We start from the raw sequence: 124224 nt of genomic DNA on the forward strand, positions 1-124224 counted from the left end.
CATTTTCACTCCGCTTTTCCTGGTGAGGGTTGCGGTAGAGCAATAAATATGTTGTGGATAAATATGTTTTACACAGACCGGGGGAGTAGGGTTTAAAAGAAAAATTAAACAGTGCTAAAGCAAGAGAACACAAACAGTAAAGCGGAGTTTGTGAAGCATGTTTTGCTCAGAATGGCCACCCCTTTCATCCTCCCTTGTCACTTGGAGAAGTGGGAGGCTGCGGTTCGAGGTCCTGGGAGATAACATTACGTAGAGGCTTTACTCCACTGATAGCACTTCCTTCAATAAAGCAAAAAGAAACTGCTGCGCTGTGCATGATTACCTCTTCTCTTATGTGAATCCAAAAAACCTCTTCCAGAATGAAACAAATTTTTACAGATCTAATCCAGACACTGAATATTAGCCCCTCTCAGAAGGGTGATTTATGATTTGGGCCCTTTGGCAGAAAAACTCACAACGTGTAGCTGTTGCAGTGCTTGTAAATGAAATGTATATTCCCTGAGGGTCATCCCATTCATATTTATGCAGCTGGTGAGGGGATAGAGGAACATGTTATATGTTTTTAGACAGCTAAACAACGTTAATTTAAAACCTATTATCATTCTATATGCATGGTTAAGGTCATGGTATAAAATTTAAAGCTCTTTTTTTTTCAAAGGCTCTTAATTGTGAGAGCATTTAGTATTTATTTTTGTAGGTTTTTCTTTCTTGCAGTGTCTCCATTACAATTTAATTATCTGCAAAGCCTTTGCGGTAGCCTTATTACTGTGAGATTTAAAGAATGTATTAATTTAAAGGGTTTAGCACTATTATAACACCATAATTCTCACTTCTATTACATCTGTTATCCAGGGGACATCTGATCAATTACTCTGTGTGACATTTTGTAATCAGTCAGCAGATATTGATATATGATACACAAATAAAGTACTGGAGAGGCTGACAGGTTCATTTACAAGACTCGACTGGTTTTTGGAGCTGTTGGAAAAAATCAAAGAGAGGTCACAGGAAATTGAAACGAAAGGAATGTCTGTTTTTCCTTCTTGCAAAAAATATGTTTCGATATCGTGAGCGGTTTCCAGACTGCCGGTTCCAGAAGTAAAGCGTTCGATGAAATATAAGTGCAAGCGTTCACTGCAATTCCAGCACTGCCTCAGAAAGTAAACAAAGCCTCTGCTAACACGAGCATGAATCACTGCGGAGAACAGCGTTCTGCGCAGACGTCGGGAGCAGGCCGGGCTTCCTCGCTGATCTCTGCCGAAGTGCTGCTAATCTGTCGTTACCGTGCTACAGTTCGCACCACCGAAGGGACTCGTCCTCTGACCTCTGAATCACCTCGGCAGTTTTTGGCATTCACAGTGTCTGTTTTGTTTATATCCTTGTACCTCAATATGTTGGAAACCGAGGTTTTAAGGTTTAGACCCCAGTTAAATGAAAGCTCCCAACAGCCTCCTCACGGTCAGTTTCAGACAGGCCACTACGCTGCAGCTCTTCTCAGCTGGAACTCCACCATTTGAAATTTGTCACGAGCAGGAGGTTTTGTTCTAATCTCGGCCTCTGCGGCCGATAATTACGATATCCGGATGACGGTCTAGTTGGGATGGGAGACCTCCAAGAAAAAGCAGGTTGTCGCTGGACTGGTAGGTGACTCTGTTATTTCATAACCTGGCTTAATTAAAATCACCCATTAATTCAATGAGCAAAGCTTCTCCACCTGCCCTGCTGGGTAGTGGGGCTGCTGGTGGAGAACACAGTACCTCACCTAGGTGGGGCTGCACTGCAGTGGTAGGTGAAGTGGCCTCCCATCTACATAAACCTCTTTGAAATCGGTTGGGATGGAAAGTGTTCTAGGAATGCAGGGAATTCTTCTTCTTCATTACTACAGAAAAAACATTAAAGGGTAAATCTTTTCCAAATATTTAATTTAGATCAGATCAGATTTAATTGTCATGGCTTGCCATACATCCAAGGTATAATTACAATAACACGGCAATAAAATCAGCTACAAGCATGAAACATTCGTGCTCCTCTGTGCCGTGCTGAGAGTCAGCAGGAGCTCGCTGAAGTGAGGGATTCCTGACGAGCCTGCGGTGGGAGAGCTGATGGGACAGCACTGCTGCCCCGGCTTTCACGGACAACTGAGCCACCCAGGGGCTTAGAGAGGAGGAACAGAAACAGAGAAAGCAATTAGCCTGAATTTATAAAAGTCTCTTTTTTTAAAAAAAAATTGTAATTGACATGCAAAAGCCCGAGCTTCCGAAGCACAGCGAGGCTTTAATTATGAAAATAAACCCCTGTGCATTTATTGCTGTTTCAGTTCGCCAGTAAACTGAAAGCACTACGGAATGCTCTGAAATGAATAGCATAAATACTTCCCATGTCTGATTGTCAAAAGACACCTTTCAGCCTGACAGCTTTACTACTCTGAAGGAGAAGTGCTTTTAACAGGCCCCAGGGATTCCATTCATGTTTATCTGAGCAGCTCTAGAGCAGCAAGTGACCCAGAACACACAGGAGAGCAGCTTTCTTACTGACACCTAACAGCTCGGGAGGACCTTCGCTTCAGTATATTTGTTTAAATGCTCCTGCTTGGTATTCCTGTTCTTCTTTCAACTCCCTTGGGCGAAAAAACATAGTTAGCGCATGACATGACACTGTTTTTTTTTCTATTCCTATTTTTAATTTGAATTGTTTTCCTAAACTTTTGTGTAAGCAGGCCCTTTAAAAGGTAAGCAATTTGTGGGGTCATCTGATCCAGCAGAACAAATCGCAAAAAGATTAATCTCCCTATCCAGAGTACAATTAATATTCGAACAACAACAGCAAAGGGGATGAAACAGAGTGAACCATGAGCACGGTCAATTTGTCGTACGAAATTATATTTTCTTTTAGCTAATGCTGACCATCAATCCAGATATCAGCTGACAGCACATCATGAGAACGTAAACTGTTTTTCATTCCCTGGACAAAATGTCCTCAGCTTTCAGCACTGCAGAGGTTAGATTCTGGCGGCATCAGCACTGGTTCAATAAAAATTCCCTGGACTTTGAGCTGCACAAAATATCTGGACATCTGATAACAGCAACACTGCCGAGGACTCACTACAGCTGACTCCATTGCGCAGAAAGACCATTTATCAGCCTTTTATCAATCAATAACACAAGGTTCATTAACAGATGACAACACACAAATTCAGAATAGAACGAGAAAAGAAGGAAAATGAACATGGGTTTGTAGAAAAATAAAAAAATTAACCAAGGTAAAATATTTAAAGCCTCCAAAAATAAGAAGTACATGCCAGGATTAGGTCAACATCACACTACTGCAATCAAAGAGTAAAAACACTGCGATCAATTTTCTCAAGAATACCATGAAAGGGGACAAACTAATTCTGAACATTTTCACCCATAAAAACATCAAGGAATCTCAAGCTGTGAATATGGTGAATCGGTGTGTGGATGTACCACCTGGTGCTTTTTATTGTCTAGTGTCCTTTGGAGCCAGTTGTTCACCCAGATGTTGAGATACCGTATGGACAGTGAGGTGTTTAACCAACTGCAATCTCCAGTGAGATAAACAGACCCCAGTTTGGAGCTGAGTGCCTGTTCTAAATACAGAGTGGAGCTCAGATGGCTGTCGAGTTTATCAGGCTGGGTCTTTCCTCTCTAGTCTCAGACTGGAATATCCTGAAGATGACCAGCAGCTCGCGTGACAATGTGGTCAAGGACAGGACTACAAAGGGAGCAGTAGGGTGGAATGAGAAGAAGGAGAGGAGAATCGACAAGACAAGGCACTGGGAGTTACAGCCTACAAGTCCAAAGACATGGCGATTGATTAAGGGTGAACTCAGACCCCCACTCCAACCTGTATCAGGGGGAATCAGTGGAGACGATAGAAAAATAGAAGTATTTGGGGACCATTCCGAACTGCAAGTCAAATTTTGAGGCAAATGTATTCTATATTCAAGAAAGGGCAACAGCATCTATTTTTCTTAAGGAAGCTTAAATATTTTAAGGTTAATAATTCAATGTTGGTCATGTTTGGTCAGTCTTTTATTGAATGTGCTTTAATGTTTGCACTGATCAGCTGTGCAATGTGCTCAGCTGTGTAAATCTGAATCTGAGGTGTAAGAACAAACTGGGGAGTGTTGTCAAACTAGCTGGAGCTGATCTGTCTGCCCAACCCAACATCTACCAGTTACATGTTTTACATAAAGCATATTCCACTCTAGAGGACTCCTTTAATGAATTCCTATTACTTACCTCAGAACGCAGATACAGATTTCCCTATTTAAAAACAAATAGGTTTAAGTTCTCATTTATTCCTGTGTCTGTAACCTTGCTTAACAAACAATTCTTTGGTGCATGAATACTGTATGTCTATTGTTTGTTTTTTCTTTATATTTCTGCTGTTTCTTCTTTATATTGTTTGCTGCCCCGTGGAGACAATAAATACTCTCTCTCTACAACCTTTTGTCTCCTCTTGGTTCTTCCCTGATGAACCAAAACTTAACAGCTATTGGGCAGTTAGTATGAATGAAGAGAACAGAACTGTATAGTTTCATATCTGAGGAAGCATTTAATTTCCTTTTTTAAATGTGCCAGGTCGAGTTGCTCATACTTGTTGAGTTTGGAAGCATTTTTGCCCTTTTCAGCACTGCTTTAGAGGGCAGGGTCACATTATTTCATTATTATTATGGAGCATTATTTCAGTTAAAAAGTCTGACTTATCCTTATTATAAAGATGAATGTCCACCTCTAAGTGCATTCACTGTGGTCAGCGTTAGGGATCTTAAAGGCTGGATGTAATATGTTAGGCCCTGAGCCCTCCCTCCCGTTGTAATTAGTGGTTATAAATATTATTTTTTGCGTTTTGTGTCTTGTGTGTTTTCTATCAAAGTCAAATGCGTTTGTGGAAGATTAATGAAGCCTTGTGACCTCATTCTACAAATCCTGATCACTGGGGGTGACTTATCACTTAACTTTTTCTAAATTTCTTGTTCTCAAACTTTCAAACTGACTATTATTTTGACCTCAGTAGTTAAACTATTACCTAACACCCCCTTTTTGACAGTATAATGTAATTATAAAGACTGTTCTTTATAATTTAATCAGTCATAACGTCTCTGCCTGAAAAATTCCTTGTTGTATTGTTTGAACGTGTTTTACTGTTCTTCTCGATTCCCGAGCCTTTTTGCCAGTTTTCATGAGGAGGAATTAGAGGTCAGTTTCCGCTGCACTGTGGATGAAATGGGAAGGTAAAGGGCTATTTTTATACTGTTTGTCCCAAGGCCTGAGAACCGTATGCTCAGAAAGAAGAGAGAGCCATGAGAGAGGTTTGCACAGCCCATTGTTTTATCAGTTTGGGAGGGGTGATACAATGGATAATTTCAAGTAGTTTACAGTTGAACTACATGTGTGTGCAGTTTCATTGTCTCCTAAAACCTACATGAAGAATAAGAAACGTCACCCGGCAAAAAACTCTTTTTGCCTCCTTGTAGCCCTGCCCCAGTTGCAGAAGAAGTGGGGAGACAGGCAGACAGATAAGGTGTAATGTTTAGATTTTGTTGCTCTTTAAAGTTTTCATTTTGATAGCCCAGCATTAATTCGCATTTTAATCCTCATCAACCTACACGTCGGTTTTCATTGCTGGAGGGGGGTGTAGGACATTCACACACTCCAGAGATCACACAGGAGCAGAGCTGCTGACCTCGTTGCTAAGCCGTCCTGTTGTCTTCACCTGTGAAGCTGAAGAAGACATTTGTGTCTCACATATCAGAGCATTAATCTACAGCAGACATTTCCCACAAGTTTGTTCGGGGTCACACCATTAAATGACTGCCATACGGCTCAAATTAGCGATCCATTTTCCTTCAGTGTCTACAAAGAGCAGTTTACAACGCTAAGTCAAAAATGAATGCTGTGCCAAGCCCATTACACTGAACATGTATACCGAAATAATGTAGTAAAACTGATCAAATAGAGATGCAACTCTCCAATGTTTAAAAAGTAAATATTTTTTAAAAAGGTATTAAAACTGATATAGTGATGTAATAATGTCATTAATAAAACCGCTTTCACAGAGCTATGCTCCATTTATACTTAGCTATTACATGTATCCTATTACATGTATCCTAATATATGATGATATGATTTAATCAACTGTAAGAAATACTGCTGCCAAATTACATAGCCATTACAGTGATCTATAGCTGGCCAGTTTGTCTATAACACATGACATCATTTCTCTTATAAACATTCACCTTTGAAGTGCAGAAGCAGCTCTTGAGAAGGTTTACACTTTGTGCCGTAGACTATCCAATATTTTATGCTTGTTTCAGCCTGCTTTTCTTAATGAAATTGCACAGAAACCTTCACTGAACATTTCCGAAAATGTAAACCCCTCCATCAGAATTCTGTCTGAGTTGTTGCATACTGTATTACATACATATACATTATCATCAAGTGACATTCGTAGAAGGTCTTTTGTATATTTTGCTCGACCAAATCAGACAGAGCCCAGCTGCATGCGAGTACAAATGGTCTTAAAGCAGAAAAACAATTACAGCTTCAGGAAGGGCAGCAGTCCAGTGGGGCTGTGGGGCCTTGCTAATGACTTACATCCCCTGGTTCTGATCTCCGCCTCAGGGGAGCCTGGGCCAGTGTTTCATAAGGCTGCTACTGCTGAATTCCAGACGGGGGCAGCCCGGTGAGGACTACAGGCACGACACAGGCAGGAGCATCAATCTGCGGGAAAAAAAAAGAATCAAAAAAGAATTGCTGACTTTGAAAGACTTGAGCTTCAGTTTGAGGTCCATTCATTTTATCCAGGACAGATAGGTCTGTGTTGTTTTTTTTATTTTTTTGAAGCCGTATGCGCCGAGTACTAAAATGTTTTTCAATCTCAGGATTCAGCCTTTTTCTTGTGAACCTCCTGCACTACAGAAAGCCTTTTCCAGCGATAGGTTTGTGGGCTGTATATACAGTATACAGTTCTCTGTAGCTGAGACACAACCCATTCTGTGTAGCAGACCTCTAGGCAACAGGTTCAGAATATCAGGTCACGTCAAAGGAGTACTGGGAAAACCCCCACAACCACTGTGGATAGCAGTCACTTGAAAACTTGACAGACCCTGGCCTCTTGCTACTCCAGCTACAGCTGGAGCCCTAGTTCAGGCCAACACCTTACCCAGAGCAGACCAAGCCACCAAATCCCGCAGCTGGATGCTGTTAATAAACAGATGTTTAGATCAAATGCCGTTAATTCCACCAGACCAAACAACGCATAGAAAAAAGAAATAAACAGCTCAGACAAACAAAGGGCACCCAATCCAAACTTGTAACTTGCAGTGGCAAAGCTTGAACTTCTGGGTTAAATCTGGGAAGCATTTACAGTATTTTGACAACAGGTTTACTTAGGGAGTAGCAAAATTTTAAAACTTGTCGGCTAATTCTGGGTTTGCCAAATGGAAAAAAAAAAGCTCTAAAGAAAGGAGTCTTTTTTTATGGCTTTATTTCACATGCAGGATTGAAGTGTTGATTAGATTTGTAAATGTAGCTCTCTACGAGACAATGGTTTAAATCTGGGGAACATGACATGGTTTAAGTGAAATATGTTCCAATATGCATGCCTTTGACAGATTTGGCGCCTCACAGACGTGCAGACTGATTAAACATAACTTGAAAGAAAGTAGGTAAATAAGAGAAGCTATTCTGACATATTTTACCTGAGACTTCATCACAGGGTTTTTCATAACACCCATTATGAAAAAGACCGTTCCTCATGCTGTTTTACATTTAAGACACTGTACTATCCTCATTTGTTTTCTTGCATGTGTTTGCATAAAAAACTATTTCCCTGTCCTTGCTCTTTGCGGAAATAGAATTTGCGCATCTGAACACAAATGTTTAATTGGTGCGAGAATCACTTTGGAATGGCTCCGTCACAATAAAGCTCATTATTACACTGTACATTAACATCATTCAGAATCAGCAGTTTCTGCGCTATCTTTCACAGCTTTGGTTTTTGAAAAGTTTTTTGTGTTTTGTGAAAATTGATTTTGTAAATGTCTGTTTTTATGGTATAGAATTAAATGGTTCTTCCAGGAGGGCATCCGAAAATGAAATGCTCCATTACTCTGCATTATGTCCTGCTGCTCAGTTATCTTGCCTTCAGCCCTAATGTTATTTTCTGTCAGTCCTTCGACAGCTGAATTCCAACCCAGCCTTTGGCATCAGCTTCATAAAAGCACTTAGGTGGCTGTTATAAAGGAGAGATGACCTGTCAATCACCACAGACCACTGTGAATAATACACAAATGCACAAAGCTCACTGCTTCCTTTTGTATACAATTTATCCAGAAAGTGAAATATTGTTGAATAACCACACACAAATAAAACTCTCTAAATCTGAGTTAGAATTACTTTAATTTCCTGATACAAACGCTAACTATATAAGCAAAAAATCTGGTTAATTTAATGTGGGGTTGTTGGTTGACTCCATAAGAGTGTAGATATCAAATGTTTAAAACTTTTCTCAGCTGAAATTCTGGTGTACCAGTATTTATTTTAATGCATTTGCCTAACAACCTCATCACATTTCAAAAGGAGACGACGGTTTGTATATACAATAGCCTGTTTCTCACAATAGAGAATCCCTGCCTTGCAATCGCTGTATCAGAACAGTTTATTTTTCTTCCTGCCGCACAAAGAGGCAGTGCACTGTGTCTAGCAATTTAACAATGCCACATCTGATAAAATCCCAAAGCTCAGTCTGTGTGCAATACAGGCCCGTCTTGATATCACTGCACCTTATTGACAGTCTCCTCACATTGCCCACATGACAACACGGACAACCACTTCACCACCCGAAATCTACCAACGATGCATATATTTTACAAAAGCCTATTGTATATTGTGCTTCTCTTATTCCCATTCTCATTTTGACAGGTGAGGCCTAATGACAGTCGGGAATTGGAATTCTCTTTTTTTTTTAAGACTTGCAATGCATTTGACGCAAACTATTTTCCCAGGCACCGTTGACAAAATCTCTATCTTCCTAAAAAAGCTTTGTTTATTTTTACCACAAAATGTGGTTTGACCCCTAGTTGCGCTGCCTTTCGTAAGCCTGCCCTGGAATAACTGCCACGGCCTCAGAAATCCTCGGAGAAGAAACGGATCAAGTGGAACTGCTGTATATTCCCACTGAAATTCCACATACGACTTCATGGGAATATTTAATTTTCTGTGCAAAGTGCTCTATAAGATGTTGATTGCATGTGAAATACAGGTTTCATTTTTAGTTCGAGTGCACACAAACACCACATAAAGTAGATCAGGGCTAGGGTTTAAACAGGCTAATACTCCATTTTCTATATATATAGTATCTACACGAAGAGGCTTAAATTCAATTCAATTTATTTTTATATAGCGCCTTTCACAACAAGGTTGCCCCAAGGCACAAAAGTCAGCTCAGAAAGAGGTTGTAGGTTCATCGAAAGGCCCACTGTGTCCACTATACAGTACATCTGTTCATAATGTATCTGCAAAGCCATTAACTGTTACAGTTTTTTTTAGCTCCTCAGACAACATCGCTTTTCCTGTGTGCTTCATGTCTGTGAACTTGAAGGTCTGGATCACTCTCTTCCATCTCATCTGCTGTAAGTTATCATGTGTAAAGCCCTGCTTACTCTGCAATCCCTAAAGTAAACAACATGTAACTCAGCTGTAAATATATCAGACATATGATGGATGACTTAGGACAAACAGAGTCACTCAAATGTCTGGTTATTACTCACTTAATTATAGCAATATGTTAAAATTAGATGTATTTAAGTAAGCCTCTCTTACAGTTAGTGAACACTCTAGGACAACCAAAGTGTCCACCTACGCATGAAACAACAAAGTCTTTTGTTGTAGCTTGCAACACGGGTTTTCTCTCTTATTTTGTTTTTTTTTTCTTATTTCAAAATTCGGCATAGTTCTTTATGTTTATATAGTCCATTTCAAATCACTTCATTCTTAATAGTCACAAGAGAGAATCTCTGGGGTGTCTGTAAAATGAAAAAGAAGAAAAAAAGATCCCTTCGTATAAATCATTTAAGTTTTAGTGCGGCTAAAATTATTTCATGCCAAACGTTGTTGAAAAATTGTGAAACAGTCTGAAAATTCTGAGTAAGCTAAAAAAGATAACACCCTCAACCTCAGCCCTAACTCAGATAACACGGGACTTATATATAAAACAGATTATCATATTTGCTTTCTCCTGTGGTTTTGCTGTGAGGAATTTGATAGCAATTTTTAACGAATCTCATTTTACATCTCTTCTAGAAATGGATTAGATAAACATACATCTTGGAGTGTTTTGCAGCTGGAGAACCCTTGACCTGATGGGGAAAGTACAAGGTGAGTGAGGGTTTATTCATGGTGAGGTAAGTCTGAAATCCCTAGGGAACGCTTGCTCGATGAATTCAACCCATCACACTCCCTTTGCTGTGGGTTTTGACTTTGATTAGACCAAAACCCTCTGGCATCCACAGAGGAGTTAACAGCATGCAGCTCCGAAGCAAAAGTAACATTTGACATAGAACTAAATTCAATTACATTGTTTAACGGTTTGATTTGACTTCTTCAGAACACACAGTGAAACTCAAACCAGAGGATGGGAGTGGAAACTACATGGAAGTGAATTTAAAAACTAGAACACGAGGCACTACTTTACCCAAAGTGTTGTGGGAGTATGGAACAAGCTACCCGGCCATGGTGATGAGGATGATATTGTGTCTTCTTTCATAAATGGCTGAATGAGATCAGTGATATTGGGAAGATAAGAAGGATTATAAATGAGAAGAGGCCATTTGGTGCATCTAGGCCATTTGGTGTTTAGTAGCTGATTGATCCAAGGATCTCATCCAGCCATTTCATTAACTCTTTAATTATGCATTCTAGCATTTTGTTTGGCCTTTTAATTGCTCCCCCACATTGTCTCGAAGATGTAAATGAGGTGTCAACATAAACACCATGTTGACACCTACTTTCATAAGTAGCCTTTTCTCCTGTTCAGTGCTTCCCATTTTCGATTTCAGTTTGTGTTTTTCACTACCTACTGTACATGTAAAACCCTGCACTAGTCTGCAATGAGTTTGATCTTTTTCAATTTATTCTGCTGCTTCTGCAGTGTTTGATAGCATTTCTATTCTGGTATCATCGGCAAACTTGACTAATTTACAAACTATACTGAGATCCTTGTGGTAGTCCTCTAATTACTTCACCTCTATTTGAGCACTCATTCTGTATTTTATGGTTCTTGTTTATTAACCAATTTTCAATCCAAACGCTTGCATTTCCGTTAATGCTTACTGCCTGTAATTTGAGAATTCATCTATTACGAAGACTTTATCAAAAGCCTTTCTGAAAATCTAAACACACTATATTATAGGCTCTGTACAGTATGTACCCATTCTACAACTCTAATAAGTTTGTGAGTCAAGATCTACTATGCTGACTATTCTCTTATATCTGATTCCTTCTAAATCAGTTTTAATAATTATTCCCATAATCTTACATGTGAGAGAAGGATCAGTTAAATACTTACAACCAAATGGGCTAGAGAAACGTCCTCTTGTTTACATCCCTATATTCTAATCTTCTTATGATTCCTGTTCTATCACTGACATTTTGTTTTGATAAAATAATAAACAACAGGAACACCAATTCCACTCTCGATTAGCCTCATTGGGGATATATTTGTAATTAAAGCAAATAAATTAAATAAAAGGTAAAAGTAACATGACTGCCCTTATGAAACATCTGAAACATTACTGCACAGTCCCAAATTAAATACCTCGACCAAACAATAACAATGTAAAAAAAAAGAAAAAAGAAAAAAAAGATCCTATAGATACTATAATATATAATAATTGCCTCTATCCGTGCCTCTATGAAAGACCTCTATCTGTCAATTCTTTACAAACATTTTATACCATAATCTTTAAAACCATTTCACTGCAAGATGAATCTCTGTCTTCAATTATACATTTTGAAGAGCTTTATAGAGTAAACCACAATATAAAGGAGGGAAAAACACATTAAGCTTTAACATAATGTTAACAGGAAACCAAAGTATTCCTGTCAGATTTATTTTTTATGTATAAATGAGTCTTTCTTCACGGTAAATGTACTGTAAAGGCAATTGTGTCTGGCCATCTTTCATCCTTCTCTGCATACTTTTATTGACAAATGAAAGATGTTAGTTTTATTGGGAGCAGTAGAGGGGGTTTAACTCCATGTGTTTGTGGTAATTTGCTTGTTATTTTTGGCAAGGCTCTGCAGCTCTGAATTGAGTGTTCACAAGTAGCAGATCTCAGCTTTGCAAAATTGCTGGGTATTGTGGGAACAGTTGTCCTAGGTTTTCTGTGACACCCAATGTCCTCATTTTTTCCCTTGCCTACGTCTTTGGTGAGGTGTACGTCCCAGCAAGCACACTGACAAAGAAGATACCAAATGTTTTTATCTTCTCCTTTAAGTGACTTTGAAAATCTTCCGAGCCGTCATGCAGGTGTTCCAGTGAAGTGAAATAAACATGCACGTCAGAGCGATCCCCGGGGGCATTCATGATTACTTGCATCCATATGTGACGTGTAGCCAGATACAGGCGACTGGAGGGACATGACCATGGATACAGGCCAAGGAACAACGCTCTCCTGCAGGAACACGGCTCTGCAATTGCTCAAGTCATAGTGTCTGCGCAATGTACCAAGACAGGGTCAATCTCACTTATTGAGAGCAACAGAGGAATTTCCAAGAGAGTTTATGGAAGGTACAAAACAGCACAATTATGAGTTTTGCATGTTTGGTATACAGGACTGTATTCTTTCAGTAATAGTTGCATGTATGTCACATTTTAACACATACAACATGTTCTTGAATTACCTTAAGCATTTGGCTACCATGCTTCATTTCTTGTTATTTCCCAGCCTTAAAACAAAACCCTAAATTGAATTGGGAGGTAAAATCCCATAATGAGTGCCTTTCAAAACCACTAATAAACGAATTTTGTACCATTAACCTAAACCTCATTCAAATATGGGTATCACATTTCTTTGCATTCCAGTTTTCATGTAATGTTTTCATAACTCGGAATCAGCTGTAAAAATGCCCGTCTTCATTTATGCATCAGAAATACTTTTAAGAGACTCTGTCAGACGTGGTGGCCCCTCGGTATACCGTTAAAACACAATTTGGGGAACTTTACCCTACAAGCAAATGTTCTAGTGATTTTTTGCAAATTATTTTTAACAGCACAGATTGCTACCATTCTGACTCGACACTCATACCAAATGCTACATCACTACTGATCTCAGTTAAGCAGATCGCTGGTAAAGACTCTGCCTTGTTGAGTTAGAAGCTTCAGCTGTCAGCTTTGTCCTGGTGTCAGTGCAGGGGTCAAGCAAACTCCCCAGAGCAGGGAGCTCTTAGACTTGTTGTTCATTGATAGCTTTTCTCAATACTTTATTTTAAGGTCCGTGTGAAGGAACTTAAATTCTTGAGGACAGTTAGATTCTGGTAACAGTGTAAACTTTAAAGTGTAATACCTAGATGGTTTAAACAACTGAAGTATCTTTTGTGTAATTTCCATTTTAGTTCTGTGACAAAACCATTCAGTAGGTAGCTCCCAACTGCTTTCAATAGGCACCAGTATTTATATAAAACTCAAACAGGATAGGGGCATCACACCTGGCCTTTCAGAGAGATCAGATCTGGTTGCTGGGCTCTTGCAGGGAGGCACTTAAGCTGTTGAAACCCTTCACATAATAAAATCTTTCTTCAATTTTTATGATCTTCAAGCCCTTCCAGCCATCTCAGCTGTAACCTCAGGTGTGTTCTTTTTACTTTGAAACCCTGCTTGACTGTGAACTGTAGCTTCTCAAATATGATTAAAACACAGGTTATCAAATTTCGTAAATAAGAGATCAAAGATCAAATAAACTTGATGTTGATAAAAGGTCATAACAATATAAACCTTTGAAAATCCTATTGTGCTTCTCATGTACTTTTCACATTTAAGACAACTAGTACAGGGAGCGCTCTGCTGCAGATATTAGCTCACGGATCAAAGAGACGCACAGTAGATCTTATTTTATAACCTGAGAGATGACGTCATGCATTCTGTACATTGTTTTATGTCAATTTAGCTCAGAGGCATCATAGTAACACCAGACTGGGGTAAAGACATGATATTAGAAATCACACAGCACCCTGTAAATTTGTTATTATCTCTTCGCTGGATGACAGGTTATATACACAACATGTGCAATACAGCAGAGATGAATAAGGAGGTGCACGGTGCGATATCTGCAAAAATATCTGCAAAATACACAGCATGTTACTTCTGGTTTTAAAAAGATTATTATTTTGATGAGATAAGAAAATTACACTTTGTTTCGTTTTCCAGCAGCACACAGAGAACTGGAACTTGCAATTCATTAGAGGAATCTTGTGTGGATTCTTTTATTATACATAAAGCCTTAAAACCTTGGAGTGAATGGGACAAGGGATACTGTGCCTTTCCAAGTAAAACTCACTTTAAAAAAACAGGGATCACAGAAAATTAATCCATCTGTGTTCTTTGCCAGGAGGCCTAATTGGAACAATATGCCAAAAGCTACAGAGCTTGACGAGAGTTAGGGTCCTGTCCAGCATCGCCGCTGTATATTGCTAAATCCATATGTTTTTTTTAATTAATTGAGTTCCACACCACTGCTGTTTTTCCTTTAATTTTACAGTTTGTATAGCTGACTTATCTCAGTTGTCAGCTCTAGCCTGAGCCTTGGTTTTATAAACTTATTTTAATGACAGAGAACACGTATGTCCTTTTGCTTCCAGCATGTTTCTCCTCAGTTTTTGTCCTTTTGTAAACATATTTTTATACCACACAAAATGCAAAATGTCAATCCGCACACTTCTGCGGTTGAGAGATTGTGGGATTAACTCCCTAAAGGCACCACAGCGCCCCCTACTGAGCAAGTGCCTCATTTGTGCCAGTCAAGCTTCACACACAGCACTTTTCCCCAGATGATCGGGAGATTTTAGACCAGCAACAGAGCCATAAGACACGACACGGCCTTCAGCTTCACCTTTTCTTGTGTTCTCTGTTTAATTCAAAATAAGGATTGGGACATTAAGCCTCATGTCTTCCCAGAGTATTGTGATAATAAATCTCACAAAACAATTTAAAGCATCCCATCTCTTCTTTCTGAGGTACACAACAGTGATTTCCATATTCATGCACAATGAAATATACTTCCATCAACACTGCGCATTCCGTGATACAGTCTCTGTACCTCTTTGCTTTCCATTGGCCTTTCTTTGTACTTTTAACATGTATTGATAAAGACAGCAGACCACTTTGAGTATTTGTGTGATGAATGAATGAAATGCTAACCCATCAGCACATGGTCAATGAGTACGACTGCTTGTGTATACAATACCGTATCACATAATACCACAGGAATGTGAATTTCAGATGGATGTTTTCATCATGGGAGCCAAGGTGAAACGAGTGAATGCAAAAAACCTGTACAAAAGCACATTTTCAGAAAAAATGAAAAGTTACACATCCCCTTTATTCTTCTCCTTTTGAGTGGTGGCTGTCTATTGAGTAGGGAACAGCACTGCTATATTGTGACATTTGTTTTAGTTACTGTCCTTTGGGGAGGGGAGGCCAAACAAGGTGCTTGGTCTTTTACAGGGAGGAAGCCTGATGTCATTGAAATCTATTAAGAGCGCACCAGTATTCACTCCCCTCTGCCATTTGGAATGTATAAGGGTTTAAAAATGTTTTCATTGCTCGTTCTGAAGCGTGTCCTTCGTGAAGCCGTCCCCAGATGTTCACCCTTATCTCACAGCTGGCAAAGCGGCGTGGAGACTTGGCTCAGAATCCTGAGTCACAGAAGAGCGCGTCTCCATTCCAAAGGGGTCTGCACATTTTGTGGAAATGTGGAGCGTTGCTCAGAGTGGACCTAAAGTGGTCTCTGAGGAAGCCATTTAGCAAATATACACCGATGAGTGAGGGAAGTGTTTCCTTGCTTCTCAAGCCAAGTTCGACATTAGCGCCGACCTTTACATGTTAAATGTTTTAATTCAAAATGTTATGAAAGCAAATTGTTAATTTCTATATGGCTATATCATTTGACAGAGATGAACAGTACTTCTCTGTTTATTCTTGCAGGAGAGCAGGAGATTTAGTTGTCAAGGGACCTGCAGTTCACCAAACACTGCTCTTGTGTGCAGGTAATAATTTAAGCTTAGATGAAAGTGAGAGTTTTTAAATGTATAATAACATTGAGATATGAAACCAACAGATTATCATTTAGCACTGTATTTATATTAATGAATAATCCAAAGGCAATCTGAAAGGATGTCAAAGGTCAGAATCAGTTGTCTTATAGATATTCCAAACATTTTTTTAAAAAGCACAGCAACAACAATGGGATTTTTAGGGTGTGTTGTAATGGATTTTCTTCTAGTTTCACTTGTTCCTTCCAAAGCCTTTAAAGGCAAGTATTTTTTATTGGAAAGATAAATAATGAGAAAAGAAGACTTTCAGGTGGGGAGGAATAATTTTGTAAGTGGTCTCTATGCACAGCTTTTCTGGCCTCGGCAGAAATACACAGAGATACAGGCGAGCCCGTTTGTCTATTCTATACATGTTCAGACACATTTCAGAATTAAGTGAACGATCGATTGGAAAGCACGCAATAGTCAGTGATAAAAAAACATGCCTTTAAAATCAATGAAGTAAGAGAGTGACAATCACATCTCCAGATGCAATCAGACAGAACCCATCTCTTTTCAGAAACAAGCCATGGTGCATTTACAACACACAGTGATGCTCGGTCCTTTCTTGGAACATACTGTAGGTTCCATTCTGTTTGCTTCCATTCTCACCTTCATTTGTTCACAAGCATTTGACATCGTCTACCAATGCTTTTTAGCTCATGTTTTAGATTTTTAAGAATGTGTCCTATGTACTGCAAGGCTTCACAGAGACTATACAGCCAACATGTATTAAAGGGATACTGTAACACTATGTAACACTATTTTTATATTTCAGGGTTAGAACGAACTGGCATTTATGAGTGCATTTCAAACCACAATGAAACTAAAAAGTACACAGTAACGTGTAAAACGTCCGGTGAGATGAAGCGGCTTTATTAAATTGTAAACAAGCAGGCTTACATCTTTTTTAATGTAATACAAAGATTTCTCTCAACTTTGAGATGGTTTTGATGACAAATACAACTTACTTGTTAGCTCTGCATGCAAATCACATTGGAACATTTCTGCATTGAAATGTCTGCACTTATAATAACCGCTCATACATCACATTGCATTAGTCATGACAGTGACTAGTGAGCAGGAAGGGCCGCCTCACGGCGCAACTTGTGCAAACTCTCGCTCTTGCCCGTGAAGAGACCAGGGGTTTGCGACAAAATGGCGACTATCCAGTACTTTCAAAGTTCATTTGGTGCTTAATTCAAAATTTCTAAAATGTTGCGATATTGTCAATGAGTTAATTTTGTTAATGAGATTTAATAACTGGTGTAAGAAATTGCAGTTATTCTGTCTGCAGTAGCCTATATGTTCTGTGTTAAGCATTTCCAATGCAGGAAATTAAGGAATGAATTTTACTTGTACGCTTCCTGCAACAGCCACATTCTCAATCAAAATATTAAAATGCTTTTGACTTTTATGTTATGGACTCATAATCTCATAAGATACTATACAAATCACGCCAATTGGGATGAATAAACATATTTTCACTCAGTCTCTTTGAAAACCTTTTTCTGATTCACTTTTTTATTGTGAGCTGCTCAAATGTTTGTTTTCTCCCAATATTTTTTCATAAGCAGAACAAGTCCCGTTAATCCACAGTGTTTTCTTTCTGTGTGCAGAAACGATTATGATGCAGCAAGCTGATGGAGACGGTCGCGTCTTGCCGACAGGCCGGAGAATCCAAGTGTGAAGGCGCAGCGGGGCTCGGATTAGAGGCTGTTGGAGACGGCTGAAGAGGTGGGATGGTGGCAGATGGAGATATTGGAAGTAAGGTGGCGATCAGGATCTGACAGGACTGGGAGACAGCACAGCCTTCAGGCCAGATGCAGACAGGGTGGCTGTGCCACTGTACATGTGTCTGATAGATGGAACGGAGCCACTGATCCAGTGCTGTGCCAGGTTGCTGAGAGGCAGAACAGGTTCAGGACAGACTACTAATCTTTCCGGTGACTTCAGGCAGAGTATCCTTCAGTGAGGCAGGTCAGCATTGCTGAGCGCACTACCTTAGTCTGAAGGCTCAATGACAGAGCACCAGATCAGCGTCAGAGCCGGTTGTAAATACTGTGATCTTGATCATTGCAGCTTGGATAATTAGCCCAAGCAAGTCCGAATAGCCCTGGGTGGAATGCGGCTCGTCATGGGAATCCGCCTGATTTCTGAGGAAACTGAAGGCTATGAGCTCTGTCTCATCCAGGCATAACAGAAAACAAGCTGAATAGTCACAGACATGTCATCTCCTCACACTACTATAGTATTTGTACATAAAAGTGAAGATGTTGAGCCAGGAGAAGTTTTATGAAAAACAAATGGTGCAGAAATCAAGACACTAGGCTGTGAGAATGACCAATAGCCAATAGGCCCAAAAGCCCTGTTATAGGTAATATATAGGATTACCCGCCACTGCACCTTAAGAGGAATTTAGGTTTTATTATTGTAAGGAAAGCAAACTCTAGATGCTCCAAGAAAAGCAGAAGTGGAAGGCAGCCATAAAATTGACTTGAAAGTAATCCCCAGGCACATAAGTGATCCAGAAAATATATAGAAAATGACCAAAAAGATGTTTATGGTAGTGCATAGCCCCCTAGGGGCTGTAACAGTAAATGGAGAACATTGAGAAAGTTCTTGCTTTCGTTTCTGGCTCAGCATGTGATTTCTGTGGACCTGTGGCCAGCACACATGTGGCTACGCTCGTGTGTCTTCTGCAGGCCTGGATCTGCGTGTATCTGCCCTACTGCTGTCACTACGGGTCACTGTGCTTTCAGGAGTGATGAAAGGTGTGAGTGAGAGGAAGAACATGTCCTGCAAATACCGTTGATGTACATCTCTGTGGAAACTGAACTTCTGGAGGTCCCCCAGGGGCCCATCACGGGGTTCCAGACAAGGTGCCTGACAGAGGAAGCACTGGCTTTGACATCCTAACTGATTTCTGATGTAGAAACTTGTCAGAAGAAATTTAAAATGGATGGATCTTGGAATAAGTCCTGACTTATTACAAATTGAAGCAAATACCTGTACGTCCTTTTAAATGAAAACCAGCCTAGAACCATTTTAATTTTAGCAATTAATTAACTTTAATTTAATTTTAGATCACCTATGGTGCCTTGTAACATATTCACCCCCTTCCAAGGAAGTCCTGTTTTGTTAAATAAATATGAAATTTGAAGGAAGAATATTTTAGGTTAATATTTTCAATCTAAACTTACAAGCTCAAACAGAACACTTTTATGGCACAATGACTCAGAGCTTTTCAGAGTGGGTTAACAAGAAGGGAGTGAATGTCTTTGAGTGTTCCAGTCAAAGTCCTGACTTGAATCCGATTGAAAACTGTTTCAAAACTGTAAGCTGTTCATCAACGATCCCCACCAAAACCTGACAGAGATCAAGCACGTCTGCTAAGAAGAAGAAGCACATCATTCCACCAAAGCAGATAGACTTAACCAAAAAGATTCACAACTGTAAGTGGGGTTAATACTTATACAGAGCATAAGTATTTGATTTTTCTTTGCAGTTTTTTGACATTTTAACTCCTTTTGCCCATAAAAGTGTTCAATCTGAGTATATAAATTTCTATTACAAATATTCACTTTGAGAAAATCTGTATACACCATTTGAAAACCAATAAAAAGATGATTATTAGAATGGAATGAATGTATTTCCAAGGCATTGTATATGGAAAAAATATCCTAGGGAATGGTCAACAGATCTAGTAAAGACAAGTTAATGCACTTAACTAACTTGCAGTAATGGACACACACAAGACATTTGATGTTGTGTATTTAGAATATCAAAAGGCCTTTGATGAAGTTCCTCATAAAAGATTAATTCTCTAAACACCGGCAATAGGCATTTGGTGGGAATGCATGAGTTTGGGCTGAGAATTAGTTAACAGATAAAGAACAGAGTACAGATAAAGGATGAATGTTGTGGTTGAGTACCACAGGGATTTGGACTGTGACCAGTGCTCCCCTTAATTTATATCAGTGATTGAGATTTTGGTATAATTAGTCAATTAGTCATGTGTGCAGATGATCCCAAAGTGGCAAAATAAGCAAATACCATAGAAGCAGCAAATTAAAAAAATAATATTTAAATAAAATTCAGGCTTGGACAAGCACCTGGTAGATGATGCTTAATCTTGAAGGCCACAGGGTGTTACAATACATGATGGTAGTAAAAACAAACTGTAAATCCAAACTGCAAATCAATTACGGTAGCTTGAAGAGGCTATTCCTGAAAAAGACTTCGGCGTTTAAGCTGACACAGCATTTACATCTTCCTGACAATGTAGGAAAGCAATGAAAAAGAAAAATAGTTAGGATATCCAGTTAAAAAGCGTGTAATTTAAATAGGGGATGTTATGTTAAAACCCTACAATGCAGTTATAAAACCACACTTAAAATACTATATACATATTTAGTTACCAGATTAAAAAATATATTGCTGCTCTGGAATCAGTCCAGAGAAGAGTAACTAAATACATTCTGGGATTTAAGGGAATGTTCTGCACTGTTAGTCTGAAGGAAATGAACATTTAAGTCATGAACTGAGAAGACTACGAATGGACCTGATCCAAGAACAAAATGTATTCAGAAAGCTTCAAAGCATTGACTTAGTCAACCCAGAGCGCTTCTTCAGTATCAACAGTGAAGCATGAACCAGTGGGCGCAGGTGGAAACAACATGCAAGTGCATGTAAAACTCAGGACTGGAGCCACTTCTTTACCCAGGCTGTGGGAGTCTGGAACAAGCTACTCAGCCGTGTTGTTGACGCCAATACCCTGGTTTCTCTCAAGAAACAGCTGGATGAGATCCCTGGATCAATTATCTACTATCAAACGGGCTATTATATCTGTAACTTTTCTCATTCTCTTACATGTTCCAAAAAGCTCGAGACATTAGTTCCATAATGGGTTCACGAATTAAGACCCTCCTATTTGCTGAAAGTCACCAGGCTAAAGGCTTCAGCAGCATATGGCTGAGTAGTTTGTTTTATACTCCCACAATTAGGGATGAAATTGAAAACCATCGGCCAGCCCCACATTCAAGTCCAGGATTTACTGCTCAGAATGAGGAAGCCTCTGTCAAACTAAAAGGGGCGATAAAGCACTGAGGCTGTAATCTGGAGCTGACAGGTGGCCTAAAGGTGCAGTTTCACCAAGCACAATGCACGCTTCTCAACAGCACACAGGAACACTGTGTGGACACCAGCCGAGCAGTTTTCCATAAGACATTTAAACAAGCAGCCTGGGCTGCAGAGGAGGAATACGCAAGGGAGAGGGGATTGGAAGCTGAGATAGCTGATGTGATGGGTGTGAGGAAGTTCAGACTGTCAAGGCAATAAACTAGTACGTGGCCTTTGCTCATCTGATGTTGCCCTGTGCTTTAATCAAAGCCCAGCTGTGTGTCTGAGAGGCCCAGAAGCAAGCCTCTCATGCTCAAACCATTTCCAGTCCTATCACTGCGTGCTCCGAATACAGAGCTACAGAACTTCCTACCTGGTCTTCCTAATCTCTTCCTGTGACCCCAGATCCCCTGCCCCTTTCTCAGCTCCGTTCATTTCCGTTCATTTTTCACAGCCCTGCTTCCCTCAGCCAGCATCCGCAACCCTGAGTGGGACAGCCCCTGTCTCCCAGGGGAACACCTGTTCACTTTGCCTTACGAATCCCAGAACACGCTCTGTTCATTCCAGGTGGTTTTCTAAAACCTCTCAGTCTTTACATTTGTAAGTCTATTTGATCTTCAGATTACAAACAGCAGGGGATTTTGTTTTTTTTTAATTGAGGGACACTGAAACGTGGGTCCCAGTTTTAAATCACGGCAAAGGTGAGAAATCCGCACGAACTGAAGAGGCATTGCTAAATAAGTTACTGTCTTTTTCATTTACTTGTTTTTTACAAATCCCTCACATTGCCAGGGGTAATGTGTTTATCGGTGCTTCTCCAGCTAAATCCATCGCCACTCCTCTGTGTCTTCCTCGGTCAACACATATGGAATCTGGGGATGCGGGGCATGTTGTGGTTTTGGTGGTTTGAATTCACAAAAATCAGCTCTCAAAAAACGGATGTTATGATTTGGAAAGCTATTGAGTGAAATCTTTCCATGAGCAAGTCACTGTTCCTGTGGCCTGATGTCCAGTTTTAAAGACACTGGTAGTCTGATGTTGTCATATAATAAATCAGGGTGTCCAATCCTGGTCCTGGGGGGCTTCTTCTCATTTTTTAACCTTTCTTATGTTCTTACACTTTTCTAAATATTGTATTAAGTGTTTTTAACACCATTCAATAGGGTTTATATATACAAAACAATATTGGTGGTTGTTATTCATATTTGATGTTTACCATCAAAGACCAAAGAGTTTTGATGTCACCATTAGCTTTCCAAACTCAGAAAGCCCCAGAATGCCTTCTATGGGAGTACAGATGTTTTTGTTACAGGGTTTCCAAAACCTTTTTTTTAGTCCAAAATGTTCAGAGACAGAAAACCCAGGAGGTCCCCAGTCCTGGTCCTGGCGGGTCGGTGTGTCTGCAGGTTTCTGAAGTCTCTTTGAAGCAGTAGCACCTGAAGAGCTGGGAGGCACTAATAAACTGGTCAAGTTAAACCCATAACCAGCTGGTTTAGCTCGTTCTGAGTTGGAATTAAAATACACAGGCACACCGCCCCCCCCCGCCCCCCCCAGGACCGGGACTGGACACAACCTGTCCAGCACAAAGTGCCAAGCGCAGCGTCGGGCTCCCCATCTGCCTGACAGTGGCAGCGCTGCCGAGCTCGTGAGCGATGACAGGGGGAGCGAAAGCAGACCAAGTGCCAACACAGCAGAAGATTAACCGACTTCTGCGACTCCTCAAGCAGAGACCGTCGCTGACTGGACACCCCACTGATGCTAAACAGCCCAGCAGTTGTAGCTGTGCGTCGAGTGCAAAGGAACTTGTCAAAACTCTAAAAACCCCCACAGCTGAAACGTTGTGTATTTTATTTCTTTTGACTTTTCATTGTGGGATTAACTCTACTTGTTCCTTGGCAGCGTGCGCACAGGCTGGCTCTAACCTCTGTAAAGACCTCTGTGAAACAAACTCCGTGAGAAGGCAAATTAAGAATTCCATATGGCATTTGATTAGTGTTGGATTTATCCAATATCCAGGCGAGACCAGAATGTTCCCATTTGTCTCTGCGCACTTTAGCTGGTTATTGGAATGACATTTTTAGAACGGGCTTTAATTTTTTTCACACCTTGTCAAAAAGCTGAAATAATGCATTCGTCGAGGAATCTCAGAATCTCTGTACTTTGTCATCCAAGGCTTCATCTGTTTCTCTGAGCTTGCCCCTTTAAAAGGAGCGAATAAAAGTATTTTTTATTTCATTTGTGAGGGAAATGACTTACATACCAAGCTTGCCACACGTAAATCTTAATTATATTGTCTCTGTTAAGGTTTTCATGAGCTAGTTTTTGCTGTGTATCTATTCCCAGAAGACAAAGCCTGTATGCCTGAGTGGCAGTGTTCACGGGACCATGGGCCACCGTGCAAGTTGTGATGTTTAAGTTGGCAGCCTGCTTGGAATCTGTCTCAGCCATTTGTCAGCGCAACCAGGCAGGTTCCCAGAAACATATCAGAACTAATCTCTGATTCTACTTTAACTAAAGTGCTTGATGTGTATGTGTTGGAAAAGCACATCATTTTCAACAAGTGAATTCATTTGTGTCTGGCCGTGTGATGTAGGTTGGTGATTGGGGCCACTGGTGATGTGTAACAGTTTTTTTAATCACTTGTAGCAAGCCTATACCTCTATAATTACAAGAATTTCAGTAATTCAGTCAAACTCAAACTAATGTCAACTATAAAAAGGTAGCATACTTTATATTTTGGTGTTTATCATTAGCTGGCCCGGCAGAAGCCTGAGGAAATGGCGACACTGGCCGCAGATTGGTGCTGCCTCAACCCCCCGACTTACGGGGAGTGAGCCAGGGAGCTGCCACAAGAGTGAAGATGGGGTGGAGGTAGAGGCCTAGAAAGGATGCAGACAAAAATGGTCTCTGCTGGCAAGTAATTGTACATAGGAGAGCGGAAATGCAAGATTACAATTTGACCTACTCCCAAACATCTGTTTATTAACAAGTCCATTAGCTAAATGTGTGATTCATGTTCTCATATAAGAAGAAAAGAAGAACATGAGAAAGGTCACAATTGAAAGGAGGTCAGAACATCTAGCCCTTTTGGTTACTAATAGCAGATAAGATTCCAGGATTTTGTTCCAGCTGTTTCTCGAAAGAAGCAAGGGAATTGTCTTCAACATCATGGCTGGACAGATTGTTTCATTCACACAGGTCCTTCATGCAGAGATGTGCCTCTGGCTCTCAGTTCTAACTGTACATCCCTTGAGTTCCACCTGTGTCCTTAGGTTCAGGTTTCTCTTTCGATTCTGAAGAAATGCTCTGACTTTGCCAAAGCCTGAGCGAACATTTGAATATTAGAGTCAGGTCTCTTCATAGTCTTCTCTATTAAAGAAGGGGTTAAGTTCCTTAAGCCTGTTAGTGTAGGACATTCCTTCAAGTGTATCTGGTTGCTCTTCTCTGGTCTGATTCCAAAGGAGCAAAACATATTTTTTAAAGGTTTTACACAGTATTTGAAATGTGTGAATTATACAATTATAATGTAACATACCTTGATTTAAATTCTACACTATATTCTAATATTCCTTTTGCATTTTTATTGTTTTGCCACATTATCTAGATAGCAAAAACTACATCAGCATAGACATCTAAGTCATCTTCACAGATAGCTTCTGAGATTCCCATCTTATTGCTATATTTTGTTTTTATACCTGCATGGAACATCCTGCATTTGTATTCTGTCAGGTTTTTTACCAGCCCTGATAATTGTCTAAATATTTCATTCTGAATTTCCTTGCTATTTCATTGCTATTTGGTTTTTTGTTTTTGTTTTTTCCTCCTATTTTAGGCTCATATACAGTATATAGATTAGGAAGAGCTGTCGTCCCAGTGGTACTCTGCTATTATCCCAGTGTGAACCCTTAATCATTGGAACAATATTTAAAAATCAACGCATTTTCAAAAACTGTTCTGAATTAAAAAGATTCCTCTGTCTTTTTACAATTATACAGTATCACAGAAGACATGAGGGTATTTATGTCCGCACAGGCTTTCTGAAATCGGAAGAGCCATTCTAAACTACTTTACTGAACTTCTTTCTTCAACTCAAAAGCTGGAACTCCAGCTTGAGTGAAAAATAAGATTTCAGATACATAGAGCAGAGCTTGTGTTATCTCCCTTTTAACTTTTTGACACATTTTTGTTTCTGTTTTCCAACTATTTAGCACATTGTATTAAAATGATCCTTCTTACTCCACATGCCCTGATTGATGATCAGTGTAAAAGGATTTCTAATCTGGGAGATTAATGTAAAGTCTTACATTTGAGGGGGTTCCACAAACAGATTAGTGAAGGATGTTGTGATCGACGTTGCTTTGTTAACGTTTCACGTTTCCATTCAATTCTGCATAAACACATCATGCCAAATCATACAGACCTGGCATTGGAAAAGAAATGGAAAATATTGGTTTCCTCACTATTCTGGAATCAAGCCCATGGTCAGCCCTGTAAAATCCCAGAAAAGGTATGTTTCCACAGTTTTGACAAGATCAGTTCCCACATTCTCTCAAGTTGAAAAGTATAACACATTTGTAAAGTTCAACACATTCAGAATAATAAATCATGAGCTGTCTGCTTAATGTTATCTTTCTTGGTGTTATTAAATCATACCACAGAGAGTGCATATGGTGAGTTCACATTATTTTAATTTAATAAACTTAAAATTTGTTGAAGCTCCTACTGTAATTTGTAACATAAGCTTGTACATCTATTGGTAAGACTATATACTGTATATACTCAATAGCTGCTCAAAAACTATTTTTTGTAGTTCAAAACTGAAAAACAGAAATGTATTTTAAAAAATATTGGAGTGTTCCAATGTTAGATATGAATTATAGTAAAGACACACTTCTATAGAACAGCAACACTTTGGCATAATGTGTAAGACAGAGGCACAGGAGCACAGAAGATTGCATAGCTGCCTCGTGCCTCTGCCGTCTTGGGTACCTTCTGTGCGTAGTTTGTTCTCTCTGTGTTCATGTGGCTTTTCTTACAGGGCTCTTCCTTCCACCTCTCAAGACTGTTTGGCGGGGCCTGATTGGTCTCTGTGCATGGACCCTTGTTTAGCAGCCCGGTGCTAAATAACCAGAATTCACAGCCATATTTTCTCAATAGTTTTAAATGTTCAAACACAGCACTTTGTCTCTGTGAGTGTAAGTGGAATACTACAGGAACAATGTTAGTGAAACACTATCAAGGCCCTGGCCTCTCTGTCAAGCAGGGTGAACTGACCCCTGGCGAGCCCTGCTTGAGCCCACGCCTGTCTGAGAGATGTGTCGGACAGAAGGGTCTGGAGGAGATATACATTTTTATTGAGCAGCCCGAGAGTAAACAAACTCCAGGCAGATGGTATCGCTGAAGCACTAAGTAAGGCTATTAAGAGGGCTTTTTCAACACATTAGAAAAGCTCAGGAGCGACAATGTAGTTCCTGCTACAGGGCTCAGGGAATCCAGCCTGCCATGATCTATGGAGCCTGAATCCTGCTCAAGGAAGGGAGTGGGTGGGTTCCAGACTTGACCTGAGAGGGTTCATTTGCCTCTGCTCCTTCAAATGCACGTAGGGAGCCTTTCTCATCAATGATACGATATCGAAGGAGCCAATCAGTTCATGATAGATCAACAGTCCTCTGTGTTTTAAGGTTCCAGATGCTGCAGTATTCCGTACCGCATTTCCTGCCTTTACAGCTCTTCATACTACAGAGAAAATGTGCCTCTGTGGGATCATAACCAGGAATTTAAACAGTACAGTGACATGCACTGGAGACTTTTATTATTATGACTATTTTTCTTTTTAAGACTTAGCTAGCAGCTACCTTTGGGCGAAGGAGCTCGGCGGAGGCTGAAGGAAACCAGTCCCAGAGCTGTTTCCTCGAGAACTGTAATCTTAAGAAATGCAGATGTGAAGTAGTTGTGCGCTGCCCATCATGGCTTCAATTTACAATTAATCTGACAAAGAAAGAGAGACTGTTGTTTACACAGCTCCGAGCAGCCCACGTCTCACCACGGATTTATACCAGCTAAACCTGAGAAGAAACGTGTTCTTTATAATACCACAGAGCTTTGTAGGAGGAGGGAGGGTGGTGGGAATTCAGTAACTTGAACCCAAATGTTTTTTGATGGTTACTAAAACAGAAGTCACAGCAGTCCAAGGAATGAGATGATTTCTGATATCCGCTGCTCAGTAAAAAGAAGAGGGGAAAAAACATTTATTCTGCTACATTGCAGATGAAAGATGTGCTGATAATCTCTAGGCATCATTCATCATGGTACGACAAGTCCATTCCTGGTCCTGTTTCCATCATTCTTTGAATAGCTTCAGATTAACGTAATTAAGCCTCAATAAGGATCCCAATTAAAATGTGGCAAGTCAGTCTCCTGCACTGAATGGGCTCAATAATTGAGCTCCGCAGTGTGTGGTTCAGATAAGAGGGAGCTGACATGTGGGAGAGTTACTGAATGATAGATTAGTCTTTTATTACAGTGTTTAATGACCTCATTTATACCGCAGGGCAGCAGAGGTGCACCGTTGACACCCAGTCTGATGTCAGTGAGCTGTCTGCCACACAGGCAGGTCTGCCCTCGGCAACAGGAAGACCAGCTGCCTCTCCTCACGTTGAGCCCTTTTTGTCAGTCAACACACATGGACTTCAGTAGCTAACTGCTCTTCCACTCAATACAGCAAGTCGGTATCCCCCTGTGAAACCAAAGTCCAAGGGATGCTCTGGCTTATGATCAGTAGATGACACCAGGCCAGCACGAAGCCTGTTTTTCTGAAGTTACACAGTCAGGCTAGATTTGGTTAAAGGGATCACGATAAGAACCAAAAACTGTGACAGCTTCAAATGAGAGGAAGCAGTTTTTCCCAATCTAGCTAACTGTTCTGATGATACTGAAGTATTGAAACTATATTATGTTGACGTTTGTTTATCTGGTGTTCTCAGAGGGGGTCCTAAGCAGACTGTGCTGTACAGGCACAGTAGCCAGATTGCATGCAAGCAGTTCAATAGCACTGCCATTAGGAGCAGAGCTACGTGGTGTTCGACCCAGGCCAAGAGAAGTGCTGTATACAGGCAGCACCGCTGTGGTTTTGCCCTGCGGAGTTGGCGGGTGGTGCCATTCTTAATTTGTGATGATTGACTACAGCACCATGAAAGGCTGAAGATTAGCAGCTGTGGTATTTAAGAGAAAATGAGGTGTGAGGGAGACGCACATGTCCAGTAGGCACATACACCCACAAAAAATACTAGCTCTCCCTCCCACCAGTGGACGAGTGGGAGGATGCTCTCCAGACTTGCTCGATGTTTGGCCTGTCTTTCACACGACAGAGCAGAATGACCAACAGGAAAGCCCACACCAGAAAGACCAGTGTTTCCATCTGGCCGGAGAAGTGTTTTTACAAGGAGATCTACAGCTATGCAATTGATCCTATTCAAGATCTATAAAGCAGCAATTGGTAGCTTATTCCACTAGAGGTCTCTTTATAGTAAATCATTTCTTTCTCTCCTCACAAAAATCCTTCGGCCTCTCCTGCCACAGCAGGCAAAGGAAGATGAGATTAATGGAGTGCAGACACTGTGGAGTCATTTTCCTGCTGGTTCTCCCTTTTTAACTTTGATGGCAGTTTTGTTTAGTTTCTTCAAAGGCCCGAGAACCTTTTCTATGTCTTGAACACGTGCTTTCTTTTTATTTGCCTGATGCTTTTATCTTATTTATAGTATATAGCTGAGTATTTGTCTGGAGCAATTCAGGTGAAGTACTTTTATCAAGGACAAAACAGCAGTGATTCACCTGGGCATTGAACCCACAACTTTCCTCTCTCACATCTAAAACCCTTACCACTTTCCCACATTTTGTGTTTATCCACCTTTGTGTTATAAATAAATTGTATATACTGTATATATACATTCTAAGCATGGTGCTGCAGGAATACTGCACCTCAGGAGTGACCTTGTCAGACAATTTGAACTGGAAAATAAATGCTCACTGGCTGCCAGAAACTTTTATAGCCTTTGGCAAGTCTCTCTGTGTACATTATGACTGCTTAGCGGCTTCAGGTTCATCCCAAAAGATTATTTGTAATTTTGCACTCGCTGCTACAAATTCTGAAACACAGGGAACACGTTAACCTGATTAAATATTAAAATAGTACGTCACAGTAAGTGCCCAGTGTGGAGTGGTCACTCCCAGAGAGATCAAGCTCAGAAATGTGTGTGAAGGCACTGTGGTGTGTATAAGAGCCTATTTATAACACACCACAATCTTAGCTTGAATCATATAAGGGCTTTTTTAATCATTTTTATTCGCTGCTCAGTGATAGTTTTTTTTGAAGTCCCAGGTTTTTGTTTTCTGTGCAAAAGGCGTTGTTGTTTCCACTGATTGAAAAAACATTATGCTAGAGCTGACAGACTGCTTTAGAGCGGTAGGTCTTGTAATGTCAAAGCCCTGTTTATCCTCCATCTCGATTACTATAATATTTACATGTGCAGAAGATAGGAGGCATCGGATGTTTTCTGCCCACCAGATAAAGCTGCCATTGTGCAGGAGATTAAAGGGCCTTTTGGGGTTGTGAAGAGTCGCAGACCCTGGCTGGATTGAAAGGTAGCTGTGTGGGAGAAGGGAACGTGGTGCAGCTCTGAATCAGGCATCTACCGGACAGCAGGGCCAGAATACCACCCTGCAGGGCTGCACTTCCTGGGCACAGGCGGGCTGTGTGTATCTGCACTGCTTTCAGCCTGGAGGTCTTGTCGTGGTTCAATTCCACTGTTCTTTATACAACAAACCAAGTGATTATTGTTTATAATCACCTTATTTATTGACCATTATTGTTTGCCCTCTTTGTTTTGAAATTCACTTTTTGAAACACACAAAAACAAAAAGTCAGACTAAAAGTTGACACTGCTCCCCGTTGATGGTGTTGTTGGTATAAATTGTATGTGGTTCATTGTACATCGTCTCCTTTTAATAGTTATCTATAAACTCAGCAACAGTACTCGGCCTTGTTTTTCCCTCTGTTTTATTGCCCGGTATACGTTTCTCATATTAAACCTCGGAGCTTGTGACTGTGAAGCATGAACAGGGTTTTACAGTGTTGTCACACAGGTGGCCCGGAATGTTACAGATGTGGCAGAGGAGCTGTCACATCCATTCAGAGTGCTATCCCTGAATTGCCAGCGATGAATGCAAAACGACTGCTGGAACTAGATATTAAAATACATGACCGGACACCGACTGTCTGTGGTGTCTGGGGTGTCTGTGGAACTCTGGGGTCCACCTGCCCTCCCTCTGTCCTTCCTGCTGCCCTGGTCGAACCCGGGCATCCGAACAGCCCTTTCCCCCTGAGATGTTTTTCCAGCACACAGAAGCAAGACGAATGCGCTTACAGATAAGGAAATAAAGGATCTTTTTTCATGAATGCGGCGATTTAAGGCTGGAATGCCTAAAAGGGTCGTTTTCTCCCACATGGGCATCAATCTCACTACATGCGTGTTTAGACTAGCAAAGGGCAAACGGATCATTTGGATGAGAAAAATGTTTGGCTTCATTTTTAATGCACGTTAATTTGTAAAGAGATTTAAGTTCACGCCGTCGTCGTGACGGGGGAGAGTCAGAGCACATGAACATTTAACCAAAGGTGTAAGTGCTAGCTCCAGATGAAGCTGAGTGTATATTGAGGACTTTTCTTTTTAAACAGTTACAGTAAATAACAAAGCAAGAAGGAAACAGTTATTGACGTGATTTTTTTAGAGGTAAACAGATTTTAATGATTGTATCCTTCAGCCTTCAACCTAACCAAGTAGAACGAACTCTTGTCCCTCAGTGATGACTATAAATGTGAAGTCCCTGTCTGCCTGTGTTTCTACAATAATTCATTTTTTAATGAGTAAACAACAAATATTGCGTAATTACAACATTTGATGGCTCTCATCTGCTAAAAATCTGAAAACACGCCTTTTATTGAATTGCTGTATGACAGTTGCAACAATGCAGAAGATATGTTTGCTGTTTATACAGTTTTACCAATGCCAAGACACGCTGTTAGGTGATGGTATCTGAATATGCACCAAGGGATTATTTTTAAATGCTCTGGAATCTTATTAAAGATTAACTGCTCCTTAAAACCACATATTTTACAAACGAGTAATGCTTATGCGTGGAGAAATAAAATAAGCTTGTTGCTAACTTACTTTCAAGTTTCGAATGTTTATGTCAATTTTCCTGTTTGTTTTAAATTTGGAGTTTTGAAACGATGAGAGAAGTAACTTGACACATGTCTACAAGGCTTTTCACTTCATGCTCTGGTGAAGTTGAGCAAAGGTAGATTTGCACTTCAATAATCAGCTGTTGAGCTAATATTACATAAGGGAAAAATAAGTATTTACTAGCGTCTGTTTGTTTTTGTACGCTGTATGTTTTTTTTTCACAGAGAAACGTTTCCCAGTAACAAATCCCTTCAATGGAGTTTAGTAGTGGGTGGTCTGAACCAAGTGGAATGAATTACGCCATTTCCAATCACATTTTCAAAACAAGTGTTTTTTCAATAAAATAAAATTATTTTTACGCTGGGAAGAACACGAACTTGCGGAACCTAAATCTTTGCAGTACACACCTTGCTGTTCAAGAACCTGGCCTGTGTATGGCCGGTTACCAGTTATTGTAGGTGCAGTATGCTTGACGAGCTGGCTTTCTGACAAAGCTTCACTTCCACAGACTTCAGACGGGATTTTGCGGGCTGAAACAGAGAGTTATGGCTTGTACAGTTCAAGCATGATGTAAGGGTTTCCAAAGTACACGTCTTTAGAATTGATCTGTACGTGTCACATCTGGTGTTATATTTGGACATTTTTCAAAAAATGCTAAACCCAGCTCTGTTGAGGGGCTTAACAGTGATACTGTGACCTCGTGTGCTTTTGCTGTGGAGTTACATAGAAAGAAATTAGCTACCGTATGTTATTTTGATGATGTATTGTGAAAAGCGCTATATTGGATTTGTTGGGGTTTTTTCTTTTTACTTCTCCACCGGTGTGAGTTTCTGTTGGAGTAAAATAAGAGATGGCGGACTGCAAGACATTGTCTTCTTAATTTCTATTGCCTGAGCTTAAAGTCACTTCACCTTTCCACCCTGCACTCCACCCCTGATGACCCGCTCATGAGATCAGTGGCCCTGATTTCTCTCTCCTCCACCACCTGAAATGAGCGTGTGGCTGCACACACATATACTGTATATCAGGAGAATGTAACTCCAGCCCTTGGAGTCAACAATTTGTTTGTACGTTTTTGACTAAGCACTTCTTACCTTATTACTGAGGTCTTATTACCTTAATTATTCCAGTTATGTGGCTATTCAGGCAACTTGTTTTTTTACTCGTCTTGATCATTGATTGATTGACAATTGAAAAATGCAGCAGGAATTGTGGCACCACATTCTTAAAATACAAGTGCCGAAGACAAAAATCTTAGATCCTTTTAGACATCATACTCGAAATGCTTTTACTGTCATCATACCCAGATTGAAGAAATTCAAGTAGGTAGCTGTGTCAGCCAAAACTTGGTATCTCTTATCTATTCAACATGGAATAAACCTTTACTTGTTCCTTTGCATCATACCCTAGTTGCCTTTTTTAAATTAAGGTGATAATAAAGAAAACACAGAATATATATATAATACTCTTAAGCTATTAATATAGTATACAGCAGGAATGTATTCAATGTATATGTATTCAATACATAAATGACCATTTTCAGATGGAATCCAAAGCTTTATATTAAGGCTGAATATTTGTTAGTATTAGAGGCAGGAGATTACTACTACATGCTGTGTTTAGAGGAGCTCTAGGAGCAGTGAGGCAGGATTAAAGGATTTGAAGTTCAATGGGTGCAAATGAGGAGCTGCCATCCTGTTCATGGTCGGAATACTAGCTCCCACACGCACGCTGCTCTCCGCTGCCAAACAGTAAGCGCTACGCCCGGCTAAAACGGGCGCCAGGAAGAGCAGGCCGGGCGCACCTTCGAGACGCAGAGAGATACCGAAATGTGCTGCACGTTCCGGGAGATGTCACGGATCGGGGGCCCCACAGGTTCTGCCCCTCTTCATGTTCGACTTGCGTTTCACTGCCTCCTGTGCGTCTGACCAGTTTCACCACTGTCCCGACAGTAATTAATCGCACCGTCAGTACAATGCAGCCAACAATGGTTCACATTGTACTGGAGCTCAGGGGTGCTGTTGGCCAAGCTCAGATCATTTACAGGTGATTACGCAAGGAGCAGGTTTCACCCTTGCTAGCCAAGTTGTACAGTTTATTTTCACACAGAGCCCTTTTCACACAGGGGTCACGGCCCCCAGGTTACACTCTAGTTTGGCCCACATTTGACTTTTGATTTCTGTCCTGCCGGAGGCTTTCCAACATGCTGAGTGCCTTGCATATCTCTAATACAAAAAAGGATTCAAATGGAAAAAATGGAGGAAAAAGGCTGTCAGTGACCAGTTGCCCAGACCACTGACAACGAGACATTTCTGTATAATCTCTGTTCTAGCTGTTTTGTGGCTTAGAAGTCATTTGTCTGTCAGCCAGTCCATCTGTGTCCAGATCTGTTTGGATCCTCTTTTGTGGAAATGTCACCCTGGTACTGGAGCTGATCAGAAACGCAGCTTTGCGGGGTTCTGCAGTGTGTTTACACATTTTTATCGGAAATATTTTCAAAAAACCTTAACTGAGCAGCAAAGGGCTAGGGTTACACTTGCAAGACCCCCAGATCACTGATCCAAATTACTCACAGCTGTGAGTCAAATTGAAGTAAATTCTTTATTACATGTAAGTGTTCCTAGCTACATGCTAAATACTTTATCACATTGAAGCATTCCTAGCTAGATGCTACATTTTGTGGTATGCATTGCTGTCAGGTTCAGGTTCATGTTGGACTGTGTAGGATTAGAGTTAGGACAGGAGTCTAGTTAAGTGACTGACCTTAACTACTGTAAGTGCCTAACCTGGAGATGACAATTGTGGCTGGATGGTCTTTACAGCAGTGGCAAGGGGAGGATTACTGTCCTGTGTGAGGTTTGGGTTTGGATTACACTGAAGCTACTGTAGCGCTAGTTTAGGATCTGTGAAGAAGATCCGAGAAAAAAATTCCAGACTTGTACTGTATAATGGTCACTGTTAGGGTTAGAGCTATTCTACTGATCACGTCTGTGTTGAAATTGAGAATTCTGGGAGCTGGTTAGTCCAGCTCAGAAAATAGCTCAGCTTTTATGTGAAAAGCTGTAAAAGACTTTTCTGCGCATGGGTCAAATTACCAGCCATGCAGGCACAGCTGCTAAATTAACAGGAACCAGTTCCAACAGGAAACCCATAAAAACAGAGCACCAGCACACGCAGCTCAGTCTCCTTTCAGTGCCCCTTTTTCTGAACGTCCCGCACACGCGTACCTGAATAATGTCCCCCGCACGGTCTCCTGAACGATTCTGAAAGTTTGCTCACAGCACTCACTCCACTCAGTGCACATATACAGTACATACCACAGGCTACAGGACCATTCATCCGGAGGTCAGTGGAATTGACTGACTCTTGGATTGGTTACTTCTGAGCAAGAGTCAACCTGCTCAAACCTGAACACTGAAAAATAGTGCTGCCAGGACCGCATTCAATGAGCTCTACTTTATAGCTACTTTAATATCACTTGCTTGACACTCAAATGCTTTAGAAAAAAAGTACTTCCCTTTAGTGATATCAAATGCTCTTTCTTTCCTGCTCAATATTTCCAGCTACTAAGTGCAGTAGCTTTCTTCTGGATTTGCTTTCACAACTCATGTATTTCCGTTGTGAGCTGCAAATTTCCCATATGATAACCTTCTGTGATACATACTGTATATACAGATTTATTTTGACAAGTGTTATGTTAACTGAAATTAAATACAGTAGTTGACCTAATAACTTTGCAAGAGGAGGTGTAGCAGATGAAAGTGCGTACCTGATTTGGAGCCTATTAATGTAAAATACTGTACTGTTCTTCCTGAGCTGTGCTACATTAGGAATATAACAGCCTCTGCTATTCAGCATGAACTGAGCCTGACTCAGTGACTTCGGTGAAGAGGAGACTCATGTTGTTTCACACTCAGAGTCTATTTATATAACAAACAGTCAACAGTGAGTCACTCACTCACAGCTTCTGTCCACACTGCTTTAAAAAAAAAAACCTTGTTGTGTTTTGACACTTTGCAAAAGTTAAGATGTATGATACCCTAATCTTAACGAGGATCACAAAAATATATGCTATTTGTTTTTCTTCATACTGGTTTCCTGTTTTTCACAATCTGAAAATGGATGTTGCTTTGTAGAAAAATACCTGTAGAACATTCTCTGTCCATTTTGCCCGTCTAGCTCATTTAATAGTTAGCAGCCAATTAATTGATCCAGCTAATTAATTAAAGAAGCAGGGGCATCAGCTTCAAAATATCTATCAAGAGAGATGCATTCTTTAGAAAGCAATATATAAAATAAAGCATTTTATTCAGTATATTTCACGAACAGTTTTAGCATGACTATACCATAACCAGTGTTTTATAAACCATAATGCAATGAGTGTTCTCACTCCGTCTCCACAAAGGTCACAAGGATGTTTTTCAGTGTTCATGTACACCAGCAAGGTTTGGGGCACTTTACATGGTCCAAAAAAACCCCAACATAGAACAAAATGAAAAAATAAAGAGGTAGAAATTGTTGAAAAGGGGCGAAAGGGCAAACACCTATTAAAATCCTGATTAAACCGATAATTCTTTGGTCTAGATTTAAAAGCTGTAAAGGTTCAAATTTGTCAGAGTGGCAGGGTTGTGAGTTCCAGAGCTGTGGAGCAAGTTGGTTGAAAGTACTTGCCCCGAGACACTAGTGCCTATCAGATGGAGCTACTAAAAGATGTGCCTCAGCAGAGAATTAAGCCCTGCTTGATACATAGGGAGTAATGACAGATGTAGATACTAAAAATGAATTTGGTGTCTACGGCTTTGAAAGTTAAAAGTAAAATTTGGAACTGAAGCCAGTGAAGACGTGTCAGAATCGGGATGATATAATTACAGAACCACGAAGAAGTTAGAAATTAAGCAGCAGAGTTTTGGACCATCTGAAGTTTCTTTAGGGAGTGTGTAGGGAGTGCACTGTGAAGGCTATTGCAGTAATCCAGCTGAGTTTGATGAAGTCATGAATCAATTTCTGCAGCAGTGTAATCAGGAAAAGACCACATGGTAGCAATGTTTCTCAGATGAAAGAAAGAGACTTTACAGATGGCTTCTATATGTGCATCAAATCAGAGCTCAGGATCAACCAAGACCCACAGGGTGAAATGTGAGGCTACTGTATCCAAGTTGTGGGGAATTTAATAAATGAAATGTATCTTCCCTGAAAATCATGCACGTCACCTCAGTTTTTGTCATATTTAGATGGAGAGGATGTGAGGTCAATCAGGCCTTAATTTCGCTCACACAGTTTGACAGAATCAAGACGTCACAAGGAGAATTGCACAAGATAGAGACATAAAGCAGAATTTCATTCTTTTTGCTAACAAAACTGTCTAACGGGAGTAAAGAGATTAAAAACAGAATAGGTCCTAGTATAAAGCCTTTGGGGACATCTGAAGAGAGTGGGACAATTTTGGACAGAAGTAATTAACAGCAACAAATCTCAGAAACAACGTAAGGCTGGGCCTAGTGAGTCCGCTGAAGAAAATCCAAAAAGAAAATTGGCTTTTGTGAGTGCTCGGGTGGACCGGCAGGTGGCGTTCTCAGGACCAGAATTTCCAAACAATGTGTCTCAATGTGGAGACACAAGGCACAGTGGTGCTGCAGGCCTTCAGATGACATGTCAAGATGACGTCCTGAGTATTTGGTCTTGAAAGACCCCAGAGGGGCAGGAACATTAACTTCTGTGTCTGGGCCTAATTTCACTCTAGCTGTGGTGAATTTGACCTCCCCAAAGCTGCCCCTTAATTAACCAGTGAAGCAAGCGGGTCCTGTCCTCTGCATAAAGTATTTTCCGATCCTTTGGGATGAAAAGCACTTTACGAATGCAACAAATGATCTTTTCCCTGTAATTTGAAGCCCATAAACAGCTTGTTGACTTGTATGGTTTAACTCTATAATAATAACTTTTGACTTTAAATGAACCAATCAGCGCAACCTTTGGCACTGCTACAAATTAACTTGTACAGTGGAACCTTGGTGGGTCTTTCTCATTGTGAACATCTGTCATTTGTCAGGGCACAGCTTCCTTTCATACCAAGAAGTCCTTTGCTAATAACTGCTAAACATCCAGGTAGAGATCATCTGAAAATGATGAAACTTATTTTCATATCAGTTTAAATTCTTGAATTGTTTCAACTAGTTTAAAGCTGCAGAAGCTGAATGACTGGTGTGTGTGTGGTAAAGGAATATTCATTATTTTTCAAATTCTTAGCAGGATTTTTTCTAAAGAATTCGTTCATTGTGATCCTACTCAATGAAATTCTCAGCAATAACTTGTTAATCCTTTGAAATCATAGAGCCGGCTATTCAGCAGAGCTTAAGAAACTTTTATGGCTTTGATCTCCTCGCCAAGGTCATTTCAGTTGTTGTACATTAGTCAGTTCATTTTTTACCACTAATAATTAACCCTTTTTAACAGCAAGGGCATCCAGAGACTGGCTTTCAGTTTCATCATCGCCTCGAGGGCCTGTGGGTGCGGAATATTCTGGCTGAGTTTGGTCAGCACTGACCGTTCACTTCATGATGCAGGTCAAAGCCACAGGTGCAAAACTACCAGGAGAAACAACGAGGGACTCCTTCCAGCACAGGTCGAGAGAGAAAAAATAGGTTGTGAAAGTTTTAGTCCTTCTTTTTTGTTTCCACAATGGGAAGGTTATGATACAACCTGAGGATTTGTCAGAAGTGGGAAAAGGTGTCTTCTTCCTGCAACAATGGAGGCTTCCTCTCTCTGGACTGCGCTGGAGTGCCTTTGCAGGATCCTCGGCATTTCAACCGCAGCAGGTTTGAGCAGCTCCACAAAACTAGTTTCACTTCCTTAACTCCGTAGAACTAGAGCCAGTTAAACTGTACGAATGTGTGCAAATATGAAGGAAATGGAAATGTTTGAAAAGGTTTCTGGTGTCATTCTTCCTATATATGTCAATATGAAGTAAAGATTTCATTGTATTTTACAAGGTCAGAATTATGCGCTGGTCACTTACAGCTTTAGAATGAGCTGAAGAAAAAGTGTTTTTTTTGGGGGGGGGGGGCGCAGGGAAGCTTATACTGTCGTGTCGCCCAAAGCATTCTTTCCTTGGTTTATTGCTATACTTTGTAACTGAGTCCATGGCACTGATTTAGCTTTAAATCCTAGAAAGGAATGAAAAGGTCATAATCAGACCTGGGTTTCGCCGTCCTGCCATAAGTACCCTGATGTCAGTGCTGAATATATCTCGCGTCTGCTCAGACACTGGTTTCCCCAGGGAAGGAAAGAGCAGCAGTAGCCCCCTGTCTTGGCTCAGGGATGGCGAGAGAATACATTTCTTGAATTACCTGTATTAACGACGATACCTGGCTGCCTGGCAGGTGTCTCGTTTCTGGGCAGATTTGAGATGTGAAAGCATAAACAATAAACAATTTGAATTTTGATCTGGTGGGCAGTGACACCGAGGAAACATCCTACAGCTGTGGAGAAACCCACAGCTGGAAGAGCTCGACACAGCCAGCCTACAGTGCAGACAAGCCCACCCAGTTCAGTTTCAGTCTGTAGGCCTGTTCTTTGGTGAATACAGGTAGCAACGACTTTCTTACTTATTCATTTACATGCTTTTTTGTTTTCAGTTACCTGCACGTAGAATAGGCTGGGAGATAAAAGAATACTACTACTTCGAAACCAATTGAACTCTGTAGCAAGAATAGGACTTTACTCAGTATAACTAGTGTCCCAAGTGGTGGAGGATTACAAGTTAGAATGGTTTGTCCAGCAATTGACACGTTGTGAGAATAAGTGTCCTAACCCTTTATTGAACCACAGAAAAACAAACAGATCCTGTCAGTATTAACACTCATTACAAACCCCTCAATAAGATGCAGGCTCATTCCTGCTTGAAAACCCTCTCTCTGCATTAAGGTGAAGTTAGCATGCTCCAAAAATCAGTTTATTTACACTGGAAAGGGTTTAATTTGTATAAATTAATACAAATAATAAACCTTCTTAACCCATTCTGTTACAAATTGCTTTTCCACACCTTGTGTAAATAAACCTCCTAAATGAGTTGCACATGTGTGCTGTTCTTTGTGGTCTGGAAGACATTAAGAACATTAGATTTTGCATTTCTTACTATTTAATTCTTAACATTAAATGTATACAATAACCACTCTCTCGAAATTGAAGCCTTTTGTAAATATGGCTCGTTTCACATTCACTCAGCTAGTGTAACAAAACTATATATATTTTTTCATTTTGAGTACATAGCTCAAATGTTATTTCTACACCATACTGATATTTGTTTTATTAAATTACTATTTTACAGTGCTTGCTAATAAAGTTATATAACATTTATATATCTTAATATATAAAGTTACCATTTTATTTTGAACAATGATATAAAGAAACAACAGAAGGGTGTCTGTCTAGAAACTAATGGACTTACTTTGGTGGATACTGTAAAGAGAAAAATAACATCTATTTCACAGAACAAGTGATGTAATTAAATCACAAGCCCACATGCCCAATTATTATAGAAACTATGCCCTCTAGTGGAAGAGCTTGCTTGATGCAGTGTCTCCACCCCTCTAGTGCTGCACAGTTGTCACTGACCAGGTGGACTACAACAATCCGGTCTAAGAACCTTGTCCTGTTAAAAAAAAGAGGAGAAGCTCATTTTGACACAGATTTTACAGTTCAGAGGACACTTGTTCCAGTAACAACATTCTTTTTTAGTCTACTGGGTGCCTTCAGTCAATTTGTGTTTTCTTTAATGTGATTTGAAACTTATGCAACTTAAGACAAATGCTCCTGATATGTATCCTTGTATAAATTGATTTTAATTTAGTTTCAGCATAGCTTTAGCTCTGGTTATGGGGATTTATAGGAGTTGTGGTAGCTCAGACAGCTAGGGGTCTAGCTCTTCACTGGAAGGTCCTGGGTTCAATGCCAGGTAGGGACAAGCAATGTATCTTGCTCTAATTCCTTCCAGATGGCTCCCAAGTCCACTCAGCCTGCTTTCCAAATGAGTACCAGGGGTTAATCCTTCCAGGGGTAACCGGCTGGCTGGAGTGTGATGCTGACCACATCACCTCTAGTGTCCAGTATGGTCAAGAAAAAATAGTGGCCCTTCCCCCCCCCATTCCTCATAGGCCTTTATGGCCTGAAAAGGTGCCTACCTGCCTACCAGCTGATTCCACAGGAGCACGTCACTTGTGCTAATAAAAAACCTCCTGAGCTCTTGTGCCAGCACCTTCATTAACACTGCTGGTGCACTTCACTCTGGTGGCTTTGTGTTGTCTGAGCCCCTTATACCACTGCGTGTGCCCTTACCACAGGGAACATGCACCATATTACACCTGTCACTATTCTTTGATAAAAACCATGATAAGTTGAAGTGTACTCTCTCTCATCAACACATTTTCTCTTGTCTGAACACAGTGCTGTTGGGCGTGGGGATTGAGACTCTCCTTCAGGGAGAATTTGAAAGCCTTGCAGTATATCTCCTGTAAGTATTGACTGTATGCAGTTGCTGATGTTGACATGTGCCCTGGCCTTTTAGCGGGTATTTCTTTCGAAAACAGAGCTGCTGCACTCTTCTCTCTCATGGGGAGACACCAATTCAAACACCCTGAACTGTCCATTCCTGTCAGTGAAGCAGATCCATAGACTCAACCAGTGGAGCAGCAAAGATGCTGGTAGATGCAACTTGTTGACTACAAATCCGCCTGAGCCCAGAGCTGACATGCGAAATGTTTAACCACCAGCAATTTGTGCTGGGCTGCCTCATGTCTGAGTATGTTCCCAGACCCCCAGGGTTATGGGGTGTACACAGACACTAGCAAGGCACGCTCTCCCGAAACAGAGCAGCTGTTTGTTTTTCTCACCAGCGCTGAACAGGGTTACAGTAGATTTCACTGCACCTGCCTCCCAGATGCACCGCAATCTCCACCTTCGCAGGTAGACTGACGAGTGGGATTTCTCTGAACGTGTCGTTAAGGGCACTCTCCAGCAGTGCTGCAGTTCTCTGGCACCCATTCAGGAACGGAGATTCATACTCTATATCAAGATGGGAATACTATAAATAGATTTCCAGCACTGGAATGGAAAAAGACTCCTTGGACGTGATCAAAAAAAAAATTATGGAAGTCCTCATGAGAGAGATTATTCCATTTAAGTGCATAAATTGAGAGTGCTGGGCTTTACAGCAAAGGATGTGTGCTGGTAGAGAAAATTAGTGACCTTCAGATTTGAAACTATGAGCCCCCTCAGAATCTGTGGGGAAAGAGCCGTACATGGCTCACAGACGTGCTCTCAGAAAGCTTTCACAGACAGAAAAATTGGAGAAGGAACTGGGCTTCTGACGGTGGGGCATGTGAATAAGATGAAAATCTGCCACTTGACCTCCGGCTACAGGCCTCTGCATCTATTAATTATTCTTGGCGGACTGTTTGGTAATCCTATTTCCTGACCTACTGTTTCTGAAATGTTTACATGTACCATTCTTTCTGCTTGTTTTTCTATGCATATAAATCACTTTGGCGTTCTTCTCAAACACCCTGGAAATGTCCAATGGAAGTGTTTCATCAGGAGGGGTTGCCATCTTTGAGGTGTCCTATTTTGCTGACAAGTTGCTGGGGCCCTGCCTTCCGTAAGTGTGCTCCCTCATTTAGAATAAAGAATTCCTGCGGTAATGATTAGCTAACAAGTTAATAAGTCTGAATAATGAGTGTTTAGAAGGGTTAAACTAGTAATCCATTCCTAGCAGGTGAACACGTGGGCTGCAAGGTACCTGTATTAAATTTGAGATGCCTGGAAAATACAAGAAGAGTAAACTGACTCTTTTCGCTCTACAACCTGACATTGACGAGCTAAGCCATGCTTTCAGAGACCTCTGGTACATTTGATTTTAACTTTCAAACCATCGGGGCACTGGAATTTCTAGGTTCTGTTTCAACAAATAAATTAAGATTGAATTATTTTCAAGGGACGTTATGTACACAAAAGCAGTCAATTTACCATGCTTTGAAGGCATGGAGATCTTCTGGATAAATTGTGAACTACTATGAGTCATTAGCCACAGGCCAGATTAGTGCTGTTTACACAGACAGAACCAGATAAACTGATGACTAATAGACTATCACTGGATTAATGGGGCAAATCATTGTAAGTAGCCCCTTTATGGAGCTCTAACAACATTTGGGAAGAAATAAAACTTTGATTCCATAGATGTGTCATAGTCTGCTGCCTAGTTCTGAAAAACTTCCACGTGATTCAGGACACTTACTCACATTCACACACACACACACACACACACACACACACACACACACACACACACACGGACTTACACAGACTCACTTAATAAATCTAGAAATCAGGACCTTCAAAGACTGAGAATTATACAGAACACATGGCGGAATAAAAGTACGGGCTATTCCATGGACATGTAAGTACTATCTATTAACACAAGAGGGCGCTCTTTCACAGTCTTTGACTTGCTTTATCTTCCTCTGCGTTTATTAAAGAAGAACAGCATTAATAATAATAATAATTAGTTAAACTTATATAGCGCTTTTCTGCACCCTCCACTCAAAGCACTTTACAGGTAATGGGGATGCCCTCCACCACCACCAGTGTGCAGCCCCACCTGGATGATGTGACGGCAGCCGTAGTGCACCAGTACGCTCCCCACACACCAGCTATTGGCGGGGAGGAGAGCAGAGTAATGAAGCCAATTCATAGATGAGGATTATTAGGAGGCCATGATTGGTAAGGGCCAATGGGAGATTTGGCCAGGACACCAGGGTAACACCTCTACTCTTTTCAAGAAACACCCTGGGATTTTTAATGACCTCGGCTTTACAGTATAGTGTCCCCGTCACTATACTGGGGCATTAGGATCCATGCAGACTGCAGGGTGAGCGCCCCCTGCTGGCTGCACTTACACCTCTTCCAGCAGCAACCTTAGTTTTTCCCAGGAGTCTCCCATCCATTGGTGTGGTAATATACAGGTAATGGTCTATTCCAATGCTGGAAGGAAAAGAAAAGAGACACAGTGTTTCAGCTGTGAAACCGTTTGACCAGAAGAGCTGAAGAGCTGCTGCAGAGCGGCTGCTGTCACCCCGTGGGTGATGCTAGTCATCGGTTGACGCTGTGGGTTCCTTCCTAAAAATGCAGCGCTTCGGGATCCTTTGGAAGGCTCATTAACACAAGGAATTACCACCCTTGTAATAATTAGGTATTGTCTCTGATCCAGGTGTCCGTCAGGATCAAGAGCATTCATCCTGTGGAAAAAAGCAGCCAGGCTCGGAGGCTTCCAGAAATTTCTGTACTACACACTGATGTCGGTGGTGTGTTTTCTTCACCCGGTCCTGGTATGGCACGCTGTTATTCCAGGTAGAGTCAGCCATGGGTCTCCTGCAGCTCCCTATCAGTGTTCTGGATTTTTCCACTGTCAGTGCCGTGCGGAGGCAATACAGACTCGCCCTTGAGAATGGGAATTCTGCCCAAGGAGAGACAGAAACGTCTCCAGGGATGGAAAGAATAACAAAGCGATAAGTGTCCTCCAAATGCCACAACTCGAATGAAGCATTTCAGGAACAGAAATGCATTTTGGTTTCAATTGCTAATTTGTTTTTGTTTGTTTTTTTAATTCTGACCAGGAGTCATGCTTCTGATCACTGGTGTAGCCAACTTCATTCTGAGTAAGAGGAAAAAAGCAAACCTGCCCCAATTGCCTCCCTCCCTGTCTGAACTCTATTCGGACCCGTCTGGGACAACAGTGAGTGTCACGGCAGCAGGAAACACCGAGCAAACCTACTCCTTCCACAGGGCTGTGTCCGGCAGCAGGACCACAGCCTGGGCGCACCTGCAGAGACTCTTCCACAGGCAGGGCCCGGGAGCCAAGAGTCAGGCACAGCTCGATCACGCAGTCTTGGATGGGAAACCGGGGAGAGGAAAGGGGAAGCAGGTGCATTTCCAGGAGAATGCTGTGCAGATTATTCCGGATGTGTCCGAAATGCTGGACTTTCAGGAAATGGAGACGACTTCAGACAAGGCACCCATCATCAGACCATGAGAACCAATCCATTCCCTTACAAGATTTTCTGCTGATGTACATGAAATGATGTACATTTCAATACACATTCTCTGCTCCTTCAGTAAAGCGTGGGGTGAATAACACTTAACACCATCAATTAATGGTACCTGGAGGGACTGGAGAAAAAGTAAACACTGTTCTTGTGTTTCTTTAGGTAAATGAAAACAAGCAGTATAAGGCCATAATTGCCACTGATGTTACAAAGCACCTTGTCCAGTATTATGTGATTTGTATAAGAGTAACACAGTGTAGTAGGTGAATGATTTTATGTAAAGCTGGTACTCTTATCATTCTTATCACTATGAAATATTTTATATTTCTTAAATTTGATGTCATTGGATTGTAAAGGTCTAAGAGTATTTTTCTCTAAGAGTCTATATTAAAGTATAAGTGATTTCCATGTTATGTTTAATTGTATAATCCAAGCTATAATTAGGTGTAATAATTAAAAGATTTTTTTAAATATACAGTATATATATACTTTCCTTGTATTTAAACAACGTTCCACAAAGCACCACATGTATATAGTATTTTTATTTCTTTCTATGGAAAATGTATTTTGTAATCTATCTACATAGTTCTACAAAATAAATCTGTGAATGTAAAGTAGAAGTATAGAGAGCTGTAAATACAGAGAGATTTTAGATTGGTAAGAATGTTATGATACATAGCCTACAGCTTATTTTTTACCAACCAATGGTATTTGTACATTGTTGATGGATAAGTTTCATTAAAAAAAGAGAATGAGAAGATTAACTCTTTTATAGTCTCTTGTCTTAAACTTTATATGACTGTAGCATTCACACTATTACAATGCTCCTGAACATGAGTCAAGCTGTGAGAGGACCAAAATATTCCCTCTGCCCATAACTAAACTGCTCAATTTTATTTGCAGCATCTTCAGTGACACATTGTAAGGAAAAAAAATAATGTTTTAAGAAAACATATTGAAGACATTAAACTACAGATCACATGGAAAAGTCAAAAGAAAATGTCAGGTTAAACTCTTCACATTCACTAGCAATTGTTTCAATGTGTCTTTTTTCACTCTTGCTAGATTCTTTAAGAATATAGCTTATTTTCTAGGAAGCTCAAACAGCACATTACAGGGCATGTCAGTCGTACTTTATAGGTTAGCTTGATTTTGTATTTAGAATGGAAAACTACAGTAAATCTGGTCTTTGACTCAGCTCAGCTCTGTCTCTGTGGCAGTGCAGAACACGAAATTGTAATTAAACACCTTCCTAGACTACACAAAGCTTACGAAAGCCCTTCTCATTTAGACGAGACAAACGCCACTGCTGGAGCCTCAGCTGGATGGGCTTATCAATCAGCACTAAGACAACACTGGCCCTGTCTTCACATCGGCCTCAGTATAGAGGGATGTGCTGCACACAGGCTCCCACTGTTTCTCCCCAGACAGCACTGGCAAAGTTGCCTCTCACCGAGATATCTTCCATGCTATGCAGCTGAATTGAAGGTTAGTTTGCTGAAGAATTATTTATGCATACATAGTGAGATACTCCCAAGACACCGTAAATTGTCTTGTAAAGTCAGTTCAAGAGGAGCTGCAGTCCCACTTAAACCTCAGTAACAAAATTAATTCATTTATGATATAGTTTAAAAATTACACATTTTGAATTAAGCACAAAACCGTGAACTTTGTGACAGTACTGTAAGTCGCCATGGTGTTGCAAAACCCTGGTCTCACCACCGGTGACAGTGAGAGTTTGAGTCGATTGTGACAAGAAGCGGCCCTTCCTGCTCACTAGTCACTGTAATGACGGATGTGATGTACGAGCGAATAAGTACAGGTAAGTAATAAGTTCACAACAGAAATGTTTCAGCGTGATCTGAATGCAAAGTTAACAAGTAAGTTCCATTAATCGGCAAAACTGTCATGTAACCAAGAGCAATATTTCTATTGGATTAGAAGAGATGCATTCATAAGCCTGCTTGTTTACAATGTCATGGGCTGCAACACATCACTGGAGTTTCGGTCTATTTTGTGGTCCAAATTGGAGGTTTTACAAGTTACTGTGTACATTTTACTATCATTGTGGTTTGAAATGCACTCATCAATGATGATTCTTTCTAACCCCGAAATATAAAAATAGCATTGCAGTTCCCCTTTGAGGAAGCCTCTCCACTAGTTCTGCACTTGTGGGTTGTACCCACGTGAGTTCTCCCCCATAAGGAAGGGCTGGGAGAAGCCTGTCTGTGTGAAGTCGCAGACTCCCTCCTGCAGGGCTCTTGGGGAAATTCACCGTGTGGGGTGAATAGAAGGATTGGCTGCAGTCAAGTACAGCAACTGTCTAAAAACATTAAACATAAGCGGCATCTTAACAACATTAGGTGAACTTTAAGAGCCAGGAGGGCAGCTAAGTCCATCCTGTCTGTGGGCTTTTTTGAGGTGCTGTGCTGCAGAAATTCTGAAGGTCTGATCCTGATAGTACGGGGTCCAGCAATCATGTACTGTACTACAACCCAACGTCAAACGAAAAATCAACAACGGCTGACATGGACGTCCATTCAGAGCCCGTACAGCCTAGGACACCTGCTGTTCCCATGTTGTAAAGCCTGGGAGTCTGAGTTGCCCCCAGGGTCATGTCTATTGTGTGGTTTGACCTTGAGTGTTGGGTTCCACAGGTGGTGAACTATGAAAGGAAAGAGGGTCTCCCGACACACTCATGAACAAAGAGTACCCACTGTGCGCAGCCAGGCATGTTTTCAGGTGTTTTAATTAAAATTGTTTAATCCTAAATCCCAGTGCCCTCCAAAAACATTTTAGATATTTTAAAACTATTGCCGGTATTTACTGTGATTACTGGTCACTCTGACTCTTCTTCCAGAAGAGGCAGGCAGGATATGTAACATTCCATGACAAATTAGAAATTAAGACCACAACAAACCAGTAATTAATTGACTGCTCAGAGATCTCGTTTCCGAGGGCTGTTTTTTAGTTCAGAAATCTGCTCACCAGGCATATTAAGAACAAGGGCATATTCAAGTGAAAAGAAATTTTGTTCAGCCCTGTCAAAGTAAGACACACATACGCTGAACCCTCCTATCCTTTGGTGATCTTTAAAAGTAATTTCTTCATTCATCTGTGTATATATATCTCCAGGCTGTGCTGTGCTCGACAATGTATTGTGCAGGTTCATAGCAGTGCCAAGTGCAGCGAGGTCAGAGCTCTTTGTCGTGCGGTTTTGAAAGGATCCATCATGACCACAGGGTTATTGTTCGTCTCTGAATAGCTGCTCTGAGCGGACGGCAGCATTCAGCCTCCTACTTCACAAAGACGTGCTTAAGACAGGCTAAGAGGAAATTTCTCTTCCATGTCCATTCTCTGATGATTTGGCTGTTCTCCGATTCAGTAATAGAGTTTGATATTCCATGTGTATGTATAATACAGGCTTCATGAGAGTCAATCTTGCAATTAACTAAAACAAATAAAAGACACAGAAACATTGTCAAAACTGAGTTGACGCGTGATACCTCAGTGCTATATTTCCTTCTTGCAATGATTTTATTTTATTTTTAATGTTTTCTTGATTTTGACAACTCAAACCTATGGGCTCCTGTGCCCCTGTAAAAAATAGGAAATCATGTTCTTGAAGATTCCCAGTCCTGCTCCTGGGCCAGCTGGGCGGGCTCTTAACAACCTGAATCAGCTCGTTATTGGCTTAACTGGAATTGAACAGCTTCTCCCAGCTCTTCAGGCACTACTGTTTTAAAGAGACCTAGAAAACCTGCAGGTGAAACAGTCCTTCAGGACCAGGACTGCGAATCTCCTGGGGTTTTTTTGTTTTCTGTTTCGTGTTACTGAACATTTTGCATTGTAAAAAAATGTTTTTGTAAACCACAGCACTGTAACAAAAACATCAGTACTCCAATAGTCAGTATTCAGAAGCTTTTGAGTTTAGAAAGCCAGAGGTGACATCAAAACTCCTCAGTTGTTGGTAGTAAGTGTCAAATATGTATTACAGGCTGCAACTTTTTCAATATTGAGTTGTATCTTCATACTTTATTGAATGGTATTAAAAATGCTTCATAAAATATTTTTAAAAATGTAAGAACATAAGAATGTTTACAAATGAGGGAAGGTTGTTTGGCCTATCTACCTGTTTGGTACTTGGTAGCTAATTGACCCAAAACTCCCATCCGGCTGTTCTTGTTTCATACTTTATACTGAAAGAAGTGCCTCCTGTTATAAATGTACTGTACTGCCTCATAGTTTGCACTTGTTTTTATAAGACACTTTCACATTATTCAATCAATCTTATGTGAGAATGTTGCATGATCTGTAACAGCTAGACCAAGATACTGTACCAGTAACACCCTTTCTTTTTTTTGTGAATCCACAGACCAAAACACCCATCCGCGACTGGAATTGTCCCTCACCAGTGCAGAGTAAGATGTTCACCCCACTCGAAATGAGTGGCTCCCTTAAAGACGTGTTACAGGTCCGCCCGTCACTGACCGCATGTGACCCCTGTGCTGTAATTTGGATAGCCTAGCCCACAGTAAGACACTGGCAGCCCTGGAATAGAACCGCCACTAGCAAAAATGACGCTGCACTGCAATTAAAACTCAAAGCAAAGAGCTTGAGACAAATAAGCAGTCACGAAATGGGCAAGTAATTGCTAGCCAGCCAGATTTCCACCAGATTTCCATCTTGGCAGCAATGTGTCAGCGTGTAGCTTCTTGTCCTCTGGAAACCCTGTGCCCCTCCCTCGTTTGCTCTGATTGGTTTTGTGTCGACCGCTGCAACCCCTGATTGGTTGGGGGGGCTGTCTTTCTCGATGTCGGCGTGGAGGATGTTTCCCTTCTGAGGAGAAGCTGTGACTAGCAAGTAACTGGTGTGTAGCGAGAAGGATTGGACGGGACTACCGTTGGTACAGTGAGAGGCTTTTAAAGTAATGGTAAGAATATCTGTTTGGACGTGTTTCTTTTGTGTTGCAAAGAAATATTTTTTTCCATTTTAGCGAACAAGGGAAAACTTTGGTAATTAGATTAAAGCAGATACAGCTGTGTAAGAGAATACAGTAGTGGCACGATCTGTTGTTGGTAGATGTGTGTGCAATATAAAAAAATATCTTATTTCTTTATACATATGTGCGGGACAGATATCTAATTTGCTCCGCAAAGAGTAATTTCATTTGGGAGAGTTTTGTGTGGCGGGTTTTTCAGTTTGCCAGGTAAACATCTTTGCGGCATATCATATCCTGGTGTTCGCTTATGGGAGATACAGTATGTGCTTGTCGTTTCCTTTCTCTGCTATAAATACGGGATGTCTTCTGTCTTAACTGCCGAATGTGTTTAATTGATTCAGTCAAGAGTTTAGAGGCAAAGACAGTTTTATATATCTCGCATTCCGTGTGCTTTGGTCATAATCACTATTAGGGTCTTGGCTTTTTTGGGGGGGGGTTGTGTAAATGAGTAACGTATTGGACAAGATGGGAAACAAATCCGAGCATGAATCTGATGAAGTAATTGAAGGGAGAGCACTTCCTCTTGAGTAGTGTACGGCCCAAGCCTCAGTCGACCTCTCCGTTTCCCTTTCCCAAGCCCGGTTCCTTTGCAGCAGGCTGAAAGGAAATCCTCCTCTATAAAGTGGGGTGTTTCTGCGTCTTCCAGCTACGGTGTTATTGTAGAAACTGACGCTTGTGGCGAATAATTGAGTTTTGAAGCGACGGTTATATGTGGCAAATGCGTGGGGGCATTGTGCTCAATACTACACGTGTTAATAACGAAGTCATGAAAACACTCCGGCTGGGATTAGAGCAAAGTAGCGGCTCACTCCTCTCAATGTCAGTGCTGGTTTAAACTCAACCATCCTCACTTGAGTTTTAAAAAGCAGCGGGATGCTCGGTTTCCAGTTACCACTGGACCAGAAAGTCAGGCGCTTTCACCTCACCACTAGAATGGATTCAGGTTGAAGTGTCAGTGGCAGAATGGATGGAGAAAAACAATGCTCACTGGAAGTATCGAGGGGCGAGTGTATCCGTGGGCCGTACTGTGGAGCAGTGGTGACCACTGCTGCCTTGCTGTGCTGCGACCCTGGGTTCAATTCCTGGGGTGACATTACAGCTTGTATGTTTTCCCTGTGTTGGCATGGGTTTTTGCCAAGTGCTCCGATTTCCTCCCTCAGTACAAGGACATACTGGTAGGGAAAACTGGCCCTGGTGTGAGTGTGTGCTGTCTGTGAGTGCCCTGTGATAAACTGGTGTCCTGTTCAGGGTGTATCCTGCCTGTTGCATGCTGGGATAGGCTCTGTCTCCCTTATGACCTTGTATTAGATAAAGCAGTTAGAAGATGGATGGATTGCTGAATCCATATAGTGTATTCAATGAGGGCCACAGCTGTTGGGACAGCATAATTGGATTGGAGTCAGGATTTGACGAAACAGGTGGAAACGTCCCAGAGGGACCCTCAGTCTGTGCTGGCCTTTGTGCAGGGGTGGCGGGACAGAGTGTCGCTGCACAAGGCTTCCTCACGTCTTATCAGAGATGTTCTGCCCTCTACCTTGCAAAACATGCATTACTCATGGCACCTTCTCCTTGCTGATCTTCTCCTGGCCCACCGCTGCCAGGGAGAACAGTTTCAGCTGCCTGAGGAGATCGCTGCTGTTAAAGCACTAAAGCTTCCAGCTCCTGTCTCTCCTCCTCGCTTGCTGTTTTCAACGTCTGGCTGTTCCGGCTGTGTGCTGTGTTCTGGGACGGTGAGCGTGCCCGAGCTGTGGCGTTCTGAATACTGCAAAGCATTGTGGGAAGCAACGACTTCTGCTGGTGCCTGTCTGGTTGCTTCTCAAAGATCGGAAGCGCAGCTGGCGATGTCGCTGGGACAGCACCACTGTCTTTCTGTGCAATCCTTGCTGCTCTCACCCCAGAAGTGTCCATCTCAGAGCTTGGAAGTTTCCTATAACATCACTTTATTAGCCCTATACAATTTCTTGCATTAGGAATTTGTCTTTTCGCATACCCCAGCTAGCTCTCCATGAGACACAGATACACAGAGAGGGAGAGACGCTTGGGGTCAGAGCACAGGGTCAGCCATTGTACAGCACCCCTGGAGCAGTTGGGTTTAAGGGCCTTGCTCAGGGGAGTAGGATTCTTCTGCTGGCCACAGGATTTGAACCGGCAGCCTTCCAGCCACAGGCGGAGATCCTTATATACAGAGCCACCGCTTCTGCTCACCAGGGATTGGCAGTTGCCCGTCAGTAATTTATGTTTTGCAAGACGTAACAAAAAAGCACCCAGAAGCTTATAGTCGCTCGCTGTGTCTCCTTGACCTCTGGATGCTTCTCCATGGAGGGTGCCATGTACTGCCAGAAAGGACTGCTGTGACTGATTTCGAATTTTTCCCAAATCAAAGTCTGTGTCCTGTGTCGTAGGAGAAGAGTGGAATTAGTCATTAATTTCCTGACATAAAGGATTTTGAAATGCACATTTCATCTCTTTGGGGAGAGCTGAAGTAATTCAGGTTTGAGAACCAATCAGCTCCCATAATTGCCAAGAGAAGAACATTGATATGTGACTCATGTGTGTTGAAGACATTGACTGCTTCCTCTCAGGGTTGTTTTCTAAAAAACAACGCAACATTGAGCGTGTCGCATTTATTTGTTTTAATATAACAAATGAGATACAAAAATAGAGGAAGCATTTAGTGTAATACATGTGTTCTCTGAAATGGTAGCAGGTACATATGAGCTTGATGTCGCGTTATGTCCTCAGGGAGCACTGGGCTGTGCCACTGGGTTGTGAAGAGTCCTTCTCCTTCACTGCTCTTTCTTTCCCTTCCGGCCTTTTCTGGCCCTCAGCCGAAGGCACCGGTTGTGTCTTGTGGTGCTTTTCCTGTTTCTGCAAACATCAAACACATCAAGACAGGTGTGACAGAGCTGAACCGGTGGCCATCACTGGGTACCCCTGAGCGCTGCCGCTACAAGCTATCTTTGCCATCCGTTTGTACGAACCGATAGACCTGCATTTGGATCATTTGGAAAAGGACCTAAGATTCTTGCAGGTTAAACTGTTCATATAATGAAGAACAACGGACCTGAATTTCCTGTGGTTTATCGTAGCTTCTTTCATTATGCATTAGTCAGAATTTGCTGTTTTGAGATTTATTAATTTAATTGTATTTTTTTAAATAAATACTTTTCTCGTCATCACATAACGTAACCTAGTTCAAACAGAGAAGGTCATTGTAAAACGGACAAGCAGAAAAAAAATCTCCATCATTAAGAAGGGAGCTCAGTTTGTAATAGACGTTTACTTCATTTAACCTGACCTTTCTATGAATTTGTAACCAGGGAGATGTTTAGCCACTAGATGGCACTGTGTTAATATTTTTACCAGTATGGGACATCTGATTCCACCTTCTAGAAAGTGAAAGAAAATATTCTTCAGGCAGTTGTTGTAAATTAAAATATCTTATGTATTTTGTTTCACATTTCAGCAGAATCATTTGTATTTTCCCAAGATGCATATTCTTTCAATTAAAGCACTTGTATCATCATGCATGCTATAAATATATTTTACTTTTTTATTATGTGATTTAGATTTGGCATTGTGTGGCATGACTTTTTGTGTCTTGAGGGGCATACAGTAACTTACTTCTTCCAGCATTTGTGCAGTCTCCGTCCCTGTGTTGAATCTGGGTTGAGGCAAACATCGCTGTTGTTTTTCAGATGGAGTCTTCAGAAGAGAAAAACACTTTTTAAGTTACGTACCTGGTATGAAAGAAGTGTATTTCACTCCTTTCAACACACGGGCTAAGTTAATGCTTTAGGTAAAACTAGCAGTGCATTGAATGTGTCCAGAAAAAAACTTTTTTTGGGGTGACAGGGAATGGGCTCAGGAATTCTGACCAGTCACCTCTACACCCAAGAAGCATGATGTACAGACAAGTGTCCGGTGGTTGTGATAATGGCAGGATTTTGTAGGTTTACATCCCAGGTGCTGCTGCACTGAGCAATGCATCTTTCTCAGACTGCTGAAGTACTTCATCCAGCTCTTGAGTGTGACCTTTCTCAATGCAGCACTGAATCTGTTCCCTCAGACTCTGGAGAAGGAGTCTTTGCTCTTAGAGGCGAAACATTGGAAAAACAACTCGGTACTTGCTGGGAAATAAGGCTGAGTGACACAGATTGGTATTTCTAAACCCTCGTAGTCACCTTATCCTGTCTCTGACACCCTGGAGCAGCTGATCCAGCCAGCTGCGAGTTGGTGTTCTGGCAAATTGTGGCACAGCTCCAATGAAAATACGAGGCCGTTTTTACAGCAGAAGAATACAGTCTTTCATTCTGCAGTCTCTGGATACCATCTGCAAAGGCTGTCTGAACAATCTATTATTGTTCTGAATATGGAATATTATGAAAAAATGAAGAGCTGTTCATGGTATTGTTACTCAGAGCATGTCAGTAATCTGTATCAATGATCTAGCTTGTACACAAGACCTAAGATACAGTAAATCAGAAGTCTGTGGTCTGATAGGAACATTCATTCATGCAAAACACTGAATTTACTATTATAATGTCACTTAAGAAAAGCAGTTACATAGAAATTAGTCAAACTTGCCTTTCATGAATCTTGTATTTATCAGATGACCTGAACTAACAAGTTTTAACAAATCAATCCTTCCCATGCCTGAAGTCCACTTACAAGTCAGAACACGAACAGCACAGTGGATATGTATCAGGTGCGCCAGATCACAGGGCATAGAGTTTATTTTCTCAAAGCGCACACGTGCTTTGTAATTGTTTACTGAATTCATTTTTACATTAAGTAGAGTTTCTGCTGAGATGCACAGATGATAGTTATATTTTATTGATGTATCTTTTTATTGATCTTAAATTTGACTGTTCAGAAAAGGTTAAAGCATGTTCTTGGGTGGGAAAATAAATACTATAAACATGCATTTTGTCTCTGTTCCCTGATATACGACTTGCTTTATCTAAATTTCAGAGGTATCAAATGCATTACTTTTGTCAAATTACTCATGAGAACAGTTTCAATTTTTAATCATTAGCCACAAATTATTTAGCAGTTCCATAATATGTACAAAGTTGTGTGTCTGTGATAGCAAATCCTGTCTCTGTGAAGTTGCACAATTTCTGCTTATTTGCATTGGTCTGACTTAACCTGAGATCATGCACATTTTCTGTATAATGCATTGCTCTGATCAGAATGGCTTTGTTCTAACCCCCGATACTGCTTATAGAAGGGGCAACTTTGTTAATTAAATACTGTTTTCTCACTCCAACAGCAAACAACAGACTTTTCTTTTACATATCCCTCTTAAATCCTTTGCAGTGTAAATGGAAGTGTGGTACTTACATGATCTGGACATTCTTGCACTGGGAGGATTTCTCAGCGATGGTGAAGTTAGACATCTTTTTCAGAGGGAAAGACTCAATGGTCCTGATACATTCGCACCTCTCCCGGAGAGACGTTGCTTCTGCCTTTTGATCTGCGAAGACGCAAGAGGAAAAACGTGTTCCGTCTACACGAGCAGGCTAAACGTCCTTTTGTTCACCGACAAAAGCACTGGCCGTCTTTCTTACCTGTTAAGCGTCCGCAACACAAGAAAGCAAGCATGTTTAAAGTTGTGACTTTGAAAAACATTTTGGATACTTCTCCTGCAGCACAGCTGAATGCCTTTCTGAGCAGATCCTTGCTGATCTGTAATTCCCGACTTCCTGATTGCCCAAATCAAGCACTTTCCTTATCACATGGTTTACAGTCAGTCACCCTGTCCCGCTCAAACAAAAGCAGCAGTGTGGAGCGGTGCTGAGGGTTCTGGGTCTCTTCACGGGTCAGTCGTGGGTACAAATCCTGGGTGCGGCCCTGCTCTCGTGCCTTTGAGCCAGGCTCTTCCTGCAGCCTGCGCCAGAAAACTGCCAGCTGCATAAACGCGTTTCAGATTGCTTTGGATAAGAGTGTCTTCTAAATACAATAAGCAGATTGCAGTGGCTTATTTGTTCCTTTCTAATCTCGGTGAAGCATTTGTAAAAAACAAACATTTATTTTGTTATCGAGGCAGAAGTCGCTTAGAGAGAACTTCACCGAGCTCTTCTTATCCCTTTTGTTCAGCCCCATTTCTCTCCGAAGAGGAGGTTCCTCAGGTCTAACGGGGGCACTTGCTTGTGTTGATTAACGGCAGCACTAGAATATAATTAGGGGAAATGTATTGAGGTTTTTTCCTCTGCAGCTGAAGGCCTGGTCTGCTCGCCTAAGTAGATGGGTGTGCAGTGGTTGTCATAAAGGGAGGTTTGGGGGTCCGTTCTCCGTGACTCTGCTGATGACTGACTGCGAGTCACCCTGAGTGAGTCACTGAGCCACATTGTGCTCTTTGATTCTAACTCTTAAGCTGCGGTACTGCTGTCAGTGGAAATCTTACATTTCTTACCTCCGCAAGTCACTGGGGGATGAAAGTGTCTGCTGAATGACTAATTATTACTATGATGATCAGACCTGTAGACTCGTCCTATCACAGTGCTCCCCTGCAGTTGCAGTCAGCTCTCTGGCATCGTTCTGACCATCATTTTCATCAGGCCACCTGGCTATTTGGTGGTTTGTCACCAAGTCCTCCCCAAATGAGGTGAATTCACAAATGGGGGCGTGGGAAAGAGCCATTTTATAGTTAAGTTTATAGTATAGTTAATCAGAGTGTTGTAGGTTTTTTAATTTCAATTATGTTTCCTAATAATTATCTATTTGTTTTCCTCTTGACTTTTGTTGCTTGCAAGGTCACATTAAAGATGGAAAAATATCTGACATGATTTATCTTGATTTCTGGCTTTACATCACAAAAACCTGCAATTTCAATAAGGGTGTGTAGACTTTTTATATCCACTGTACATGGGAACATTTGCAACCCAAACAAATTTGCACGTTGGTTTTCACTCTTTAATAAGAAAATGAGCAAAGCTTTTCCCTTTGGAAAGCAAAGCCTTGATCTGGTCTATACATGTGCAACAACATCAGATCCAAGGTTTGAAACATTTATTTTATAATAAAATAATAGATACTTTTTTATTAAATTACAAAACAAATCCAAAAAACATCCAACACATCCGTAACAATAAATAATTGCTCCACAGAGACTTGTAAAATGATACGCTCAAATGGCTGGATCAGTGCACAAGCCGCCTCTTCCACTCCCAGAGTCTAGAGATAACCCTTTCTTGGCACCCTTCACAGTGGGGCAGGTTCAGACAGGTGCCACTTTCCTGTTGCTCTCAATGAAGAACACTGGAACAGCGCTGCCACGCTGATTTCTGTTCATAAAACCGTTGTGTTTTTTCCCCCCCAAACACGAGCTCTGCTCTCGCTTTGTTCACTGGTATGTTTGACATTTTGTGTTTCGACCTTACATGCTGCAAAGCTGCTGAAGGAACCCGACCTTTGCCTTCACTTCTGACACGTTCTGGGGTTTGGGGTTTGAAGAGTTCTTTTTCCCTGATGGAGATTTCTCCTTCAGCACAACCAATAAGAGAGGTTAGGCACAATCTGTTTCTGGTTAGGCAGAGACAGAAGGCCTTTAACATATTTTTTCTAAAGTAAATAATCCAAGAGGCATATGAACTCCTGCAGAGCAGTTCGATTTTCCCCGGACATTCTTTTCCTCTGACTGATACGCTCTCTCAAGATGGGTCTCTTTAGTCTCAAGACCGCTGAGCGCTCATGACGTCTCCTCCACTGGAATCTCTGTAGGCTTTTCCTGGGTCCTCTGTGTCTTTGGCTTGTTCCTTCGGAGGCATTTTTCCTTTTTGCTGTCGTCCTTGTTTATCCTAAAATGAAAAAAAATGCCAGTATGTTAATTATGTTACATTAAAAGCAGGAGCAATATCCAGCATCTCCAAGTTAAAAAGAAAATTGAAGTCACTTTTAAACAGACATTTTGTTCTTTGAACGTAAGAGCCGGATTGTATGAAATGTGAACAGTAGCATACTGTAGGTTAAAGTCATCCTAAAGTCCTAGTCTAAGGCGTCTCGAAACAGCATGTAGTTAATCTAGCCAGAATGGAAGTGCTGAGGAGAATTACTGACACTGAATGTACAGGTTTCTCTCGGAAGCAGGTGTCTTTGCAGTAGACATAGAAGTGCCGATATAAATCTGGTTGATTGTTTTCAGTGTCCTTTTCTATTCTGTTTTTTGGATAGAAGGTGGGATTTCAAATAGTAGAGGTAATTTTGTTGCATTATTTAAGTTCCCTGCACTTTTTCTATGAGTGTGCTTAAGGGCTCAGGTAACATTTCTTTGCGTATTCTAGAAACATAACACAGATGGAAAGGTTTGCGTTTGATGAGAGGGCGAGACCCTCGTACCTGTTCCAGCAGCTGACCAGCCTCTTTCCTTGATCCCCATCAGGACTTAAACAGACCTTCATGTTGTCTTCTTGCAAAGTCAGTCTGAAACCAAGAAAAAGGGCTTTTAAAAGAAAATGTCTATTTTCAAACCTTGCTCTGCAAGTTTCATTTTGGAGAACTGCATGTAGCAGAAATTAATCATCCAACGACAAAGAAATAGAACTGATGCTCGTCACTAACCCATGCTGTAACAGTCTGTAGACGCTTAGTTGAAATATTAAGAGTATGACATTGCGGTACTGCTTGGATTTCAACATATACTGACTGCATTTAGTGGTAGTGCTGATTAAGACAGCACATTTTTATATTATATTGTTAGTATATTTGTTGGTCCTTTCACCAAAGAGAATACTGAAATAACACAATCTGGCTACAATATCTTGAAAACAGTTCATACTTACATGATTTCCACATTTTTGCAGTATGATGTCTTTTCTGTTATAGAAAAGTCTGAGATGGGTTTTCTCACAAACTTGTTGCTTTTAAGACACATGCATCTCACGGGGACGAACTGGCATCCTCCCCCATGTGCTTTGAGAAAAGAAGAATGAGAAAAAATCAGTTTACCCTCCCAGGACTGTCCCTGTTACATCCTAAGTTATTTCATACAAAAACTACATTCGCCATCCAACGGCTACTCATACAAAATGATCTGTGCATTGAAAATATAACATGCTCTCTCCCTTAAAAAAGCAAAGTGCTGTTGATAGTATCTTCCTGAATACTAACATTAACGTATTCCACTTTGTCATGTCATTAGCAATACTTGTAAGAAATCTTGTACTCAAAATTGTACATCACAGAAAAAAGCCATGTTATAATATTGGATTGGTAGAAAGGATTCAGAAAGGATTTGCCCTTACCTTCAAAGAGAATGATGCCGATTACAGATAGAAGAATAAAACTAGGCACCGTCATTGTGACTTGCGCTGTGAAGCTTGAGCAGTGAGAGAACAGTGCTGCAGCATGAATGTGGTAACTTTTATATCTGCAGTCGGGGTTTTCCCAGCAGTCACATGACATGGCTCCCTCCCACAGCTGCGCAGCATCCAAGCGGAATTTCCAAAGGCAATATCCAAGCCTCCCAAAACTCCCTAAGAACGGAAGAATGAGAACGATGTCAGCATGGTGTCTTTCCAAGCTTACCTTATCTCCTACAGCCCTTCCTTACAGTTCCTGATTCTGTGCCCTGGATTGAAGCATCGGAGAGAGGCGAGGTGCAGGAGGGACTGGTGTAGGGCCACAGATACCAGCTGTTTTAAAAGACCTATCCTTCAGAAGAGGGAGCTTCCCTGCACAAACTGGGAGCCCTGTCAGGTCTGTAGGGCAGTTGTGACAGAGGAAACTGGTAAGACCAGTTTGAGCCCATTGACAATCACGCCTTTCTCCTTCTTTTCTGAAAGAGGCCAGTTTATAGTAAATACTTCAACAAGTTCAACATTTTATAAGTGGAGAATCGTGTTGAATTTGTTAAACTGTACAAGCTTACAATTTTTTTGTTCTGTCAACTGATTTTTAAATTCTTGTTCACGTGAAGTTGTGTGCTTGTTTTGTGCCCATGCTGTGGTGTGGCGTTTCTTCAGAAGGAACGCGGTGTGGAAGGCGTAAGATCAAGCTTCACCTGCAGGGCACTCTCTGGGTTTTCATAGGCACCTGTCATCTTTACCCACATGTACAGTGGGTATATAAAGTCACCTCCCCCAATCACAATTTGTACCTTTTGTTGTATGACACTCTGAAAATAAAAACAAATTAAATTAGGCTTTGTTCCATTTTTATTTGCACACAGTAACCCACATTAGCCAAGTGAAAATAAAATTCTAAAACATTTTGAAAATTAATTAATATTACAACAGTAAAATACAGTACCTTGTTTGGATAAGTGAACACGCCTCTTACAATTGCATTTGTAAACTTGCTCAGGTATAACCAATCACCTTACAGATCGCACAGCAAACTAATTGGCTCCCACCTGTGATCAACTGTGGTGATTTTGATGAGTTCAGAATAAAAGCAGCTGTTTCTAGAGGATTCCACTGCCTGGAAGTGCATTTCAGAGTGAAGAATCCGCTATGGGAGGAAAGGTGCTTTCAAAAGCTCTTAGAGATATAGTTGTGGAAAGGCACAAGTCAGGAGATGGGTAGAAAAAGATTTCAAAGTCTTTCAGTATCCCATGGAGCACAGTCAAGACCATCATTAAGAAGTGGAAGAGGTACGGCACCACCCAGACCTTCCCTAGATCAGGCCTGTCCCTCCCAACTGGATGAACAAGCAAGGAGGCCGATCAGAGAGGCTACCAAGAGGCCGATCGCAACTTTGAACGAGCTACAGGCAAAAACTGCTCATTGTGTGCAGGTGACAACAATTTCACAAGCGCTCCACAGATCTGGCCTGTATGGGAGGGTGGTAAGAAAAAAGCCACTCCTTAAAAAAAGCCACATCAAGTCTCGTTTATGTTTTGCTCAAAAGTACCTTAAAGGTGCTGTGGTCAGATGAGACAAAAATCAAACATTTTGGCCGGAATGCAAAACGGTACCAATACATCTTACCATCCAAAGAACACCATTCCTACAGTAAAGCATGGTGGTGGCAGCACCCTGTTGTAGGGGTGTTTCTCTTCAGCTGGGACTGAGGTTCTTGTCAGGTTAGACGGGAAGATGGGTGGTGTAAAATACAGGTATATTCTTGAAGAAAACCTGTACAACGACCCAAAGCACACCGCCAAAGCAACCATACAGTGACTGAAGGACAGGAAGGTGAATGTCCTTGAGTGGCCTAGTCAGAGCCCCGACCTCAATCCCATCAAAAATCTTTGGAATGACTTGAAGGGGGCAGTCCTTCAACATCACCACGCAGTTTGACTCAGCTTGAACAATTCTGTAAGGAGGAATGAGCAAATATTCCTCCCTTTAGGTAGAGATGTATCCAAGCAGACTGAAGGCTGTAATTCAAGCAAAAGGTGCTTCCACCAAGTATTAACTCAGGAGGGTGTTCTCTTATTCAACCCAGTTATTCTACTTTTTTATTTTTATTTTTTTTCAGAAATTTTGCTTCTTTTTTTACTTGGATATTGCAAGGTACAATTTGTAAATACAACTGGAAAAAGTCTGATTTTATTTGTCTTCTTTTTGGGCTTTAAGGCAACAAAAGGGGAACATTTTGAAAGGGGGTTGTGATTTTCTATACCCACTGTAGCCCCTTTCTTAACACCAGAAGGGCCTTAACACCCCCTAGGGCCTGGTGAGCAGACACAGCAGTGGGATATGAATTTTTCATGACCGAGAAAGTCTGTCAACTAAATACTTAAATGTATTTTAGTTTTGCATACCTTTGCAAAAAGAAGTTAATCTCCTCTTTGACCTGGTTCTCAGTATGGTGAAACACTTTTAAATTACACAAGTGGTTCATAGTCTGAAACCTTACGAACAGCGGTTAACGACGGGCACTGGGGTAGTGAAAGTGTTGGTTTTGCTGACTTTCTATTTGAGCAACAGACAATGGACAAAACAAGTAATCTGCTTTCTAGCTAACTCTTAGCACTGCAACTTTACTCATTTATGGTGAAAAAAGTACAAGAGAAAGGTAGAAAACAGCTATTAAATCAACACTTGCCGGCTTGGTTGCAAGTAATTGTTTAATTGTTTTCTTGATAATATTGAATGAGTTTGGACAACACGGCTGGGCAGGTTGTTCCAGATACAACCAGATATATCTGATATGAAGCCAGACTGGGGGGAGTGGTGGCTTTGTGGCTAAGGATCTGCGCCTGTGGCTGGAAGGCTGCCGGTTCAAATCCCGCGGCCGGCAGAGGAATCCTACTCCGTTGGGCTCCTGAGCAAGGCCCTTAACCCCAACTGCTCCAGGGGTGCTGTATAAATGGCTGACCCTGCGCTCTGACCCCAAGCTTCTCTCCCTGTCTGTGTGTCTCATGGAGAGCAAGCTGGGGTATGTGAAAAGACAAATTCCTGATGCAAGAAATTGTATAGGGCTAAAAAAGTGATATTATCTTATACGCACATATAAGCAAACCTTTTTCTGTCTAAGATTTGTGTTGTGTTATTTTCCTTCCATGAATTAATTCCTCATTAACTTCAGCATATTATTCCAGTGCGAGGTGGCTAAACACTGACCTGCCTGGTCATCTGAGCAGGTTCCTAGAGTTTATAGAAGTGATGGCATTTGCAGAAATACTGCAGAGACCACAAGGAGTCCTGCTGCAACACTAAGTGCTGGACATTGGCATCACAGCAGCCTTCATCCCTGACAGCAACACTTCTGTCCTCCCTGATATTGTAAAAAAAAAATCATTTCTGCACTGTTGCTCAGAACTCTTAAAACCTTCTGTTATCACATGCAGTGTTTACCTACAGTACAATGACATTCAGGACTCCAGCAGGTGTGAAATTATTATTTTTCAGTTTCAGGATTGCCCAGTAATGCACACCCCCTCATTGTTTCTCATTTCCCGTATTTTGCCCTGAGCCAGATGTTACTTCTTATGGAAAAAAAAGCAGTCTCTTCTCATGCACTTTTTATAAGCTTTCGTTTTCTCAGACTGAAAATTCGACTGTGTTCTATAATCTGAGCACGAATGTCACTGCTGTCTAAGAAAAACCGCTTTTGAAGTGTAAAAACTCTTGGAGTTGCACATTGCTAGCAAAAATCACCTTTTTTCATCAGCAATGGATTTGAAGGGTTTGTTATTGGGGTGATAATTAACTAAAAGACACTTCTAGATCCTGTCCAGCCTGCTCCTTGATAATTTGACAAAGTTGTTTTCAAAGCATTAGCTTTGCTGGCAGTAAAAGCATATGTCTTTAAAATGTAAATATTTAGCTATTGTAATTTTAATAATGATAGACGAACTAAGGCAGTGTCACATGACCTTTTCTTCCTTTCACTGAAAGCCCCTCCCCGGCCTTTCTTGGCAGGCCCCTCTGTAGCTGCTGGATGCATGTCAAACCACACCATGTGATTTCTTGTAATCCCTGATGCCAAATGTTACCGTTTCTCTGAGCCACGAGAGGCAACAAAATACGCTTCATTCTGTCGGCGGGTCCTGATTGTAAAAATGGTAGAGACCTTTGTAAATTCTATAATGATTAAGTGTCTGATATGAAGAGAGAGGGTACTTCTGCTTCTCATTATTTCAGTTAATCTTGGTGAAACACTTCATGGTCATTAACACGGATTCCCCGAGGTGAAACTGCTGCAATCTGCACCTTTGAAAGGTGGCTGTGTACAGGCACTGCAGTGATTGACCTTTACCATAGGTGTATTGATCTTGTGTCAGTGTTTCCTGGCGTTTCCTTCCTAGGAGAGGGGCCCGTTGTTTGTCAGTCACTCCTAAAACTGCAGTATAGACATCATGGCTTATTCTGTTTCGTTTCTTATAGATCTCCCTTTAAAGATAAGTACCCTTTGAAAACCATGGCCCTCTGTCCGCCATCCTTTGTGAAAGTCAAAGAAGATAAGACGATTTCCAAGTAAGTATTGCCAGACTGTTTTACTAGTGTCGGCAAATTGTTCTTTACCTTCTTGTGGTAAACAGTTAATGCAGTCGATCAGCACCTAACCTGACTTCTTTCTGAGCTTTGTTTCTCATTCCTTTGTTTCTAATTGGCACTCCTTATCTGCACATGCTGGCCTCCTTATGCTTTGTATCTGTTGTACCTGGAGGCGCAGTAAAACTGTTCTGCTTTTGTTTGTTCCAGATCAGAACTCCTGTCCCTGTTGAAAACGTATAACTGTTACCATGAAGGTAAAAATTTCCAGTTACGCAGTCGAGAGGTAGGTTTTAGTAAAAGCAAAAGGTTTGCTACCAAAATATAATGAAAGTCGCCTCTGTGAGAATTATATAGCCCTGCTTCTGTAGCCTTCTCATCAGCCTGAGATTCCCCTGGTTCTCACAGTGTTGATAGAGAGGAGACATGTCCTCTAAGTGCGAGTCTTTGATTTGTTCTGGGAATCTGGTTCTAGGAGAGGTAATTAATAAGTAATTCAATGCAAATGTGTAGCCCACTACAGTTAAAAGTCCTCTAGATCTTTATTCTGAATCAGTAGGTACAATAATGCCATTTTGACTTCATTTGAACACTTCATTCAAGTTTAAATAAGGTTTAACACAGTGTGTACTAACCAGTTAACAGAAATGCATTCAGTTTTCCAATTGCGTTGAAAAGTGCAATTTGCCATTGAAATTTGCGGTTCAAACATCCAACTATATTCTAGACAGTTCTATAACCTGTAGGGATAGCTGGAGTTCACTGACACAGCCTGGTGGAGAAGACTCAAAATAGATAAGATATGACCATTTGACCAGTCTTGTATTAAATATAAAAACAATGTGATTGGATTTATTTCCCTTATGAGAAGAACTTTCAATACACAATGACCAGCTTTCTAACAAATGAAATCTATACTGTAAATACAGCTACTTGTATTTGCTTTGGCTTTGCTGTTATGGCATTAGCCAGTGGGGCCCTGACTCAGTTGACTGAAAATCTGTTTGATGGTGTTTTAGGCTTTATGGTAAATTAAAACCAGTAGCCAAATGATGTGTAACAGGATAGCTGGAACTTCATTCTTTGTCTTGGAAATTCCAATGTGCATGACGTTGACAGTGGGAGTGAGTGTCTGGGCAGCAAGAGTGGCTGTTTGCGCGATGAGAGTGTCTGAGCAGTGAGTGAGGGTCTGCAGAGTGTTTGGGTGAAGTGTCCTAGAATAAAAAAAACTCTGTAACGCCTTAACAGAACATGGACTTTGACCTGCCAGTTTTAAACCATTGAACCATGATAAAAATGGATTGGCCTTCATTCCCATTAATGTAGCACAAAATGTTCCCCTGTTTTCCTCCCATTGCAGGGAGTATGTTTGAAGTAGCCTGTACGCTCTTTAAATAGGAGCTCTGGGTCCCCCTCCCCTCACTGGAGGTCAGTCACTAGACCCATTTTTTCTCTGGTGTGCTTGAATGATTTCTTTTTTGTGTTTACTTTATGTATTGTTGTATGTTTTGTAAGTCACTCGGGATAAGGGCATCTGCTAAGCAAATAAACAACAACTGTGCAGGATCCTTCCTTAAGCAGGACGTGAGTCAGCAAAAACGAGGGGTTGATGGCCGTGAGCTGAAAGGCATGTTCTTCTCCTCCTCGTGCGCCCAGCTGCGCTCAGCTGGGCCTTTCTGGAAGAGTCTGTGGCTCTCGAGAGTTTGAGCTGTTGCGTTACATCCTGCTAAACAGGGTCGTTTTTTCTTAAGAAAGTTCGAGCACCAAGCATGTCTGTGTACTGACCTTGAGTGGGGAAAGTTTGCTTTTCCAGCCCAGTTACAGATGTTTCCCACTTCTTTCACCAGCTGTTTCAGCTCGTGCTATAGCTGTCCTGATCTATACAGCTAAATGTGTCATGTCAAAGTATATGGAAACACTTCTTAATGTTTCAGCTACAGTATTAAATCTGTGTATCTGTTATTGTTACACAGAGTTATTAAAACAGTTATTAGAACTACAGAAACCGAACCTGCCAGGGATTTCTGGCATCTGCTGTGCTGTCTGTGGAGGCCCACAGGAGCTGCTCAAGCAATTCAGACGAGGAATGCAGAGCTAAGTGCTGAGAAATGGATAGGAGATTCCTGTTAACTGAGCTGTTTACTGTATGATTACTCTTCCAAGTTGTTTGCACATTAGTGACTTTCTCTGAGGGCTGTGCAATATGCTGTAAGCAGACCTGTAGGAAGGAGAAAACCGGCTTAGCAGTTTATTTAAGGCCACATGATCTGAGATCATCTTAGAGCCCTGTAGCAGCCTTTGTGAGTCTGTTGTTCAAAAATGCCCGGAGTTACTCATCCACTGGGGATCTGCACTGGCAACAGCCATATTTAATTGCGTGATAATTGCAGCCTGAATTGCTAGTGTTGCTTAACCAGAAAAGGTGTCCCTGCTGGGTATCGGAACCCAGAAAATGAGCTTTCAAAACCTTTGAAAGATTAACAGTGTAACATTTCTTCTAAGTTAAAATAATCATTAAATTAGATGGACAGTATTGAAAGTAATGGTACAGCAAAAATGAAAGAATAATAAGAAGAAATCCAAATCTTGGCAGACCATGAATAATAAACCCCTATGTCTTAAGAAAAAGGGTGCTTTTGCAGGCTAGGTTTTCTTATTTCTGATACAGGTGTAATTCCTGTTTTGTCTATTGTTAATACATGTTTGTAATTTTAATATACAACAGAAAATAGTAGGGCTCTATATTCAAACCTTAGATGCTTAAGTACTCATAGGTTACAATGGAGATGTACTGTATGTGTCTAAGTATTTAGGGCCCACAGAGTCTTGTAAGACCACGTGCAGTTGGAAAACAATCGGTGCTCTTTTTGTGGCTCTAATGTATTTGGAAGGAAATGCGATCATTCTAATGGGAAAATGAAACCCTGGTCTTGCCTGACGCCCGGCCTGGATGATAACTGGTTGTAGAGTGGCTGAAGTGTCTTTAAGATAGGGGGTCCTGCCACAGGCAAACTGTGCCGACCTGTGGACCCCAGCACAGAGCTCCGGTGCTTTCAAAGAAGTGCATATGTGGTGTATGTGTCTCACAGAAACACTGAGATATAGTTTTCCTATGGACTTCACTGTTTTAGTCCAGCCAATTTTGTGTGTTATCTGTATTCCATGTCCATCTACACTGTTTATCATACAGGGTAGGAACAATTGCAGGTTGTGACTCACTCTCAGGGAATGTTACATGTCCCTGATTTCTGGATTGCTCTTTCCAATTGTGGTGTGCCGCAAACGTCTCAAGACTTTTGGGGACTTTTATGCTTCAAAATCTGAAAACAAATTGTTGCATTTTTTATTTGGAGAGTCTTTTTTGAACTGCATAAAGTGACAGAACGATCCAAAACATTCACAACCTTTTGAAACTAACAGTCTAAACTTATGGTACTTCAAAGTGTTGTTTTACTCTTTCATCAGGGATGTAAGTATTATTTCTTGGAATATTAGCAAAACAAGTTTTCTTTAACAGCGGGATGAATGTTTAGTGCCATTTTCTTTTGAGGTCGGCTTTTCTTGTGACCCCTACATGACCTTTCAGGTAGTTCCAATTCCTCGGCACCTTGGCAACTACCCTGGCTATGTGCTTAAGGTCAGGAAACTTCACAAGCGGTTAAATATCAACCGCATTTATGCAGCATGAGAAATACCGATGTAGTCTAATAGTTTATTCACAGAGAGAAATAGACTTAATTTTGGTGTACATCTTAACCACAATGATTCCAAAACTACTTATGAAATGAGTGATGATCTAAGAAGAAGAAAATCAAGTGAATAATGTACTTGGATAAACCAGTTAGAAGTTTTACCAGGATTAAGTGCATGTGCCTTCCACCTGTCACTGATTTAAATAGGATATTTTTATTGATATAAAAATGGGGACATGATAAAGGCTGACAGTATCATAAACAAAAACATACACTTGATGAAATCCATCTATTTACAATGTGTTCACGTTCGCAATGCAAACTGGAGTTCGTGAATAAATAATAAATAAGACGGCGCCAGTAGGTCGGGGGTCTCTTTTCCCTCAAGGCCGGGTGTGGGGTGGGGGGGGTATTCTTTGCGGCTCGGCGTCGCTCACAGCAGGAACAGGGCCCCCCCGAAGTTGTCTCTGGCAGAGGAGTCGTCATACTGCGACTGAGCGTAAAGCCAGTCCAGGGGGTCTCTGGCGGTGGAGGGCACCTGGCTGTCCTGGCTGCCAAACTTAAGGGTCACCTCCTCCAGGCAGACCGACGACAGAGGCCTGCCGGCCCAGGCGGGCCTCCGGGGCGGACGGGCAGCGGCGGAGCGCTGGCTGGGCGGCCCCCGCAGTGGGCCCGTGCCGGGGCGCGGGGGGCACGCCGAGAGGGAGGTCGGCTGCGCCAGCTCCTTGATGGAGCTGAGGTATTCCTCCAGCGGCTGCACCGCGCTGGCGGGAGTGTGGTAGCTCTCTGGGGAGATGTCCTCATGTCGCTCGCTGATGGTGGGCAGCAGATCCACACACAGGCGAGGCCTACACTTCATCCTGAAACAGACCCAATCCGCAGAAGGAAAAGGGAGGATTAATATTATACCCCAGCCTTTCATTTTTTAAAAAAAAAACAGCCTTTTATATTACTACTTTATTTGTCTGGCGCTTTTAACCAAAGCAATTTTCGTCTGCGCCCTTTAGAATTGGTGGGTATTTCACTGGGGCAATTCAGCTGAAGCACCTTGCTCAGGGGTACATGTAGGATTTGAACCCTCAACCTTCCAGTCTGGAGCACAGACCCCTGACCACTGCTCCGCTGCTGTCCTCACAAAGTATATAAATGGATATTGAAGTTTTGTCAATTTTTTTTTCATTCCTCTAAACACAAGAGCATTTTTTTTAGCTTTCTATCACAGCAGAATCCCTCTATATCTGTATTCAGAATGAAATTGCTCACTGTGAGATACTGTTAGCACAGTGGTACCTTAAAAACGTAAATGTTCGTTGATAATAAAACTAGCATAAGATTATGCTTCATGAAAAATCCAATGTAAAAAAGTACATCTCTTCTAAAGGTTAATAAAGCACAAGCATTTAAATAACAGCAAATTGACAATGATGTTTAATACTGAATAAAATACAAAATGAACAGGCTATTTACTAGGTTCTGAAAATACAATTCTTGGTCATTCTCTTGTAAAGAGATCCGATTGTGGAGAGTGAAGGTCGCTGTTCTGAAGAAGATCTGTTTGTGCTGTTCCCGGAGCAGTGTCCGCACACTTACCTGACGTGCGCGCCCTGGACAGGTCCGCTGGCTCTCAGCTCTACCATGGGCGAACAGTGGCAGTCGTGCGTGCTGGAGGCTGTGTGATGTTTTCTCAGGAGCAGAGGCAACAGCTCAGGCTTTTATAGGGCAGCTCCAGCCAAGGCAACCGGAGTACAAATATAGCCCAGGCTCTGACCTGCAGCGGGCCCCAGAGGAAGTGTGTGTGTGTGAGAGAGAGAGTGCCCAGGAAGGCTTATCAGCCCAGCTGCTGAGCTGTTTACCTTTCTGTAGAAAGGTCTTTACAGACCTACCCTGCTGTAAAGTTATTGTTTCATTACCTTGCACCCATGTTCACATATTAACTTCTCATCTACATATACGTAAAAGGACTGATAACTTCTATTTTTACGCATTACTTTCAATCTCACGGCCCGTTATAAATCAGGTGGATGTGGAAATACTGTCATGTGTACAGATATCTAGCTATGATGGAGTGAGAAGTACTTCACAACACTGCTTCAAACCTCACACTCTTATTATGTTATTATAATCAAGTGATTATAGATGTGATCTTGATAAGAAGAGGTTTAACAGGAATTTCTCCAGTTGTGATATTAAAATACATCCTTTAAAAATGAAAACCTGAAAAAATAACTCGATTCTTTTAATTTTGATGTGTATTTCAATTTTCCTGTTCCTGTTGTTGCTGTTGTGAGTGACGTTTCTGTCCTCTTTTGGAGTGGATTGCCAGTGTGTATACAGTAGGTGTGGATGGGAGCACAGGTTGTTTTGATTTGTTCCCATTTCTGATTACTGTTTTTTTGACTGTTTATAAATCATTTTTAAAAGTACTAGATTACAGCAATATTTTTTACTTAATTTAATTTGATTCAAGGCTGCGTGTGCACCAGGAGTGAAGGGCCACAGGCAGGCCGCTATAGTATTACTCACAAAGAGCAATACAGGTTCTAGAGCCGGCAGATGGACTGGGAGCTATTTTTTGCCACTTGTGCCACTTCTTAGTCTCTCTCCTTAATCGGAAGCTGCACAGGATATATTTTTATCTCAGGGAACTTTAAAGTTCAATATGGTGTCCTTAGAGCGGAAGAGATTAATCTTTTCAACATTGTCAGACCTTGAGTGGATTAGTCCTGAGAGCTCTCTAAACGGGAGATCCACCCACTCTTTCTTCTGCTGTGCATAGCTGTAAGGCTCTACACCACTGAAATCTGGGGGGGGGGGGGCTGTTTTGCAGTCCTAACCATCTGTGTGTCATTGTCAATAAAGTAAATCAAGAACATTGGGGAAGGGCCTTTTTAGGGCCGTTTAGACATAAGATCTGGAAAGAAATGCTGTGGTGTTACTGGGAAAACAAGAGCGTCAGGAAATATTCAAGTTCATGTAAGACATTGGAAGACACTGTTTAGACATTAAACTTCTACATATTTTCAAGAACTTTAAACTTTCCCAAAGACAGCACAGAGTAGGTCATAACAGTCTGGGAAGCTCAGGTGCAGCAGCCAACCTCTGCAGACACAACATTCACCTGTTTCAGGCAAGAACTGTGATCGGGTTAATATGGAAGTAATAAAAATATTATTAATATTTTATCTGCTCAATTCAGGATATTGTTTTACAGCTGGTTTACCAGCCAGTTTCCAGTCCACAGAGTGCAGAGTGTAGTGACAAAGCCTCAGTATTGGCTGTGATACCGATTTGAATTCTGTCATTACTGACCTGTGAAAATTCTAAACCAGAAGCTCCTCTGATGTAAAAACGAAGAACTATTCATAAATTCCACTTTCTGAATTCAAGCGCTCGAATCAGATGCTGGGAATAGTGTGTACGTGACTGTCCGCAGAGCTCTGGTGGTCACGTCTCATTATGGTTCACATTATTCCGAGGCCAGGAGTGACCTCGGCTCCGATCAGAGGAAGGCCAGTGTGTCCGAGTGGATTTCTCAGGTTTCCACAGTTCTTATTCTTCCGATCCGAAGGCGTGTGCAACATCACTGCTCCGGCGCACGTAGACCTGCACGTCGCTAGGATAGACCTCAGCCAGCAGGATTTCCTCTCCTTGATGTCAATTATTATTACTATGATTTTTTTTTTTCGTGGCCGCAGGATGAAGGCGAACTGATCATTGAAGGTTTACTTAACATCTCTTGGGGTCTCAGAAGGCCAATTCGACTTCAAATGCATGACGACAATGAGCGAATCCATCTCTCCACCACGGGACAATGGAGATTGGACCAGACTGACTTCACCAGGTGAGAGGGGGGCTGCTTGGATGCTTTCATAAATCTATATATTTGCTTTTTTCTTTGTTAATCTATACATTTTGCTGACTTGTGCGTTGTCCTGTTCTTCGTGTTCAATGTGGGCTTTTATATAGGCCACGTACCTGCCTACCTAGTGCAGAATTCTGTCTCCTCTAGAGCCAGATCTGCTGGTTGTTCTCCTGAGCTCATCTGTGTGAAAGCTGTAACTGCAACTGTATGAGCTGTACGTCACTCTCTTTCCAGTTCAGGGGCGACAGGCAGCTCAGGATCTTGGGGACTGGGGGGTTTTCATTACAGCTGTCAAAATGGATGTTTATCCAATCATAAGATGATTTGGATTGTTAAAGCAGAGCTGGAAAGAAATAAATAAGAAGAATTGGCAGACGCATTGATCTGACTAGTGCCATGTACGGCTGTAACATAATAAAATGCGGAATTTAATTTTATACATCCCCAAAAAAGCAAATATCTTTTGGTTAGCAAGCTTGTGAAGGGAAAAAAAGACCTATATTGTTTTTTTTTATGTATACTTTTCTCTCTGCTTCACACTTATGTGACCTTGTCAAGTTTTCATTCAGAGCCACACATACACCTTATCTCCTAGCGCCTACCACATCTCCCATCCTGGGTCTTCTTTCCTTTACACCTTGAAAGGCTTTTTACGCCATACAAACGGTGAATAATCCAGGACTGCTGTTAGGGTAACCAAACTGAATACGAGTTTCACTCCTGTCTCTGGAACTAAGCTGCATCACTGCTGGAGAAGCCTGTGGAGTCGCAGGGCACTATATTCTAGTTCCAATATCCTCTGGTTCTCCTGTCGGAAATAACAGTTTCCTTACAATACACATCCTGTGTTTTGTGGTAGGACTGGTTGTAGTGTTTTTGCTGACTCTTTGCTAATACCATGCTCATGTCTACATTTTTTTTTGTATCTTCTGCTGTGTTTCTTGATCCTCCAATTTATCGTAAAATGCAAACGGACAATTGTACTCCCTATACCAGAATCTAGACCATCGATACGAAGCAGGAGAAGCAGTGGTCCTAACACACATCCCTGTAGTTGTACACTAATCGCATCCCTGTTTATCTGTGCTCTCTGTTTTCTATCCATCAGCCACTTCCCACTGCCTTGCATCCCTTCTCCGGGAAATGTCATTTTAACTGGGAACTTGATCATTCCTGGGTTTGGTTTTGACACCCTTTTATGGTATAAGTGAGTCTAACTTCTGAAAAACTGCCAGCAGAGCTTTGTTAACAGCCTTTGAATGACAGATCTTCTTTTTTGGTGGTGGAGGGGAGTCCCCATTATCTGTACAGTGCTGTGAGTGGAGTTTCCAGAAAAGCGCTATATAAGTGTAAGCAATTAATTAATTAATTTTTTAAGTATATTTGGTAGAATAAGACCAGGCCGCAGCATTTAAGTGCTTCTAGTACTTCTAATACTTCTGCCTCTGCCTACAACGGCTAACAGTGCTATTTGTTCTACATCAAAGCAATTTCCAAAGAGCTACACCCTCTGATTCATCCGTCATCTCTCATAAGAAGAGCAGGCAGAAGTGCGCTTGTGCAATCCCATTCATCAAGCGCTCTGGTGAAGATACTTGCCAGGAAATGCTGTCAATGTACTAGGAGATACTGCCATGGGAATTGACTACAGGTGGTGGGTAGACATTAGATAGAGTTGGTATGTGCATGAGAAACATATCAAATAGGGTGCCTTGCACACCGAAAGACTATTGTAATTCCCTCCTGTTCAAATCACAGTGTTCTAATTCTAATGATTTCAGACTCCAATACAGACTGACAATTCAACACAGGGCTTTAAAAACACATTTTATTCAGGCACCTGGAGTCTTGAAAGATGAGAGATTGTCACGATTGACATTGCTGTCAACAACATGAAGGAGATCCTAGAACAAAATGTCAAATACCACAACATATCCTGCTTTATATCAGCTTTTGTTGACTCTAAATATATTCATGGAAAAATGTTGAGATTGGCAGAGCATATTGTCGGATAAAGGACCTTTGTATTCATGCAAGGGCAGGCAGCCTGGAAGCAAATGTTTTTCAAACCTTGTCATGCGAATTGCAAACGAAACTAAGCAAACTGCTGCAAGCCAACTAAAACCATTACTGGACCAGCAGAGGTAGACCTGCACTGTCAAATGAGTACCGGCATAAAAATACTGTAAATATTACTGACTTATGAAAGACCTAGAGCAAATGACACAAATTTGTCGTTTGCGACCTGTGCAACTGTTTATGTCTGTTTAGAGTTAGATGAAACAGGCAAAGGTTTAGTTTGCTGTCATAACTGAACAGGCATGTAACAGTACAGCCATGGTCCTGAGAACCTGCACACCTGCAGGCCTTTTTTTCCAGCTGAGCTCTTTTTACCTGTGTCCCTTACCTGAATGAATTAGTCACTTGACAAGAGCCTTTGCATGGTTTTGTTTCTTCTGCTTAAACAAGGTTGGGAGCTCCTGACCTATTGCGTTTCAAACACCTTAAACGGAGTCAAGGTTACACCGATAAAACTGGAGGATAATTTGTAGTCCCTCGCAGGAAAATGTGGTGATGTGGGGACTTTAGGCCCAGTACATTTCTGTCTTGCATCCCATTCATATGAAAAGCTGAAATCAGTCAAGAGATGCTTAAACATCAACCTCACTCTTGCACACTTTTCCTTTGTTTTAGAGCTGAGAAGCCTTCTGTGGAATCTAATAACTATTCCCTCAATGGAAAACTTTCACCAAATAATACAAGTAAGTGTTCCAGTATAAATAGTTAACTAAATGTTACTTACAAACATCCACCTTTGTTTCAACTATTCAGTTTTGTCTTTTGTGTTTTTTGTGTGTTTTAGGAGTGATTACGTATAATATGTATAAAGACAATTATTTTTTGGTCTGGAATACTTTTATACAGTTTGTATTTATTTATGTGAGGTTTGAAATTGTAGCCTTGTTTAGGGCAACTCTTCGTGAATATAAATGTTTGTTTGATTGAGGACAACCCTGTGAGGCATGGGCAGTTTTCCCAAATATGCTAAAAGCACCAGCCTCTTGAAAAAGACAGGTCTGAGTTGCGTAACGTTTGAATCGAACAACTGACACTGATTAAAACCCCTGATCAAATCTCTGCTGGGGTGTTTGTTTTCCTTTTTAAACAGAGGGCAGCAGAGAATGATGAACAACACATAAACCTTTTGAAAACATGCCAAATAAATAGTTCTCTGTAACTCTTCATTTTGAAAAATGTGATTTCTCACCGTGATGTGCACAAACAACTGAAAGTTCAACGAGTTAAGGCATGCGCTTCTTTGTATCTTTCCGAACCCTGTGCCAGCTCGGAGATATGTTGAAATAAAGGCAAACCTGTTCACCAAGCGTGGAAGCTGTGTCTTCATCCTGGGAAGGGATATAATCGGATTTGGGTGCCAACGTTTGTTTCAGAAAGAACAAAAAAAAAATACCGCATCCTCACTGCCTCCTCCCATACCTCATTTTCTTAGTTTAGGGGACGATGATGTTAATTAAAGGTTCTGTACTTCACTGGTGACGCATGTCACACCTCACACTGTGGTTCTGACTTTTTAGGTTCCGAGCCGGGCGGTTCGGAAGAGGAGACTCCTCAGCTCATGAGAACAAAGAGTGATGCTAGCTTCGTGAGTGTCCAGCGCAGGACCAAGCTCCACAGCCCGGGGGAGCTGCAGAGGATGAAACGCCACAGATTTTCAATCAACGGCCACTTTTATAACCACAAGGTGAGATGAACAGTCCAACATGCTCCCAGGCCGTGGTTATTTTTAGCTAGCATTATGGTACGGCAGTACATATTTTCCTGTTTAAAATGTTGCTTTAATAACACATCCTGAGATGGAATGTTTCATGGGATTAACCTGGTGAGGAGCAGCTTTTTCCTGTGGAGTTGCTCTCTGTCAGCGCTTGCCGTGCAGCAGTGTCCTGTGGCCTGGCACTGTCTGACACAGTACACAAGGTCACAGTTCGCAGAGGCCCCTAGACACTTGCTCGGAACTTGAAAGGAAGCTGGTTTTTGTATTCAAGGTAAAGGGGATAGTTCAGTTTAAGACCCGCACTACAATACACGCTGAGATCGACACATTTTTCTCATGCTTTAACATCAACGGCTTTAGAAGAAACAGGATCAGAAAGAAACAGACATATTGCAGAAGGGTCCTGTGCTAAATCACGAGAGCGCAACAAGCTTGCCTGCAGGTGAGGAAAAACAAATCCTTGCATGTATACGCTTACTGATTTGTAACATTTAAATTCAAGAAAAAAGGATGAAATTTCTCCGTATACACGGCTTTTCCCTCAGTTCCTACAGTTTTCACTTTGACATTGGAGTTTGCAAAAGGCCAGCCCCTACACTGGATTCCTCTGCTTTCAAATAATATTTCACTTTATACAGTGTCTCTCTTGACAAATTCTCTCAAAGAGCTTTACAATAAAACCAAGGCAAAAGCCTCAGACAATTTTATTAACTACCAGCTGTATTTTAACATACTAAAATTTAGAGTATTAAGGCATGATTTGAGTAATACTGACTGTGCTGGAAAGTGATTTTGCCAGCCACGTGTTGCTTGGAAAATCATGAAATAAACTAAACTCATTGGTAAGTTGTGCAATTTGTGGTTTTGAATGATGCCAGAATGATATAAGCAGTGTGCTTTTCCCTCGTGATTCTCTTTCTTTTGCTCGTTCGGGCTTGTTTCCTCTCATGATTTGTCTCCTAAGGCACAGGCATGCCTCTATATTGCCGTCTTATTTTGCAGACATCATGCTTTGTGACAGATCCAACCTTGTGAGAAAATACCCTGTTCTCTTCTGTGTCATTGCAATGTATGTGATGACTCAGAATCATCTTTAGGAATTTTAGCAGCAGAAAAGTTGCTGATGTTATCCCCAGGTTATGTACAGTAGACCCAAGGATTTCAGTCCAGGGAAATTGTTTTTCTTTGGCAAACAGTTGTGCTCCTACAGCAAAGCTTAATGGAAACACATTCTTTCCACTCTAATCTCAGACCCTTGGTTCACATTTCCACTTTCCAGACATCAGTGTTCACTCCAGCCTATGGGTCGGTGACCAATGTGAGAGTAAACAGCACCATGACCACACCGCAAGTCCTCAAGTTAATACTGAACAAATTCCGTGTAAGTGTAGCTTCCAGAATTTCTTTCACCTTGAAGCTGATGATGATGATGATGATGATGAGTGTTATTACATTGTTGTTAGAAAAATGGGGTTAAGAAAATAGAGAATTACAGAAAACACAAAGCAGATTAATCTAGGATTAAAATGACATTATTATTCCTCCACATAATTATATGCAAAGAGTATACCTGAGTGGTTGGTATAATTACGGGTGCTTGAGATCTTTGTTCTCTGTCACAGCATTGGTGAAGGAGTAATAAATCAGAGGCAGTCCAATTGGGGTAAACAAGTATTTATTTACAATAACACAACACAACATACAACATAAAAGTTACTCTATTCACAATGAGACCTTTGTCCTCACTAACCAGCAAAACCTAGATTGCTACCAAGTATTCCCTATTCTAGAAAATGCATCCGCTAATCAGGAGAGACCTTTTTAACCAAGGAATTCTAGACCTCATGTTCCATACATTGTTTCTACTGGCTATGAAACCCCAAGATGTGCAAATTATTATTATTATTATTATTATTATTTTTTTTTTTTTATAGTTGTTATTACTGCTTGTGTTTGACATTTTCTTGACTCAGTTTTAACTACCTCAGGTAGAAAATAAACCTGAAGAATTCGCACTCTACATGGTTCACGAAACTGGCGGTAAGTTCTTTGGCCTTTAAATCATTTGAGTTAATGATTCCTTCCGAAATCCCCCTGCTAAATCCTCCATCACTCACTTCTCCGGACGGACGAAATCTCTGAGCTAATCCCTGTACATTGCTAAGTGCTCGGAAAACCTCAGAAATGCGGAGGGGTATTTTTCTTATCCGCGCTGTGCTCCTGGGGGTTGTGGAATGTACGCTGTAGCTCCGCTTGGCACAGCCAACAAGCTTTGAACAGTAAATGAGTAAAATGTTGCTCAAGCTCGTTTCTTTTCTCCTCACTGGAACACTCCAGTTCGGATTCTTTGTTAAAGGTATGTGGTGTTTCGTTTTTAACTTTAATCAGCCATTTCTGTCATGCCCTAGCCTTTTCATTCAGTTAAATCAAGAACTTGAAACACACAGCTCACTGGAAACCAATGTAAAGATGCCCCTTATTCTCCCAGAACGCTCCAGGTTAACGGAGACGGAATATCCTTTGATAGCCAGACTGCTGTATGGCCCTTGTGAGAGAATTTCCAAGATATTCCTGATGGAGACGGACTTGGGAGAGGAGGTGACCTACGATGTGAGTGGACGTCATTCTGTACTCTTAAAACACCATCTGGTCTGAATTTTCAAACTAAAGGCAGAGAAAAGCTCTTAGTTATTACATGATAGTTTTAAGAAAATGCCAGTCGTCTTCCAAATGTTAGCAATTGGATCAAATTTTTTGTTAACCAATTTCCTCCAAAAGGAACTTAATTTAAAGTAGAAATGTCATTGAAGGAAACACTACTTGTTTTCCTGATATCCTCTATTGTCAGAAGTGTCCTAATCTTTCTGTACCTGAGGGAGGCACTGTAATTTAAAATGGTTTGGGATTTCTGAAGATGTAGTATTGTTCTCACATTGTAGTCGAGTTGTGTTGTAGTTGATCTCGCACCATTCAGCCTGGATCAGATTTAATCAAAATCATTCTAAAACTGTCAAGAAGATACATAATTCCCCTTGTTTGTTGAGAAGTCCATGCTTATTTTACTTGCGGGCAATGGTCAAATCTGACCCTGCTAAAAGAGTGCTCAACTTTTATATTCCTGAGCTGGATTACCAGTAACTTGTAGAGCTCCTTAGTGTGACAGGCAGAGGGTAATGATGTTGTAATTTCTACTGTTCGCATGAATCTGGCTGGGTGGAGCTGGCAGTTCTGAGACATTCCCCCCAAAAGTCCAGTATTTGGTCATCCTCTTTTCTCATTATGGAGAGGGTCTTGCCTATTTGTTCACCTGTATGATGGTAAAATAAAGCTCTCTGAGTTCTTCTCTACCCTGCTGATGCTGTCACTGTTTTTCATTTTGCTTTAAGTTTCAGTTGGTCAAGCTTTTCAGTGATGTCCCATGACTTTTAACATCTCTTTATTGTAGCTAACAGACAGTTGTTTGTCCTATTAAAAGCCAGCCTACAAATGGCTTTCTTTCACAATGCGTGACTCAATGGAGTTATTAAACCAGTCTGAATTAAACTGTCATTTCTTAATTTTGACAACTCGTTAGACACAGTAAAGGTTTATACGAATCGTTTTGATTACAAAGCCTTTATTACTACCATCTCTATAACTTGCTTTCCTAATTATTTCTTGTTCTTCAGGTTGCTCAGTATATAAAGTTTGAGATACCAGTTCTTGACAGTTTTGTTGAAAAGTTAAAGGAAGAAGAGGAGAGGGAAATTGTAAAACTGACAAAGAAGTAAGTTTTACAGCTTTTACGTTAATTTACTGTAAGTAAAATGTGAAATGAAATCTGCCCTAGCAGGCTCGAAGACTAGACTCTGACTCTTCTGTTAGAGGGCTGTTGCAGAATAACCACTCACATGAACACTGTTGGGAGTCATTAATATGTTTTTATCAACCGTGTTCAGCCCTACTGGAGGATGAAGTGTCCTCAGTGTAGTTTAGCAAGTTTGGATTACTTTCACAAACCGCAATTTTAATCTGTTTTACTTATGATACTGAGGCCTGCAATGGTGGATCTCAAACAGAATATCACAAATCCCACTCCCCGCCTTAATTCTGCACTGCCTTGAGACACTGCCCCAGGAGGTGATATATTAACCCCTCTGTTGTTTCCTTTGTGTTCACAGATACAGTGCCCTCAGGTCCATGATCTTGCAGCAGTTAGAAGACACTACAGAACGGACTGACCGGGACTCGTGAGTCATGCTTGAAGGCTAGGATGACAATCTGAACTTGTGCAAACTCCTCTGCGGCTCCTATTCCCCGTTGCCTGGCTTGTATGAAGTGTATCCAGACTACAGCATTACATTCCTTGAAGCAGACCCACTTTTTCCATGATGTCATTTTCTAAATCACTAAAACTGTTTGATTAAGAGGAAATGATTTGTCTGACTGTTCGGCCATGGCCAGTAATACTGCTCTTACTGGAAGTCCTGGGCAAAATATCGGACCTCCGGGGAGTAACAGCTGCACACACTGCTACTGTATATACTCCCATCAGATCACTTCATAAATAACTCTACATTGTTCGAGCTTTCTGTCCCTACTGCCTGAGCCTTGGTTAGTTTGCTATGAAGCAGACCAAGAGGTACAGTATTCCAGTCACCTGCAGGCCTGTCTGTCACCTGTCTAATTCCCTGCTGGACAGGCTGTGAGAGCCGGGATGAAGACCAGGAGATGCCAGTGAGCGATATCGCCTCACGTGTCTGGATGAACAGTAGCCTGAGCTGCTCAGAGGCTGGCCACGCCACAATCCTCTCAAGCAGTCAGGCTCCAGGAATAGAAGCTTCTCCCGGAGCCTTTCTTTGTGTGCGTACTTGAGTCAGCACGTGAGGGAGAGATAAGTGTCTGCTTTGGGAGAAACGTGTGGTGAAGCCTAAAGGCTCAAAGGAAGAGTCATGAAATAGTTCCAGAATTGTTAGTCCTGCCACGCATTCTGCAAATAAAGCTTTGAGTGTAGTTTGTGCACTTGTGACCATCTTTCAGTCAGTCTCTGCTGCAACATTGCAGGACTCGGTCTGCTCTAGTCATTACACTGATAACCGTCTGTCTCTGCTGTACTTTGTCTAATTTATGATTGTTTCCATCTTCTAAATTTCTCATTTGAAAGCCATTTAAAGAAGCACTTGTTGTAAGAGATACTGTATACGGCAAATGTAAGTGTTGCACTGCTGGCTGGGTAAGAGCGCTGCACATCTTAGTGTTTTGAAGCCATAAATTTTAGCATCCTTTCTTTAATGGAAAAAAAGCTTGAGTATAATGTGTATAATGTTTGCTTTTCTCTTTAACACTATTATTATGCCCATTTTTACGTAATGGCTTTCTTTTTTGGGGATCAGTAATACTAACAGCCTTTGCTGGTGGCCTAATACTGTCAGGTTCCACGAGATTGTGGTGCTCTGAGGCATTTGGAAAATTTTGGAGTATGATCTGCTGTTGATGTGTGCTTGTGAGTTTTGCAATGTAACTGAAAATAAAGTGCTATTTGAAAGCATCATACAAGTTGTGTTCTCCATACCATAATTTTGGCACCGATTTCTGGATTTTATTAAATTTCTTAAAGGCTTCGCAATAATACCTATTATAAACTTTCCAATAATAGTGCTGACTGTTGCAGACTTCCGTCTTGCAGTTTATTGAGGTTCATATTAGTTTTTATACGGTGGAGCCAGATCTATAAAAGTTCTTTGTCCTGTAACTGGAGTGCAACTGAAAATAATAAGCTTTTAATCCTGTGGAAAAAAAATCAGTGTGTTGTTTAATGCTAGGAGAAGGGTTGGGTTCTTGAATGTTTTCTTACAGAACATTCTGTAAGTATTTGCACCACAAATGATATAAATACAGTACTTGCTAGTTCCATTATACAGGCCACCTAACCATCCATCCATTTTCTAACTGTTTTATCCAGTACAGGGTTACAGGAGAGCCAGAGCCTATCCTGGCAAGCAATAGTACAAGGCAGGGTACACTTTGGAGAGGATGCCAGTCCATTACAGGGCAGACACACAGACACAAACACAGTCCCAGACTTGCACTCACTCACACCACTCCAGTTTTCCCAGAAGCAATTTAACCTGCCAGCATGTCATTGGAGTGTGGAAAGAAACCAGATCACCCGCAGGAAACCCACACCAGCATGAGGAGAGGACTCTCACTCCACACAGCTAGCACCCCAGGAACTGAGTCTGATAATCATGAGATCTTAATCCTGTGAAAGTCACACCAGACATTGCACTTCCTCAGACTTCGTAAGCATTGCTAGTAATTTCACTTATGAGCTACAGTTTTTTTTTAAACACGTCCTTGTGGTGACTAAAAGGAAAGCTATCGGCTCCTGGATTTATGTTAATCACATTTACTGATAATTGTGGGATTAAATTATAGGCTGCAATAACAAGTCTACCATGAAATAGTGAAGACCTTGGTCATCACTTTAGAAGTGAAATGGCTCAGTTATTGTTAGAAATTGTTTGCCTTACAGATGTCTGAATCCAGTTTGTCAGAGTGTTTCTAAAGATTTACAGTAAGGCAGGCACATAAGAAAACTAAATATAGTTACAGTTGCTAAAAAGAAAACAACTCATAATGACTTAGTAAATACCATACTGAATGTTTGATTATTAATTAATGATGGCAATCGTGTATTAAATGGACAGTGAGCAGAACGTTTTTCCCAGCAGAGAGTCAGGAGTCACAACACTTACAGAGAGGTCAAGGCAGCCAGGACAAAGTGACCATTTTTAAAATGTTCTTGCCTCTTACAGATCCCGTATCTGTGCTCGAAATGCTGAACTCATCTACATTTCTCCTTAAAATTGTAAAGCTCTTAAATATATTTATTGTTCTTTGTTTTGAGGCTGGAACTAAAGCACTAGCACTATTATTTCCTCCGTTTCCAGGTTCAGTGCGGTACAATAGTTTTTTTTTGCTTAACCTGATGAGCTCTGCGATTTTTTCCCATGGGCTTTTCCAGCGTCTCTGTGGACAAATCCGAAGGTAAAATCCAGGCTGCCTGGCCCTGACCCCAGCGGGTTCGCCATGGGGGCTTCCAGAGAGAGAGCAGGCCCAGTTTCCTTTCCCAGGAAAACCCCCGGAAGCAAAGCGGAGTGAGGGAGTGACAGGACTCAGTACTCCCTCTTGGTTGTGGCTAGTCGGCTTGTTTCTCATTCATGTTGTTTTGAGCAGTTGCAGAACAGAACTAACACACTTCAGATGAGCTCTTGGGAAAATAACTGCACTGCTAAATTGTTCAGTCCTTGACAGATCTGCTAATCTTGTCTTAATTAGACCCTTTACATTGTCTGTTTACAACTCCTAACAATTTAGTTATGTCTTACACATTGACATGCCTGTCAGTGGAAAATCTGAAAACAAGTAAAATATTTTAATTAAGCAAACTCCAGTGGTACCTGGGAGTCATCCAGGACAAAAAAGAGCAGACCCTTCACTCTCTGCGGTTCTGAAGGTACTGAGGGGTGGAGAGCCTGGAACACACGAGACACCCCCCCGTCCGACAGCAGGACTCTGGGAGCAGCTGCAGAGATGTCATGGAATGGAGGCCCTTACTGCATTCACACATTTTGACCTTGAGTCTCAGTGGCAGTGGATGAGGGGTTTATTGAATCTTCCACTTCTATCTATCAAGGTAGGTAGATGTAAGATGTTGGGGTGCTGCAGGGAGATGTGGAATGTTGGGGAGCTGTTGGGAAATGTGGAATGTTGGGGTGCTGCAGGGAGATGGGATGTTGGGGAGCTGTAGGGAGTTGTGGGATGTTGGGGTATTACAGATAGAAAAAAAAAGAGATCCAACTACCTTGTGACTACCTAATGGGTTAGACTTGCTGAGTAGCCTCCTCTCATTTGTAACGTTTCTCATTTTCTCATATCCCTCAATGGCTGAATGGTGCAATTGACTTAAATAGCCTGGTTTCCGCCTGCTTCCAGGGCTTAAGCCATTGAGGAGTTTCACTTCCTGTTGAGAGCTGTGCTGCAGTCCTCCCTTCACCACAGCTGGTGTCACGAGTCAGCTCTGTGGGCTGATGCTGGTATAATCTTGTCACGGTCTCCTGGAGGGTCCCCCTGAGAGTCCCTCCCAGCTGCACATGTCCGCGCCTCTGTGCTCAGCACTTCGTGACCCACGGTCAGAGGGATGCCAGTCTATCGCAGGGCTGCAGCTGAAGAGTTCATCAGGGCGTTAACCTGGGCGTCCTCCGTCATAAGAGTGAACCACGAACCAGGGGGCACAAGTGGAGACTACAGGGAAAGCCTTTCGAAGCTTAACACAAAGGGGTGTGGGAGTGTGGAACAAGTTAGCCTGCCACGTCGTTAAAGCTGATACCCTGGTTTCTCTCACAAATCAGCTCCTGGGATTACGTACCTACTATCAAACAGACTACATGGAAGCACCAAATGTCCTCATCTCATTTCTAATGGTTTTATGTGTTTTATATTGGAAGAACATACAAACTCCACCAAATCCCCCAAACCACCATTAAACCCAGGATTCTGGAGCAGTGAATAAAACTTCATCTAAAACGAGACTTTAATTAAATCATTTTTTGCATCATTTTATTGATCAGCCCAATACAAGTTTCACTTGATTGTCTCCGGGGAGGAAGCGACCAGGCGCAGAAGGCGGCACGTTTCTGTCTGTAGTATCTTTATTTCAGGCGCGCACATAAACACGGGGTTTAAGGTCAGGCATAGTGAGGTGAGGCTGTTATTGCAAGATATGTCATAGAAATGCATTGCGTTTGTATTATCTATTATTTCCGGGGGTACAGCGGGTGTCCAGGTACAGAGTACAGGAAAGCTTTGCATCTGTCTCAAGAAGTCATTTTAGTTTGCGTGAAAACAGATTTGACATTCCTAAAAGAAATTCAATCTGCACTTTTTACAGAATGCCATCCCCCTGCTTAATCCCACAATTTTGACGTAAACGCAGTCTTACAGAGCGCGAGCCGTACTGTATGTAAACGTGGTTTTATAGGGATTGAAGCGTGCTGATATTTTATGGATGTTTTAGATGATGGCACATCAGCAGATGGCATCTTATCTAACCTAGGACAGAAGGAAAAATTAAAGTCTCCTGCAAGGATAATATTATTACAATCCATAATAGTGAGTTGTCCAAACACATCAATAAAGAATTGTTCATCTTGTTCATTAGGGGCATATATACATCCTATCACCACTTCTTCCCCATATAGTAATCCCTTAACTAGTACCACTCTACCTTCATTATCCACAGAAGTTGAATTGACTGTAAATTGGAGATTCTTATGAATGAGAATAATCACACCTCGTTTTTTGGTGGAGAATGATGAGTAATAAACTTGACCTACCCATTCCCTTTTAAGTTTTTTTTTATGTTCCAGATCTTTCAAGTGAATTTCCTGTAAAAAATGCTATGTGAATCTTATCTCGTTTCGGGACGTTAAGAATCTTTTTCCTTGTAACTACGCTATTCACCCCTGTTACATTCCAAGTGCGTATCTTAACACTATTCGTGGTGTTTTGTTAGTTCTAATACGGTAACGCGGTGGCTGAATCGCAGTATAATGCAACATAACAGTAAATAGCAAATAGAGCAGCTGCACGTAACTGTTCCATACATTTCGAAGAAAAAAAAAGGGGGAAAATGTCTTGGGGGGGGGAAAAAAGGGAAAAAATCAGTTTGTGACCACATACAGTACATGAGGTAACAGCACTTGTCAGGTATTTAAGAAAGAAAAAAAGGAACTTTGTTAATCTTCTGAACATCGATTAACGGTGATAAAGACAAAATGAACAGTCTTAGAACAAGATTGCTAGACTCAGTCTGCAAACTAAACTAAGAAAAGGTCCAACAAAATTGTTTAGCTTCTCTGCGTAGTTGACAGAGAAGTGAAACTAAAGATTGCCGCTAGTCACGAAGCTGCGGCAGTCAGCAATAAGGTACCCTCAGTTATAGGGGGCTCAACTATTACACTAAAAACAAGAACTGTCTACTCCTCGCCAAAAAAATTCGTCACAGTCTTAAATTTCTATACAAAACCGTATCATCTACAGTATGTTTCAACATTAACATCAATATAAAAAAACAGAATCTTAAAAATAGAAAACATTTAAAACGTCATAGAAGGTTCCACCCGCAGGCATAACCGCTCAGTTCTCTGCTGGGTCAGATCTACAGTACAAACTTAAAGCCAAGGCTGCTCGTTCATCAGCGGACCTCTCACATTCTGTTCAGACGTGGAGGATTGCTGTTGAATATTTTTAAGGAAGTTCTCTGCTTCTTCTAAGCTGGAAAGAGTAGTGGATCCCCCCCAGGGCATCAAAAACGTTAATGATTGTGGGATACTTCAGTCCAGCATCACGCAGCCTGCTTCTCGCGTCGGCGCTTTCCGCTCTCTTTTTCTGCACCTCGACCGAGAAGTCTCGGAGGATGGAGACTCTTTTCCCCTCCACAATGACTTCTTTCTTGGCCCTGGCCGCTTCCATTACCTTCATTACCTATCCCGGTAGTTGTGCAGCCTCACCAGCACGGCCCTGGGTACAGGTGTTCCGCCCCCCTACTTTATTTCGTCGCCCTTCATTTTCATGCCAAGGGTTTCAGGGATTATATGGATGTTTTAAAAAAAAATCTTAAACTGATGAGACTGCGGAGAACTTCGAAATGTAGTTTTAAATCAAAGTTTCCGTGTTTTGATAACTTGAACTTTGCAGCATTGTCAAATGGTTGTTTTGTAATTAACCCTACAAACCCCTGATAGCAAACACTCCACAGACACACTGTTCAGGTTCACAGATTTCGAAGTTCGGTCGTCAAGTCTGGGCGGTGCAGTTAGGAGAGTAATAAAAAAGCACTGGGCACTTCTCCCGTCTCTGCAGGGAAGCTCTTTAGCGCCCTCTTGAGGAAAAGTATTCCAAATTCAAAGTGGATAAAATCTGTACGATTCCAGTACGGAACAAAATTTTAGAAATCAACTTTCATCACTGTATCGTATGCATGCATTTTAAAAATAAACTTATTTATAAATGTCACTGACGTTGTATAAACATATCGTCTAAAAAAAGCTCTCATTAGCTTAAAAAATACTCCAAGGACATACAGATCGGTAGTAAAAACGTGGTCGTGATAAATTCTCCCGTACTTGAAAATCCTTCAGAAAAATTACACATAGCTGGCAAAAGCAGGACGAAAACGTACCGCGATGCACCCGCTACGTTTGAAAAAGCTTTAGATCACCCGCTGGTCTAGAAAGCGGTAGCTCTTTTACACAGCTATTCACTGGCTGAACAACAGCGGGCTCGGTGCGGGAACAGGTTGAGAGATAGCGGCTCTGTCACGTGTCGACGTGAACTCTGGCTCGAGCGTGTGCAGGGGGTCGCGTTCTGCAGTCTGTCGCCGCTGTGCAGAAATTAGAGGCTTGAAAGGCAACATAACCGTCGTTAGACCTCGACAGAAGCAAGCAGCTGCTGCCGCTTTCTGCAATCGTACCTAACGTCTGCGATGGCTCTCTGCTAGTGGACGTGGCGCACGGAACATCATCGTATAGGAAGACGCAAGTGAAAGCTTGCCATCGTAATGGCTTGCTACTACCACGGTCTAGATTCCCATATCGTCGTTGTTGGATGCGGTATCTCGGGGATAGGAGCTGCCCAGAAGCTGCTCAAGCATGGTTTTAAAAACGTCCGCATACTCGAAGCCACTCAGAGAAGCGGTGGGAGGATAAAAACGACGAGGTTAGGTGAGTGTGCAGGGTGGCGTCTCCTCGCATCCCGGAGAGGAGAACAAATAATAATTTCGTCCCGGTCCAACATTACAACGTAAGCTGCTGACGAGAAGAAGTTTTTTTTTTATGGCAACGGTAAAACATATTATTGAGGGGCGCCCGTTACGGAAGATCCACTGCTGAGCTAGAAAGACGGTAGTAAACAAGCTGTTAGCCCTGAGTCTGCAGTACGTGCGGGTGCTGGTGGTGTCACGTTGTTCTAAATTGTCTGCTGGTGCAGCTCCAGCTCTTTTCGCTCACCAGTCTCTCTGTATAACCCGAACACGTTTTATCGTGTTTTTGCAGGGGACATTCTATGTTACAGACAGGCAGTTCGTCCAATCTCGGCTCCTTCCCCCGCGGGAAGTATTCCTGTGCTCAGCACGGCCTAGGAAATGAGGGGGCCGAGAAGCATAATGTACGCCTCCAGTGCGGCTAGAATGAACAAAGGGCGCTAGACTCGTTACATATTAATCTCCGTTTGCTCGCTTGTCTGATCTGCATAATGTACTGTTGCTTAATTATAAACGACGTCCAGAGTTTAAGTTGCATAACTCATCTCAACTGTACTGTGTATAATCGCCCTTATCTACCAGTTTAAGCCAAAGCAAGAGATCAGAGTTCTTTTCCTATACCTTTTTATTACACCTTACCTAAAGCAGGTCCCTTCCGTGATGACCATAAACACGAGTCACGATGATAGGATGCCTTGGGCTTGAGGAGGGTGCTGCAGGTGTTTGCGCCACCTGACAATACATTTCAACGTGCATGAACAGACTAGGCAGGATATTATGTTAAGTGTTAAAACCAAAAACAGGAGGCTCTTATGCTTGTGTAATAACATCACTTTATTAACCCTATACAATTTCATGCATTAGGAATTTGTCTTTTCACATACCCCAGCTCCATGAGACACAGACAGGGAGAGAAGCTTGGGGTCAGCCATTGGAGAGCACCCCTGGAGCAGTTGGGGTTAAGGGCCTTGCTCAGGGGCCCAACAGAGTAGGATTTCTCTGCCAGCTGTGGGATTTGAACCAGCAGCCTTCCAACCACAGCCGCAGATCCTTAGCCACAGTGCCACCACTCCGCCCTGATGCTTTGTGACCTATTTAGATGCACTGTGTATCCATTCCCCTAGGGGAAAATAAAAGCTTATCTTACTCCTTTACACAAAGGTGTGTTGGGATTGTGGAATAAGCTGCACAGAAGCCTCACCCTTTACCAATACCCTGGCTTCTTACAAGACACAGTAATTTACCAAGCTGTGGATTTCATCCAGCTAATTACCAAAGAGGCTTGAATAGCCGAAGGGCCTCCTCCTGTTTCATCCTGTTCTTATTTTTTTCCTACCGTTTTCTCATTCTGCACTTTGTGTGATACACAGTTAAAGACTGACATGATCCTGATAGACATTTTTAACTGACTTGTATTGGATTTATTGGCTCACCTCTGGACAAAGTGGCATTCGCTACCTGTGTGTTTTTAAGGAAATAAAATCGTGGAGATTGGCGCTAACTGGATCCACGGCCCATCCAAGGAGAATCCCGTGTTCCGCCTGGCCTGCCAGTACCGGCTGCTGGACGAAGAGGCTCTGAGCGAGCAGAACCAGGCACTAGATGTGGGGGGTCACCCGCCGTTCAAACCCAACTGGTTCTGCAGCTCGGGCAGGAAACTGGGGCCCGACGTGACGGAGCCGGTCGCCGCGCTCTTCATGGACCTTTTTCAGCAGAGCCAGCGGTTTCACGCAGAGCAGAGGGAGCCCGTGCCCAGCGTGGGCGAGTTCCTGAAGGGGGAGCTGGCGCGGCACGCGGCCCAGTGGAGGGACGGCCCGGCCGCCAGGCGCCTCAAGCTGGCCGTGGCGAGCGTGCTGCTGAAGCTGGAGTGCTCCATCAACGGGGCCCACAGCATGGACTGCGTGGGCCTGGGCGCCTACGGGCTGTACGAGACCCTGCCAGGTCTGGACTGCACTTTCCCCAGGTGAGCCGCTCGGGACGCCTTCCCGCTCTGCGGGCCTTGACAGCGCCGAGCGCTGGCCTGCCTCGGTCTCTGAAAGGTCGCGGCATTCCCATCGAGCGCAGGGAACTCCCAAGCGGAATGTGGCTGGAAACGTCCGAGAAGTCGTTTTGAAACGTCCTAGCGTTTTTGTTCCAATCAAACCACTTGAGTCCTGTATGACACCACGTCACACCTCAGGTTGCGTAGCTTCGATGGCGGTTCACACTGCTTCGCCACTCTCGCGCCTGGTGAAAGCATACCTGGTTCTGTTCCTTAGTGAATACAGTCTATTACCATTTAAAAGACACCTAAGCTTTTGCTTTTTTTAATGTAACAGTTTTTGACATTATAGATGAATTTAAGAAGATAAGAACTTAATCGAACTCTGCTGCTGCTTCTTCTGTTGTTGTTGTTTTTTTTAATTTGGCCTTTTCTTTCAGAGGTTATGAAGGCTTAATAGATGCCATGATGAAAGAACTACCACGTGGAATTGTGTCGTACAGCAGACCGGTCAGATGTATCCACTGGGGTGGCGCTTTTAGAAGGGCAGGGAAGACGTTCCCCGTTCTAATCGAATGTGAAAACGGAGAAACCTTCCCAGCAAACCACGTTATCATCACTGTTCCATTAGGTAAGGCTTTGAAACAATAAGGTTGCAGTTTCCCAGAAAACTGGGAGGCTCAGTCCCTTCTCAAGCCCGTTTTGAGCTGTGACTCTGATACTCCACGGATCGTGGTACCAGGAACTTGAAACGAGACAGTCTGGGGAGTGTGGATCCCTGCTCTCCTCGTCATCACTGCAAGACAGCTGCAAAGGCAGGTGATAGAGGAGATGTAGGCTGCATGATTCATGACACGTTGTGCATTATGCTCCAAACACTGGGCGTTTGTACTTAAATCACTTCTGTCAAGTGTCGCAGCCAAGATGAGTGTCATCGAGAGGAGGCCAGTCCAAGACAGCTGTGTAAGTTACGGTATATGTTCTTGCTTTCTCCTGTGTCTGGTATGTTTCACTAGTGCCTTCAAATGAGTGGCTGTGAAGAGGACTGTGGAGAAGATGACACTGGTCAGTTGGCTCTGTCATCAATGACAGTCCAGTTTTTCACTCCACAGACATGGCATAGGGACTCCTGGGTTTTGCACTATTGCTGTAGGATATTGATATTGTAGAAATGTACGGGACTGGCCGTTGTTACTGCCATACACTGCCCTCATTTTGTAAAATTGTATTTTGTTCATTTTTTAAGGCTACCTCAAAAAACACCACGACACGCTCCTGAGCCCAGCGCTGCCCCTCAGTAAGGCACACGCCATCCAGAGAATGGGCTTCGGGACCAACAACAAGATCTTCCTGGAGTTTGACGAGCCCTTCTGGGAGCCAGGCTGCGAGGTGATCTACTTTGTGTGGGACGACGAGTCCTCTGTCACTGACGTGGTGCCAGATGTGCAGAAGTACTGGATGAAGAAACTGTTCGGCTTCACTGTTCTCAGACCCACTGAAAAGTGAGTTGGGGAGCTCTTTAAAGCTTCTTTTAGTTTCTTCTTTAGTTTTTCTAGCCTGGAAAACTGTCGGTAATGGGTGATAAGCTAATTTATCTTTGATTTAATATTCATGTAAAATAAAAATCTTAGTGGATATCAGAATGCTTCCGTATGATGATTAGAGCAGAAGCCATTTGTGACCCTTGAGAGGAATTGCTTTTAAAACTTATCTTTTCCCAACAAATCACGGAATTCTTTCAATTCCTTTTTTCCATCTGGTTAGGTATGGGCATCTGTTGTGCGGCTGGATTGCTGGGGAAGAATCGGAGTACATGGAAACGCTCTCTGAGGAAGAAGTGAAGCAGTCTATTACACAGGTCATTCGCAGATTTACAGGTGCGTACAGGTGACACAGTCAGTCAGTGAGTTTACAGGTGTGTACAGGTGACGGAGTCAGTGAATTTGCAGGTGTGTACAGGTGATGGAGTCAGTAGTGATTTACAGGTGTGTACAGGTGATGGAGTCAGTGAATTTACAGGTGTGTACAGGTGACGGAGTCAGTGAATTTGCAGGTGTGTACAGGTGATGGAGTCAGTAGTGATTTACAGGTGTGTACAGGTGATGGAGTCAGTGAATTTACAGGTGTGTACAGGTGATGGAGTCAGTGAATTTACAGGTGTGTACAGGTGACGGAGTCAGTGAATTTACAGGTGTGTACAGGTGATGGAGTCAGTGAATTTACAGGTGTGTACAGGTGATGGAGTCAGTGAATTTACAGGTGTGTACAGCTGACAGAGTCAGTAGTGATTTACAGGTGTGTACAGCTGACAGAGTCAGTAGTGATTTACAGGTGTGTACAGGTGACAGAGTCAGTAGTGATTTACAGATGTGTACAGCTGACAGAGTCAGTAGTGATTTACAGGTGCGTACAGGTGACAGAGTCAGTAGTGATTTACAGGTGCATACAGGTTACAGTCAGTCAATGAGATGCTCTGAGCTGGCAGCAACTTGTGTGACACTAAGTGGATATTGCCTTATGGTATAGAGTGTGACATCTCCCATGTCACAAGTCTGGGAAAATGGTGTACAGTATGTTCTTTAGAAGCTTGAAATTAGGATCCATGTGCACATCATCTTTGTTGTCTTCAGGAAACCCAGTAATCACCCCAAAGAGGATTCTGCGATCCCAGTGGCACCTGGACCCCTACACGTGTGGGTCATACTCCTATGTGGCGGTGGGGTGCTCAGCATCTGACATTGACAGCATCGCCGAGCCACTTCCTTTGAAGCAGTCGCATTCAGAGGTACTGTCATATGACCCATCTAAAAGTAAAGGTGGAAGAACAGAGCAACGTGCATGGGTTTGGCAGTCAGAGCTGCAGAGGAAGTCTGTTCAGAGTTTGTGTTGGTAGACCAGGTGGTGGTGCTCTTCCCTTTCACCAGAATGTCCAAACTTTAGCCCCAGTGTAAGATAGCCTAGACTTACAAGTATGTTTTTCTGTGCTATAGGAAGTGTCACCCTTCAGATAAGTCATTAAACATGGTCATTATAGACCATGGCACTGTTCCTAAGTGTAGGGTTGATACCCTTGATGTTTCTTGCTGACTTTCTCTCTGAGTTTGAACAAGCTGCCCTCTTGTTTCCCCTTGATCTCAGTGAGAAAGCAGTTTCTCACTCCTCTTCTGACCTGGGCAGTGCAGCTGCTGGTTCAGAATGGTTGCTGTATCACCCAGTTGGTTCTTCAGTGCGAGATGACGTGTGTCCCCTCCTATATGTCATGTATTTCTGGATCCTTTGAGTTGAAAAGCAGTATAACAATTCATTTCAAAGTCATTTTCAATATAAGGTATTGGAAATTAAACTGCCTTACTTATTCGTGTTTGTGCATGCATGCTTGTAGTTATTTAATATTTAGTTGTTCTTTGACATTTCAGCTGAATCACCCTTGTATATGTTTCTAAATGCCTAGAGGTCCTGTGTGAGTGTTCCTGGATTTACAGTGTGCTGAGTAATCTGTTACAGAAATGGAACTCTTTGTGGGTTTCACTCACATCAAGAGAATCGCTACACCCTACACCCTGTATTGTTTTCATGCTTTTTTTAAATGACTACTGTGACACAGCCACATGCTAGTGCTGTACTGTACGTGCCAATGATGGAACTCAGCCTGCCCCAGTGTTTTTACCCTCAGGTGGGCGCTGCGTCAATTACTTCAGAATAGTGTGTTTGTTGTTTCAGCCACTGCAGGTGCTTTTTGCTGGCGAAGCCACAAGCAAGTCGTTCTTCTCCACAACCCACGGGGCCCTGCTGGCAGGGTGGAGAGAGGCAGACAGGCTCATCGCTCACCACACCACCTCGCCTCCATCTGCGCCGCTCAGCTCCAGGCTGTGAAGAACTAAGAGTCTCTGAGAACGTCTTTCACTCCCGCTGAGAATGCACGATAGACTGGAAACAGTGGGGACATCTAGTGCCTTATATTCTGAGATTTTAAGTGCACATTTTGAAAAACAATCGCATATGCACAGTTCCAAAAGGATGATAAAAAACTGTTAAAATGTATTCAGTTACTTAAAAGTATTTTAGATACTTGAATTGGTGGTGCTTTGTGTTGAATATTTTTAAAATGAATGGTGTTCTCCTAATATCACCACATGAAATCCTCAGCATCACACTGAAAAACAGTAAGAAAATATGAACTTCATCTGATCATGATATATATATATATTTATACTGTATACATTCTTCTTTCTTCTGGTGCACTGATTGCATATGATCATCAATCAAAAAAGGAATCAATTTTAAACTGATTGTTTATCAACCCATCTGCATCTAAACTCAAAATAAAAAAAAAACTTCCTCATTGGCAGCTGTACAGGTTGGAATTTATAATACTTGGCATCTATTCATATGTGTGTCACTCTTTGTTTTTTATTTTCTATCTAGATGCACAGTCAAGACAATGATATGTGAAGGGAAAGGGGGGTATTAAAAATAATAATAATTGCTTACACTTATATAGCGCTTTTCTGGACACTCCACTCAAAGCGCTATACAGGTAATGGGGACTCCCCTACACCCACACCAATGTACAGCCCCACCTGGATGATGCACGGCAGCCATAGTGCACCAGAACGCTCACCACACATCGGCTATCAGTGGGGAGGAGAACAGAGCCAATTCAGAGATGGGGATTATTAGGAGGCCATGATTGGTAAGGGCCAATGGGAAATTAACCCCTACTCTTTTCGAGAAAGGCCCAATGTATTGGTTGAAGCGACATTTATAAAACTGACCTTTATATTCTTTTCCTATAATTCTTCCAAAAAACGTATTTGTCCAAAGCTTTTTTTTTCATAGCTCATAACTTTATATGAACACTTAACACTCCTACTACTTCTTGCCAAAATTCAAAGAACAATAATCAGAATGTTTCTGAAATAGTGAAACAAATGCTAAAGGACATTATTGACCACACTGTTTCATATTCCAGGTGTTAGACAGGGTAAATGTGAGTGTAAATGAATAAGAAAACAGGTTTTTAAAACCATAACAGCATTTAGAAGCATTTGCAAGTTCCAAACCGACTTTTTTAGTATCTTCCACAATACTACTCATACCTTGTTCTAATAATTTCAAACAAAAATGCTAATTGAGCGATTGAACCAAACAGTTAATTGTTATTAAAACACAACTAAGATTATGTTTGCAATTTTAAAAAAAAGCTACAATTACTGCAGCTAATACAGTACTGTAGATCCATCTGCCGCAATGGGGATGTTTTATGAGCGGAACACTTTCCCTCGACTTCAGGACGCCACCCGGAGCTTATGCGATGTAACACTTGTATAGCTCAGCATGGACGAAGGTGTTGGGTAGGACGTAAAGTACGTTTAAAAATGAGACTGCAACGAGTATTGTGTTCAGCTGCAAAATTCAGGGATGTTTTTGACTTTGGTAACAGAGACGTTGCACACTGGTTTCCCGGGCACATGGCAAAAGGTGGGCATCATTTGTTACCGAAGGATTAGAGGGTTACAGTAAATGCGCTCGGTCACCTGGAGCGTAGAAATCCTTCCCTTCGTTATTTATTTACATAGTTTTATCTTCCGGGCAGTGGAGTGCTTGCCTGTTACTGTTCTGTGTGCCCAGCTCGCTTTCTAGTCAATGTCGGCTCTGAAAATATTTATATATATTTTTAATTTAACGCTAAAACAACTGCTGTACTTTTTTTCATTAAAAATGTCGCATCGCACCTCCCCTTTGACTAGAAGTGTCCGTAAATTTACTCATTGTTAAACCTCACTTTCTGTATGCATGTATATGTAATTGGTCTTTCTCTGTAGGGCTCAAACAAATGAAGGCAAGCCTGAAGAAAGTGGACTGTATCATAGAAATCCATGATGCCAGAATATCCTTTGTTGTTGGGTTTAAAACTTTGTTTGGTTTAGTTTTGAATTCGCTAAGAATTGGTGTTTAACCTTGAGATGAAGGCTCATCCCCCCTGTCCCCCTGTATGGATGAATGCTGATTTTTCTTACTTACCGGATGTTGTGAATGCAGCCTTTGTTCTTCATGCTCAGTGGCGTATATTCTTTAACTAGATCACATACCGCTTTCTGGACGGAACCCTCTCTTTCAGGAAAGCTTACACATCAGACCACATTTACTTGTGCTGAATAAGATGGACTTGGCAGATCTGTCTAACAAACAGGTGCAGTATGGGTTTGATTTGTGCTTAAAGAGTAAAAATTTAAGTGAAAGTGCAATTCTGTTCTCCTTTTATTATATAAAGGGTAAATTTTGAAGCGGTTGCAGACCATAATTAGTAGTGTTTTATGTTGCTGTCAAACAGCTGCACAGGTCCATGACTCTTTTAAATGTAATTAAGCTATCTACATGTTGGTATAACCTGTACAGGTGAAATATCACCATGGTCCATATCAACATGGATTTATAGAAGGTCTTAGTTAAACAACTTGTTAGAGTGAACAAGAAACAACAGTAATGGACATGCACGCAGTGTATGTTACAGTGTATTTAGTGTTTCAGAAGGCTTCCTCATAAAAGATTAAAAGATGAATCAAGTTCAAGTTCACGTTTATTTGTCATTCCAGCCATATACAAGTACACAGTGGAACGACATTTCGTTCCTCCTGGTCCACGTTGCAAATACAGACAGGACACTGACATAGACATTGTAGACAGGATACACATAGTGCAAAGTGCAGACAGTGCAAATTACAAGGAAAATTCATAGTACAATATACACAACACACTAGGGGGATTTAAACCCTGTTTCTGGAATTGGAGTGGGTGCAAGTAGATTCCAGGGTGTTGAGCCTGATAGCCTGTGGGAAGAAGCTGTTACAGTCTGTAACATAATTCATTCTCAAATTATAGGTATTGAGGGAAACATGAGCAGGGCTGGAGAAATTGTTAATAAAAGAGAGCGCAGATAAGGGGTGAAATTGGACAGATTTTTTTGTGTTTCTATAATTAGTGGAGTATCACAGTGATCTGTCTTAGCATTACTGCTTTTCCTAATTTATGTTAATGAACAAGATTGAATGAACCTCCCGTGTCTCAAAACAGTTTGTTTGCATGACGTGTGTCCTTGTTCTCTTAGCGGATTCTGGGGCAGCTGGAGAAGGAAGAAGTGAGGCACGTTGTGTTCACCGACTGCTTGCTGCAGAGGGGTGAGCAGGTCAAGAAGGTGAGACGCCCAGCAGGGCGAGTGCACAAGCAAACAGCCTCGAATATGTTTCTCGTATGGAATTAATCAGGAGTCCTGCAGAGCTGAACTACGTACAAACATGATCCGGCATTCCTGTGAGTGCAACCTGGCTGCCCTGAACTATTATTGCACAGTAACTCTCGCGTAAAATGTGTGTTTTGCGGATCCTTGCGAATTGTTTTTTGTCCGTATAATGACTCGTGTTAAGGGTCTGTCCAGAAATGTTTTTTTTAAATGTTAAAAATAAGTTGCCGTGGCTCTGTGAAAGCTTTCCCTCCGAGCCCGTTTGTGAGATTTGTCAGCCTGGTTTCAGGAAAGCTGGGCGCATCGTGCGAGATTGACGTGGGTTAATCCAGCTGTTGTTCTTCCTGCCCCTCCAGGTCATTCCCCTGGTAACGGAGCTCATCGAGAACAGCCCTCGCTTCCACAGGGCAGAGGTGAGGGGCTCATCAGCTGAGGTCTAGGTTCTGGAGATCTGTTCTATTTGGTAATAACATGGCCTCTGCCCCTTTCGAGTGGAATTATTACTGTTTTTATATTATTATAACAAACTAGTGCTGGGCACTTTTATATTCACACTGTCTTAAGAATGAAGCAGCTTAGAGAAATGGAGGAAAATGCCACGTTATTGTTTTTATTGCTCCTTTCTGTGGTAGAAATCTGTTTATCTGTTGTTATTATTCTTAATTTTCCACCCATGAGTCCCCTGAGAAATGGCTGAAGTCTGGAAGGCAGAGACCTGTCAGGTTTTGGTATAATGTTAAATTTTGTCATCATTTAGTAGCAACAGGCAAGTGACACTTCTTGTATAGTCTGGACTCTGAAATTCGCGAGAGGAGGAGCCTGAACAATATTGTTGCATTTCTAGGACATGGACTATTGCGTGATGGTGATTGGAGTGCCCAATGTTGGGAAGTCTTCTCTGATAAATGCCATACGAAGAATACATTTGAAAAAAGGTAATACACATGTACAGTAACAGGTTTCTTCACAGTAAAAGAAAGATTTCCATTTATATATATATCCATTTAGTATATTGACTGTATTTACCTTTTGATTTTCATTATATCATGCATCTCAACAAAGATGACAACCTAAAGAGTTTCTTATTTACTTAAAAGTGTGCTGAGTGCTTCCTTATGTAGTCTAATATTTAGTATCTTTGTACTGTGTTAAGTGTGTAGTTGTGTTCTGTGCCTTACAGATGATGCGTGTTCTTTGTGCTTTCAGGCAAAGCGTCTAGAGTTGGCGGGGAGCCAGGGATAACCAGAGCAGTTTTGACAAAAATCCAGGTAAGCTGTACTCTGTGTGAAAACCACTACAAATGCCCTCCTACCCTTGTCAAGGACTTGAGCGCTGTACAGGGTAAAGCAAGGGGCGTTTGTAATTGTTTAATGTTTATGTATTTTCCTTTTAACAAGTCCTGATAACCTGGTCCAGAAGTGAATGAATCTTGTGTGCGCAGGTCTGTGAAAGGCCTGCTGTGTATTTGCTAGATACCCCTGGAGTCCTGCCTCCCAGAATAGAAAGTATAGAAACGGGAATGAAGCTGGCGCTGTGTGGTAAGGACTACTGTACTTCTACTGTACATCTCTGTCAGGTTCTGTCATACTGTTAGATGTTGGAACGCTATGCCACAATCTTGAGTAGGGAATTCAGATGGGATTTCTGTTATAAAATTGTGTCTTGGTACCTTATGTCATTTTCTCATTTCATCCTTTATTAAACCAGATATGTTGCTTGAGAACAAATTCTCTTTTACATCAAACCGGTGAACCGTAATTCAGTTCGGATTTACCAGACATCCAAGTTCAGTACAAGCTGCACTGGTACACAGCTCCAGTCCTGGAGGACCTGACTCTTCCAGGTTTTCCAGGTATCTTTAGATAACTGAAGATCTTTGGAAAAATGTGTTCATTCTTTTCAAAAGTTAAAGATCATTTATAACAGGGCAAGAAGGAAGCAGAGCACAAAGAATTAGCAAGAATCAAGTCTTGCATTTGAGTAACAATTCAGTTTAAGGCTACTTTGTGCTAACATACAGTATAGCGCATATATTTTCCACACAGTGGGGGTTAGAGATCAAAGTGCGAACCTGGTGCAGTTATGATTATGTATCACCTCAGTGAGGCCAATAAGAGGAGGTGGAGAGAAAACCTGCAGGGCTCCAGGACTGCAGTCGTGCTTCACTGGACTGAATTGCCTATCTGGGACTGTTGTCCTAATTAAAGTACAGCAAAAACATTTGGAAAGTATGTGTAACAGTTCATGTGCCACTGTAATAATATCACAGTTCCTTTGATCTGTACTTTTTATTGGAATGTTTCCCATCATCTTGTCTTGTCTTACTCTAGTTTTGACAAATCAAAGCACTTCTGTAGATTTGAGCTCTTGAATGATGGTCTGTTCAGTGTTAGAGTGTTAAATCTGTGTTAAATGTATGTTTATTTTATAGGAACTATATTGGATCACTTAGTGGGTGAAGATATCATTGCTGATTACTTACTGTACACTTTGAACAAGCTGGAGAAATTTGGGTAAACCTCCATCTCTTTTTTTTTTGGTATTTTTTTTAGTACTTTTAATGGTATTATTATCAAACCCAGGGTCAGTTGTATTAAGCTGGCGTCACACTACAGGACTCGACACAACTTCTAGTCAGAGAGCATGTCAAATTTCACAACTGCAGTTGCTGAATCTCGCTGCCTTTTCTGTCAAATTAAATGACTAGGAATCGCAGGGAGTGACTAATTACACGATTCCCTCACGACTTTTTATCGCGGTTCCAAATCTCGTATTGGGCCGCGAAAGTACCGCGAGGTCGCCTCATTTTGGCCGCCAGTCAACATGGAGCACAAGAGGAGCACCGCATGAAAGTAAACAAACAACATGGAGAACACGCACGGAAACATCTTGAAAAATGTCACACAGGCATTGTTTTCCACAAATAAACATCTTCAGAAATATCATTCTTCTTCAGAAATATAGCTCCAATTTTCAAGAATAAAACACAGTTAAAAATATAAAACAGCTTTAAAACAAATATTGTAAACAAATTAGTATTGCGCTATAACTTGTAATATAATGGGCACATTATCTCACAAGTACACATCTGGCTCACTGCCCACCCCTACGGTTTGCGACTTGTTACGAGAAAATCAAACCAGTTTGATTTTATTCTAGCGAGTCGCAGAGAGTCATAGGGGCTGTTAGGAGCACTATAACTGAGTTGCTGGGGGTGTCACACTACACAACTGATGGTAACGGGGGTGCACTGCGACTCTCTACAGCTCGCTGTGATTTTCTTACGATTATGCAAATGAAGGCTACGACGGAAAAGCCGTGCATTAGTAAATGTCACTCATAGTTAAAATGCTGTGACTACGCTCAGACCTATGGGTAGTGGTTATCTTGAGGGTTAGTACATGCTTCCTTCATGACACAGTGAAAGCATTAAGCATCCTGAAAAGGTATAGTTCTTTACATTATTGATAGGGAGCTACATTGTTAAAGACTAACTTTACCATGATTAAAGTAATTTCTTGTTATTTTAAGATGTACCTGTGATTGTTGCTTGCTTCATACCGTTGTTTACTATGCTTTAGAACAAGTGTGCTATGAACTGCGATTTCGGTGGGTTATCTGTCACTCTTCTGGCCTGTGTTTGCAGTTGTGATTTGCAGTCAGTTCTTTTGCTTGGCGTGGCATTTCGAACTGAGCCGCAGGCCCTGTCCTCTCTGTCGTCCGGGCAGCTATGTGGAGAAGTACGGGCTGGAGGAGCCCTGCGATGACATCCAGCACGTCCTGAAGCAGATCGCAGTGAAGCTCGGGAAGACGCAGAGGGTAAAGGCCATCACTGGAGTGGGTGAGCTGTCTTGAAATGCGCAGGAGTTAACCACCCTTCTGTGAATCTCGGCGTGTAGTTTCCCTGCGATGCTTATTGGTGCGGGTGTTTTCACAAAGACTTCTTAAAGATCTGAAACACTGAACTGCTGCCCCACTGAGATCCTGGGATTAATAGCCAGACTGGCTACATGGCCGAAATTGCCTCCTCTTGTTTAACTTTTATGTTGTTCTGATTCTCATACAGGGCGGCACAGTGGTTAGCATTGCTGCCTAACACCGCTGGGGCACTGGGTTGAAATCCAGTCCTGTGGTGCTCTCCGAGTAGAGTTTGCATATTCTCCCTCTGTCTGTGTGGGTTTTTGCCAGGCGCTCCAGTTTCTTCCCACAGTCCAAAGACATGCTGCCAGGTTAGCTGGCTTCTGGGAAAATGGGCCCTGGTATGAGTGTGTGCGTGTCTGTGTCTGTCCTGCGATGGACTGGTGTCCTGTCCAGGGTGTATTGCCTCTGTTGCTTGCTGGGATAGGCACTGGCTCCCCTGCAACCCTGTGTTAGATAAAGCAGTTAGAAAATGGATGAATGGATTTCAATACCCAGCGTGGTCTTCTCTCAGGCGACATCACCATCACCATGCCAAACTACAGCGCTGCTGCTTACCACTTCCTCAGAGCCTTCAGGAAGGGGGATCTGGGCCGGGTGATGCTGGACTGATGCAGTGTTCTCTGGTGGTAATGCCGTCACTGGGCGTCTCTGTGGTGGCATCGCCATCACTGGGCATCTTTCCGGGGGTATCGCCATCACTTTGCCCGACTACAGCCCTGCTTCATCACATCCTTCAGGAGCTAAACTGAACAAACACGCTGACAACCTGAGCACCCAGACCCGTACACGTTGAACATGGGAAGAAGATGTCTTTTTTACAACCGTTGCTCTCGGCTGTAGCCAAGGCAACCAGCCTCTCCACACTGAGACCTAGCTTGTGTTTTGATCATGGAAAATAATTCATTTTATGTTGCGCTGTGACAGGCATGTAACATAATTTCAAGAGGGTGTTGTTGAACTGCGATCATGGCGGTGATATATTTCTTGGCTATTTCTGTGATCTGCAGATTAAGCCAGTGGTTTATATCTTTGGAAAGGTGCTTTTCCAGAAATAATGTTGATTGAGGTTCGTTTAATTGTAATTTAGATTATATGCAATTTGATAAGAATGTCTTTTACACTACCAGTAGTAACATTAGGGAAAACTTGTTTAAAAGATGGCATTCCTTAACTTCAAATAATTGTCCAATGTAGCATTTCTTCTTTTTAAGAAAGAGAGTAAGATAAAAGCCAGTGTTTTAAATCTAATTCTGTGTCTGATGCACAGAAAATCAGCAAAAGCAACTGCTGAAGTAACAGCTTTTGTTTCGTATTCTAATACCAAAGACTAACCTGTTCACACTATTTATTGAAGCAAAAAAGAAGTCCCCTCTCAACACTTATGCCCTCTTAAGCCATATTTGAGATGAGAGCCTGACAGACATTAGAGAGTGGGACATATGTCTACCCAGACCATCCAGCACTTCTATACCAGAACAAATTGGTCATGGTTTAAGCATCATATCTCCTCTGCAATTGCTTGTTGAGACAAAGCTTGATTATTCAATCAAGCAATCCGTGTGATAGGTGTATAGCACATTGGATGCAAGCTAGATATCTGACATTATGTATATTGTATGTGTTTCTCTGGACAATAATTGGTCTAGTTTTATGTTATTCCTTTAGGACTATACAGATTCAAACATTCGTTTTACTAATCCATTTCATGGTGAGACGAACTCTTCACTGTAAACCAGTATTTCAATAAGACCTCTGTGAGGCAGAAATTTGTGAGTCAATATTGAAGTATACATCATTATACTCATTTGTGTCTCAATATTGAAGGCTAAGAAGTAGGATTGCTTTTGTAATGAAAACACTTTCGATAGTTTACCAGGTCTTGGCACCCGGAGGGTGGCTTCTGTTAAAGTGTAAATAGTTCACCTTCAGATTTCAGTTTCAAATCTAATAAAAATTACAATCCATCGTATCTGGCCTTTCATTGACAGTGGATCAGAGCATATTAAATAATTCTGACAGATGCACTTCCCGTAGTGTGCAGCTGAATTCGGAACCACAGACGAGATGGTAAAGAGCTGAGAAAGAGCCCATTTTTTCACTGACTGTTTATTTCCTCATTTCGTAGGTCTAAAGTAGGTGTTCAAAAAGACAGAAGTACTAGAAATGTCTTAAGAAATCCTTAAACTACATATTCTGTAACATTACTAAAGTCACATCTGCAAACGATATCAAGAGATTTACATTTAAAATCCTTTTCTGATCTGGTCTAAGCAGTGACAAACCCCATCATTGATAAATGTAATAAAATACTTAAGCACGTGGGAAATATATAAAGTGTTGAATGCATTTCATTTACGCACCTCTTAACCCTGAAGACACATCTTGTAATCTGGAAAAGACAAACACACAATGTTTCATCACCCCACATCAGTGCAGCAGTCTGCTCAGTTCATTTACAGTCCTGAAGCTCTGTGGGTCCAGGACAGCAGTTCCTGTAGGATGGGTTCTGTATTGTGCTTCTGAAAAAACAAGGCTAGGCAATCATTTCCAGAAGATTGGTCATGGTAACTGTGCATTGACAAAAGTCCCCCTGATATCAAACATGTTTTGAAATCCAGGGTTTGTAATAAATTGGACTAACGGTGTACGTTCATCAAATGAGGTACACTGTGCAGATAAACCTTAAAACAGTGAAACAAAAAATGGAGCAAACAAGAGGGAACTGCATTTAAAATGGTGAACAGGTGTCATTTTTTTATACAAAGGCTTGAGAGAGTGTGACACGAGCTGCCCAGCCATGTTGTTGAAGACAACCCTGTTTAAGAAACAGCTGGATGAGATCCTAAAATCAATTTACAACTAACAAACAAGCCCGCTGACCAAATAGCTTCTCATTTGTAACCATTCTGCTGTTTTCATATTGTCACTTGATACCGGCCAAGTTTTTAGGAGAATTGTGTTGGGATTTCCCCCTCAACGAACTCAGTCAACCCTTTTGTTGGATGATGTAGACTTGATGTTGTGAGAAAATGAAACAGCAGGGGGCGCTCATGGCTTCTGGGACTCAGACGAGGGGCACTGTATTCTAGAACTGTCTGTCACAACTTCTTTATTTCAGAAGAGTCTAATGTCAGACTTTCTTGCTGATAAAAAAACAAATCCATAAACCTTAAAAATGTTGAAGTTCTATGAAAGACAGAGACGACAGAGTGGTCTAAGGATGAACTGCATCACGTTGTGTTATAAACAGATGTTTCCCCTGTATAGCTGTGTGTAGCAAGTCTCAAATGTAGTTTTTTAGATTGGTTGCCACAGTTATATTTCTATACTGTGTGTATATACTGATGGAAAAAAGAAACGCAACACCTCCTCCTCCACACTCTGGCCCTCCCGTCTGCGTGGAACAGGCTGAAGAGTGACTCATCTGTGAAGAGGACCTGATGCCACTGCTGAGGAGTCCACCGCAGCCTCTGACTGGCCCAAGCCAGTCAGGTGTGACGTCTAGGAGGTGGGACCAGAGGGCCCCTGACAGGTCGCCATGCTCTAAGACCAGCAGCATGGAGCCTCACTGTCCTGTCACTGATGCAGGCATTGTGTCTGCCGGCAGTTTCTGCAGCAGTACGGGTAGCAGATCTGAAACGATCTCTCAGAAGGACTAGTCTGATGTGCCAGTCCTGCTCTGGTGTGGTCACTCGAGGGCAACTGGATCTTGGACGGCCATCTGTCCTGCCGGTCTGCTGAAACCTTCTCTGCAGTCGGGACACAGCTGAGAGGTTTACTCCATAGTGTCTGGCAATGCTGGCACTTGACATGCCTGCCTGCAGTATGCCAATGGCCCTCTCCCTTGCTTCTGGTGACATCTGAGGCATTATGGAATGCACAGAAAACTGAAAAGTGTGGCCTTTTTCTTGCAGTGACCTAAGCTTTGAATTAAGGCCTTTTTAAAGGTGTCCTGATCAGGCATTGTTCCACCTGGACCTCGTTGGGTAAAAGTGCACCTAACGAGCTTTCGTGTGATTGGCAAGTTGCAATGCTTCACTGCACAAGCTGTATTGCTGGTCAGAGAACTTAAAACAAATTGACAACTTTTTGTGATAGTACATAAGTTATAACTATAGTTTCTTTTTTCCAACAGTATATATTTTATGGCTTTTTGAATGAATGTACCATGTTTCCTTGATGTAGTCTAAATTCACTTTCTTGCTATGTATGTAAGTAACAAGCTAGCATGATTCAGGCATAAAATGAAAAAAAAATGAACCCAGCTTGGAAATATTGAAAAACAGAGATTTGGGGAGTTCGTTCTAAAGAGAAAATGGATATTCTGTGAGTCTAAGAATATATTGTGCATTTCTTTTCAAAAACTACAAAAAGCAAAAAAAAATGTTTTTTGTGTGCAAATGTTGTTATAATACAAAGCCTTTGGGTAAAGAATATTTAAAATACCCTGGTTAATGATTCTGTGTTGTGACACTAGCTGTGTCAGAGGTGGTGTCATTTTGTGTATCGGTTATTTTACACGAAAGCAGTTCTGAAGGAAGAGAGCACGTTGTGACTCCAGGGGCCCTTAGCAGAGAGCAGTTCTGGAGTTGACCCGGCGGGCAGACTCTTCTCCATTTAGAGGCGTCCGTTCAGGAGCTGACGTACATGCCGAAGTTCAGCCAGCAGAGGGCAGCAGCGAGAGCTGGGATGTGTGCACAGTGCTGAGTGGAGGCTGGGCTCTGAGCGCTGTAGTAGTCGTCGTCTGTCCTGTTGCCATACTGACTGTCGCTCCGGTACCGGGCGGAACCGTCATCTGAGCGGTACCGGGACGATGCCCACCAGCCCCCCGCGGCGGCGCCCGCGGCCGCCCCGGCAGCCGCTGCCCCGGCCGTCCTCAGCGCAGAAGAGCCGTACCGCGTCGTCTTGAACCGCGCGCGGCCCCCCCGCGCGGCTCCGCGAGCCGCCCCCCTGGCGCCCCCCCGGCCTCCCTTGGAGACGGCCAAGTCGCAGAAGAAGGCCGACAGCAGGAGGAGCGTCCAGCAGGCCGCCATCGCTCTGTTCATTCTGAAGAGCCCGCTCTGGAATGGAGAAGAAAGACATCTGTCACTGCTCAAATTCCTGGACTGTCTTCATCTTTCAAGAGGGAACTGCCGTCCCAATTTCTCAGACCAGTTATTAAAATAAATTCGGAAACAAAATAAATTCATTGACAGCACCACAGAATTTGACAAATTCTGAATAAGCACAAAATTGTTAACTTTGTGAAGGTACTGAAGGTCCTGCGGTGTTGTCGCAAACCCCTGGTCTCTCCATGGGCGAGAGCGAATAGCGATGTGATGCAGCCCTTCCCGCTCACTAGTCACTGTAATGACTACTGTAATGTGATGTACAAGCGGATAAGTAGAGGTTGTACAGCAGACATTTTACCTCAGAAATGTTCCAGTATGATCTGCATGCAGAGTTAGTAATTAAGTTGTATTTGTTGACAAAACCAAGTCAAGGCCACTTCACCTCACCTGCCTTGTTCTGAATTTCATAACATGGCACTGTGCATACCTGGAATTTTCTACTATTTTGTGATGTAGATTGGAGGTTTAATGCGTTACTGTGTCCATTTTACTTTCATCGTGGTTGCCAATGCACTCATCAGTGTATGATGAGGGGCGGACCGGTGGCACTGTGGCTAAGGATCGGCACCTGTGACTGGAAGGCTGCCGGCTCAAATCCCCCGGCCAGCAGAGGAATCCTACTCCATGGGCCCCTGAGCAAGGCCCTTAATCCCAACCGCTCCAGGGGTGCTGTACAATGGCTGACCCTGCGCTCTGACCCCAAGCTTTTCTCCCTGTCTGTGTCTCATGGAGAGCAAGCTGGGGTATGTGAAAAAGATTAATTCCTAATGCAAGAAATTGTATAGGGCTAATAAAGCGATCTTATCTTATCAGTGCTGATTCTTTCTAACACCGAAATCTGAAAATAGACCTAAGTGATTTCTGACACCCACAAGCTGGTGGTCATGGTTTCCACTACAGCTGGGCAGTGGGCTTCTCCAGCATCTCCTCACTATGACAGACGTGTGGGTGGGAGAGCGGCGAGGGAGGCAAACAAGCCCCCTGCGTGCAGGACGTAGCCAGCCTGCCCCGGACACTGCTGACATCCCAGACCTCATCCTGCAGGGGCTTCGGTTTCACGTCTAATATGACTGAGCCAAGATCTACTTGCTCAGCTGTGACGATTTAACCGTTTTCTTTCAAAGCTCATGACCCGAGTCGCAGAAGCGCCGCAGGAGTGTGTCTTCCCCCGATGTGCTGCAGCCCACTGGGCGGAAATAACACTTGCCCTCAGGAGAGAGATATGTACCTTTGTGCCCAGCTATGTTGCTCATATACCTTCAACCATGATGAATTATACTCATGCTGCGAACGAAGAACGAGTTCGTACAGCTATAAATATAACTGAAAAATCTCAAAGGATTGCAAGACGCAGTGTAATCTATTTTCCAGTAAGCTTGCAGAAAATCTCTCTTTTTTTTATGAGCACTGGATTAAAATGGGCCAGATCCAGAACTGAAGAAAACCCAGTGCAACGGCTCCAGTGTCGGTTTCTAATTGAAATCGGGGCGAGGACCAGGGAAGCAGGCTTGTTGTGTGAATAAGGATGGAGGAAGCTGGAAATAGGTCAGAGACGAAGGTGGAACTCCGCGAAGGGCTGGCCGCCGCTCTCGATACAGGACCGCATTGGGAAACGGGGTCGACAGAAAGCGACGGTTAGAGTGACCTGCTCTGATTGAAGGGGTCAGACCCTTTCTACACGAGAAGACCTTTGTTGAAAAGCACTAATAATAGATCAATATAAACTGACGTATACGACAAGACGCTAACAATCAGTGGATTAAATGCGTGATAGCGGGCAAGAGCACATCTGTTGGTCAGAAGAGTGAGAGGTCTGTGGTTTAATTACCGTCCTACCACCGACCGCGCTTCCACGCGGAGTATCGCTGCACCTGAGATAAGGACGTCGAGCACAGAGACGGGAGCGGCGCGGAAGAGCCCTTAGTGACGAGTGGGGAGAGTTAATTTCTCTCTCTTGTGCAGGTCAGCCCCTCCATATCTGACCATCTGCAAAAGCCCGAATTTATTATTATTAAATAAAAATCTTGGCGCGTTTCATTCTTGCATTCCTGAAATCAGCCTCTGTAATTTAAGAATTTGCACGCAGGAGCCTACCAGCTGCCGGCAACCCAATCATTTTTAAAACGATTTCTGATCTATTGTCTGCAGAGAGTCAAAAGAGGAAAACATTCCCGCTCCGAAGAGTGTAATAGAGACATGTTGCAAGCAATGTTACAGTGTGTCTGAATATTTACACAGCCAATACCCAGCAAGATAACCACACATTATTGGTAAACTAATTAAATCTGCATATAACGCAGTCTGCTCTTTACAGCTTTAAGGATGCTGTCTTAAAGATGTCCTAGAAACATCAAACAGTTCGTCACAAATTATAACCAAGACAATAGCTTTCATCTGGAGCTGAATCTCAGCATCGCCATTTCTGTGCTGTACGAGTGTACTATATCGATGTGTTTAAAAATAATGTTTCACAATGTGTAGGTTGTAGATAACCTCCGAGAAGTTGTGTGCTATAATAATAACAATAATAATATCAACCGAGCCTCCATACCCATTTCACGAAATAGATAACATCATAAAGCTAAAATTACTTACCGCTGAATGCGTTTCGACCAACGAGTATATCAGTGTTCCTACAGTCCCTCTCTCTTTATATCTGTAAACCTGTATCGCTTCTCTATGGCGGTGAAAGCCCTGAAATGTTCGACTATGTTCAGCAGCTCCTAAAAGCTACAGCGTTGAGGAGGACAGCAGGCTTGTGCACTCACACCTGAGCATCAACGTGGTGTAGAGACGGTACTGCACCCACCCACTCCTGATTGTAATCCGGACACACCGTGCAGGAATGGTATGGTATATCCAAAATTCAAAGCTCTGCACAGCATACGCTATGAAGAAAAGTGATCACGCAATTTCTAAATTTAATTCACGCTCGTCTTTTTAAATACGTAGCTTCTCTCCCCAGACGGAATGCAGTACTGCCGGTTTGTATTTTATTTCTGCAAAAGCATTCATCACCGCTAATGCTGGCCTACAAGATTACCAGAACATGAGGAAAATCTTTAAATCACGTTCTCAATAGTTAAGTAGCAACATGCAAGTCACAACTGGCAGCCCACTGAAGGTCAGCAAATGTGAGCCTGGCCAGTACCTGGAGGGGAGATTCCTTCCTGGGAAAGCCACATTTGCTGCTGGAAGAGGTGTTAGTAGGGCCAGCAGGTGGCGCTCACCCTGCAGTCTGTGTGGGTCCTAATGCCCCAGTGTAGTGACTGGGATACTATACTGTAGAAAGGTGCCGTCCTTCGGATGAAACGTTAAACTGAAGTACTGACTCTCTATGGTCATTAAAAATCCCAGGGCATTTCTCGAAAAGTGTAGGGGTGTTACCCTGGCATCCTGGCCAAATTTCCCCCTGGTTTTTACCAATCATGGCCTCCTAATAATCCCCATCTCTGAACTGGCTTTATCACTCTGTTCTCCTCCCCACTGTGAGCTGGTGTGTGGTGAGAGGACTGGTGGATCATCCAGGTGGGGCTGCACACCGGTGGTGGAGGGGATCCCCATTACCTGTAAAGCGCTTTGAGTGAAGTGTCCAGAAAAGTGCTATATAAGGGTAAGGATATTATTATTAATCTAATATACAGTACACTGCCTTCCTACAAGCATCCAGCCGCAGCAAAGGAGTTTAAATTTAGAGCTACATTACGTGGCACTTCAAAGCTTGTGTTCTTTAATGGGACCTGTTACATAATTACTATAAACATGTAATAAAAAAATAAATCCACAATACCATTGTACTATTCGGTCGCTTGAAATGAGTCATTCCCAGTTATTTCAATCTCAAAGTTAGAAATCAGTGCCCAAACTACTGTACATGCAGGCGTTTAAATTTTCATTTACTCAGAAATATTCTTCAAGTTGAACTTGTTTCGCTAAATAGACGAACACGAATGTCTCGTAAAGCGCAAAAGGGTAAAGAAAAATATTTCTGTTCCGCGTTAAATTGAAGTAAAGTTAAATGTCCTGTTACTCCATTTGCATTCTCGTTCATGACAACACGGGAACACTTTCAGCATCAGCCAGGCAGCACGCCGGATCTGCGAGGAGTATTTCAATCTGCATTTCGATCCATCCCAATGCAGCCCTCCGAGAAGGCAATCCAATCTACACCTCTACGACACGTCCTGCAGAAAATGGAGCACAAACACATTTCTTGCAGCAGCCATGTAACAAAGGAGAGCCAAGTTCAGGCGAGTGTCAGATTCGATGACATATGACATGTATATCTGAACTTTCAGGAAATTTCTACATAAAACCCAGATTCTTCAATAGAAAACTGCAGAAATAGAATAGGAAATCTGGAACACCGGAACTCTGCAGGTCCCATAAGGCTCCGCGTCAGTATTGGCGGATAGGGGGAAATCTAGTTATTAATTTGGTCTATGGTTAAATCAGCGACGCCCCTATCCCCATTGGTTGGGAAATATCGCGTGGTTTCACTTTTTCCAGAGGACGTGGGTTGCCTGCGAAGAAGTGTCAAGTTCAAGCATTTGTTGCGACTGTGAAAATATTATCGTGTGTTTTAATTAAAATGGCAGCGCTTTGCAGAACTGCAGCTCTGCTTTTAAAGCCTGCGAAAGCATTGCCTTACACATTTGTAGCTGCGCAAAATTGTAGCTCAGGTAAGAGTACGCTACCAACTACCACTACGGAGTACTCTCTTGTTTGTTAAAAATTGAATTGCAATCTTGAGTCTAATTCGTTGTTATAAGATTCTTAGGTTCTTAAATTGTTAACGTTTAGAATTGTTGTTCAATGGAAAATGTGCGTGTCAACTGCTACGCCCTATCTTTAATATGTTGGCGAACCAAGACCTCTGTGTACAAGTGGGTGAGTTAGATTTGCACCCATTTATGCAGATAGACATTTAACTGAAGCATTATTTCTGATCTGTTTGCAGAATAGAATAATGGCTTAATCTGTAAAATGTAGGACACATTCAAAGTACATCCAACCACAGATAACGTGAAGATTGTGATCAACATTTTCTTAGGTGGCCACTTCCAGTATATCTTAGTGGAAAAGAAGGGGTCACAGCAGAATGTGGGGTTTATCCAGCTGAACCGCCCCAAGGCTTTGAACGCGCTTTGTGATGGTCTGATGACTGAGATGGGTCAGGCCTTAGACGCATTCGAAGCAGACAGTCAGATTGGTGCCATAGTTATCACTGGAAGCGAGAAAGCATTTGCAGGTAAGAGCTCAGTTGAAAATTTCCCACTTTTATTTTTTTCTGTAAAAAAGTATACAAAGGGATTGCAGAAACCTGGGACAGATCTGTCAAGAGTCTGTAAATCTGTCCTCTCAATTTTATTTATTTTTTTAAGTAATAGACTTTACATTACATAGTCTTCTCAAAGGTGTTGGAAAAACGTGTTCAGGTCTGGTCATTAACTAGACCAGGGGTCTCCTCTGCTTGGCGGTGGAATCTGAGAATGTTGGTGTAGCAGTGAACATTCTTCACAATGGTATCAGGGAACAAAGGGAAACTGCCTTCTTCACTGCATGTGTTCCTAGTGCTGGGTTAGCTGACCTGGTCAGATATCTAATCGGGCCCGGTGAACTTTTTCAGCTGGTGCTGACATCAAAGAGATGCAGAACAGAACTTTTCAGGAGTGCTACAGTGGTAACTTTCTGGCCCACTGGAACAGACTTTCGACGGTTAAGAAGCCCGTCATCGCTGCAGTGAATGGCTATGCTGTGAGTATGTGATTTGTAATGCGTAAGAGGGCATCCAGTAACTATTTCTTCACTATATTTACCATTTCTGTCCACATGAATGTTATAATACTCTCAAGCAGTCTTCAGTTCTCTGGACATTTTACTAAACGTGTGTTCTAAAGCAGTAGTTTGATTGTGATTTATGTTCTTAAAGCTCGGTGGAGGTTGTGAACTGGCCATGATGTGTGATATTATTTATGCGGGGGAGAAAGCACACTTTGGACAGCCTGAAATCCTCCTGGGAACTATTCCTGGTAAGCATTTGTTTTTTTCGGTGATGACGGGAACCTGTGTATTCTGATGAAGAGGCGGTTTAACTAAACAGCACTGAATTTAACTTGTGTATATTTATATCAGTTCACAAAATATGACAGTGAATTATTGGAGTGTTTGTTGTTTGGAGTTCAAAAACATCTAAAAGTTGAGAGCTCCAAGAGTAGTATAGAGTACTGATGCAGGACTCTATAAACTATGCAAGACAGATTTACTCATTACCTTAAAACAACAGGCAACAAACCAAGTTCAAAATGGGAAAATTCTGTAAATGTGAGTTGTCTTAACTTTGTACAGGTAGAGAACAAAAAAAAATGGAAGCACTAATGTATAGTTACTTAATATGGTGTCAGATCTCAACACGCGGCCAGTACATCCTGTTTGCACTGTGGCCTAGAGTCTTCCAGCGTCTGGAATTCTGCAGGAGGGCTGCAGCACCATTTTTCCATTACAAAGTCAGTTCACTCACTCCTTGTTGCAATCTCTGGCGTTGTTCCAGCTGATCCCATGAGTACTCGATTGGGTTCAGATCTGGAGACTGAGAAGCCTATGCCATATGGATAACATCAGCGCCATGCTCATCAGACCATTGGGTGACCACATGTGCTCTGTGGATGGGGACACTGTCATCCTGGAAGACGCCCCTCCCGGCAGGAAAGAAACATGCAGCAACATTGGGTGAAGATGATCACTTGGGAGCATTAAGCAGCAATAAGCATTCATCTTACCTTCTAGGGGAATGAGTGGACCCAAAGAGCACTGTTCTTGATTAGACTGGCTGCTTGCTTCCCAGGTTAAAATTTGCAGTGAATTGGTCCCCTGATGTGCTTTGCACTTTGCATATCTGTGGAATCCAGGAGTATACACTTTCCCCCCACTGTTTCAAAGTCACTGAGCTGTCCTTTTGCAGCCATGCCAGCCATAATTATGGGCAACCAACTGTCTGGCATTTTTATACGTGACACTAAACCTGCTGGGATGTAATTTGCTTAATTTATGCATGAACCACACCTGTGGCATGGCTTAGGAGTGTATTTAAGGGCCTGATAAACAAAATGAACACAGTATACAGTAGTTGGAATGAAAACCACATGAGGCAGGGGTACTTCAGGATCAAGACTGGGAAACACTGCTATGGTGGAGCACAGGAATCTTTGTCAAACTGAGAACAGTATCGTAGTTGTAGCTGGATTCAGGTATGTTAGAATAAAGCAAATTTCAGTGGCCTTCCAGTCAGATTTCTTCTGTTATCTTTTAGAGGTTGATTTCCTTCTAACCCATATCTTTACTTGCTATAATCCTCTCCACTGGAAAACCATTTACCCTCCTTTATGAACAACGCTCCAGATCACAAATAATGTAGCAACACAGAACAACTCTCTTAGTTAACGTGCATAAGTGCTGTGGACAGAAATATTTCTTAAATTTCTGCAAAGGCTCCTGTAATTATGATTTTGGATCATAATGGTGTGCATGTTTAAGGTACCTTTAAATTTGATGTACAAGAATGTGAAGTACTGTCAATCTATAGTAACTTCTCCACATTAAGATTCACAGCATTCATTTTTCTCAGGTGCCGGAGGAACACAGAGACTCACGAGAGCTGTGGGGAAGTCTTTGGCTATGGAAATGGTCCTGACAGGAGACAGGATTTCAGCACAGGAGGCTAAGACCTCAGGTATGTTCTGTGGAACTGCACCTTGTTTGTTGCTGGGGCCTAAATGTCAGTATACATAAAAACTGTGCTGCCAGATGTTGAGCAGCAGGGAACCCTCGAGGTGAGGAGCTGTCTGCAGCCTGATCCAATAAGGTTGTTTTGCCAGGTGGGCCTCCAGGTGTGCTTAGGATGCAGGTGGAGTGTTTTCAACAGGGTGGGGATCAGGGGCTGTTCTGGTCAGAGAATGTCCTGGACGTCTGCCTTGGGCTTCTCAAGTTCCGCTACACAGTGCCTCAGCCTGTCACAGAGAGAGCCTGTTCAACTGGTCGGGAATTCCTTATATTTTGCGCAGTGAATGCATGATGATCATTATATTCGTATTTTTATATTCTTGCTATAGTGCACTTTTTATTTCAGGCTCAGAATGGGCATTGAACATTACAGCCCATCTGGTGTGTTTGGTAGTTTGTAGCTTATTGATCCAAGGATCCCATCCAGCTGTGACATGAGAGAAGTTATTCTACCGGCTCACTTTCCTCCCTTTAGAGACAGAGCCAGTACTGCATGAGTACTGGCTTCACCAGCATGGCTGGTTTGCTTGTTCCACACTCCCGTTCTCACTTTTAAGTGCACTAGTCTAATGGTAATTTTATTTTGAAATGGGTACTTCTGTTTTTCCTAAAGCAATGTTCAGTGCTGGGTTCCTATATTAAATTTATCCATAAAAAGCTTTAGGGAAATCTATCTCTGGTGCCTGACACTCTTCATTGAAATGACAATTCACTTTCATGTGGCCAGAGGTGTGGAAAACTGGGATTCCAATATCGCAGAAACCAGAACTAAAGAGTTCTAAACAAAGCATTTGAAATCCCATTCACTGACAATTTCACGCAGAAAAATCATCCTTTGCTCAAAAAAAATCAGATTGGCACAAAAATAAGTCACGTGACAACTTGAAAATCTACAACAGTTGCCTCCAGTTGTGCAGGTTTCTAATCACAACTAACAAAGCGTTGTGTGTGTTGGTGCAATATTGTGTTTCCGTGAGGAAAGCGAACATGTACGATCTGGTTTTATCCCTCTCGCAGGTCTTGTAAGTAAGGTGTACCCCGCTGATCAGGTTGTGCAGGAAGCAATCAGATGTGGAGAGAAAATTGCTGAGAACTCTAAGCTTGTGTCTGCGATGGCCAAAGAGGCTGTCAACGCAGGTAGGCTACTTTCATTGGCTTACTTCCAACCACATTCTGAGATGCCAGCTGGTTTGGGCTCTTGTCCCCACTTATCTTTGCAAATATACAGTGTTTCACCGCATACTTTGTAAAGCACTAGTGATGGTAATTCTGTAAAAGGATACGTTGCTCATGCTTTTGGTTGACTGCTTAAACCTTGAACAGGTTGTCATGTCATAAATCTGTCCTGAGGTTTCTGTTCTGTGGTTTATTAAATAAAATTTGCGTTTAATAATCTTAAATTAAAGGTAAAGAGGGCTACAGTTTAATCAATGAATAGTATAGTAAAATCTGCATTTGTAATGGAAATTAAATGTCCATTTTAAATGCACTAATTGTATTCTTGATTAAAACAAATCTAAGTAATTACTTTCCATGTTCCAGCCTTTGAGTTGACTTTGGCGGAAGGAAATCGACTGGAGAAGAGACTGTTCCACGCGACCTTTGCCACGGTGAGTCAGATTCACCTGCGGCGTTTGAGTTCTTTCTGTGTCGGCAGACACTGATAGACATATATGTGATTGCTGTATTTTGCAGGATGACCGCAAGGAAGGAATGACTGCCTTTGTTGAAAAAAGAAAACCCAGCTTTAAGGACAAATAGTGTTGCTAAGGATCTGAGCACAGGACTAATCATTACAGTGTTGGGGAAAAGAAAAAGGATTGAAAAGGTCAAGAAACCATCAGCTGCACCTTGAAAGAATGTATCACCTTTGAACAGTGGTTTTCTAGTGCGAATCTTCTCAGTTCCAGCCCTGAAATTCCCTGCATCTGCAGATATTTTTCTCGTGGAGCTGTTGATTAGTTTACTGAACACCAAACCTAAACTGTTTTACTAACTAGGGCTTTTAGTAATGTTCAGTTTTGAAATGATCAGAGATTTCACGTTACCTGTAAAAATATAAAAAATAACTAGAATACTACTGTAGAAGCATTTACAAACATATCACAGCTGTGAATAATTCCTGTGGTAATAAATTTGCCAGTAATGAACATTTAAACGCTCCCTGTTGTGTTCTTCAGGTAGTTTCTGCTGCATTTTGTTTCAAGTGTTGTGGGTTTTTCATGAATGTCCCTGCAGAACAGCACAGCTGTTTGTGACAGTACCGAGGAGATCTCCACTAAGAACTGAAAGCATCTGTCTTGGCATTTTGATCCATAGTTGATTTGATTTAATGTTTAATACATGTCTCTGGAGCTCTGTGTCAGATCAAACATTTACATTTGTCACTCTGTAGCGTTGATAGAATAGTGCAAATCCTTGCATAAAATGCACTCTCACTGATGGAGCATTGCATGTTAAGGAGAGATGCAGTATACTACAGTATATCAGGTGGGTAGCTGTGTCAGCATGCATAGTCTGCAAAGGAACATGTAATGGGTTTACAATATTCCATGCTGAAAAGAGAAGAGAAAACACGTTTCAGCTGTGAAGCCTTCTTCAGGTGTGAGCTTCACAGGCTTCACAGCTGAAACGTTGCGTTTTCTCTCTTCTCTTTTCAGCAGGGAATAAACCTATTACTTGTTCCTTTGCAGACTACAGTATATACAGCCCATTAACAGTGTGCTTTACTCAGGCAGAACCAGCTGAAACCTGGATTGGAGAATTTGAATGCTGACAAGTGCTGTACAGACTCTAGCCAGGCAGCTGCAGGCTGGTCTTGGGTTTGCAGTGCAGCAGTAGAGTTACTAGTATCCATTTGAAATCCCATTCACTGACAATTTCACGCAGAAAAATCATCCTTTGCTCAAAAAAAATCAGATTGGCACAAAAATAAGTTGCGTGACAACTTGAAAATCTACAACAGTTGCCTTCAACTCCAAGCCCTTCAACAGACCATCCTTCCTCTGGGCTGTACCACCTCACAGATATGTAGGATTTTTGGGGAGTGGTTATGTACAGCATATAGCATTTTATTTTTTTTCTAGTTGACCAATGATTAAATAATTTTTTTTTTATTTTGTAAGCAGTAATGTTTTATGCAAAACATTTATTTTTTTAGTAATCCACAATATACCCATAATATATTTTGGATGAGTTGTGAACATGACGCCGATGTTGCTGTGAGTAGTACAGCTGTCTGTGCCTTAACCATTGAATGTGTCTGGCTGGTCCCTTCAGATACGATGGTCATGCTGCCCATTAATCTGAGAAGAAATCTTCATTTGCAATTACTAGCATTAGTAGGCCCTCTTCTTTGTTGAGTGGGCCTGTATCTGGAACTTGCTTTCATGCTGTGGCTCCCTACCTGCGGCTGATTGCATCTAGCTTGGATTGCTGTCGACCGTGTCACTGCATTGGTGAATAATCAATATTTCACAGCGTGGACTGATGTGTTCACTTCAACGACTTATCATCTGAAAGAGTCGTGTTCCAAGCTAGCTAGCTTCCGTGATCCAAGGAAAGAAAATCAACGTGGAGCACTTTTTTTTTTATTTGTAATTAAAATATGCTTTAGTTCCTCAAATAAAATCTGAGGTTAGGGGGAATAAAGGGCTGCAAACTCCTAAGAATGAATGACCTGAAACTTGAAAGAAAACCATACAGATATGAACTGTATCCTCCTCAGTGCTCCGATTCTGGTTCTGATACCAAAGATATCAGCAGACTGCAAACTACAAATACAGTAAAAGCCATAGTGACCATAGTCACTTAGCGAGTGACACTCGCTACTAATTAATCTGATTGCTAGCACAGTCTAATATGAACTGTAGTTATGGCATAAGGGTTCTGATGCAGAGTCATCAACTGTGAAGAGGACACTTGAGGATGCAGTTTTATTTTATGGAGAAGTACAAACATTGGTAATTGCTGACCTGTAGCTATGAGGAATAACATCTTTGGAGTAGAATATTCACTCTTCATTTAATCCACACACAGTACATGTTTATATTGAATATTAAAAATATTTGAAACATACAAATTTATCTCAAACACAAAATCTAAGATTATATAAAACCGGGCTTCTTGTCATTCTACATCACACCTTTTCCTAGACATTGATTTGCATGTGCTTCTAGCAATGAACGTTGAACAGTTCAGGTTGTAAAATAATGTAAGAAATGTAGTTCTCCTGTTTTGAGTTCTCTTGTATTTTCGGTTTGTTTTACATTATACTCAGATCTTGCCTTTTTCTTCATTAAAGATGTCCTTTCCAGCGGACAGTGTGGTCACTTACACCTGACTGAAGTGGGAATTCTCACGTGGCTATACATAACTACCTCTCCCAGTGCGCTTCATTTTCTGAAAGACTCCAACCTGGTCCCTTTCAGCCCATGCTAGACTTGTGCCTTGTCCCCTTTAAATCTGTTATTTCAGTTCTTCCTGTATCCTTCATATTAATAATAATAGTTGCTTAAACTTATATAGCGCTTTTCTGGACACTCCACTCAAAGCACTTTACAGGTAATGGGGACTCCCCTCCACCACCACCAGTGTGCGGCCCCACCTGGATGATGCAACGGCAGCCATAGTGCGCCAGTACACTCACCACACATCAGCTATCAGTGAGGAGGAGAAAAGTGATGAAGCCAGTTCATAGATGGGGATTATTAGGAGGCCATGATTGGTAAGGGCTAATGGGAAATTTGGCCAGGACGCCAGGGCTACACCTCTACTCTTTTCGAGAAACTCCCTGGGATTTTTAATGACCACAGAGAGTCAGGACCTCAGTTTTACATTTCATCTGAAGAACGGTCCCTTTTTACAGTATAGGGTCCCCGTCACTATACTGGGGCATTAGGACCCACATGAACCACAGGGTGAGTGCCCCCTGCTGGCCCCACTAACACCTCTTCCAGCAGCAACCTTAGTTTTTCCCAGGAGTCTCCCCTCCAGGTACTGACCAGGATGAGCTTCAGTGGGCTGGCAATTGTGAGTTGCAGGGTGATTCAGCTGCTGGCATATCTATATTAGCAATACCACTGACTGCCATTCAGAAATTAATGGTTATCTTTAGACTCTTTCTGTAAATTTACTGTATTCAGTATTATAAATGAGCTATTGGAATGCTGTGAATTTGGAAGAAAACATATGCAGCTGTAAAGGACATTGGTTTACCTGGCTAGGTGCCTGTCCGCAGCAGTTCTGTTGTTTTGCGTTCTGCTCTTGGTGATGTATCTGACCATCTTGTCTGCTTGCTACAGCTTTGTTATCCAAGCCTGTGGTTTGGGGGATTTGCCTGGAAGAAATCAGGTCATCACATTTCTAGACCTATTTTCCAATTCATTAATAACTTACACTATGATCTTAACACAGATTTTTTTTTTTGCTGGGAATAAAGTAATTTGTGGCAGAAAGCAATCTATGACGGTTGAATTAGCAGAAACCTGGGTCGCCTCCAACAGACAGACCTCCTGTCGGTGCTGATTGGTGGGCAGCGCCGCCGACAGGAGAGCTAAGGTGGCGAGGAGGCAGCCAATGGGGAGTACTGTCTGAGCTGATGGGCAGCCCGACTGACTCGTCAATATCTATATTAGAAAATCAAATAATATAATAAGACAAAACGTCAGAGAGTTCGGGTGGGTAGCTGCGTCAGCATGCGTAGGCTGCAAAGGAACAAGTAATAGATTTATTCCATGCAGAAAAGAGAAGAAAGGAAACACAACGTTTCGGCTGTGTTTTAGCTTACACCCGAAGAAGGCTTCACTGCCTATACGTTGTTTTCTTTCTTCTCTTTTCAGCATGGAATATACCTATTACTTGTTCCGAAACGTCAGAGATTCTAGCACTTGTATAGTCTACGTCTGAATTTAACGTCTGCGTCTCTAAATTTCTTTCCACTATAGTGAAATCGGGATGTATTCTGAATAGCCGCTAGATGGCGCTACAGTACAGCCTATGTATATGCGCACTCCGTAAATCTCAATAACTATCGGGGCCGGGGCGCAGCCGATATGCTTGCGATCGGACCTTTATCAGTGTAAGGTTGGCTCACAATCTCTCAACTTCCCTCTGTGAAAGCTTTTAAACTACTGAAATCACCCAGTCGATTACGTTTTATATTGAACACGATATATAAATCCTTCTATTTTTTAAAAAAGTCGAGTGAAACGCTAATTGCAAAATATATACAATAGACTTTACTGCTGGATTTTACTGTGTATATGAATAGACCAAACATGCTACTGAAGAATTAATGAGGTGATTTTTGATGAAAGACATCGTGCATGAGAACCACACTTCCGAAATGATCTGTTTTAATAGATAAACGTTCACTTTGTCATGTTATTCATGTCTGGAAATCATTTACTTATCAGTGAAATAAGTCTGGAATTTTTGGTTTCCATTTGGCGTACAGTACAATAGGTCTAAAAAATAAATTCAGAATTACACACTGAGTAAAAGATAAAGAAAACAGTACTGGCGGTGGTGGAGGGGAGTCCCCATTACCTGTAAAGCGCTTTGATGGAGTGTCCAGAAAAGCGCTAAATAAGTGTAAGCAATTATTAATTATTATTAGTAGTAGTCTTAAAATGTGGTTAAGGGTCGTCATCACGATTGTACAGCTATTCCAGTCTCACATTTTAATATGAGCCTTGATTGGACAACCGCATTGTTATTAGTGGGTTTTTGTCTTGCTTAAATATAAACTGGGCTTCTACCAAAATTATATAACTGATTTTTTCTTCTTTAAATACAACTCGGGCTTTTATCAAAATGATGATATAATATAAATTATATAATGACTCCAAAGCCTGATTTGATCTTCCAGCACATCAGCCTGTAGCATAACTTACGAGGTGTTAAGGCGCAGAGAGAAGTCTGTTTCCCGATTTATGCGATTAAGAAATTTTAAAAAGTTACAGGTGGTCGTCGTATAAGCCCTTTAAAATGTACTGACGCGGGTTAGTCAACTGCCCCTTTCCTCAGCAGCATCTATTTTAATGTCACATTATCCGATCGTGGGGCTTTTAAAGAGCCTACAAGAGAAGCGCGTGTGAACAGGATCCGACTAGAAAAAAAAATGTCCAAATAAATGGCCATTTCTGTGGCTGAACAATTTAGTTTCTCTCTTTTTTCCCCCCGCCTGCGTTGAAAGTCTGTTGATTTACGTCCAGTGCGTCATTGTAGATTTATTAAATAATAAAAATATTGTCAAATGATCATAATCACCAGTCATAGCGTCAAAACTATGCACACCACACACACTCTTGGATCTCAACGTGGTCATTTAAATACATTTTCCATTGTAATCCATCTCTTACATGTGAATGTAACACTGCTGTAGTGATTCGGCTGTTTTCAGTGGCTGGTTTGGAATAATGCGTTTCAGATGTTTTCACTTTGAATTAATACTTTTGGCTGCGTGGTTGAGTGCACCATAATGTAAACAGTGAAAGGCATTTTTTAAAAAAAACACAAACGTTAAAGCGAGCGCATTTCAATCACATTTCCACAACCTACATTGTTACTATTTTTTTCTTTTGTCGATAAATTCTGAGAAAGAGAATATTTGTATAAACGGGAGCCGCGTCAGTGTGCGGGATGCAGAGAAGAAACGCGATTTTCAGCTGTTGAGCCCCCACACCTGAGGATCAGCGTGTTTTTACTGTGTGATTGCAGAGTGGAATTAACCGCGCTTGCTCCTGGCATTTCTCACCAAGATGTAGAAATTCGCTATAAATTCCGGACCCCGTTAAGTATCCCGGATGTTAAATAAACCAAATATAATACGTAGAAACACAATTAGTATTGCGTCTGTATTGAAAATGCTTTTTAGACAATTAGGAATACATGGAATAGGGTCGATGGCTATATAGAAACAACGAAGACTGTTCAAGAGAGTGTTTTAATGGGAGCCAGAAGTCGTTTACTTCAACCAACCTTCTGATTTACACATTTGTATCACTTGGTAACGTATAGAAAATTAAACGGGCAAGCTAAATACCGACTTGGTGAAAGAGTCTTACACTACGCTATTTTTTTTTAAACAAATGAATTTAAAGTTCATATTATGCGATGCCAAAACAATGCATATTCTGAAATTAACAATACCTGCAAGTCACAAAAAGGTTTGCTTCGACAGAAGCAGACAACTTGGATTTGGACGTGTAGGACCATAGCCGATTTGATTAAAGCGGGAGCTTTTTCATTTCCACCCCATCTCTAAAGCCACTTTTTCCCCCTGTGATCTCGGGGCTTTCTTCACACAGCTTCGGCCTCTCTTCACAAGCCCATAGCCTAATTGATTTTTATTTTCATTCAATATTCGCCCAGCGCGGGCTTTCTTCTCGACTCCTGGAACAAAACTTCTGAAAAAAAGGAGCGCGAGGAAAAAAAAAAGGGGCAGCTTCTCACACCGAAGAGACGGCACAAAGGTTTCCTTAAAGGGGGGAGAGAGGAAAAAAAAAACAGAGCTTCTACTTTGAAGTCCATCCCCTGCTAACGAAAGGTCAAAATAATAAATGTAGACTCAAATTGAAGCGTTCAGCGGGGACAAAGGAGGCAAAACGTTACATTTTGGCAGAGGCAGGCCCTCATAGCGTGATAAACTCATTTAAAAAAGCAGAACCAAAGAGGAACAGCGTGAGCCCGCGGATAAAGAATAGAGCTTTCAACTGATCAGACAGCGCTGGCTCCTCCGCTTCTCCTTTCTCATTCCTTCATCAGTCTGTCGTTCCCCGTCTTCCCGAAGACCGCAGCTGCAGCGCCTCCACACTTCCATTGAAAAAGCCCAAATAGAAATTTCCTCTAAATTACAACCTCATCAGGGAAGAGAAAAAGTCACCTCCATCAGCAGCAGCTGCACGTTTGGCGCATTATTCTGGCCGAGGCGCTGGCTTTATTTATGTAACTTGATTTGAGCTCCTCAACCCTTTTTCATGCAGATCCGAACGCTTACGCGGAATTAAAATTCACCCGATGGTCCGCGCTGCTCGTCTCCCTTCTTTTTTTTTCCTCCTTCCTCCCGTCTTGAAATGTTTTTCTGAGGAGTTTCATATTCAGCTAGCCTCGCCGCGTGAAGCGGCGTTCATCTCTTCAGATATCCGCAGTTAACAAATTCCTGAGCCCGTCCGCAGATTTTGCGCTCTTTGAAGCTTCTTTCGATATAGACAGCCTACCTGCGACGACCAAATACCCAAGCTCAAAACAGAACTGAACACATCCGCACAAACCGCGTCAGATGGTAGTGGGCTCTTGTTTTAAAAGGTAGAAATCCGCATCTGAAAGGAGACCGAAGAGCTAGAGTTTTTAAAGAAAAATACACTACTATATAAACTTAAATATATAACATTGATAGTTCCACACTGCAGAGATTAACATGACAATGAGAGGTCCGTCTTTCTTATTTATCGTTATTAGTTTTTATCATATTAGGGGAGGTGACCAGCTGCTAGTATCCCTGAATCAATGTAAGAGGTTAAACAATTTTCTTTTGTCCGTCTTTTGAGCGGAGCAAGTGATGCGTGTGATTGTAAAGGGAATATGTCACGTAGGAAGGACAAAGTTGTGAAAAAAAACCGTCGCCATTGATTGATAACTGAGAATTTAACCCCTCTGATAAACAGATCGCTTCAAAGAAATAATAAAATTAAAAAACAACTGAACCCCATGCACTCCAGCTAGCTTTCCCGAGAGAGGATTCCCGCGGCAAAGGAGAAAAGGCACTTTTAATAACAAATTGGGCGAATAATTATCGAAATAACTCTCAAGCAGAGATATTAGAAAGAGTCGCACTTTGAAGTAGCCGCCGTTAGCTTTGAGAAAATAGGACTTTCTTATGGATAGTACAATAGACAATAAATCTTTTAGGTAAACTAGGGAAAACATGATTGAGAATCTAAATATGATTTCTTATGCCAGATCAGAACAATTTTATTCGTCCTGATACTTTTTGTTCGCACAGTTTTGAAATAACGCTAAATTGTATAATTTAGGAACTGTTTATTTACCACAATTTTAATTGTATTTCAATTAAAATGCTGTATACAAGTGAGAGTTTTAACTGCTTTTAAATAATTTAAAGATCTCATATGAGTTCTTTTTATTTCACACAGTAAATTTATGCTTGTCCGTTTAAATCCGTTCGCACTGAGACCGTTTCACTGTTTTAAATGTCTTCAAACTAGATCCGTCGGTATTAAGAAAACGTCGTTAATGTGTTTAAGATGAACGGAAGTTTTCCGGGGGCCAGGACGGGCTAATTTGTTAGAACTAATACAGCAAGCGTACTGTAGTCTGTGGTCACTCTCCCACAGCCCACATTGCCAGATCTCCCCCAGTCTGAATAATTACAATAAAAGACTAGTATACGCCTTGCAGGGGCAGAAGCACTCGTACAATTTTCAAGTCACATAAATGATTTGTTTTGTTCGAATAACGAAGTCCGAGTTGTCTCTTTTGAACATGTTCATTAACATCCCACAAGATATCCGTTATTAATCGCGTTGAGAATTCTTATGAAACTGAAACTTACAGAATTCGTTATCTCGATTTAATCATTTGCTGTTTAAACAGCAACAACGTGTCCTCATGTTGAACAACTCTTATCTTGGGTCGTCCTAACTTTATTGTAATTAAAAATGCTTGTTTACGTTTCAGGTATAATATCCATTTATTAAACCTTAGAAACTAATACAAATGAAGCAATATTTTTATCACATCAACAAGGAACAGATTACGATTTCTTTCTTGTGTATTCATCTAATAACGTACTGGATCTGTAGTTTTAAATGAAATTCACCAACGGACCTGCATGTATCGAATATTTATTCTTGAGACGCTGCCTGGCTGAAGAAATAAACTTCGTGACAAATTAAAGAACCAGACTGATTCTACCGAGCAGCTAAATTTTAAATAACACATTGGAATGATACTGTTAAACATATTTTAGAATAACCCAGTCTGAATTTTAATGTTTATTATTATTACTACTATTACTATTTAGCATACACCATTAGCATTCAGGGGCCATTACATTTAAACATTACATTTAACCTGTATAATTGTCTTTCATTTGATTCTAGTATTCATTGGAAGTGTGTTGCCGAAGTGTTTGTTTGTCCTGAATTCTTTGTCGGTGATGGTTGTTCTGTTGTTTTATTTGAAACTGTGCCACAAAACAAGATTTTCCCACGGGAATGATCATAATAGAGTCTTAATGTGAAATATGAAAAGTTAAATACATCGTAGAGTAAGTGAAGAAAAAAAAACAGCAATAAATTAACAGCAGCACGCCGATAAATCATACGATGTAATGGTACAATG

General features: G+C 41.7%; 9 protein-coding genes across 11 annotated transcripts; 5 read left to right on the forward strand and 4 right to left on the reverse strand.

Annotated features, from left to right (window-relative positions):
• The first annotated feature begins 38188 nt into the window (after positions 1–38188).
• Positions 38189–45551, forward strand: tmem72 (transmembrane protein 72). Its single transcript, XM_088916804.1, has 5 exons — positions 38189–38508; positions 41135–41201; positions 42273–42344; positions 43953–44092; positions 44359–45551. The coding sequence occupies exons 1-5, from the start codon at positions 38439–38441 to the stop codon at positions 44772–44774; spliced, it is 765 nt and encodes a 254-aa protein (XP_088772930.1). The 5' UTR covers positions 38189–38438; the 3' UTR covers positions 44775–45551.
• A 4050-nt stretch (positions 45552–49601) lies between these two features.
• Positions 49602–80557, forward strand: rassf4a (Ras association domain family member 4a). Of its 2 annotated transcripts, XM_088916097.1 has the most exons (11): positions 49602–49720; positions 63568–63657; positions 63886–63961; positions 71063–71208; positions 73924–73991; positions 74826–74992; positions 76302–76403; positions 77011–77062; positions 77511–77632; positions 78691–78788; positions 79183–80557. In XM_088916097.1, exons 2-11 carry the CDS (start codon positions 63602–63604, stop codon positions 79253–79255), a joined length of 960 nt encoding a protein of 319 aa, XP_088772223.1. In that variant the 5' UTR covers positions 49602–49720; positions 63568–63601; the 3' UTR covers positions 79256–80557. The 2 variants fall into 2 exon arrangements, with proteins under 2 accessions (XP_088772223.1, XP_088772224.1); XM_088916098.1 differs by lacking the exons at positions 63568–63657; positions 63886–63961 and having other exon boundaries at positions 49665–49720.
• LOC148834585 (interleukin-8-like) lies at positions 52410–55507 on the reverse strand. Its single transcript, XM_088916101.1, has 4 exons — positions 55363–55507; positions 55136–55268; positions 53414–53494; positions 52410–52657 (listed from the first exon to the last, which is right to left on the reverse strand). Exons 1-4 carry the CDS (start codon positions 55421–55423, stop codon positions 52576–52578), a joined length of 357 nt encoding a protein of 118 aa, XP_088772227.1. The 5' UTR covers positions 55424–55507; the 3' UTR covers positions 52410–52575.
• LOC148834586 (uncharacterized) lies at positions 56789–59136 on the reverse strand. The gene is made up of 4 exons (XM_088916099.1): positions 59035–59136; positions 58573–58702; positions 58130–58213; positions 56789–57591 (listed from the first exon to the last, which is right to left on the reverse strand). Exons 1-4 carry the CDS (start codon positions 59087–59089, stop codon positions 57483–57485), a joined length of 378 nt encoding a protein of 125 aa, XP_088772225.1. The 5' UTR covers positions 59090–59136; the 3' UTR covers positions 56789–57482.
• Positions 67561–69060, reverse strand: LOC148834587 (protein DEPP). Its single transcript, XM_088916100.1, has 2 exons — positions 68958–69060; positions 67561–68227 (listed from the first exon to the last, which is right to left on the reverse strand). Exons 1-2 carry the CDS (start codon positions 69002–69004, stop codon positions 67801–67803), a joined length of 474 nt encoding a protein of 157 aa, XP_088772226.1. The 5' UTR covers positions 69005–69060; the 3' UTR covers positions 67561–67800.
• A 5771-nt stretch (positions 80558–86328) lies between the features above and the next one.
• Positions 86329–93152, forward strand: paox (polyamine oxidase). Its single transcript, XM_088917315.1, has 7 exons — positions 86329–86787; positions 88299–88788; positions 89247–89437; positions 90053–90308; positions 90571–90683; positions 91437–91591; positions 92527–93152. The coding sequence occupies exons 1-7, from the start codon at positions 86625–86627 to the stop codon at positions 92677–92679; spliced, it is 1521 nt and encodes a 506-aa protein (XP_088773441.1). The 5' UTR covers positions 86329–86624; the 3' UTR covers positions 92680–93152.
• Positions 93153–94128: 976 nt separating this feature from the next.
• On the forward strand, positions 94129–102374 carry mtg1 (mitochondrial ribosome-associated GTPase 1). Of its 2 annotated transcripts, none has more exons than XM_088917711.1 (11): positions 94129–94172; positions 94632–94696; positions 94895–94999; positions 95915–96001; positions 96403–96459; positions 96891–96981; positions 97253–97314; positions 97488–97584; positions 98478–98559; positions 99775–99887; positions 100479–102374. In XM_088917711.1, exons 2-11 carry the CDS (start codon positions 94643–94645, stop codon positions 100574–100576), a joined length of 846 nt encoding a protein of 281 aa, XP_088773837.1. In that variant the 5' UTR covers positions 94129–94172; positions 94632–94642; the 3' UTR covers positions 100577–102374. The 2 variants fall into 2 exon arrangements, with proteins under 2 accessions (XP_088773837.1, XP_088773836.1); XM_088917710.1 differs by having other exon boundaries at positions 94130–94287.
• Positions 102375–102692: 318 nt separating this feature from the next.
• sprn (shadow of prion protein) lies at positions 102693–105021 on the reverse strand. The gene has a single exon (XM_088917712.1). The coding sequence runs from the start codon at positions 105010–105012 to the stop codon at positions 104599–104601; it is 414 nt and encodes a 137-aa protein (XP_088773838.1). The 5' UTR covers positions 105013–105021; the 3' UTR covers positions 102693–104598.
• A 4561-nt stretch (positions 105022–109582) lies between these two features.
• On the forward strand, positions 109583–115007 carry echs1 (enoyl CoA hydratase, short chain, 1, mitochondrial). Its single transcript, XM_088915372.1, has 8 exons — positions 109583–109760; positions 110132–110329; positions 110708–110835; positions 111011–111110; positions 112703–112807; positions 113875–113994; positions 114400–114467; positions 114553–115007. The coding sequence occupies exons 1-8, from the start codon at positions 109670–109672 to the stop codon at positions 114616–114618; spliced, it is 876 nt and encodes a 291-aa protein (XP_088771498.1). The 5' UTR covers positions 109583–109669; the 3' UTR covers positions 114619–115007.
• The last annotated feature ends 9217 nt before the right edge of the window (positions 115008–124224 follow it).

The sequence above is a fragment of the Atractosteus spatula genome, chromosome 5, assembly GCF_055471065.1.
Source record: "Atractosteus spatula isolate fAtrSpa1 chromosome 5, fAtrSpa1.hap1, whole genome shotgun sequence".
NCBI classification, from domain to species: domain Eukaryota; kingdom Metazoa; phylum Chordata; class Actinopteri; order Semionotiformes; family Lepisosteidae; genus Atractosteus; species Atractosteus spatula.

What these genes read in the sequence shown, in the direction of transcription:
- mtg1 (XM_088917710.1), top strand. Translation starts at nt 94,185, where the DNA reads ATGAGACTGCAACGAGTATTGTGTTCAGCTGCAAAATTCAGGGATGTT. An exon ending in CTCGCTTCCACAGGGCAGAG is followed by an intron (nt 96,460 to 96,890) that starts GTGAGGGGCTCA and finishes TTGCATTTCTAG; the next exon opens with GACATGGACTATTGCGTGAT. An exon ending in AATGAAGCTGGCGCTGTGTG is followed by an intron (nt 97,585 to 98,477) that starts GTAAGGACTACT and finishes TTTATTTTATAG; the next exon opens with GAACTATATTGGATCACTTA.
- rassf4a (XM_088916097.1), top strand. Translation starts at nt 63,602, where the DNA reads ATGGCCCTCTGTCCGCCATCCTTTGTGAAAGTCAAAGAAGATAAGACG. An exon ending in TCCAGTTACGCAGTCGAGAG is followed by an intron (nt 63,962 to 71,062) that starts GTAGGTTTTAGT and finishes TCGTGGCCGCAG; the next exon opens with GATGAAGGCGAACTGATCAT. An exon ending in ACTTTCACCAAATAATACAA is followed by an intron (nt 73,992 to 74,825) that starts GTAAGTGTTCCA and finishes CTGACTTTTTAG; the next exon opens with GTTCCGAGCCGGGCGGTTCG.
- tmem72 (XM_088916804.1), top strand. Translation starts at nt 38,439, where the DNA reads ATGGAGGCTTCCTCTCTCTGGACTGCGCTGGAGTGCCTTTGCAGGATC. An exon ending in CGGCATTTCAACCGCAGCAG is followed by an intron (nt 38,509 to 41,134) that starts GTTTGAGCAGCT and finishes GTCTGAACACAG; the next exon opens with TGCTGTTGGGCGTGGGGATT. An exon ending in AGCCTTGCAGTATATCTCCT is followed by an intron (nt 41,202 to 42,272) that starts GTAAGTATTGAC and finishes GTCCAATGGAAG; the next exon opens with TGTTTCATCAGGAGGGGTTG.
- LOC148834587 (XM_088916100.1), bottom strand. Translation starts at nt 69,004, where the DNA reads ATGGTAGAGCTGAGAGCCAGCGGACCTGTCCAGGGCGCGCACGTCAG. An exon ending in GTCCAGGGCGCGCACGTCAG is followed by an intron (nt 68,228 to 68,957) that starts GTAAGTGTGCGG and finishes GGTCTGTTTCAG; the next exon opens with GATGAAGTGTAGGCCTCGCC.
- echs1 (XM_088915372.1), top strand. Translation starts at nt 109,670, where the DNA reads ATGGCAGCGCTTTGCAGAACTGCAGCTCTGCTTTTAAAGCCTGCGAAA. An exon ending in TGCGCAAAATTGTAGCTCAG is followed by an intron (nt 109,761 to 110,131) that starts GTAAGAGTACGC and finishes ACATTTTCTTAG; the next exon opens with GTGGCCACTTCCAGTATATC. An exon ending in CTGCAGTGAATGGCTATGCT is followed by an intron (nt 110,836 to 111,010) that starts GTGAGTATGTGA and finishes ATGTTCTTAAAG; the next exon opens with CTCGGTGGAGGTTGTGAACT.
- paox (XM_088917315.1), top strand. Translation starts at nt 86,625, where the DNA reads ATGGCTTGCTACTACCACGGTCTAGATTCCCATATCGTCGTTGTTGGA. An exon ending in TATCATCACTGTTCCATTAG is followed by an intron (nt 89,438 to 90,052) that starts GTAAGGCTTTGA and finishes TCATTTTTTAAG; the next exon opens with GCTACCTCAAAAAACACCAC. An exon ending in TGAAGCAGTCGCATTCAGAG is followed by an intron (nt 91,592 to 92,526) that starts GTACTGTCATAT and finishes TTGTTGTTTCAG; the next exon opens with CCACTGCAGGTGCTTTTTGC.
- LOC148834586 (XM_088916099.1), bottom strand. Translation starts at nt 59,089, where the DNA reads ATGACGGTGCCTAGTTTTATTCTTCTATCTGTAATCGGCATCATTCTC. An exon ending in CGGCATCATTCTCTTTGAAG is followed by an intron (nt 58,703 to 59,034) that starts GTAAGGGCAAAT and finishes CTTTTCTCAAAG; the next exon opens with CACATGGGGGAGGATGCCAG. An exon ending in CTGGTCAGCTGCTGGAACAG is followed by an intron (nt 57,592 to 58,129) that starts GTACGAGGGTCT and finishes TTTTCATTTTAG; the next exon opens with GATAAACAAGGACGACAGCA.
- sprn (XM_088917712.1), bottom strand. Translation starts at nt 105,012, where the DNA reads ATGAACAGAGCGATGGCGGCCTGCTGGACGCTCCTCCTGCTGTCGGCC.
- LOC148834585 (XM_088916101.1), bottom strand. Translation starts at nt 55,423, where the DNA reads ATGTTTTTCAAAGTCACAACTTTAAACATGCTTGCTTTCTTGTGTTGC. An exon ending in TGCAAGAATGTCCAGATCAT is followed by an intron (nt 53,495 to 55,135) that starts GTAAGTACCACA and finishes TCTCTTCTGAAG; the next exon opens with ACTCCATCTGAAAAACAACA. An exon ending in CTGCACAAATGCTGGAAGAA is followed by an intron (nt 52,658 to 53,413) that starts GTAAGTTACTGT and finishes TGATGTTTGCAG; the next exon opens with AAACAGGAAAAGCACCACAA.